Consider the following 105,747-nt stretch of genomic DNA (forward strand, 5'->3'; position numbering starts at 1 on the left):
ACTAAAATATCTTACCATTTAAGTTTTTTGCTAATTTTTTTTTTTTTGTAATTAATATAGTCTGTTAAGTACTCAATATATCAATATCATTTTGGTGTCTTAGTTTAGTACCCTATTTCAAAACAGCATTAGTTTGTGCTATTTAACAAATTACATTCCCCGCAAACTGGAAGGAGTGGGGACGCGGAGTCTGTGCCTCTGTCTCTGCCACACTGAGGTACAGGTTGTGGTCGCAGTGGTGTAGTTATAGCGCATGCGCGGTGTAGTGTGGCGGGGAAAGTCGCGGAGTCTGTGTCTCTGCCTCTGCCACACTGAGGTACAGGTTGTGGTCACAGTGGTGTAGTTATAGCGCATGCGCGGTGTAGTGCGGCGGGAAAAGTCGCGGAGTCTGTGTCTCTGTCTCTGCCACACTGGGATAAAGGTTGAGGTCGCAGTGGCGCAGTTACAGCGCATGCGCGGTGTAGTGCGGCGGGGAAAGTCGCGGAGTCTGTGTCTGCTGTCCGTCTGTGTGTGAACCATGGACTCTACGGACCGCGCCGCTAGCCATGGGTGAGTAAACTTAAAACTTTCATTGACTAAACGTGTTTAAGAAAATCTTCTACAAATATTGCTCTTTTATCTTTCTCTCAAATTACATATTATCCAGTAATATAGGCCTGAAAAAAATATTGTTGAAGTAATTTATGTAGCGTGGTAAGTGCAAATAAAAATTGGATGTGATAGGTTAAAAGTAGAATTTTTATTAGTCCAAGATTATTTTACAACTAAATCTCCGGACATGTATTAAATAAGTTTATGGACTATTGCCACGATCCACAATTTCTTCTATGCGGAGGCAACGAAGACCAAGTAGCCTAAGTTTTATCAACATTTTGTGTGTGTGTTTTATTTTAATTCCATCCGATATGATTCACAATTCATTCAAATTCACTTCACATTGCTAGACTCCATTGCAATGTTTTAGTTCAACATTTGAAAAAAATAACAGAAGGATTTTTCGCAGCAATAACAAAGAAGATATCCAATGTGCTCTCATTGATAAATTCCAAGGTAAACCCATGTCAAGAAAACGAACGGATAGGTAGTAAAAGTATCCCCAAGTAACGGGACAGTTCGAGTTGACTTGATGATTAAATGTTTCTCAACTCAACTCACGACAGCAAACAGCAATTTACCCAACAATTGCCACCTATTACAGCTTTCCAGTAGTCTAGCATATTCTCAAGATAAATCACGACATTACAATTACTACCTACACATTGTTCGTCTTTACTTATCTATATGACGGTCGTAAACATTTTAATCCAAACATTGTTAAAATTAACGTTGCATTGTAAACTTAAGTAGGCTACATTAAGATTGTTTATGAAAAAATGCTGCAAGTGGTTTATTTAAGAGCGTGGTAAACAGATTAAAAAACGTTTGAAATTAATAGTTTTTAAGATTGTTTTCATACATTTTTTATGCAGACCACAGACCAAATATTAGAACAGAAAGCGGAATGGAACATGAACATAAACAAATGACGTACCGGTAACTGGCCCGAATCTTGTACAAATGACACATGCTGGGTTTACAGTTCCAATTAGGCAATGTTAATGTTTACTTTCCAGGCTATAACATATTTTTTACTTTCTCCCCCTATACCATAGTATATGGAGAAAGTATTGTTTTCGTCAAAATTTTCGAGTTTGAGTTTTGAGTGGATATATTCGTTTTGGGTCCCCCTGGATCCAAAAAAGTGGTTTTCGAAGTGATGTCTGTGTGTGTGTGTGTGTGTGTGTGTCTGTGTGTCTGGATGTGTACAGAGCTAGATACTACACCTGTGGTCCGATTTCGATGAAATTTGGTATGTATGGTCTAATCTATGGTATCTCCAGGCGTTTTTTTTCATTTTTTTGAAATTTTGATTTTGAATGGGGATTTTTCCCATAAAAACCCATAAAAAACCGGAAAAATCGGATTTTCTCAAAAATGGCCCGAACGATTTTGATACAAATTTAGTATGTTGTAGCCCTTTAAATTCTGAATACAATGGTACAAATCCCATATCTGTAAAAATTACGGTTCAAAAGTAATGGTCAAATATGTTATTTTCCCATAAAACACCATAAATTAACGAAAAATAGGATTTTAGAAAAAAATACTGTTTTGATTTAACATAGTATGTTAGTCCTTACAATTTTAATAGTTTTTTTTTAATTTTTTTGAAAATTTTTATTTTTGATAGGGATTTTCCCATAAAACCCCATAAAAAAACGGAAAAAGAGGATTTTCCCAAAAATGGCCCGAACGATTTTGATAAAAATTTAGTATGTCATAGTCCTTTATATTCTGAACAAAATGGTACGAATCCCATTTCTGTGAAAATTACGGTTTAAAAGTTATTGTAAATTATGTATTTTTCCCATAAAACCCGCATTAAATAACAGAAAAATCGGATTTTCCCAAAAATGGCCAAAACAATTTTGATCAAAATTTAGCATGTTATATTCCTTTAAATTCTGAACAAAATTGTACAAATCCCATTTCTGTAAAAATTACGGTTCAAAAGTTATTGTAAATTATGTCATTTTCCCATAAAACCCCCATTAAATAACAGAAAAATCGGATTTTCCCATAAATGGCCCGAACGATTTTGATAAAAATTTAACATGTTATATTCCTTTAAGTTCTGAACAAAATTGTACAAATCCCATTTCCGTATATTTACTCTCACCGCTTACACATGATAAAAGTTGTTGACAAACTTATGGGAGAAAGTATGTGTCAGAATGCTGATACCGTTTATTTATGTTCATGATCCATTGTGTCTGTTCTCCAGTAGTATTCGTGCTACATTCTAAAACTCTTTTAATAAAGTTTTAAGGATAATTCTAAAATGTCCCTGGTATTTTCGAACCTGTCAAATACATTTAGAACTGGGAATAAAAAACCTATAGAAGATTTCATCAAGAAAGTTACATTTAAAATTATTTACAAAACTTCCATTAACCAGCAGCATTGGATTTTATAACACAGGCCAACCTTCTGAAATCCAGAGACTCCGACTAAAACTCAGATTGCCTCAAGATGTTTTATTTTAACCATTTTTTTCATTTGTGTTTCATTGGTGGACAGTGCCTTTACAGTCCGACCTGCTAAAACAGTGACAATAAGTGCCTGAGGGGCTAGCCAGGTTTTAGCCCTGGGTGTTTATAAAACAACTTTACAACTTCAAACCAACCATAAAACATTTATTTCTGCACGCTAAGAAATAACAATCAAAGTCTAGGAAATAGGCCTAATTACAAGGTTTTAGTGCATTATAACGAGTTTACCAAACTTTAATGTGGTTTTGGACTAGGATTATTTGTGATGCAAATTGCCAGTGTTCATAAACTTATACTCTCAATCCCTAATTGTATGTCTTGAAGGAGGATTCCTTCTGTATCTTGCCCGAAATCCCGAGTGGACAACAACATGAGACTTGGTGTCAATGAAACACTTCACAAACTGCGCTTAAAATAACTTCCATAACGATTCTAATGAAACTCGTCAATTATTTGTTATTGTCAAGCAACAATATAAACTAATCAGCTGATAAAACTGCTATTGATTAAAATCTTTGTAGCCACCCTTTCATGAGGAGTTTTTAGTAGGCCTAAACATTTATGTTACAAGGAAAGATTATGGGGGGATCATTAAGTGTAACTTTTTTCTATAAACGCTCTGTGTATATTGGATGAATATCGTTTCTCGAATCAAACTCATTGTTGGTTTGTGAATTATCAATTTACCATCGTATTTACTTATTAATTATACAGTATTCTTGACGCATAATATTTTTAACTGCGTCCTCCACTAGACGACCTGCCAAGTCGCCGAGTTAGTAAACGGCAATCTTACGAAGTGGCACTTCCTTGTTGGCCACTTAACAGTAAATCTTTTACAGAGGTCAAGATATTTTATTTTTAAGTCTAGAATACTAATCTTTCAAAAAATACGCTTTTTAATCGTGGAGTGTGATCATAAGGGGTTGATCAACCGGTTACATGAATTCAGTAGATTTTAAATTAAATAAAATTGAAATGAATTGGTGTTTTTGTTTAAATCCATATTACATAAATATATGTCTAACCTCAATTGATAATACCATTCAAAGTCAATGGTTTATCATTACTTCCGTATACTTACTTTTTATACTTTTCATTGAAATGGCGACCATACAAAGTAGAGGTATTTTAAGTAGGTGAATGGAAAATAAGTGTAGGATGAGTGGCGAGATCTTTTAGTTTTGTTAGTGACTTAAGTTCGACATATTCCTTAGACAAAAAACTAAAAAGAGTATCATATTCCTTGCGTGAAAAAATGTATAAAATGATTGTTAAAAATTTCAAATTGATACACATTTTATAGTGTTTATTTCTAAAACATATTAGGCCTACCTAGGCTATAAGAATTGTTTCATTAAAACAGTGGTACAGTATTTTGACAAATAAACAAGGATAAACAACCCTTTTAGAATATTAAGTAGATACTAAACCGATTCTGAAATCTTGTCTTGATCCAGTTTACGCGTATTTTAGCCTGAAGGTGATAGGAAAACGCACAACACTAGTTAACCTTATCCTATGGCCTTCAGAAGTTCAACAATTGGAAATAGAAAACCAAGTAGTTGATAATAATATTTCACTAGTTGGTTGCGGTAACGTGTTTAATGTGTGCATAAACAGCTGATTTGCTACAATCAGATAACAAGTAACTAAACAGATGTTTGCTTTTTGACGTGTTATTAGGAAAACATCCATATTTTGTTGTTACCTTTGCATTTGTAAAGGTAAATGCAATTGTAAGTAAGTACCAGATTTTTGTAATATAAATATCCAACGTTAACATATCCTATATGTGAAAGCAACCAGTTTTTAATTTTCCATAAAATATTGACGTGAATATTTAGGTAAGGATTTTTACGTATTATAATAGTACATTGTATAAAATGGCGATAATCTTTTCAGGAGGGTGAGTCGAGAGAATGCTGTTTAAAAAAAACTATACTCGTTTAAGGTAACCATCGTGTAATTCTGAAAGAATTATTACATTTTTAACGCTTCAAGTCCATAAGAAATCTAAAGACATAAAATTACAATTGACTGTAGATTTGAAAGTACCTATATTAATCCGGGCTGGCTGTAGCTAGTTTATACTCTAAATGCACCCTAACGAAGTAAGGACAAACCTTAACCTTTTATCTAATGTGTTACTATCGAAGCTCAATTTCTTTCTTAGATTTTCCCACTGTCACGATCCTTATAGTTAATCTCTAGTCCAGGATAGTACTCATGATTGTACTAGTATTTACAAACATGCTCGTCGAATTCAACCTTGTCCTATTTTCAATAATAACAGCAATTGCACATACAATGATTACTTAATGCTAACGATATATATACATTAGTCCGTCTAAAATAGTCATTCATGTTTAAGAACATCCAATCTTTCAACATCAATCTTGTAACTTGCGAAATCTATGTGAATGCAATAGTTTTGTCTGCATTGCATAGAATCTAAAATTATACTGTGAAGTTTATTTTTTCGCTTCATTGTCCAAATCCTGAAACGAGCCCCCCCCCCCCGTATCTTAATTTCTTTGTGTATGTCGGGTGACTAAGTATTAATCTCTTGTCAACATATGTAAACAAAATTATTCCAAACCCTGGTGTAAATGTTCGTTTTCTGCATTCTATATTCTACATGTCTTCAAACGTAAAAGAGCGCGAACACGATATCGGAGTTAAACTGTTTATTTTTCTCAAAGTTCCCGGTTCTTCTAAGATCAGCTGACTCCAGATCAGCAGCAGCTGTGACCTTGTTCTCCCTGTGAAGGTCGTCTGTCAACCCAGCCTCCATAGGCAGGAATTCCGGACATTTTCAAGAACGTTTATATAACCGGGTGAATTGTATGGAATTCATTGTAAAGAAACAGAACTGTTAAAAAAGTGGAATGTACTCATATGATAATAAATTCTGCATTATGGCTTGGGAAATAGTTGATGTCAATACTATTGTGTACCTAATTACTTTATTGCATGCACTTGTAAACCATCAGTTTTATGTGCATGGATATATTCAATATTCAACATCCATTTCCCTCCATTTTGACGGTTTGCCTTCAGCGGAAACCTTTCACTGATGAAGATCTATTTTTTTTTTTTTTTATTAATTATCTTCCATTGTTCAGTCTTTTTATTACATAAAGGCTCTTCTATAACCTTGAAATATTTTTTTTTATTATAAAGCCCAATTAATTTAGCGTAAGCCTATACATTTTCTAAAATTTTTAATTTTTTTATAATACCAAACGTATTATATGAAAATGTGAATTATCATTAAAATCTTTTTGAACCAACATAATTAACTGTAAAATATTTAAATTTAAGTTGATTAACCTACTATAGCAAAATGTTAAAACACGATCTGGACCAGCTCAGTATAATATATCATTAATTAAATTAGACAATGAGGAAAGCATCCATCATTCTGCTTTCTAATTAATGTAACCACTAAGCAAAATTTGCTTGCAGTATTAAATGCTGTACTTTATTGCTTGATGAAGTATTTGTATTACATCAGATTGATGGTTGAGTGAACAATAAAATGTAGTGGTGAAAGGAAATTATCCTTGGTATCGGTATCCTTACAATGTCTGATATACGTCCTCAATCTGAGAGAGAGTTGTTCAGATCCTCACAATAATCAAGTATTGATTACTGCTGGGGAGATGATGAACATTTCTTTTGTTTCACTTGAGTCTCTGTTTATCCGTTTTCTCTTTTGCAATTGGATTTTTGCTCAAAGTGACCTATCATCTGATAAACTTTATAAGACAGCATTCGTCCTTCATGTCAAAATCATTAACGTGAGTACAATGGCCTCATACCACAAGACAGCGGACATTGTTTTTCCGATTGGAAATCGTTAAGGTAAAAATGTATGATTTCATGAAGGAAAAATCACATAGGCTACAACTTTAAAGGGATTAGTAAGACACTTTTCTAGAGGATAAAAATTGTAAAAAATATTTTTACACTGACATCTTACTCCTCGAATCTTACTAATATTATAAATGTGAAAGTTTGTGTGTTTGTTTGTTTGAAGTTCAATCACGCATAAACCACTGGACGGATTCGACTGAAATTTGGCATGATGATAGCTTACATTCCCGATTAACATATATGTATATTCTTATCTCAAAAATCCTTTCGGGCTCCGCCCCAGCGGGCTCTGTAATTCCCCATGTTAACCTTATGAGTATTCATATTTTAAGGGAATTAAAGAATTTAGTCAGCTTTTTCGACTAAAAAAGTTGGTTCTATGATATGGAAAAGCATTAAAAAGTTATAAGATTTACCAACAGGGTGCAGCACTATATTTTTTTTGCATTTATGAAAACAGCTACTTTGAACTAAGCAGCGACAAAAAAACTGTGATTCGCAAACTTAAAAGATATTCAAAGAGTGATCTTGTGTACTTGCTCTGAAATACGATGACGAAAATATTCATTTTATGTCAAATTAATGTTAAATCCTAAGACCTCTGATTTTAAACTATTGGGATATTGAAAATCCAAAAATGGACCAATTACTATAATCCCTCATGACTCACCCAACTTTAAATGAGAATAAGACAAAATAACAACAAGGAAATTAAATACATATCAAAGAGTTTGTTGGTTTAGATTGATTATAAACCAGACAATAGTCACTTGAGAGTATACATTATTAAAAAAATGACAGAAAATAATTCTATTGAACAAAATATAAACAGCAAAGGAGGTAACTTACACCAGTTACCTAACAAAATTAGATAACACATTTGGGGAAAGGAGAACCATATTGACTAAATTGTTACATAAATACACTGGAAGTTGATCTGAACTTGAAGTAGTCTGAGTTGGAAGTTGGACTGAGAAATGTTAAAAAAAATGTAACTAGTACATGATGTCTTCTTAAGAATTTCTATATAATAAGGAAATAAACAGGTAGGAAAATGTTGTTTTTGAAATTAATATTGCATATCCAACCTACTTAACAGAAGAAAAATCTAAAAAATTATTTCCAAACAATATTTAAACAATTCCACAGTTAAGAATCATTATAATCTTGTCATCAAACTGATTTGTAATATTTTTATTCCTCCTGTTATATTTTTATCTGTGAAATATTCTACCATGCACATTTTTGTACAAATTATTCCATTTTAGACCATTCCTGTAACCCTAAAACTTCCACAATAATTACTTTGAAAAGTTGAAATAGATTTTAATTTAATGTTAAATAAGTACTGGTTATCAACGCGTTTTCTACTACATACAAAATTATCGTATGTGATATACCACAAAGTTATGACTTAACTAAACTAAAGACATGCATATTAATTTTATTATAATTAATTTTATATTATTTATTGGCATGAATAATAGACTGAGTATGCAGGTATCAAATGAAAGAGTTTCATTCTGGTTCTGCATTAATGCACAAATAATTATGTGACCATTACATTAACATACAAACTGCATATTTTAACCTATGAGTGAAAAATTAAGTGATGCCTTGTAACGTTGATAAACACTCAATTAAAACAAGTACCTACAAAACTAAAGTGACATTGCAGTCAACTTATGAACCAGAACTAATTACCGATTTTTCAGAGCCCGGTTTGTTTCATATTTTGTACAACCAGTCAATAGCTCAGGTTGTACACAAACCAGTTGCCAAGCGCCAGTGAAAGCTAAGTCTGCTGCAGCATTTGCTGACTATAGGTCAAGGTCTCCTCCTTGCTGAGTCTGCTAACATGCAAAGATTCAGTCAGCAATACAAGTTTGTAAACAATATATTCATGTAATTTATGATGTAGATGGAGGAATTATTTATTTACACATGTAAGAATCATGGTTACCTTTACTAAAACAAATTATATTTACCCCTTTTCAATTTTTAATTGAGCTGAATCAAATATTCTGAGCAAAGGATTTCTTATTTGGGGTTCTATAAAATTAAATTAAACCAATAAAATTCATTCGAGGTCCTTCAGTTTATCTCAAGCAGATTTTTGAAAATCATATACAACTCATTCCGTATACAGATATAATTTAATTTAAGACTAGTCTGTTTAAAGTAGTAAATTCATAGTGTACACAGCTAATACTACCTCAGGAACAATGGTCAACAATGGGAATCTGATTTTGTACTAATTGTACCATGATGAAATACATAAGGTGGAAATTGATTGTTGAAATTATATAAACAGAAACCGAACCACCTGATAATGTTCAGCATAAATTGTTTGAAAAATAAGTTTGATGAAATATATGTTTGCATCGCATGCTCAAAATTATAGCATGTGACTTTAATGTCTTAGGCTCAAGGATTTCCCAGAATTGTTAACATAAACAAAGATAGGGATTTGAATCACTATTTTCTCTTGATAGAGACTCTGCAGGATGATTGATGGTATTGTATACTACACCTTTTCCACTTTTATTTCAGAATAGTCATTTGTATTTTAGAAATGGCAATTTGTATTTCAGATGTAAGATTTTAATTTTAGAAATCGTCAATTGTATTTCAGAATAGTAATTTTAATTTCAGAAATCATCACTTTTATTTCAGAAATTATAGTTTATATTCCATAAATGATTATTTGCATTTCAGAAGATATCAATTGTATTTCAGAAATAATTTGTGTTAACAACTTTGTCATCAGCTTTAGGATTTAGCTATGAATTCGTTACGAGAAAAAAAACCTTCAGTTAGTATAATTTTGGTAGGTATCATAGGATGTGATTCAACTCGGAAAAAATATCTCATCAGGCCCTGGTCAAATCAGGAAAAAATCTTGATAAACGGCTGAATTTTCTAGGCTAACCTAATTAACCTAAACTTAACCCTGGGCTTCTTATAATTAACTTTTAATCAGATCCGCTACGACTGTGCAAAATTGTCTAATCGATCATTTCTGAAATACAATTGATTTTGTCTGAAGTACATTTGACTAAGCCTGAAGTATATGTGACAATCTCTGAAATACATATGACTACTTCTGAAATTCAATTGATGTGCTCTGAAATAAAAGTTACTTGTCTGGAATGCAAATGATACTTTCTGAAATAAAAATGATAATTCTGAAATACAATTGATGCTTTCTGAAATAGACTTGACACTTTCTGAAATAAAATTAGAAAAGGTGTAGTTTTGTCTACGATTATTGCTTTTTGTACAAATGCAAAAGTCTATTACTTACAGTATATCGTACGAATGCACATTTACGCTGTTATCTTTTGAGACAACTTTTACCTTTCTTCTGATATTTTTTGCTTCATTTTGTACCCAAAAGTTTGTGCCGTTTGCCGTTTGTGAGTTTAGGTACATAAGTGACTTTTATTATTAAAATGTCCTGAATTGGATTATTGTAAGGGTGATGGCTAAAGGGCTTGGGGGCTTCAGTTTCAGTTAATTTATCCAAGCAGGAACCCCATTAAAAAGTAGTTGCACATAGACAAGTCTGGGGAAAGAGGACAATTTATTTTATGTTACCCCAGGAAAACTATACAAATGATTTTCATCGAATCTATCATGCTGAAACCATGCTCATTAATAGTAGGAAGGAAAGAATTTTTATCTTTTGAGTCATCCTGGGCTGGTCAAATTGTTTATGCAATGTTGGCTAAAGTAGATGGCACCAAATTGGTCAAATATAAGCAGGTGATAAAACCCATTGAGAATTCAGAATTCGCCATTATATCCTTTCTCATCAGACGGTTTTCACATATCACTCTGGTGTGACAACTAAACTACACAATTTATTGGTGATGGTGGTTGTTGCAGTTCAGCACACAAATGGAAGTTCTGGAAGAGGCGGCGCCACCTCGTTACCTTCCTGGCGTTCCTGGGGTTCTTCAACGTCTACACCCTCCGAGTGAACCTCAGCGTAGGTATCGTGGCGATGACTTCCCCCTACAACGTCACGCTCCAGAATGGTACTGTCGTGCAGGTCAGTGTTATCATTTAGATTTGTTGGTTAATTATGTTATTGATTTAATTTATGCACCGAGGTGCGTTATGCTAAGACAAATGGAAGACGAGTGTTGAATAAATGGAATTATAGCTTTTGTTACTTGTTACCTTTTGGTTTTTGTTTTGAAGTAAACCTCTTGATTCAAAAGGTTGCTGTTTTACTATGACAAGACCATTCATTAGAAGCCCAAAAATCCAAATCGGCTGGATCTAGTTTTCAACAATCGAAAAGCTACTGTCTTTTCTCAGAACCAAATATTTTTTTGCAGATACATGGAAACTAAATATTAGATAGTGAAAAAGATTACTGCCGGACTTAAAGTCTATTGTCTCAAATATATGCAAAAAACACACCCTTCCTTTATCTTCTCAGTATTACCGGTAATCAACAACTTAAGATGTATAATTAGATAAAGTAGCAAAAATAGGTAATGTAGTGCTGCTACACTGAACTATAACAATTTATTCTCCACTATGTCCTGTCATGAAAATTGGTTTTAATTTTGATGACTTTCTTCTTGAGATGGAAAACATTTCTATTTCCACTAAGGTAGAACTAGTGCTTGCAATCAAGCATGTTTAGTACCGTACAGGAATTTTGTTAGTAGCCTACTGTACAACTCAAAATACTGGGAATTGACCAATTGACAAAATTACTTCCTCCCTTTTACTTTCCTTAACAGTTGTTTCTATTTTAATAAAGTGTGGTCCAACTGAACATTCTGGAAGTACATGAAATTACTTACTTTTGTCTTTACTTCCTCAATCATAAATATAACGGTAAACTATGTAAACTGAGCTCATTCTCTTTAAGTACAAATAATTAATTACAAATAGTTTTGATCTTATAGGGATCTTAAATAATATCTGCTATTTCAATAATCAATCTTTTAAAGCCCTGTTAACACCATACAATTTACAACAATTATGTTTTCAAACAAAAGCTTACAACAATCCATAGAACACTAGTATATTAAAAACATTTTGATATTAATTTTTTTTTGTTTACAAAAGAAATTTAGTTTTCAACAAAAAGTTAGAAACCTTTGTTGAAACTTTGTTTTAAGTCCCCTAGTTTCATTTTAAACATCAGTGTCGATTTGGAGGCTGTATGGTCAATTGACCTTAAGTCTTGCCTTAAGTTGGCTTTCTTAAAAATCCGAATAAAAACTATTTTCTACAAATCCAGTTTCTTGCACAACAGATTAAATACAAAGAAAGGATTTCCAGTTACGATTTATCCTTTTGTAAGCTACGATGTGGTAGTCAAACAACTTAAATTACTTGAACTTTTAAATTAAATTACTAAAAAAGTCTAGATCATTTTAAATGACCACAATTTGAACTATTTGTTTAAAATTACTATTACAGAGTTATGTAGCTATGTGAATGGGATCTAAGGGGGGAAGATATTGACAAGTTAAAATCGTAAATTGAAACTTAAGTATTTTTTCAGATGCGAGATTTTGACTGGGACTCTAAGCTGCAAGGGGTGGTGCTAAGTTCCTTCTTCTATGGCTACATCTGCACACAGCTGCTGGGAGGTTGGCTAGGTGCAAGGATGGGTGGAAGTAGGGTATATGGGGTGGGGGTAGCAGTGACAGCTGCCTTTACACTCATCACACCTCCTGTAGTCAACGTCAGCGTCTACCTGCTGCTGGCCATCAGGATCATCGAGGGATTGTTTGAGGTTAGAAACTGCTTGCATTGGATTTTTGAGGTTAGAAACTCTTTGAAGGGAATCACAGGAAAAGGTACAGACAGAGTCGATGTGGACGTTATTTAACACAATAGGATTCACTGAGGATACCCCATTATTTTATTAACATAGTCTGAAATGATTGAATGGAAATAACTATCCCGCTGATGTCCTCCTACAGCGTCACAAAATAATGGTATCATGTTAATACATTACTGAGATCATATTATTTTTGTAATGTTGACTGAACTATTACTAAAACAGCGCTAAAAGTCTCTTAATTAACAGCGACCAGCTGAAGTGCACTGGAAGAGGAAGTATTAGATGACAAAAATCATTAATATTTCACCTACAGTAGACTCCCTCTTATACAGACACCTTTTAACCGGACTGGGGACTACACTCGGCGGAAATTACATCTCTTTAACCGGAAAATTTGTATCAGCACATTGGCTTAACCGGACTGGATCGGCAGGAAGTGGGTGGTACTGAAACGACTGTTTTCGTGGGAAAAATTTGAGACCATTGATCACATGTCTAAATACAATGCTCTCCTAAATTTAAGCCAAATACTGTATACAGTATGCATTTAAACGGTCCGTTTTAACGAGTTTTTGGGGACGTCAGTTTTACCAGAAAAACCGTTATCCAGACTGGCCTCGGTCCCGAGGAGTCCGGATAAGAGGGAGTATAGTGAAAAGCTAAAGGAACGTTCCTGGTTTAGTTTATTATTTCAAAGTTTCTCATTTTTCTAGTACAGAGGATTAACTGACCAGGGGTCTCGTGAGTTTGGTAAGAGGATGGTAAAGAGCCTCCCCCCTATAGAATCTTTAAGCATGAAGTTCTCAAAAACGAAACTGTAATGTATTTTTTTCAAGACAAGATGTTGAACACAAGACTAGAGTAGTCAATCAACTAGCATGATACAGAAATTAACTTATTTACTTTATTCTTTCCCACTCTGTTGGCGACCGTGATGGCTTGTTTGAGATTTCAAACCAACTTTAAAACCTATCCAGTCAGAAGCTAATGATAGAGAAGATAGTGACGAAGCTTTTGTCAGCATATATTCCTCTAAGGTGCTCCCTTACACTTCTGAATTTTACAGCTTTTGTCCACACTAAAGTCCATGTGAATCCGGGCGTGTCTAGCCTTGTGTGGTTAGAATGAAGACCTCTATCATCCTGGAGAACTTTAGTGAAATCTGACTAATCAATCACCAATGTTAATGACATATAATCATTGTTTGGAACATATTTTATATCTAGGTCAGCATCCTATCCTATCAGAGCTATCTTGCTGATCATTTGTACCATCTGCAGGGTGTGACATATCCATGTATCCACGCAGTCTGGTCTCGCTGGGCTCCTCCCCAGGAACGCTCCCGGATGGCTTCCATTGCTTTCTCCGGAAGCTTTGTTGGAACCGTCGTGGCACTTCCGGTCTCTGGCATCATAGCAAACACACTCGGCTGGCCCTGGATATTCTACATCACAGGTCGTTGCAGATTTCCAATCATAAATTCTACTATGATTCTTAAACTGAAGTGAATTTTTAATTTAATACAACATTTTTGTTATAGGTAAGAACTTAGCGTTCCTTCTACTAAAAACACTTAATTTCTTCGCTCACACAAGCATTTAGCTCTTCTGTCATGAAACACAAAAATATACTTTAGATGTAAAAGAAAAAAAGGATTATAATCGGTAGAACTAATTTCAAAGCATACTTGACCTTAAACAACTGAATTGAAATAGTTTATAAACACCAACTCAATAAGAGACTACACCACCAGCCCAGGCTTGCATAGTTTTCTGGTTGGTAAATCTTGATCTACATAAATTTAATTATAGGTTTTAACAATGATCACTACGCAAGCGATAGGGAAAACTTGTACACCAGGGTAATTATTTCCTCTTCTCTCTTTACTTCTCCAACTTACAATTGTTACCTATACAACAGTTTAGTGAGATCTCTGACCTAAAACGTAATAATAATTATTTAGCCTTGTGGCTTGACATAGCTATAAGAATATAACAATAGTAAGAGTATATTAAGATATTAGATAGTAGTAGTTCTAGGATGGTAAGAGTATAAGAATAGTTTCTTACAGTTTCTCTGGTAGGTTCTTTGGACATACATTTTTCTAACAATCGCCTACAAATAAAACCCCAGATCTGTATAAAAGTTTTTTTTCACAATCGTGTTGGGTAAGATAATGTTTTAACAAAAAAAGTTATATTACTGTTGGTTGCAGGTTTCTTTGGCCTAGTGTGGTGTGCGGTGTGGTGGACGGTGGTTAAAGACAATCCCGATGATGACCCTCATATTAGCCCTGAGGAGCTCAAGTATATAAAAGAATCCCTGGGCACCACAGACACTTCCCTCAAACATGTGAGTATTGTATGAGCTTGAAAATTATTGTTTGATTTAAAGAATAATCAAATGTGTTTTAGTATTTTACCTAACCCGCCATGGTAAACTTCACTATCCCAAGCGTGATGTATACAACTTCTTTACTTCACGAGTGAAGTATGATTTCAAAAACTCACCCGGTGAGGTAATGAAACCCATTTAAATAACATTGAGTGCTCAACTTAAAAAAATATACCTCTATGGAGTCTATGGACGTTTAACGCTATAAATCAGCTGTGCGCTTAAATTTTATTGTTATGGTTTAAAGAATTATCCTAACCTAGCTTTTGTTTGTAAAAGAACGTTTCTGTTAGAAGATGAGTGAAGTAGATGATGAAAAATATTGTACGTAACCCCCTGTATATTGTCGGGTCAGGTAAAATCTTGTATGTTACACATTACGCAAGAGCGTGTTTACATCACTTAGGTGAATTATGACTTTGCTTGTTGCACAACATTCACCTGCGTGATGTAAAAACGCTCTTACTACACTCGTAACGTAAATAGCCATTACCTCACTTCAAAAAGTACCTCAGTTATAATAACACCATCTCAGATGACTATTTTGGTCAAGGGTGCCACAGAAAATTGTACAGGAGGGTGACTTACCTAGGGCCAGTTTAAGAAAGAGGGGGGTCCAGGGGTCCTCCCTTGGATGTTTTTAATGATCAATAGTTCAAAAGATTATCTAACCTGGTTTTTTTACTATCCTAGATATCATCTCAATCGACTATTTTTATTTTATTTTTGACAGTGAAACATTTTCACAAGATCATGTGTACGGTATTGATAAATATCTAAATTTTCACTACATGTTTCATGAAGTTTTCTTAAAAATTAAAACACAAAGTTTTCTTCATCATCTCTTATTTTGTTGAGTTCTTTCTTTTATCAATGCTCTAGCACTTCTGAATTTTTATATTTCAGATTAAACATCCGTGGAAGAAGTTCCTCACATCAATGCCAGTGTGGGCAATCGTTGCTGCTCACTTTTGTGAAAATTGGGGCTTCTATACACTCCTGACTCAACTCCCTACATTTATGAAAGGTGATTTATATATATTTAAAAAAATTTACAACATTATATCAACAAAATTGGCGTGTTTCAATAGATTTTGTTAAGAATTTCGTCAACTATGTTTTTATAGCCTGGAGATCAATTAAAAATCTTCTAAATTGCTATGGTTTTGAACCCTAGCGAGATAGTTTCTGGATCAAGATGCTATTTTTGTCATTGGCCTATCAATTAATAACTAGTGTACATGTTGCTCGAATTCGAGCAATTGCAAAGTATTTCAGGAGTTATTACAAAACGAATAACAGTCATATTTACAATGAGTTTAAATGAGTCTACTCAAAGATTACCAGTGTGTAACTCATGGAGATACTCACGATTTATAAAACAGTAATCAACATTTCCTGTAAATATTATTGTTATATATATATTTCATAACCTGGTGTTGCTTTTTAATGTTTTCTACAAACATTTCCTGACTTATAGCCATATAGGTTGTCCATGTTTATCTTCGTTATTGATAAACCTAAAGCATTCCGGCTGGTTTTCTCCTTCTCAAAATACCTCGCTGTACAGGCAACACAGGTCATTGATAGAGGGCCAATTGAGAACAAAGAGTCGTTTTGGGGTAGTGTTAGGGAGCATTTGTAACCTAATAGTTGAGATTTTCCCGGGTCAGGTGCTGACTGTGATGAGTTAAGCCTATTACGCGCCACTGTTCTGTAGCTGCTGCGGTCGTTATCATGATTACGCCTCCTGTCTATGTTTCGTTGTCGTCGCGCCGGAGGCATTTAAAAGAAAAAACAACAAATAAAGTTGTAGCTACACAAAACAACGATAACTGCACAAATTTAAGTTACAATCATGCTAACACGGTCCGTCATAGCAACACAAAACAACGATAAATACACAAATTTAACATACAACCATACTAACACGATCCCTCTTGGGGGTTATGTTGACACAAACTCAAATAGTAAATAAAAGTACTCAATGCGTTTCATTGAATTAAAAAAAAAATAACAGCAATTAAATTATACAGCTGATCAAAATGTAAACAATTATGTTCTTCATAAGGATAACAAATAACATGGGAACTTTTAAAGCCACTGGGGCAGAGCCCAAGGGACTTTAATAAATGTAAGGCCAGTTTGCAAATCCACGCGACACGCTCAGATAGTAATAAGTTGCATTGAGCTAGACATCATGAAATACCTTTTCTCAAAAAAAAATAAAATAAATAAAAAAACATGAAAAATGTGCCTGGAACAAATCCAACAAGAAATTTTACAAATCAAAACCAGGCTAGAGTTTTGAATGTTAGTTTCCTTTACTAATTATGGTAATTTTACAGATACCCTGAACTTCCAGCTAGAGAAAGCAGGGTTCATGTCTTCACTGCCTTACCTAGTAATGGCAATCATCATGCAGTTTGCTGGCACACTAGCAGATTGGCTACAGAATACAAACATCCTCACCACTACACAGGTTAGTACTTGGTTGTTGATGTGGAAAAGTCTATTAGAACATATTCGAGGGTTGTCCTTAAATTAAGGTTCTCACCAAGCTCCCTATGTGATCAAGTTGTTCAAATCTGACTCCAAAACAGTTTTTTAATTAGTCTGTTTCCACCTCGATGCAACAATTAGTCTCGTCATAGTGGCTAAAATGTATGCTGGCTTCAACTATTTATCATTCTTGTTTTTGGTAGTGTAAGGAAAAATGTGGTAGCACGGTGGTCAGCCACTACTGGTGGCGCGAACAGCTAAATGCACTGCGAGGATGAGTGCGTGAAAAAGTTTAAATTCATCCAAATGAGAGGCATATATATATAAGTATTGGAGGGGGAAAGCAGGGGTGAAGTACCAAGAAACACCATAAAAAAGCGCAAAAAAGCGGTCAAGCACAATCTTGAGGTTACGTTCCTTCCACAATGCTACGCAGTACATTCATTATCCTCATTCTATTGCATGTCATTAGATCCAAGCCAAACCCCCACACTACAATAAATTTGTAACAATCCATACCACCGATAAAATAGTTGGATCTGAAAACAAATTGTACCAGTATATAAGTATAACTCTGGCACAATAAGCGGCAAGCAAAACGTCTCACGGCAGTGGCTAACCTCACAATGGAACAATAGTTTTGTAAATGGCGCTTTGACGAAAATCACCTTGACATGCGCCGCTGGAAAGAGCCAGCAGTGACAAGATTACTCGTCATCCACAGTGAAGGTGTTAATAGGAAAAGAATAATGAATATTGTAAGCAGAAAAACAACCCATTTTAGCGAATTTCCCTATAGGGAAGTATTAGCGAATTTCCCTATAGGGAAGTAGCTATTACCGTAGGTGGCACGGTAAGACCTAGACCCGGGACCGATTTACTTTTTCATTTTGATGTCCCTAGAGGCCAAAAACACCATTCGTTCAAATTTGTATATATGTTTATATATATATACGTCCGTGAACGCGATAACTTGAGTAATTTTTGTCCGATTTTGATGAAATTTGGTTTAAAGGTGTAAAGCGGGGCAAACTTTAATGAGATCGCGAACCAGCATGATCGGACCATGGGAACGGGGCTTTACGGGGGGTTTTATGGGGTAAAAATTGGTTTTTATCACTTTTGACCTAAAAACACAAAATTTCCCAATTTCTCTTTAGACCTTTTTAAAGAGCTTAAAAAAACAAATAATTTAGTGTATAAAAGTATTTTTGTTCGGTTATTAGTAACGGAGAAAATTAAAAAATTGTAAATTTAAAATTCCCATGTTATTCTTATGGAGAATATTGTCAAATGTTGTAGTTTGCTTGTTTATGGATATATTTTGATCAAACTTGGCAAATTTATTTATTTTGTACTAAGCTGTCAATATTTTACTCAAAACACACTTTATTAGTTTCCTTGTAGCAGCAAACCTAGATACTCGTTAAACCTAATGTTATTAAAATATATTTAACTGAAAATCAATTCAGACAAATGGAAATCCGCTTAGTCGGCAGGGGTATTTTACTAAAATTTTGTTCAACCTTTTCACCATAATATACAATAAAACTAACTAATCAGTTGAGTATCCATAGGCATACTAAGCCAATCCCTGACGAATGTGAATTGCGCAGGTGAGGAAACTGTTCAACTGTGGGGCCTTCATCAGCCAGACAATCTTCATGTTCCTGGCGGGGCACTTGCTGACACCGGCGGGGGTCACAACATGCCTAGTGTTGGCTGTGGGGCTCGGAGCGTTTGCCTGGCCTGCCTTTAGGTTTGTTCTTTCATATATTGATTGGTAGTCTCAACCGTTAAGTAATTTCAATCTCTTCGTCTCCTAAAACGCGCTTTAACATGTTATTTACTTGAATTGTTATTTCTGAAATTGTTTACTAAAGGAGATACTATATAGTTGAAAACTGATTAAATATAGAATGTTCTCTAAATTGTTTGACACAGTCCCAGTTAATTGCACTTCACTTTTTCAGTGTCTATGGTACAGTAAAATCTATGTTTCTGTTTCAGCGTGAATCATCTAGACATAGCTCCACAACATGCAAGTGTTCTCATGGGTCTATCCAATACGTTTGCAACACTGCCGGGAATATTGAGCCCTCTTATCACTGGATACATAGTGACCGACAAGGTATGAGAATGTAGCGATGTACCTTACCAACATTGCAAAGAGTTAAGTAGATAGAATCGCTAGAAGTGGGAGATTAGACTTGTCTTTAATTTCACATATTAGAAACACCTGTTTACGACTGATTCACTACTGTTCACAGATTCATATAGGACAAGGGGGATGGTCGCCTTGAATACGGAATAAAGAACACTAGTAAAACAAAGGTCAGAGTGAGACAGAACTTGGCAGGATAAGTTGACCGCACTACTATCTTCACGGATTTATATACTGATTCGGAAACCATATGTCTGAGCAGCTTTAAGTGTGCACAATATGTTCAAGGGATAAAACTGTAGTGCGGTCAACTAGTTCCGCCTCACTCTTACCTACATTTTACCTCTGTACCTTGAATTTGAAAATGATTCACCTCTAAATTTGTTCTCTGTTACTTAAATTTAAGAACGACTGCTAACTCAAATTATGGTTCTCAGCAATAAATGTAAACGAAAGAAATGTTGCAGTTCCATGAATTTGAGTTAGCGGATCTACTGCAGTCAGGAAATCATTATAACCAATTAAATCTGTTATCCAGAGTGCAGATCAGTGGCAGATGGTGTTTTACATTGCCAGCACCATCTATCTGCTTGGAGCGTTGTTCTACGGAACATTCGCATCAGGAGAACGACAGCCCTGGGCGCTGGACGACAGCAAACAATCAACACCACCTCCGGCCCTCAAGAATGAAAACCATGCTTACGTCAACAAGGCCTTGTCTGATGATAATGTATGATGTTTAGGATTAATTAAATTTTAATTATTTTTGTACACGGTGCTTGTTTTTTTGCCTGCATATTTTGTCTCATTTGGTTTGTGAAAAGGAAACAATGATTATGTTCATTGTTGTGTTGTGTTGGGTAATTTTCACGCAAATAATAACCAAAAATAACTTTTAAAGGTGTTGAAACAATTCTTCATGGCTGGAACCAAACGCTAAATCTAAATGTAAATAGTGTCGAGAGGAAAAATGATAGAATGACCAATAAAACAGTAAAAATATTGCTTTATTATATTAGTGTAGATGTTAATACTAATATACAATAAATAAAACCAGTGATTTCAGGTTATAGATTTACAGTATATACAGTTAAAAATATTATGTACATGGAGTATATCACAGGCTAAAATAAATGTACAGGAAGTCAAAATATGTATTTCATACAGGGGCTACATTAAACTAATGTAAAGGAACACAAGATTTTGAACACAAACACAATCAAACAGAAAACGGAAGATCAACTTGAAGTGACTCTGGTCCACTTGAGTTTATCAACCGGAGCTACTTGTCCATGTTGAAAGGGGCAATCCTTCTTGGTGCAGTAAAGGCCGAACCTGCAGGGCTGAAAAAAAAAACGCCAAACTACAAAAACATGTTGAGATGAGATTAATGCAAGGTCTTCATCAGCCTAATTTGTTAATTTGGTAAACAAATTTTCAGCTAATAGATACAGATACAGAGTATTTAAAAATTGAGAACCAGCTATTAACAGTTGAGACGTAAACTTCTAGTCATTTTTAAACAGCCAGTTTTATGCTGTGATAAAATTTAGAAGTGTGCGAGGGGGTTAATTTTTGAACCGACATGCCTAGCCTACATGCTCAAAAGATCAATCACAAAGTCAAAAAATCTATTTATAGTCTGCGAAGATTGAAAAATTTATGCTTTTGTGAATGACGGTGATAAAGTTTCTGTCATCACAGGAGACTATGATGATTTTTATGGTCAGGAGGTTTGCCCTGGATTTTGTCACCCACAGAAAACTATAATGATATCTGCATGACCGCAGGTAAACATCTAGGATTTTGCTCAAGAAAATGAAATCAACAAGAAACAAAATATAAATATACAACTTACAAATCTGAAATTCATGTTAAAATTCCAAGAGAAAAATCCTAACCCAAAAAGTCCAAGTACAAAAATTCTTAACAGTAAATGTAAACTATTTCAATTTCAGTTTCAACCCTTACTAAAGGGCCCTTTTTATGAGTTCTTTCCCTGTAATAGGTCTACATAGACTTTTCACTTACCCTAGCTGGGTGAGAGAACTGGCAGTGTATGTTGGTACAGTTAGGGAAGAACTTACAGGGAGGAGCACTAGCAGCGTACAGTGCCTTAGCTTTGGGTGCTACTACTGTTTACACGACAAAACATATTATTAAACAAAAATATAGACAAACAAATCAACTTGCATACTTTTACTGATTTTAAACAAGTGCCGGATTTACCACTAGGCTGACTAGACACATAACAAATTGAAAGAACAGGATACTCACGTCATCTTTGCTAGGATTAGGGCCCCAAATTTTTTAAAAACTAAAATTGAATTTTTATTTTTTGAAATCAATAATTAAATAGCCACGATTGCTGGTGATGACAATGATGTCTCCATTACCTCAGAGAAGTTCCACCTAAGGAGCGAAGGGCGCTTGGGTTAATTTGGCCTACGGCCGCGAGTACGTTTTTAACTACGCACACAATTTTTCAATTGAATTCTTACTAGGCTATTATCTTCCAATAAAGCTTTCCATACTTGAGTCAGAATTTTATAAGCCTTATAAGTTTAGGCTATAAGTTTATTACCGGTAAATTAAAACATACAAGAATTGAGAAGAAAAAGAAACCATAGCAGATAAAAGTTATAGTTTGGATAGTCTACACAGGAAAGTTGTTTTACAAATAATCCTAAAAACAACATTGAACTCTTATTTATTTTGTGGCTCAATAATGTTTATGAAAACGAAAACATAATTGAAGGCCGGATAGATTCATAATGGTCTACTAAGGGAACATAAAAAACTGTTATCTGATATATTGATATTAACGAATAAAAACCTTTTAGCTATTATATCTGTTATCCTAACAGGAAAACGTAAAGCCTTAAGATTACTTAAGAGAAAATACCATTTTGATTAAAAAGTCAAATATTAGTATAGGGACTAATAGTGATCTGTGAGATCAAAAATATTTTTTTTTTTAATCTTTAAGCCTAAACGTTTGTATGGTTTTAAAGATTCAAATCCAGATTTGACTACATTATCGTTTACCTGTTGGCTGCACTGGTGCTTGGGCATTAGTGTGAGCAAACACACAGTCCTTCCTTGTGCACAAAGCGTTGAACTTACACTGAGGATGGATGTAGAGACAGTCATCACCAAACTTACAATTCGGGAACATGCTGGACAAAACAATAGATTAAAACAACAAAATTATCACAACACAATCATATTTAAATTGTCATAGTTTAAATTGATAGGGTACCTGGAAAATGGAGTAGACCTAGAGAAAACAACACTAACATTTAAAAATTGTTGGTTCTTAAAAGAACCTTCCCATTTATTCTCTTTCACAGATTTCTGAAAACACCACCTCGACACAGATGCCAAAATATACCGGAACTTACTTGTTGTTTTTTCTAAGCCTCTTTCAAGCTACAACATTTTGAAGGTAGTACAGTTTGCTTCAATACTAATAAATCCTATTGTTTTAACTGATCTTGTACAGGACTTAAGATTTTCAACTAGTGATAGTCGGATCCGGATATCGGACTACCGGATCCGAGCTAGAACCGGCACCCGATCGGATACAAAATATTCCGGATCTTGGGCTGGATCCGGTTTTGATGGATCCGATTTTTTAAAATTTTTCCCGATTTTTTTCCTAACACAAAGCTGTCTGTATCCATGTAAGAGACCGATTTCCCCCCGATTTGTTTACTAACACAAAGCTGTCTGTATCACTGTACAACCCCGATTTGTTTACTAACACAAAGCTGTCTGTATCCATTTACAAGACTGTTTTTTCCCCGAGTGTTTGTCTCTTGATGCAAATAACTTATATGGCAAGGCCATGTCTCAGTGTTTGTCTCTTGCTGCAAATAACTTATATGGCAAGGCAATGACTCAGTGTTTGTCTTTTGATGCAAATAACTTATATGGCAAGGCCATGACTCATTGTTTGCCTCGAGATGCAAATAACTTATATGGCAAGGCCATGTCTCATTGTTTGCCTCTTGATGCAAATAACTTATATGGCAAGGCCATGTCTCATTGTTTGCCTCTTGATCCAAATAACATATGGCAAGGCCATGTCTCAGTGTTTGTCTTTTGATGCAAATAACTTATATGGCAAGACCATGACTCAGTGTTTGCCTCGAGATGCAAATAACTTATATGGCAAGGCCATGTCTCAGTGTTTGTCTCTTGTTGCAAATAACTTATATGGCAAGGCCATGTCTCATTGTTTGCCTCTTGATCCAAATAACATATGGCGAGGCCATGTCTCAGTGTTTGTCTCTTGATGCTAATAACTTATATGGCAAGGCCATGTCTCATTGTTTGCCTCTTGATCCAAATAACATATGGCAAGGCCATGTCTCAGTGTTTGTCTATGCTGCAAATAACTTATATGGCAAGGCAATGACTCAGTGTTTGTCTTTTGATGCAAATAACTTATATGGCAAGACCATGACTCAGTGTTTGTCTCTTGTTGCAAATAACTTATATGGCAAGGCCATGTCTCATTGTTTGCCTTTTGATCCAAATAACATATGGCAAGGCCATGTCTCAGTGTTTGTCTCTTGTTGCAAATAACTTATATGGCAAGGCCATGTCTCAGTGTTTGTCTCTTGATCCAAATAACATATGGCAAGGCCATGTCTCAGTGTTTGTCTCTTGCTGCAAATAACTTATATGGCAAGGCAATGACTCAGTGTTTGTCTTTTGATGCAAATAACTTATATGGCAAGACCATGACTCAGTGTTTGCCTCGAGATGCAAATAACTTATATGGCAAAGCCATGTCTCATTGTTTGCCTCTTGATGCAAATAACATGGCAAGGCCATGTCTCAGTGTTTGTCTCTTGTTGCAAATAACTTATATGGCAAGGCCATGTTTCAGTGTTTGCCTCTTGTTGAAAATAACTTATATGGCAAGGCCATGACTCAGTGTTTGTCTCTTGATGCAAATAACTTATATGGCGAGGCCATATAAGTTATCTAACTTATTGAGTTATCTAAATTATTAAGTTATATAACTTATCTAGCAAGACTACAAGATCGCGCCACTCATCCTACACTCATCTCCATTCATACTTGGCTTAAAATACCTACTTTGTATGGTCGCCATTTCAAAGAAAAGTATTTAAAGTATTTAAAAGCATGACTCAAATTTTGTCTCTTGATGCAAATAACTTATATGGCAAGGTCCGTTCTTGGACTCAGTGTTTGTCTTTTGATGCAAATAACTTATATGGCAAGGCCATGTCTCAGTGTTTACCTCGAGATGCAAATAACTTATATGGCAATGCCATGTCTCATTGTTTGCCTCTTGGTGCAAATAACTTATATGGCAAGGCCATGTCTTAGTGTTTTTCTCTTGTTGCGAATAACTTATATGGCAAGACCATGACTCAGTGTTTGTCTTTTGATGCAAAAACCATGATATAGCATACTCAAGATCAAACTATAGTAAAATAACTGCGTTACTTAGTGCATTTTATGATTTTGAAAATTGTTAGTGTCCCCAAAAAATGAGGGATTATGGGCTCAACTGGAGATTACTCTATATATAAGATGTACTAACCTTTAAACATTATCAATTTAATTTTAAACAGTATGATTTAAATTGGCATTCTGTTAATTACGTTTTTTTTTAACCCGCCCTTATGACAGTGTGTATCTGGATCCGGATCCGAAGATCCGGGTCCGAACTTTTCAAGATCCGGATCCGGTACCGACATTTTCTTGGCCCATCACTATTTTCAACTTACTTGCAAGGCTTGGTGGGATGATAGTAAGTGCATTTATCCCCCAGACGACAAGCAGGCCAATACTTGCACTTCTCGGACTTGGATCTCAATATCTCTACCTCGATTAGATCTGAAATAAAACAAGAACTGTATTAAAACAACTTTTAAATACTGTACTAATCTATCCTTTGAAAATGGTCCGATGGAGCTTGATGCTGTGTTGAGGAGGCTTGTAGCAGAGCGAGGTTCCCCGGACAGTGAAACCGAGGTGATGTTTTAGTTTCACATTTTGTAGCCCCTTCTCAAAATTTATCAGAACAAATCATTCTCGTGCATCATGATCTGCTTGACACATGCCATGCACATGCATCTAAAGCCAATGTAGACAGACAAATACAAGTTCAAAGATGCAATTCATATTAAACCGTTTGTGATTGGTCTACTAATAGTATTGAAAACTCTATTTATAGGCCAGTCAAAAAGTTATCACCGATCAAAACTAAATATTTTTTAAACTGTATTATGAACATATATTTTTGTCAAAGTATACAAAATATTTAATAGTTACTGTACCTACTTTTTTGTAGATCGAGCTTACATAATTTACCATTTTACGTTTTTTCCCTTAAGAGTCATTGGAGGCTAGCAGCCATCTTGGATAACTTCAAACAGCTGCTCAAGATTTATTTATGGCTTAGAAATATTTTTGAAACACTAAAGTGATTATAATTTAAATATCTACTATCTAGTAAACTGTTAGATTATAAATGTTATGTAGTTTTGAATTTTTCTCCAAGGGAGTCCAAGGAAGCTAACGGGCATCTTGGATTTGCCCGCTATAAGAGGAATGTTAATTTTGTTAATTTCAAACAGCCGCTGATAAGTTATTTACGGTCCAAAATATATTTTCAAACACCAAAGTGATTGCAATTTAAATATCAAGTATACTGTGGGATTATAAAATTGTAGTTCTTTAATTGTTGTATTTAAGTTAGAACGTCTAGGCTCCAAGGACTCTTAAACTGTACTCTTACAAGTACCTATAGTAATTAGTGTAACCACGAAACTATATAAATAAAAAAAAATAAAAACTATTAACAACAAATACACTTTGAAAACATAAACTAGAATGGGTGGACAGTCAACATTTACGTACTGTTGTGATTGACTGCAGCTGTTCCAACAATGTTAGACGAGACGTTGACCTCCCTTTTGGACCTCGGAGACTCTACCTCGTCTGGCGTGGAGGTCAACAGAGGCTCCTCGTCATCTTCTATCTCACTCTGGGAGAAAATACCGTCTGGGTCAAATCCATTCAGAGTCACCACAAACTGAGGCTCAGATGTATCACTGCAACACAATGGCATTACTTCAATGTAGCAATTAAATTAGCTATAGTTTTATATAAAGTTATATACAATTTTGATTTTTTAAATGTTCAGAGTCAAATGTTGGACTTATTTATGCCTCAATGTGCTACATTTAAAACGTTAATCACATTAAAAGTTCCACAACACAGTCAAATCCCAAACGTTAGCATTTTCATGTCCGTTAAAGATTGAAACACAAATGATAATTTCTAATTTGAAAATTTACCAAAGCTATTATTTAACCCTCTATCCGCTATGAGTCGCGATCGCGACTATTTTAACCCTATTTAAAACGCTAAAGTCGCGATCGCGATACCTTTTGCAGCGCGTCACTATTACAGCCAGAAAATCAATAATCGTCGCCCGATTTTAATAGTTTTCATATAGTACTGAAGAGAAACAGTCAGTTTATATTTAGAAGGCAGTCGGCAATCCAAAAACGAATATTATCTGTTTTATAAGTCTTTGGATTTTGTGGATTGTTGCCGTTGGTCAGCTGTCGTCTGCCGGCATTGACTGTTGTCTGTTTTGTTGTTGTGTACGACTGTTTTACAATCCTATATAGTGTTTTTGTTTTATTAGAACATTATAATAGAAAAATTATTTATAAATGAGTGAACTAAGCAATTCTAGTGCTATTCGAAATGCGTTGAACGCTTTTGATGACTTAGAAGATCTTGAAAGTGATGCCGACGATCCTGATAGTGACATTGGTCAGAATGGTGTATGTGAAAATTATGAAAGCTCTGATGAATCTCTTCTTGATTTTTCATCTGGAAGTGGGGAAATCTGGAATCCTGGACCTGAAGACTTTGATAGTGATACTTCAATTACTGATGTTAAACAGGCAAGAAATGAAATTTCCAATTGTAGGCCTACCCTATCTCTAGAACTTCCAGCACCTCAGGTGAGTGAGCCTCACAGGCCTAGGCCTAGACCTAGACAAACTGAAGCTGATATTCCTGAAATTGCTCCTAATGATCCTGATGTTCCCCCAGGACAATTTATTGGGCCCATAAATGTAAGCTTGAATCCTAGATGGGTAAGAATATATCCACCTGAACGGGAGTTTGATGTAGAGGAGAAGTTTGAAGTGAGACACCCAGGAATTAGAAATTGCCCACCCCGTAATAGTAACCCTATTGAATACTTTTATCTTTTTTTTAGTAATCTTATTTGGCTGCTGATAGTTAGGAATACAAATGCCTATGCTAACAAAATTATAAACACAAAGAGAAACTCTGGATTGCTTGGGCCTAAGAGTAGGCTAACTAGGTGGGTCGATGTGACTGAAAGGGAAATAAAAAAGTATGTTGCACTAGTACTCAATATGGGGTTGATCAAGAAAAAAAATATAACAGACTATTGGAGCAAGTCTAAATCTCAAGCAACACCTTTTTTCTCTAGTGTTATGTCCCTAAATAGATTTGAAGCTATACGGTCGATGTTCCAAGTCAGTTCTCTTCGTTTTATTCCTAAAGACCAACCTAATCATGATCCTTGGTATAAAGTAAGGTTTTTCTTGGATTCAATGAATGCAGCATTCAAAAAATATTTCATTCCTGAACAGAACATATCTCTTGACGAATCAATGATAGGCATGAAGAATAGGTGTGTTTATATCAAGTACATGCCCAACAAGCGCCATGCCAGATTCGGTATCAAAAAGTTTGAAATTTGCGACAGCAAGACTGGGTATGTTTTACATACTGAACTTTATCCTGGCAAGGGCTTTTTAGAAGGCCAAGATGGAAATGACCCTTTTACTCAAAAGGTAGTTATGCATTTGATGAGAAAGTGTAGTTTGTTGGGAAAGGGATACCATTTGTTCATGGACAATTACTATACCAAGATCCCAGTGACACAAAAGTTATTAGAACACAAAACATACCTAACTGGCACAGTAAATAAAAAGTCAAAAGATCTTTCGAAAAAGGTAATTGAAACTAAATTAGAACCCTTGCAAAGCATTTATTTCAGGAAAAAAGAAATTTTATTGGTAGGTTACAAGCAGAAAGAAAAACGGAAACCTGTATATTTGATTACTACTGGCTGTTACGCTAAAGACGACATTGTAACGAGTAAGAGTGGGAGACAAGCACGTAAGCCAATCCTAATCCATAAGTACAACCTAAACATGGGGGGAGTAGACTCAAAAGATAAATCTATTTACCATGTATCAGGTTCCAGGCAAACAAAAAAATACTGGAAGAAAATTTATGACAACATAATGGACATGGCACTATTTGACGCATGGATTCTCTATTCCAAAAATACCGACAGGCCACTGAATAGGCATGACTTTATTGTAAGTATAATAGAGTCTCTAGTTGAGGGGGATGAAGTTCCTGTCCAGCAAAATGAGAACCCCATGCCTGGCCCTGGAGGGGATATCGGCCATATACTTACTCGGCTTCCAGGTGTAAAACTCCGTAGATGTCTTGTGTGTGCTGCTGAAGGCAAAAAGTCTAGAAGCCATTTTTACTGCCCAGGCTGCAATGGGGGAGTACATCCAGCCTGTTTCCACAAAATGAACCACTTTTGGAGACCAACCAATAGAGGGAGGCCTAGTTTGCATGACAGGGCAGCAGCGGGAAGTGATTCTGACTTAGTATAAGCTGAATAATATTTTATGACATTTTCAAGTTTTATTTGGACCTTTTATGTAAATAGATTTTGTTTTTAGCATAAGGAAGTAAAATGTTTGGATGAAAAAATGACTTTTAGTGCAAAATGAGAAGATAATAAATGAGAGAATAATCTAGACACGATGAAGGCAAAATACAGGGATTTTTAGCCCAAGCGCCCAATTTGTTTTTTGCCTATCAGATACTCTTAGTTACATTTGAACTATAAGTGTTGTACATCATTCTTTTCAGCATAAAATTGTGCTTCTTTTATATGTAATATGAAGTCCCTAATGTCAGTCTTGAAGTGCAATATATGTCACCTAAGATGGAAAATGTTTTTTTTCGACAATATATTTTCAAATTTGACGAGGCTCCTGATACTCCAGAATATGGTAAGTCCATCATGTTTGTCATTAAAATGTTCCTTGATCTATACAGAATAAAATGATATATAATATGTTGGTGTTTTTGGTAATAACTAACTTATAAATTATATGTAACTAAATATAACGCAAAAATGCCCTAAAACCCATAGCGTTTTGGACAAAAATGGTCAGCGGATCTAGGGTTAATTGAAAATGGAATGTAAAACAAATAAGAAAAATAGGTGATTGGATAGTTGAAGACAGCAAGAGAGGGAGAGTAGAAAAGCAAGATGGTCTGAACATGAGAGGAAATTTCAAGACGAAAGAATTGCTAAGAAAATGGAGTTGGTGGTGGTAGAGGGAAGGGGACTGAAAGTATGAATGTAGATAGGATTAGACAGTTTGTTAAGAAAAATTAACTGCATAACAATGTAGATTGTATAGAAAGAAATAGAAAGAGGGATAAGGAGGGATAAAAAATTATAGGCATTGGAAAATGAAAAGAGGATGAGGAATTTTGCAAAATATCAACCTAAGAACGTTTGTAAAATGCAAGTTATTGTCAAAAGCTAACCTGTTCAAATTGAAAATTCCCGGTTCAAAAAAATCAAGCATAATTACCGGTTTTCCCGGTTGGTGGACACCCTGCAATCTAAACTGTGAAGAATCAATCAGCATAAGAACTTATAAATGTGACTTACTCCATTGCTTCATCGGAAAGAAGGAGATCTTGAGATGGTTCTAGATCAATTTCGTCCTCAGCCTCTTCAGTCATCTCTTCTGGTTCAACCTGTTTTGGCTCATCCACATCAATCTCACTCCTCGAGGAATTTTGTGTAGCAACTTCTGCAAAAAGCATAAATTTGTCCCTTGGTATCGAATAAGCTAGGTTGGTATGGTAAGAATTTTTTTATCATCAGATTTCGAAAACTGTGTAAAATAGTATAAGGTATGCAATCACATTTTTATGAAAGAGAAATTTAATGCTGTATATACCTGACAAATATTGGGTTTGAGCAAAGATCCGAATTTGGGTAAAAATAAAGATAAAATGGAGCAAGACTATGTTTTCTTAGGCAAACTTTGTTTATAGTTGGTAGTTTTTTATAGGATAGCTTCATTGTACTGGTTATAACCTTAATATCGTATTTATATTTCGCAATAGTATCTATAAGTTAGTCAATGTTTCAAAAATTTGAATTCCTTCTCCAACTGGTTGGCTAGTTTCAGTCAATGTTTTTCCATTACCTATTGTATTCATTCTGGTTTTTGAGCTACATTTGCTTTTCATACTTTTTTACTAAACTGTACTGAGCTACTGACCATATCAAAACAAGATAAAAGATTATTAAAATGCAGTAGCAACTCAATACAAAAAAATCCAAAACATTTTAAGGATAAGAAGCTTTTAGCAGCAGACAAATGGTTATTATTAGCAAAAAAATGACTTAGTTTTTATAAAGAATCTACAATGCAAAGCCTACCTTGCTCAGACAGATTTAAATCCTTGTTTAAAAGCTCTGGAGGTGGAGACATATTTCTTCCGGATTTGTCTTTTGGTATGGGTGAAACTGAGCGAGCATCATCTTCTTTCGTCTCCAAAGGTCCAGCTAAAAATGGATTTGGATTATAACAGTTTTCCAAATCGAACGTTTAAAGTAGGTATCAATGGCAATTTGTTAGATATGTGCAAGTTCTACGTTTTTCAGTTCCAAACAAACATATTTAAAAAAATATATATATTTCCATGATAGTAAATTTATCGAAGCTTAAGTCTAAACTACTACTACTATTAAGGTGTTAGAAACCATAAGAACTTCAAAATGGCTTCAACATTTAAATGAAGAACTTTTAAAAACTAGCATTATCTAGTACAAAAAAACTCACCAGCCTGTATGGCCAGAGGATTGGTAATCTCTATGGCAATTTTCTCAGGCGGGATTCGCTGTTGTTGACGACGCAGACGGGTGAAAACAGGTTTCTTTCTTCCCAACTGAGAAGGATAAATACGATGAAAATAATGTTTAAATTACTAAAATTATGGGCTAATGTGAAATTAAGTTAGGTATTTTATTCCAAACAAGTTAACAGTTAAAAATGACATGTCCAACATTTATATTAAGGAAAAAACCTTACAGTACAATGGAACTCAGTTTAAAACTGTGACAAAACCAATACAAAATTGGTTCAGCTAAATTCATTTTGTTTTAAGAAATTTCGCCACAATAATTCTAAACTTTGCCTACATTATACTACAGAATTTTAATTACTGCTTTTTAAATAGTAAAATAATAAACCAGCTTGAAGTTGGCTTGAAGTTAGCTTGAAGAAAAACTCCATGATTTAGTGCTTAACTTGTGCTTTATAAAACATTTATACAAACAAAATTTTTGCTCAACATTAATGGCTGCAAAAAACTGTTTGTGGGACTAACTTCATGTTAAGTCCACCGCTAAGAGTTAAACATTTAATTATGAATGTAAATTTAGAGCTCAATTTAGCTAAAAAAATATAAAATTTTGAATGTAAGTTTTTAGCTCAATTTGTGCTAAAAAAATGTAAAATTTTAATAATTCGGGGTCAAAAGACGCCCTAGTTAATAATAGTTTTTAAGAGAGGAAAAGCTTCTGCCAGTGACAACGTCATCCACCTTGCCACATTGAGCAAGTGGGTTAAAACTAAATTGGAGTCAAATTTTACTATTTGGTGCTTGATGTACGCTACAAAAAAGTTTAATAATTTGTCCTCAAAATACATCCTCAATCCTTCTAGACACTAGTTTCCAGCAGTATCAATGACATACGACTAATTTGTAGGGCAGATGACGTAATCACTTCTAGAGGATTTTCCGCATTAACCTAGGGTGTCTTTTTAATATAGAGAAAAAAAAATAGCCTACTATAGTTTGCACTAAATTCAGTTTTAGTGAAACTAATTGAAACTTACATAAATACTAATTAATTTTGTAGCCCACGGATTTATATTGAAACAACAGACTCTAGTAAATAGAGTAGGATAGCAAACAAATTAAAAACAAAATTTTTATAGTTTTTTTAATGACTAAACTATTGTAGAAAGTAACTGATACCGAAAAATTGAGCTTTAATAACTAACGTAAGGTAGGAAATAGTCATTCTTCAGAGGCAAATTATTTTTATTAACTTACATCACAAATAACAACAAAATTCTATAAATATGCATAATGATACAAAAATATAATTGTCAAGATCAGACATATAAATATTAACACTTTCTTTGAAAAAGACATACCATTTACTTTGAAATACCAAAAGTAAAAATCCTCTTACATCCCATGATGCCAGATTTTGTGTGTTTGTTGTACATAAAATAAGTTTTAATTGCTATGATAAGTAACAGTAAATTACTATAAATTACTATAAAAATGCATACCAATACGATGAATTGTACAAAATTCACAAAAAAAACCTTTGGATTGAGATAATTTCTAGGACATTACTGTTACTTTTGTAATTGGCCTACTCTGTAGATTCAAAATTAAGTCAAAATTGGATAAAAGGTTTCTGACACTCTCCAGCCTCTGTCCAGAATGATTTATTAAAAGCCCAATGATCAAGGACTCGATTCTTTCCCTTATGATCTAGCATCCTGATGATTAGGCCAATTCGTTAATACCAGGGCAAAAAAGTGGTTCAGATTCCACTATAAACTGTACCCTTAGTTGCCATTAGCTGTATGGGCTATTAATTAACAGCTGTGTCTAAGGAACATGTCGGCCTTAGCCAGTAACAAGACTAAAAGATCGTGCCACTCATCCTACACTCATCTCCATTCATACGTTGCTTAAAATACCTACTTAGTATGGTCGCCATTTCATTGTATAGTATTTAAGTATAGCCAGTAACCTTTTGATTGTCATGCAAGCATTCAGAGTCCCCTGCTATACGATAGATCTTTCCAAGAGATACTTCATTAGTGTACTTGGAATAGGTCTAAAGAAAGATAAGAAGTTAAGTGGAGGTGACGGTTCATGTGGCACTGATTTCTTGAATCAAAATTTCCTAAATTTCCGAACAAATTAAAATTTGACCAATAACTTCATGGTGGTTTCCAAAACACAATATAATACTTCCAAACACACACAAAACGGCACATTTGGTCAATATTGATCGGTTTTCAGTATTACATTGCATAAATAAATTAACATTCTATACATTTACAAGTGTGAAAAAACAATGATTACGAATCCACTAGTGAGAAAGCCTTCTTGCGTAACTTGAGCAGGACGTTGAGATCAGCCGAAGATTTGTCTGTCTGTTTCACGTAGCGAATCACCGTATCAAGCGCTTTTGCCGCGTCACTATGGCTGACTGCTTCACTCGAGTCCTCCTGTCATCGCCACAGCAGAGTCAAAATGTCACTAGCACTAACAATCCCACAAAGCATCCCCGACATAAAGTACCACTGGGAAACTGAGTCTTGGAAAGGTTTTGAAGAGCTGCAGAGGACGGTTAAATGGGATCCAGGATCTATTCTATGGTTTACCACAATATAGTCGACCATTAAAAATGTGAAGTTGAGTTTGACTAACTTATAACTAAAAGGAAGCTAGTTGTACTCTGGTTGTCAAGAAATGTCTACAAAATATGTATTGAAGTACAGGAGTTTATATTCTTGGACAACCCAGTCAAAATTTATCTCCGCTTACTTATCTTTTATTTCCCGCTTGAATATTGGTGCAGTATAAGCAAGAATATATTTGCGAGTAGAAGATATTTTACTAAACTTCAATAACACATACAATTCAGGTACCGAAATGTTTGATTGGCATACTATTTCAGGAAAGATTTCTGGATACACCTCCTTTCTCAATGAGTTTGTTTTGTACAAAAAATATTACTTGTTACCAAATACTTTGCTATGTAGCACCCTCTTCTACAGCACCTTTTATGTCTCCTCATACTATATCAGTAACAAAACTAAGGAAGAAAATTGAACTGATTGTAGCACATTCATTGGTCAGCCCATGCAATGTTAATTTAAAAAATGGCTACAGCTGGTCCATTTATCCATTTAGATTGAATGTCTACTTCAGTATCCAAAGTGAATGATAAAACACAAAAATACTAAGTAATGTGTACATTACCTGTGTACTATCTGGCCTCTGAGGTGCCGTAGCAAGGCTCTTGTTGGCCTCTGAGATGGCCCTCAAGATAAGCGAGGTACTGGGTTGTTGTGAGGGCAGTCGCCTGGGTCGAGGCGTTACCTTGACAACGGAAGGTACACCCCCGGATGTCTCAGTGTCGTCCTCTGGCTCTTTCACACGAGGTACGACTCGTGACACCACAGCAGGACGTCGTGTCCCCTCCTGTCATATAACACATCATACTTAAGAATAGCATTGTTGTACAAGCTATAATTCTTGTCTTGAATATCATAAGAAAATATCCCCCCTAAACACAATTGACTGATTGACCTGATAAATTAAATTTGACTGATAAATTACTTATATACCTGTGATTTTTTTGACACTATAGTCTGCAAGATGGAACCTGTCTCCTGACCCTCCGTCTACCTGGATACTGGTCAATGGTTTAAGGCCGAGCCAGTCCCAAGTAGACAGATGGTCAGGAGATAGTTCCATTATACAGACTATAAGCAAAAGGAAAGATTGTAACAGTCCAATAATAAACAGGTCATCATAGGAAGAGTTTTTCCAAAAAGATTTTGTCGAGATTAAGTTTCTGCTGTGAGGTCTTCAATTTTCGGTATACATTTGACTCAGTAACAGTATAATAAGACGTCATTATAGTTTTAACTTTTCTGAGCACGTTGTAAAAAAAATTTTAACAATGACAGATATCAATAATTATTACTTACTCTTACTCCCATGGCCATCGATATCCTAGAAGGGTTTTGGCCTCGCCAAAACTGTTTCAATTAAGTTACTGTACATAATATTTTAACTTATTCGTTGACTATTAAATATTTATTAACAAATAATTAGGTATCTAACAATAAATTTCTGAAGTAAATACCTCAATATTTTTCCTCTTGGGAGATTCAAGATGTTTGCGCTTGGCCGGCAGTTCATCATTTCTGTCCTTAAACGCCCTATCATTTAATTTAGACTGAGGTTCAATTCTTGATTCCCTCCTACGTTCTTTACTCTTTTGGTCTATTCTGTCACTTTCTAATTTGCGAGGCCAGTCGTCCTTCCTTCTAGCATGAAGATCCCGATCTCGTCCTCTTTGATCGCGATCTTCTTCCCTTTGGTATCTCCGATTTGAAGATTCTTTGTCATCGTCCCTCCCCCTCTTATGGCCTCTGTCTTGGTGATGGTTTCTCGCTTCTCTTTCGTCTTTCCGCTTCCTAATTGGTGATAAACTACGGTCCCTATCTCTACTTCGAGATCTCGACCTTGCTTTAGCGTTTGCTTGCTTGGCGGCTTTTTTACGATTAAGTAGTTCACGTGCATCAAGAACTTTATTGTCAGTCTTTGGCGGAGTATTGGGAGGAGTTAACGACCGTATATTAGGACTTAAAGGTCTTTCTTTTCTGCTATTCTTGTCTAGTATATTAGGACTTGAAGGTCTTTCTTTTCTACTGTTCTTGTCTAGTATGTTTGGACTGGATGATTTTGGTTTATCTTTAACTCTTTCGGGACTTTCAAGAGTTGTGTCTTTGTCTGGTTTTCCCACAGTCTTGGAATTCTCCTTTTTCTTATGTGTCTTATTAGACTCTTCCAAATGTGCGTCCTCTGTTGTGTCCAGCAGTTCTAACATACAACACAATATTAAATTAGTAAAAAAAAAAAACATCAAACAATTGCTTACTGATAAAAATCTGAATTACTAAACAAATGTATGACAGTGAATACTCTCTAGTAGACTATAGTCTTGGCATATAAAATTTAAATTGCAACAGTTCAATTTCAAACAGTTGATATTAGACTTATAAAGCGACTGAATATGGATGGAGGATTGGTTAGAAAAAATTGACCACTACAAAGACACATAAAAACCTCATGAACACAAACATCATGTTTAAAGTACAACTAGATAAGTGATATCCCCAAAAGCTGAGATAGATGACAATCAAACCTTCTCAATTGAGACTTTGAACCTAAGTAATGGTTTAGGAAACTTTTTCTGTGCTAAATGAAATTTACCTCCATCAGTCCGGATATTAATACAATCCTCATCGTCAATATCTTCCACTTGGCTCGAAGTGCTGAGTGATTTCCTCCTGCCATCTGCAAAAACAATGATCGTTTAGTTATTTTATTCAAGAATAAATTTAAATGATAAAGAAACTGGTTGTAAACTACCAATATGATATTAAATGAATTATAGTTTTACCACCACGGAGTATTACACACTTAGTTCACTAAAAATACTTAGTTTTAACCAACTATTACTAATTAACAATACTAGCGCCATTTGGACAAAACTTGGACTTGATCCACTTAAACTCTGAACCCTTCACATAACAAAACAGTTATTGGGACCAAAATCGTCACAAGATTACAAACTATATTGCATGATTTAAGTTATAACAACAAGAAAAATATTCTACTACCTTAACCAAACTTAATCAACTAATTTCAGATTAGGCCACAAAATATTACTGTAATTCAATTCTAGGCTTAGATTTTTTTGTATTTTTCAGTATTAACTTTCAGTCTAATTTGGCAAACCTATAAACCATTGTCAGAGACAAGACTTCCACCATTTCACTGTGAAAAAATGTATAAAGGACTATTTGTGAGTGCAGGCATTAATTGAACTGGTTAGGTTAGGTTTTAGGTTAAGTTAGGATGACACATAAACTAGGGCATTCCTTCTGCCGGCAACTCACCCCCACCTGGCTTGAGCTTGGCGCAATTAAGGAACTCTTTAGCACAATTAATGCACGACCATTTGTGGAGGTGTAGGCTACTTAAAGGAATTTGAAAAATTGAGGTTCAAGAGAATTATCTAATTTATAATGATGAAAAAAATGAGATAAATTTTGATAAGGGTAATTTTATAAAAGTTTTTAGAAGATGAAGGATTGTATGAAAAAAATTCAGTTGTTGTATTTACCTTTTGAGCATTCCCCTTTTTTTGGCTGCTTCTCATGACTAGACTCCCTTGAATCATCCTTTTGCTTTTTACTTTTATCAATATCACTAGGCCTATCTGGACTTGCAGATGATTTTGACAAACTTTTCTGCTTTTTGGTTGACTTTTCATCATGACTGTTTTCTTCTTTGTCATCATCTGATTCAGAATCATTTTTGTTTCCTTTTTTATCTTCTTTGCTCTTTAGTGGAACATCTTTGTCTTTAGGTTCCTCTTTAATCTTTTTCTTCAGGCTTATTTCTCGTTCGTCTGAGCCCTGTTTGACCTTCTTCTTCTTTTTAGGTTCATCTGATGATTTACCCTCATCAATCTTTCGCTTCATTCCTTCTGAAAACAGATAGTGGAGAAGAATTTTATGAATGAATTTATCAAATTTGTTTAGGTTTATATTAAAGGGGGAAAAAATTGAGATTAGTAGTAGTATGAAAATGTAAACTTAACTGAATATAATACTTTATTGTAGATAAGTAATTGATGACACCATAGCTAAATACTAATACAAATTTTGTAATAATAGAAAATAGGCAAAATTTTAAATAACCTAGTTAATTAATGAGTTAATTGGTTGATAGTTCAATGACAAAAACAACAGTGTCCGCCTTTTTTTGGATGCAAAGGCAAGCAATATTCGTTTAATTCAGACAATTATTGTGGTAAATTGTGTTTTGTGACTTTCGTAATTTAGTAGGTCTAAATGTTGGTTAATTTATCTGTCTTTAAACAAACAAACGAAAGGAAAACTTTATATTAAGTAAGTAAGGTAAGGTAAAAGATTGTATGTATTTGAAAAGCAAATATTAAGCCTATAGAACTATTGTAAAAGTTCTTTTTAGGACTTTAAAAAATTGTTAAGACTGCCTAGAGACAAATACGAGTAAACTCTGGAATGTGATAGCCTTACTTTAAAATATCCATTTTATCTGTTCATATATGGATACAAGTGGTCCATTTTAAATAATGTAAGTAATACAACCTTTTGCAAACAAATACAAGCTATTCATGGTTAGTTTAAAAACATACTCTGCCTTATTTCATATAGTTCTATGCCTACTAGCTGTTCCACCTCCGTCCTAGGTTGGCCATCTAAAACACAAAGGATGAGGAATAAGAACAAAAGGGTGGGATGGGGATAAAAGGATTGTTAACTAGGAATTAAGCCTATAGCCTTCTTTTAAGGAAGCTTTTATATGACTATGAAAATATATAAGTACTTCATTATAATAAATGTATTCTAAAATTGTTTTAATATATTGTTGATTTTGAAAAAATATAAATCACATATATTGGGTTTCAGGGTTGTCCCTTACCCTAATATCATAATTTAAAATTAATAATCTGACATCTGTGATGACACTTGATCTGTCAACATTAGTCACACACATTAGAACATTAGTCATTACCAGTGTTCCGTTATCCTTCTGTCATGTCAAGTAAGAAAATTACAATTTCTGAAAATAGTCGTAAGGGATAATCACTTCATGAAGAATGTTTGTGTGATTATTTCTTAAATGTTTCAAACGTTTTCTACTTTGGTTGGACTTCAGTTCTTTAAAAAAAGAAAGGTAACCAGGCATTTAGGAACAGATTTAAGATCGCCACGGCCGTAATTTGGAATTCATCTGATGACTCAGCGCGTGGCCATCATAGTTGTATTGTGTTGCCAATAGGCCTGTACCCTACTGGTGCCGGTAGTGGTAAGTTAGACATTTTAACATTTGTTCTCAATAGCCTACTACATTTACTTTTACTATGGGTTGGGTCAGGTAAACGTAACAGTATCAGTATCAACATTTTAAGGTCAGTTCAATAGGCCTATCGGTGCTTCTACCAAAAACCAGTAGTATTGAGAATTGTATTGAAGTCAACACGTGATATTATTAAAATGACGCTGAAGTAATTAAGTACAAAAACAGCTGTGAGAATATTTTTATATTTAAAAATCACTTTGTAAAGCAAATGTGTGGTAGTTAAAGTGTAGGAAGGCATCACAACTAAAATTGTCTAGTTAAAAAAAGTTTGAGTATCATTTCCATAATCTAACATCTACACAGCCCCTGAAAGACAGATTAAGGTCGACGTTAGATAGTAACAAGACCAGGGTTTAGACCGTTCTCTTTCAAAACGTAAAAAATGCCACTGGCGTGAATAAACACACAAAAAAGAAAGATCATCAGAGTCGAGAGTTTTTCAATAAAATATTGGGTATAATATAACAATTTTTATTTATTTATTTTTTTTTTAAAGAGGTTGGCAGCCTCTTTTAATCTTGCATTTGCCCGTCCACATAGACTACAATTATAATGTCATTTAATTGGATACTGAAGATTTTTTCATAAAGATTGCTGCTTTAGGCCAGGTTATTTAGGGATCGTGATAGACAGGATTAGTAGCAGGATTAACTTATGGATAAATAGAATTCTAAGGAGAATAAACACACAAATACCCAAGAGCTTCTGGAGCTAGTTACTTCTCTGAATGTAGACTGTGTTAGTCAGATATGATAGGCCTACATAATTGTTTACCGAGCTTTTTAACAGTGATCGCCTGAAGTTTCTGCAGCACCTGATGCAGCCAAGTTGTAAATAGTGACGTGTGTTTGCCTAAGAACAGCTGGAGATCTTCATCCATCTCCTCCTTGCTGCGTTTATTGGCCACCATGACCATAACATAGTCCGGCAACTCCTCATCTGCAATCAATCCATCGATACTTAAAACACAAGCTACTTATATTAAACATTGACCTATAAAGTAAGATTCAGCCCTGGGGGTTACTTGTGAAGATCATCATTGTTTTCCTTGGTCGCGGAAAAGTTCTGCCTTTTTACCACGGTGTAATTATTGCGTGCAAATTATTATCGTCTTCTGCAATAGCGGAAAAATTCTGATTATCCCTCATGGCAGTTTGTAGACATATTATCGTCTCCCGTGGTTACAGAAATGTCACTGTTGTCATGGGCGGTCCCGAAAAATTGAAAATTACAGGTAGAAATACAAAATTAACTCATATTTCCCGGTTTAAAAAAACTCACGCATAGTTTCCGGATTTCCTGGTCGATGGCCACTCATATATATTGCTAAGGGCTGGGGGTGCTGCTATTAGTTGTGCCTAGGGCACTGACAGCCTGACAGGGTCAAAAACGGGCCTGAGTTTCCCTCCACTTAAATAAGTTAATGATCATTAATTAAGCCTTTAATTGAACAATTTATTAAGAAAATACAAAAACAAATATAATTTCCTTATTCCCTAGTAGGCCTACTCTATGTTATAAGCCTAATTATAAGTTTTCAAAACTTTATCTTTATAAATAACACCGGCAGGCAGCTACAAATGATGGTATGTTCTGTCAAATTTAACGTTCCTCTAATGGGATTAAAATGCAATATGGCTACCACTCTCCACTGATGAATACTCTTAATCTTTCCCGAAAACAGTTGTACACTATACATCAACGTTAACATTACACTTTTTCCAAATTTTTGCTAATTTAAACAGGGTTCGGTCCTACAGGGTTGACAAAGAATTTTTAAAGCCATTTTCCTGACTTTTTGGAACCACCGGGTTTTACAAAAAAAGAAAAAAAATTATATATTTGTTAATGCAACCTCTTCTATAGCCATAGTTGCCAACCGCTCCCTTTTTATTAAATAAAAACAAAGTGCTACAATAATACTAAATTTAAACCATTATGATTTGCATTTTGATGTAATCTTGTTTTGACCCTTCGATACCTAGCAACTGGAAGAAGTTTTGAAGATCTGAAGTTTTTAGCACTTGCAACTTGCAACAATCAGTAAAGCTATCTTGGGGACTTTTGAAATGGTTTAACAATATTGATGTGTACTCACATGTAATTCAATATTATTGTCAATATCCTATGTGAAGTTCCGGTATTGTTGGCTGGATTTCAAGATTTCTAGATTTTCATCAATAGCCTATCAATTGTCAAACCATCAATCTCGAGGTGGTACTTTAAATAATAGGCCTATTGTCAATATTCTAGAATATTGGAAATAAGTTTGTATAAGGTGCCTTTTAGCGAATTTCCCTATAGGGAAGTAGCTATTACCGTAGGTCTCATGGTAAGACCTAAGCCCGGGACCGATTTACTTTTTCATTTTGATGTCCCCAGAGGCCAAAAACACCATTCGTTCAAATTTTTATATATCTATATATATAGATATATATATATATATATATATATATGTGTCCATCCGCACGATAACTTGAGTAATTTTTGTCCGATTTTGATAAAATTTGGTTTGAAGCTGTAAGGCGGGATAAACTTGAATGAGTTCGCGAACCAGCATGATCGGACTATGGGAACGGGGGTTTATGGGGGGTTTTATGGGGTAAAAATAGGTTTTTCCCATTTTTTACCCTAACAACACAAAATTTCACAATTTCTTTTTAAACCATTTTGTAGAGCTTAAAAAAACAAATAATTTAGTATGTTGAAGCGTTATTATGCGCCTAATTGTTACGGAGAAAATTCTAAAAAATTGTAATTTTAAAATTCCCATGTTATTCTTATGGAGAATAAGTCAACTGTTGTAGTTTGCTTGTTTATGAACATATTTTGATCGATTTTGGAAAATACTTTTATTTCTTACTAAACTATTATCATTTTATAAAAAAAAACTTTTTTACCCTCCCTGTTGCAGCAAACCTAAGTACTCGTTAAACTAATTCTATCTAAATAGGAAATAAATGTGCTATTTTTATGGAGGCATTTTAGTGTAAATCCAATCAGGTTAATGGAAATTCGCTTAGTCTGCAGGTTTGCTGCGGCGGGGGTATATAACTTAGCTCTTAAAAGCCTGTAGGCCTATGTTTTTGGTTAAGTTTGTTCTAGGCTTAAAGACTAAGTTATAACAATCAAAATCAGAAGGCTTACAAAAATCTCTAGTCTGACTAGACCTAAAAACAATCATACTAAAATAGCCTAACAATTATTGTCTTTAGTTTAGTAGACTACTTACCAACGTGAAGCCCAATTTCTTTGAATTTTGCCTTGATTGCAGACTGAAACAAAAATAAAACAATAAAATATGACTAGGTGCAAAATATGGGTAGAGTTCCAAAGAAAACATATGATATATTATCGGGGGAAATAAAAATTTTGATATCAGTACCGGTATAGCCTAACTTAAATAGGATATTGTTTTCACACGATATCAAGTTATAACTTAATTGATTAAGCCTAGGCATATCAAATGAAAATTTCATCCGACAGTTATATAGGTTCCTTGAGGAACAGTACCCAAAAATATATTTCACTTACCTACCGTCACAGAAAACATACTACTAGCCTATAACCCAGAATGCCAACCGCATGGTAAAAAGCATTACCGTAAGTGCATTACCGCTGGTGGCGCTGCCTACGAATTGACAGGCAAAGCTCTCTCAAAATACTTAATGCTTTTTACCATGCGGTTGGCATTCTGGGTTATAGTAGTAGGCCTATGTTTTCTGTGCTACCGTACATAAACCTTATCACAATACGCTCTTGACCCTAACATGCCCGTGCAAGGGAAATTTTATCAGGTACGTTTTTGATCTAGGTATGGGATAAGTAGGCTTAAGTAAAAAGGCACCCCCGAACTTAAAACAGCTTCTGAGTAGGTACCTTAAATTTGACTCATGGGGTGGCGCTACCTACCACTCTGCCTGCGTTGAATATCGCACTTAAGAAAACACTTACCTACCTAAACGTCAAAAAACACTTGCGATAGGTAATAAGTTAAGTTAATACATTTACAACCCAAGGTTGACAATTTACAGCCCGCAAAAGAATTTGGCAGCTAGAAAATCGGACATTAAGCTTTACCAACAACATGTTTTACTTAGGCCTACATAGCCTTCAGTAGGAATAACGATATCCTTTAAGACAGAGGTCCACCTGTAATTAAGTTAAGTAATGCATGGTGTGTGCTATTTTTAACTGCGCATTTTGATTTTTTTTTCTCCAAATGTCATGTTTTATAATCTAATTTACTTAACTTTTTATTTTGTCTGCTGGTTGACTTTATTAACAAATCTCTGATGATGGTTGTATTTTTATTTTATTGAATTATGTATAGGCCTACCTATTAGACATAGCCTACCTATTATGTTTAATGGCCAAATTTGAATCTGAATTTAAAGCTTTTTTAACTTAAGTTAGCTAAGTTTTTTTTATTGGCTCTCGAAATAAGCTTAACCCTTCCCGGACGGGTGACGGATATATCCGCCTAAGTCTTTGGTGGTAAAGGACGGGTGACGTATAAGTTAAGGCCTATCCGGACGGGAGCTGATATATCCGCCTTCTCTTCAGACATTTCAGAGCAGTAACCAGATATTTCGCGGTACCAAGGCGCCACTTTCCTGCTCTCTCCATGGCTGCGCTCTCTCCTGCGCATAGGCCTACCCCTCTCCCACACCTCTACTTTTCCCGCACACCCCCCCCCCCCCCCTCTCCTACGCTCCCCCCTCGACGTTTCGTGCTTTTAAACACTACGTTATCTTTATTTATTGTTTACATATTGTTCTTTATTTATTGCCTAACGTTTTCATGGTCATATCTTCAAAGACAGGTGGCGGATATATCCGCTGCTTTTCTACTCATCTGTGGATGGACACGGGAAGCATAAGTTAGTTCAAAGCGAGTAAAAAATTATTTTGACAGTATGAAGTGTTCCGTTGTGTTTATTTTAGGTATGTATAGGGCCTACTTGTATAGGTAGGCCTAACACTAACAAAACACAAATTAAGGAAAATTTATTTTATTTTTTCCTAGCCTAAGTATAATTTTTTCCCATTCTATGTCACGATTTTGCTCGTCCGGGAAGGGTTACCTTATAGCCTAGATAAGTAGGCCAAGGCATGCGTAACTTGAAGTACAGATGAAACATGCTAAACTTATGGGACAACCTGTGCTTTTAGGTCTTGTTATAATACTTTGGAGCGAAGCGGAAATAGCTCTATCTCGTGGAGCAAGGAAGAGCCCAAAGAGCTAGCGCAGTGTGGAAATCCCTATCGAGTTGGCCTTAACTTAAGGCACAGGGTCTGGGTACAGTTTCTTAACTGGGCTATGCTAATATCGATTGAAACTATCGAATTAAAAATATTGTATAATCGATATTTTTAAATATATTTATTATCAAATTAAACTATCTTAACCTAACCTAACCAACCAAACTTGCTGATGGTGAAAAAATCGCATGAAGGTTTAAGTTACTAATCGAATCGATAGTTTCAATCGATATTAGCATAGCCCAGTTAAGAAACTGTACCCCAGGGTCTTTCTCCACCGTTGTAAATTAGTAGGAACATGCCTGACAAGGGGGGCAGTGCAGGACTTTGCCCCAAACACCAGCACTAGGCTGAGTAGCCTAGTTACTAGGCCTAAGTTAGACACCACTAGATTGTAGCCTACATAAGTTATAATTAAAAATTTCCTAGCAATCAATAGCAAGGCCACCTATATTTCAAATGGGGGGTACGACACTTCCATATCTGTTGGCACAAACAACCGAATGAGTAATATTGATTGTTTGATTGTTTATAATTTGATACCTATATTGTTTGGTTGGTAAGGTTAACCTTACCTCTAACTAACCAAATGATAGCCTATACAGTATCGATCAATATTTTCATTCGGTTGTTCGTGCCAACAGATATGGAAGTGTACCCTTTCAAATAACAAAATCATAATAATGCTTTCACTTATAAAATCCAGAGCTTGGGGCTAGACTAAGGCCATGATTGGGATTCAGGAGACTAACTTATTGCTTAACTAGGCTAACTTGAGCTAGGTAGGTAACTTAGCTTAACTTCTGGCATACCGTTAGGTTATTCGAAAATGGTGTAATTTATTAGTCGACATTACTACAAGTAGGAAAGACCTAGTCTACCACACTTACTCTGATTTTTTGGCTAACTTCAGCTCCTACACCTTCCATATTAAAACTATTACAGTAACTTGGTTACTTTGTAAATATCACTATATTTTCACTATTAACACTACGAAAGATAAATTTATTAATAATTACGTATTATTAATGATCAATAAGTATATTTTCACGACGAAATACTGTGTGGCGTGGAATTAAATAACTTTTACTATATTTTTCATTTTCTAATAAATAAATGCAAAGGCCTGTTTTCAGTTTTCACTGTTTTTAGAAACCCGACCCGACACCCAGACCCCAGACACTTTTGGTTTTGGTTCTGGACTGTGGTTCCTGGTTGGTCCAGTCTCGAGATGGGAATGAAGTACTGGGCAGGCGAAAAATTGAGCCATGCATCTCTGTACGTTGACGGCACACCCTAGTGCACAATTTGTTTTTCAGGATTAATTTTGCCAACAGTGTCATTTAGAGGCTTCTGATTGACTATAATGAAGGTTTACTAATCTAAAAATTAGTTTTGTTCATAAAATAAAATCATAAATGCCTCAAATTCTATTTTATATTTTTTATTATGAAATTAAACCGTCATAACCTAACCAAACCAACCAAACGTGTTGACAATATTAAAAAATCGAATGAAGGTTTATTAATCGAAAAAATAGTTCTGTTCATAAAATAAAACTATAAATGCCTCAAATTCTATTTTATAGTTTTTAATTATAAAATTAAACTTTCACAACCTAACCAAACTAACCAGACTTGCTGATAATGAAAATCGAATGAAGGTTTAATCGAAAAAATATTTCTGTTCATGAAATAAAACTATAAATGGGTCAAATGGTCAAATTCAATTTTATAATGTTTTAATTATAAAATTAAACCGTCATTAACTAACCAAACCAACAAAACTTGTTGATAATAAAAAAATACAAGACAAAAAATAGTAGTACGGGCGGGGTTCGAACCCGGGTCGTTCGGATTATCAGCCCGGCACTTTATCCACTTCACCAACGCCTCAAACCGTACCGTTGCGGTAATGATGTCCCCTCAGCCAATCAGAAGCCTCAAAATAACACTAGGCAACACTAATCCTGAAATAAAAATTCAGCCACTCTCTCTCCGACGCTTTTATTGTTGGATGATCATTATTGCATGTTCTTTTTCGTTGTAGAGTACTGTCACTTATTGCTTTTCTATTTCCTATTTACTATTTACTGCTGAAAGTCATTTAAATATACTTTTCAACCAAAAAAATATAATAAAACTAAATTGCACCACTCAATTTCATTTAATCTTTATACCGTAGCAATTTAGCAGACAAACAGGCACAGCCTATGTCTGCTAATTCCAGGACTAAATAGATAGAGACAACCTTTGACACATCATGTATATAGTTAACTAGTTATAGTTAATTAGTTAAGTTTTGCATGAACCCCTTTTTCTTTTTTGTACATTTGGTTGTGCAATTTTTTATATGTGGTGGAATAAATTCATGAATTCATTCATTCATTCATAATGTAGCTGCGCACGGCCACCTTAACTCCAGGCCACGGCCTGGTAGAATTGGGATCGTCGCAAGTAGGGTTGTTTAGTGTCAGACGGCCCATAAGATAACATGGCAGACAGGTGGCATCAGCTCATTAATTCGTACATCATTGATTTAAATTTATAAACATAAATTTAATAAAATATTGAAAAAAAAAAACAATATGACTTGAAATCTATATCTGTACTTTAAAACCAGTCAATATTTGTATAGTCCAGTAACCAAGCTGTCGTAAATACACAAATAACATTAGCTGCTTCCAAACAAAACAGCTGTTACAACCCTACTTGCGACGTTGCCACTTCGAAGGCCACGGCCTGGAGTTAAATGCGGCCGTGAGCTGCATCTTAACTGTTTGCCCTTATCTACCCAGCATTTTTATCCATATGTCAGCATTCTATACCAGCATGTCGCCTACATGCTGGCATGGATTTTTTATCTTCTTGATCGTGTTGGGCTTTTGATAATAGGCCTAATTATAATCTTAGCTAAAGAAACAGCCAATCATAGTCAGAACAGAAGCAGAATCTCAATACATTCAACACTACAATTCAATTTTATTTAATGTTTATTTCAGAACATATCAATTGTATTTAAGATAAGTCAAATAACTTATCTATCTAATATCTACAAAAGAGGAACCATGTATGTACGTATGTATATATATCTATATGTATTATTATTATTTCTAAAGTAATTTTTTTGTCGTTAGACCATAACTCCCCCTTATTTCTTTACCAATTTTCATAAATGCGGTATCATTTTAAAGCTTTTAGCGAATTTCCCCTATAGGGAATAAGCTATTACCTACTCATGGTAGGACCTGCACCCGGTACCGATTTACTTTTTCGTTTTGAGGTCCCTAGAGACCAAAAACACCATCCGTTCAAATTCATATATACATATTTAAATATATATATATATATATATATGTGTCCGTTAGCGCGATAACTCGAGCAAAAATCATCCGATTTTGATAAAATTTGGTACAAACGTGTAAACCTACACATTCAAACGAGTTCGCGAACCAGCATGATCGGACTATGGAAACGGGGGTTTATGGGGGGTTTTATGGGGTAAAAATAGGTTTTACCCATTTTTGAACCTAAAAAGACAAAATTTCACAATTTCTTTCCAAATTATTTTGTAGAGCTTAAAAAACAAATAATTTAGTATATTGAAGAGTTGTTATGCGCCTAATGGTTACGGAGAAAATTCCAAAAAACTGTAAATTTAAAATTCCCATGTTATTCTTATGGAGAATAAGAACTGTTGTTGTTTGCTTGTTTGTGAACATATTTTTATCAAATTTGGAAATTGCACTCATTTCATACTAAACTATTAACATTTTATAAAAAATACCTTTTTACCCTCCCTGTTGCAGCAAACCTCGTTAAACTAATGATATTTAAATAAGGAATGAATGTGATATTTTTAAGGAGCCTTTAAACCTTTTAGCGTAAATCCAATCAGGCAAATGGAAATTCGCTTAGTCTGCAGGTTTGCTGCGGCGTAGGTATTTTTACTTTCTACCCTGCCTGAGAAAGAAATACAAATCACTAATTTTTCAGTAGTTTTTCGTAAAAAACTATCTATCATATCATTCTGCAAGTAATTTAATCTTGAAATGTTTATTTACGTTATTCGATCAGCTGAAACGTGTGAATTAAATTAATAAAAACAAACTAATATTTATCTCTCAAATCTGAGTATTGTGTTTTTACTTCATCAATGGTGACCAACATACATAGTCTGTGCTTTCTACGATAAAATAGATAGATGAAATCGGATGATTCACTTTAAAGAACTCTAAACAAGAATAAGTCAACAGTAAGTAGGCTACCTCATGGATTCTTTAGCTTTTATATTTCTTTATTTACGACATGGCCTTCAATCATGAATTCCATCTTCTAATATCAATTGGTTTAAATACCTGCTTCTAGTTCGCCTGAAGATGACTTCTTCATGAAGTTGAAACTCGTGTTCTTGCAACTATTGGATTACATGGAACAGGTATTTAAACCAATTTATATATTCAAAATAATCCTGAGGTTAACATAAAAAAATTAAATTGTAATATCACGTTATATCTTTTCTTTACTATAGGTTTCAAGGGATATGGTTATATGTATTGTGTTGATTTTGTTACCGACAGGAAACAGTTAATATAAGTTTCGATTCGGTTCTTTACAAATGGACGTAGATAGCTATGTGTATACATTCGAGTTTTCCTAAGCCCTTTAGGTTCGTTACTTCATAAACCCATGCTAACTTTATCATACGACTATTCTCAATTACATTTTGTTGTTTGACCAAATTCAACTAACTATATACACTTAATATTTTCTCAAATATTATGACTAATGTATGAGTAATGATTCTCAAATAAAATTACTGTAACTTCTCAAGTAAATGTAGAAAAAGCGTAGAACTTACGTGACCAACAACGATTATGGCCATGAAGATAACTGAATGTTTGTATGTTTCTCTTTTGAATAAGGGGAAATAATTACAGTTTGCACTTTTATTATTGGATCAACAATATCGGAGCAAAAGTTAAATTACTGGAGTTTATCGTAGCATCTAGTCGGAAATAGTTTTACAAATTTCAGTCATGTTAGGTAAATGCTATTTTTTTCATTTTACCACGTTTCAAAGTAGGTACCTAAGAGTTATTGTCAAAATTTGAGTATGAACCACGGCCAAAAACGTAATTAGTTTATGTTTATGATCCATACCGGGTCTTTTCTAGCATGTGTGGTATGAAGCGAGTAAAGAAATTATCGTGTTTGTAGTAAATTGATGGATAAAACTGGGAGGACTACGGAAGGCGTATATTGCGTTGGTTTTCAAAAGGGGCTGAAGGCTAAAGGAGTCTTTCGATTAATACAGTAAACACGTTGAAGTCACCACTGTAAGTAAAGCTTTACACGGAAACATATATTAAAATAGTCATCTTAGTTTCAATTTGTTTACTTATATTCTTTTGCGGAGTAGTAACAGTTTTTAGTTTCAGAAGCTTACTAAGTACTGCATATGTAACTCTGTCATAAGAACTCGGGTAAAACAATAAAATAAGAATTATAAATATTCAAAATATCGTCTTAGAGAGCTTTTTACGGTGCAACGTATCAATCCATTTCCTTGGAGTTGAAAATGAAATTTAGTATAAAACCGCAAGAACACAATAATGCTTTCTATGTGACCTTAGCTCATATTAAATTCATGCAGTAGGTAAGTTACGTGAATAAGTTACATATCTCAGGCGTTCATACGAGGATAAAATTGCACGTGACTTTGCGTGAGATATTCTGTGACTTGGTCACGCAAAGGGAGTAAACCCGGGTCACGTAGTTGCAATGAGTTCCTGTGAGATATTAAAATGTTTACTCCCATCGCAGTTTTGAAGTTTAATAGCTTGAGAAAGGTACGTGACCGAATTATGACTATGCAAACAACTATTAAAGATTTTTTAAAGTTATTGTTTAGTTTATAAATATAGGCTAACTTAATTTAAGTTTTATTTTTGACGCCTCCCTAAGGCTTTTTATCTGCAATACATGTTTGAGAGATTTTTGGGTATTTAGGGGGTCACGATGTGACAGGATACAGCCTTAAAGTTTATTGGAAAATAGCTAGAAATTGCCCACGCTATAACTTGGACTCATTAGATCCAATATACGGCACTAAACTAAACCAACTCAAACTGTAAGACTTCGGGATTAAAATACTATAGGTCAGCTTTAATTGACGTTCTCAGATAAGATTCTTGGCACCGAAAACAATCGACCTACTTTCAGGAAACGTCTGGAGTCTGTGATAAAAAAAATAATACATTATTTCAAACAAACCGTTAAACGGTAAGTGTGACTTCAATGACACACTTATCACTTTATAGACAGTCTCAATAAACAGGGTCACTATACTTTGAACCAATTAACGGTGGGGTGGTAGCCAGATGACGTCACCGTGTGAGGGGGAGGGGCAAATCACGTGACGTCCCGACACCCCTGTGACGGAATCAATATAAATAGTTCCTGGATTTCCCGACAGGGAAACATCGACCGAGGCGGACACACCCGAGAAAACCCGAACAAGTACGAACTGTCTGGGTACAGAGACGATTGTGAAGGTGTGAAGACATTTATCTGTATATTCACGCAAAATAAGGGATACGGGGTTAATTTCGAGTCAGTGCGAACATAAAAGTTTTAAGTTTTGTGGAAATAACTAATTTTCCCAGTGCAAAACCCCCCTCGGGTCACCTTTTTTCGTTCCTAAGTGGTTTGGATATTACCTTTCAAATGAGGAAAATATGCAATTTTCACTGGAAAACAATGTGATGAGTAGGAAAAGGTGAGTGTAGATGTATTTTATATGTATTTTACCCCCCTGTTATCCCCAATTCACCTCTAGAACATCGATCGATCCGGTACCAGTGTCAATCAAATCACACGAACTCTTGACATTATTGATTTTGTCTTTAATTATACCTTGGGTTTGATATAAATAGATTCTATTTAATTATTTCTTAGTCAACAAAAGTTTGCAATCAAGATGAGTCCAAGCGATAAAATTAACAAAGTTGTTCTCAAAAATTTTAAATGTATTATTAGGAGAACGTATAAAAAATCACCTGGGTTAATGGAGGTAATTTATGTTTAAAATCATGTGTATATAAACGTATACTATCGAGTGATTGTAACCTAAATTAAACATAGTTTAAAATGAATCCTTCTTTTAAAACTGCTTTATAATTTCAGTTTTTGGGTCTAGTATGTGGTTGATTTGTATATAATTGAAAGAGAGACTTTCTCTGCCTTAAAGTTTCTTTTCGTGGTCAGATTAGGTTGTTTGAAGGTGGTTCCAAAATTATTGGAAGGATCCAACAAGTTCCAAAATGGCGGCTATAATGGACTACGATACTAATTTCGATTAAGAAACAGTTTCTCTCGTAGCATGTTTTTTCAGAAACTTAAAATCTGCAACGTTGAGTGTTATTTCCAATAATAATAGCGAAGTTCTAAAGTTCCAACTATGTGGGTTAAGTAGTAACTACCAAGATAATTTCTCTAAAACTTGCTAGTTTTATGAGGCGTAAAATAAAATCTTTTCTTATAATATTACGTTTTAAATCACCTATGACATAAATGTTTTGACGTGTCTGTTAATTGATCTTTTAAATTTGCATTGTAAACACACGAAGAATAAAAGATGTTAGCAAGGTTAAGGCTTTGCTATTGAATATTTTGAAAATTTAAACCTTAATAAAACTGTAATTTGACAACACTTCTAATGATAAAGACTCAAAAAGTTCAAACAAAACGAGAGGTATTTAGAATCTCATCCGGTGGTTTCTTTAAGGTTAAACATTAATCAATACATTTTTTTACATATATCCAAACATGGGTGTGTGTGTGTGTTTTTTTTTTATATGAATGTAGGGCGAGTAAGTGAATTATTGGGCGAAGTTTCTATTCGGCTTTGTTACTAAGTAAGATCAGCTGTTTTATTTGACCAGAAAAGTTATATTTCATCACTAGGGCGTAAAGTGACTCTTTTCAACCATAGCTCAAGTTTCACGACGGAAGTGAAGCCGTGGTCAGAAAAAGAAAGTGGGTTTAAAAGACACTCTTTACCCATGTGATGAACTATACTTCTCTTCACACTACACACCGTTTTAACGAACTTCCCACGCAAAGATATAGTCCAGAAAACTGCTGTTTGCCACCAGCTTAACCAAATGGGGGTTCATCACGTACTACTGTACTGTAATGAGTTTTTACCGGACACAAACCAGCTGATTATTTTGGGCAGAGTGGTTATAAACAAAAACTCTCTTAGTGGCTATGAGTAGTGATTGTTAGTCCTTAAGTCGGTGGGAATATAAGGATCTGTACACATTTTCTGTTGTTAAGTTAGCTTAGAATAGTACTGTATGGCGTAAAATATCGTACGTCGCTCGTCCAAAATCGGTACCGGACTCGTAATGTTACTAGCCGTAACTCGACTTCGCCTCAAACGGGAACGACCACACTCATCCGGTAAACATATATTTTCAGGAATAGAAATGTAATATACTATTTCGTCATAATTCATCATTATTTAAGCCAACTAAGCTACAAAACAATAATACTTCGAATGTAAAGATAACCTACCAAAACGACTTCAAACTTGTTATATACCTATTACTACCTCACACACATAGTGCATTTTTACAAATGATTTTAAAACAAATGGAATATATGAGTCTGAAAATGAATATTTTGGTTAATCCTGGATTAGTTTGCTTTCACAGCCAATTTAACAGTGAATAGTTACTGAAGTAAAGGTCTAGTCAATGAGTAACTTTTATGCTTTTATAACTATCCAAAAATTGAAACAAGATTGGTTAAGTGATTAAATTTGAAGAACAACTGTATTCATTGTGGTATTGTAGAATATAATAATAATTTTTCTGACGGTTATTTGATGTCTGACAACGTTTGAATGCCTGGGGTTTATTAAATATTTCCATCTAAGTATACACATAATACAATGAGGGTTTTTCTTTAACATCTCGTCTTTTTAGCCGTCCAAATGAACAGATTTTTACGATTTACGTGTCATTGTAAAGCTTATGATCTAACGGAGTGTTGAAACGTAACTACAAATTAATTTACTTTGCGGATTCACCCCCCTTATTGTTTGAAATTTTCATGCTGCATAACAGCATAACTGCATACGTTGTTGGTCTAAAGAGGCCCTTTTTTCTCCCTAGGGAGTAAAAATCTGATGTTGTAATTTCAGTTGTAAAAATCGATTATAAGCAATGGCATATTGTAATAAAAGTATGTATCGATTGTTATAATCGGTTTTAGCTCATTGTTGCATTTTGACATATTGGTCGCATAATGTACATGAACACAATTAATGACGCAAAAATTAAATCAGGTACATAAAACAGCTGCTTATTTGCATTAGCAAAATTGAAAACAAGTTGGATATCGTTTTCAGAGGTTATCTTTACAAGAAAAGTATTTTCGGCTTTGTAAAGTTTGCTTAAATAATGGTGCATATATGATGACGAAAAATTTAGTTCATCACAAAGGAAAACATTTTCTTATCAACTCTCAACTATTGAAACTTGAGCTTGTGTCAAAAAAATCAGCTTACGCCCTAGTGATGAAATATACCTACTATTTCGTACCTGAGCTGAAATAGTTTGATGTTGGTAAAATAAAATAAAACACGATATACATGGAAATGCGCTATATGACAGAAACATACATAAAATCGCCTTAACCCGATGAAAACGATTATAAATCTATAGGTGAGAGTTCTTAGTATTAAATGTTTTATGTTAAGATGGTGTACCATTGTTGTTGTACAGGGTGGGGCAGAGAAGTATCCCTAATTTTAAAGGTAAATTAAAAGACAACCAAAAATGTTAGAGCCAAACTTTTTATTGAGATTAAAAGGTTACATCTGGGAGTTTATTTTAATATAACTTTACTTGGTTTTAAACAGCATATCCTGCAAGTTGTGTCCCTATCTTAAATGCATTACTGTATTCTGGTTCTGGAGTTCATTATAACTTTGTGATGCATTTGTTGTGGAAAGAGGCAACATTCTAGGTGAATTGCATCCTTCAAGGCATCTAGGGTCTTCCCTTGAACTAGGCCTACCCTAGGCTTAGCATCACTCCAATAGAGCACATTCTGCTTATTTACCCGCTCCAGGAATATGGAAGTGTGCCTCGTCACTAAACAAAACCCGAGCAGCATGAGGTAGTCCCGCAATTAAGATTTCACATGCCTGCATTCGTTGTTGCCAGTCCCTTTGTGTGAGTTCATGAGCAACTACCCTCTTGTATAGATGGAGGTGTAAGTCCTCATGGAGAATACGAGGCACAGTACGATTAGACAACGCCAGCGCGGATGCATGCTTACAAGGAGAACTTTGAGGAGACTGCAAAATCGATCTTCTGACAAGGTCAATGTTTTCAGGACTCCGGACCGTTCTTTGAGCAACAAATATCCTTCGCAATACACCACCACATACACGAAAGTAATTCACCCACACCAAATTGTAACAGCTTTGCGACAGGCCACCCGATAACCCGACAGCCAATGGTAGCTGCACAGCAACAATAGACAGATTTTTGAAAAAAAATACATCTCGAGTGCAAAAGCACATTGGTCACTCGAACAAGCTATATCTACTACTGATAGTGATATTTTTAGAAATTCCCAAAACAAAAGCTTCATTTGAGCCAAACCCCATTCCTCCAGCACACCCCCACTACTCACAGTACCATCTTAAAAGTAGGGATATTTCCCTGCCCCACCCTGTATATAGACGTGTAGATCTAATCGCATTTGTAATGAGAGGCAAGTAGACGGTTCGAGCTTTAGTTTTTGTGACGGACCCTTACCTAAAGATGTCTCAATTTATGCAGATTGATTTTGTTTTTTTGGAACATTTGTCGGTTAATTAATTATTTTTAGGCTTACTTATTAATCCTTACTTCTAGAATTACGTATGTTTAAAACATTGTTGTCATAGCGCTTTTGAGTTTAATTAATAAATGCGCACATATTTACTTTTTCTCCAGAGATTCTGGTGACTAAATTATGCTAGGCCTATATGTAGTGTTTATTGATCAATTATGGCATAGTTCCCATATGTATGTGCAATTATAGATGTTACATGGATGGCAGACCTAGGCTATTTGTATATTTTTTTGGATCAGAATAATTTTGACTCATTTTTAATTCTGTCAACATTAGACTTTTTTATGTATTCGCTTACGTCATAGCTACAGATCCATATTAAATTTATGTGTCCATTACTCAATAATTCATCATTAATACGATCATATGCTTTCTTTACCCTACGATCTTTTTTGTGTAGGCTACCAAACTTTCGAAACTTACGAGACAAATACTAAAAACCATTCATAATTCTTAAATTTTGAAAATACTCTTTTTGCAATCACATAGACGGCTAGCTGATACATATTTTAAATTTAAGGGTTGCTGCTTTGTTAAGTCTGAGTAAAGAGATTAGTTTAAGATCAATCAAAAGCTAGAGTGTGTAGAGTGTGGGATTCAATCAGATAATGTAGGTTGTGCCGAACACGAAGTTCTAAGGTTACACGCTGATGTAATACATGTATCTTGGCAAGAAACTGAATATGAGTATTAACTTTGGATACTGAAAAATGTTTTACATTTTTACTCATCTTTCTTTGTGAACTTTTTTCATTGTAAAATACGAAGCATATTTTGTCATGTTTAATCTTTTGTTACGTTTGATTGTGCTGATGCCAACTAAGAATATTTTTCCTTTTTGAGGGAAGATGCTATTGCATGGATAAAATACCCCCAACGCAGCAAACTTGCAGACTACGCGAATTTCCATTTGCCTGAATTGACCTTAATTAAATCTATAAAAAACCAATTAAGTCATTGGGTATCTAGGTTTGCTGCTACAGGGAGGCTGATAAAAAGTGTTTTTGGTAAATATTAGTAGCTTAGTATAAAATATACAAATTTTCCAAGTTTTGACAAAAAATTTCCACGAACAAGCAAACTTCAACATTTTACAATATTCATTTTACAATATTCTCCATAAGAATAACATGGGAATTTTAGATTTTGAATTGTTCCCATAACCAATAACCGTACAAAAACACTTTTGTATACTAAATTATTTGTTTTTTTGCTCTTTAAAGTGGTCTAGAGAGAAATTGGGAAACTTTGTGTTTTGAGGGTCAAAAATATGAAAAAAACAATTTTTACACCATGAAACCTCCCGTTAAAACCCTATAAATTATTTTTGCTACAGTCACCCGACAAAGTTGGCTTCCTTGTGCTGTTTATAGTACAGAAAGCTGCTAATTGCTGCATATTTATACATTGTCGTACGGTTTATACTTTGGCGCACATCAGGATTCCAACGAAACAACACAAAACAGCGTGGTTATATTATGTACGTAATCCGTGTACGCTTGGAAATAGGCTGGCAACACTTAAAGATAATAATACTATGAGCAGCTGATTAACTATTGTAACTACGCTTTAACCTGACATTTCGTGTTTATAGTTTATGTTCTCTTTTCGGTATTTCTGAACTTTCTGGACTTTTCTTTTAAACGTTTTTAAAACATTCCTACGATCTTACTAAAGAAAATACCTTTAAAGATTTTTTTAGGCGCTGAAACCACTGCAAATTACAAAAATATACGGAACTATTTTCTCAAGTCGCGGAGCACATTGCTTGCCGAAGAAAAATAGCGGAGTGATACGGACCGGGGACTACTTTCACTAGGGCACCTATTTGTGTTGCCAGCTGAATCTAAAAACGTGTTGTATAGTGTTTGAAAGAGTAATTATTTATATGTTTTATAGTGCTTTATACTGTAGGAAAAATATAATGTGTAACACGAGTGCAAAAGGCCTTTGCTCACTAGATACACAAATAACTATAGTAGGGAACGGGATGATTGGCGCACATTTTTGGACCTTCTGCCTATGGCAGTATTTTGGCACAATCATTTGAGTGGAATAAGTAGGGTCAACTCGCCTGCTTGGAAAAGGCACGATTGGCACAACCGCTCGACCAGGTAGACGCCATCGAACGAGGGAAAACGGGAATTTGAAAATTCCCCGTCAACTCTGCACGACAGTCATTTGCCAGTAATATCACGTATTTTCAAAGGTTAGGTTTGGTTAGGTTTCGATAAGTTAGGTTAGAATAGTATAGGTTTATTTGGATCCAGCTAGCGCAGTGACCGTAGCTGCAGATTTGTCACACAAACTTAAAATTTGCTTACTTCAATAAGCACCACAGCAGGGAATTTGTGGGGACAAAACAATTCCCCTTTCCCGCACTCTGGGTACCTGGCTGCTACTTCCCCAACCGGGCAGTTGTGCCAATCGTGCCTTTCCGAACCTTACAGGTTGACCCTTCTTAATCCCCTCTAATGATTGTGCCAGTCGTGCTATTGGCCAAATTAACTAAAATTGTGCCAATCGTTCTACGGCCATTTGTCTACAGTAAACTGGTTCACCTTCAAAACAGAAAAACATAGCGTAAAAGTGAAAGCTGTGTATACAAATGCAATAAAGCCTTACTAATCTTTGCACGCAAATGTCGTAATTAGAATTTAATTTTTCAGTTCGACATTCAGTACTATTATAAGAATGATTCTAGGAAGCTGGGATAAGATTTCCTTCTAATATCGAATGATGAATGTATAAACAAGATGGGAATACGGTATGGCATAGTGTTTGACACAAATTAGTTTTATTTCTTATGATGGATACAGTATCATTATAAACAAACAAAAACATCAAGGAACCTTAGTTGGTTTGAAATGGTGACAACAATTCTGACTTTCAAGTAAATATTACAATATTAGTTGTACAAACGTTATTGTATTTTGAGTCTCAATAAATGGCTAATAGGTATTTTTGGGGTTTTACAAAATCAAAAAAAGTTTCAAGATAGTGAAAATCTTAAACTAATAATACTAACCACTAGTGGCATGTAGGGACATAAGTCCCTAAAAAGCTCAAATGTAAAACAACATATTGCAATTCCGGTATTCAAACAAACTCAGAATAACATTATCAATGTGTCAGAATAGGCAACCCTACACCTTATCTTTTGTGTAAAAACCAGTTTGTTGTTCTTCTTTGTTTGCTTTTGTTGATGCTATTTTCAATAAATAATTTGAATCACTCCAGTGGTTTAACATGAAAAGGCAGCAAACATATCATTGTTTGTGAATAAATACTGGTTTACTAAGGTAGCTTTTGTCTTGTGGTTAATGAGGATAAATAAAAGATTCCCTGTTTGGAATTTTAAAAATTAATTGGAGGTTCGCCTTCAGATGAATTGAAGACGCCTGCAATTTCATCTGCAGTAGGCTTATTATACCTACGACGATCCATATTTTTCCTGTCTACAAACCTAAGTTCTAATTCACTGTCACCTTGTACATAACCATTTCTTCCGAAGCTCTTTTGTAAATTTGTGCAAATGGATTTTCTAATAGAATTTCAGCTAGTTTTAACAATATTTCAGGTTTTAAGTCACTATTTTCTCGACGCCTTTGACGAATTTCTGTTGCTGTTGATGTGTCAATAATGTACAATTGGCCATACACGGGGTCTTCGTCATGTTGAGGCAGCAAATCTGAGATTGAACGATAAATCTGTCCTTGAATTTTGAAACAGTATGGCCCTTTTCCTGGAATATCTTTCTTACTGGCTGAAAAATAAGCAAAAGCCATCGCACTGTTGTATTGTCGAAAAAAATTATACAGTTGTGGGCTCTCTTCAAACAAATTTTTAAGTTCTACATTAGTTTTTGGCTGAGGAAGGTTAATAAGTCCGTTATATCAACATGCCATAAAATTATTATTCGTTAGTTTTTCTCTAAAATGAAGAGCACTACATTGAATGCATGTTTGGTCCAGTAATCCTGCATCATGAATATTTACATTTCTCTCGTCTACCATGGGTCTCCTAAAAAGGGGTTGTAACATATCTTGATTATCTACTCTTGCTCTTCTACGCGCACTGTCATTCCTATGAACAGTTCCCCACCTTTGTGGTCTACCCCTGGCGTTCATATTAATTACAGTACTTATAATGAAAAGAATATATATCCGGCAGCCTACATACCAAAACATCTTGAATCCCTGGCGATTTTATAAAAGTATGATCGAATATGATTACTCTACGTTGTATATTCACTGCACTAAAAAAATATTTACTTACGAAGGAATGCAAATACACCATTTTAGAACCAATAACATTTATAGGTTATTTTAGTTGTATATATTAACACAACCTTAACCTTAAAATGTGTAGAAATATAAAGAAAACAACATCATTTAAAATAAACTTGAACATATGATTTAAAAATAAAAAACAAAACAGAAGTTGGATTTAGTTTCGACTCTTTGATTATTTATACAGAATATTTATTCTATGTCGTTTATTCCTTTAACACGGCAATAACGTAAAAGCATGAAAAAATGAAACTTGAGTATATGATTTAAATATAAACAAAGAATGCAGACGTTTTTCCTATTAATCTTCAAGATTTCAGTTTTATTATAGTATACGTTTCATAGTTGACTGGCTAAAAGTAAACCAAATGCGTGTATTGATCACTGTTTTCACGATATAGCACGATCAGCTGTATTGAAGTAAACAGAAATCAGCAGTAAATGACTTCTAATGCTATTCTTATGGAGAACATTTTACGTTATATCTAATTTTGTATTAAGATTTGGGGAATTTCTTTATTTTTCCCGCCGTCACGGGGTCGAGACCTTTAATTTGAGCCCTCCCCCGTCCTTCTACGACTTCCCAGTCGCCCACAATTTTGACGCAAAGAATCGGCTTACGTAATTAATCTATACTATTATATAAAAATCTAATGGTGTCTGTCTGTATGTGTGTTACTAATAGGTGCAAAAACTACTGAACCAACTGGGCTTACATTAAAAAAAAATATAGCTTCCATACCAAGGACCATTATAGGACTATTCACATTTCGATACTGACCGAATGCTTTGCCCCTTTGGCTTTAAAAGTTCTGAGGTGAACATTTTAAAAGTAAATATTGATTGGTCTCCATGGCTGTGATGAGAACACCAACAATGTTTGTTTACATTTGCTTTGACATTAAATTTAAACAACAAGAAGAACTGCTAAACTGCAAATTTCACAATTTCAGACAGCTGATACAAAGAAATTAAATATAATATTTTCCATAACTATGAGGTAGGTTTATTTTAATCTAACCTTTTATCATGGATTATTTATTCTAAAACTATGTCAATGATTATACAAAAAAAAAAAAGATTCTATAACCGTTGCTGTATCAACTCCGGCTCTGCTTTGTATTTTTTAAAGCGTCTAAATTATGAAAACGAGTTGTTAGCCCGTCCTACGTACGGGAGTAGTCAGTTAAAACTGTGTATAATTCAGAACAGCTAGCTTACTCGCATAAAAACAAATTTTATTGCAGCCTACAGTAGAAAGAGTAATTATCAATTGAGAAGTGTATAGGCCTAGTCAACGATATCACCTTCCAATTCCATCGCATAATTGCCTCTTCCTTAATCAATATCACCACAATACAATTACTCATACTATACACAATTTCCAGTGGGTCTGAATAGAAACTTCCTAAAATAAAACGAAAACGTCCAATAAAATTCACAGTACACATAATTTTAACGTCAGTGTCCTGACATCATTAAACTAATCGTCCACACATATCCTTTATATAAATTTCACTGCATCAATTGCTAAATAAATAAGTGTAAACAAAGAAAAGTAAAAACAACAACATATAGTTTGTTTTGTAAACAGCTGAGTCAAAAATAAAATAATATTCATAAAAAAAAGAACTGGTCACATGTTGACGGAATTTAAAACGTAAACACGCTAGTAAAGCTAGTGACGTAATTAATTGTCTATGTTTATTATCCATACCATTATCAGTTCTAATATCCTTGATAATTAAGCCACCCTCATTGAATCAATGTACATTGTAATTCCTCATATTCATTTATTTAAACTATAAAATATTCAGCGCCTCTAAACGTAACCACAACTAAACACACGCACAAACAACTTTTTAAATCGTGTAAACAGTGGATTTTCCTACCCTTTCCTAAAAAACTTAAGCAGTATAATAATTTGCATATCCTTTTTGACTCGTGTACAGAGCCTCGACTTGTATACATCGATGGTGTTACTTTTCTCGGTGGTCTACTAATCTTACTTATTTCCTAAAAATCAATGACAAATCAGAGTAAATAAAATAACCTCATAATTCTACTGGTTCTAAGGAGCATTTTTATATCCAACCAGCTGTTAGTTAAAAGAAAATTATATATCACTAAAACAAATCGAAGATTAACAATGTATAGATGTTTTGTATGAATTTGGAGGCTACTTTGAATAAATTCTAACTGCTTAACATGTGTTGGATTAACAACTTGCACATGTTTACTTAATGGTAAGTGTGAAAATGTAAAGGCAATGGACGATAGAACCGATTAAAAGAACTGGTTTATTAAGTTGTTTGTTGATGTTTTTGTAGAGTAGAATCAGAGATGCAATGAAACATATACTGTATTTGCTATTATATTTTTTAGTCCTTGATGCTTTGATAATCATAAAAAGATTAAAATGTTCCTATTTTGTGTCCTCTTCTCGTTGCAAAGCACGGGTTTAACAGCTAGTATATACATAGATAGATAGAAGATACATAGATAGATAGATAGATAATTAGAGATTTACAAAAAAATTACAATGCACTACCAAAGCTTCAGTAAAGCAATTAAGTTATTTTAATATCCGAGAAAGTAAACAGGTTAATCGGAAACAGTAAGATATTACAATAATATCGAAACATACTGTAAATTCAAGTTTCCCATAGGCATATTTAACAACAAACCATAACAAGAAACTGCCGACACCATTGTAAAAATGTAGTAACACAATGTAAGGATACAAATTTAACTAAAAAAGGATTTAATTTTAATTTTGTTTGTTGTTAAACGCCTTTCACCTAGGGTAATAAATATTTCGGCTTAATCAGTTTAAATAGTTTCTACATACACTTCGGTTAATTGAACCGCAATATAATCTGCCGGTAAATTGGTTTAACCGTCCTTTTGTGCTATCCTAGTGCCATAAACATCTCATATTGTATTGAAGTAAGCATTATTATCTCGACAAAATGTGATTGAGGTGATTAATTTCAAAAAATATAATTATTGACTGTCTTTTAGTTTGCCTCATCTTCAGAGAACTATTTTATGAAACGAATCCAATATTTTACATAGCTTTGTATAGCAACCTTGTTTAAAATGCCAATATATTTCAGCAATGAACTAATTAGTCGTAAAGTTATTTTACCATACTTTTACCCAACAGATTCGATGTTACAACAATAAGTTAACACAATAATTGTGAATGGGTTTGTTTTGCCAGAGAAGCTGTTTTCGCCAATTTGAATTGCAAATTTAATCAACAACTCGGCTGCGTACATTTATCTTTACAATATTTATTTATCTGATAAACAGATACGATAATAGGTTTCAAAAAGCGAGTTGATTATTGTGGTGATTATTATAGGTGATGATTGATCTGGTAAACGGAATAACTAAATTAGGAATGAAAACCTCAATAACAATATTATTTTACCACAATGAAGTATTATATTTTGTAAAACGTAACGATAAAGCAATTGCAAACCACACAAAGCGTATTTGGAATCATTTAAAAATTATTATATATAAATTTATTATTGTATTTTCAATTTGTTTAAGCCATTAAATCACTTCTACGTTCAAACATTTTCAAGGGCACCTAAAACCGTACTGATTATTTTGATCTGTTTCAGATGTATTCTTGAAGTAGATGTAGAATATGCTGAAAATAAAAGTATTAAAAAAGAAAAAGAAGGGGAAAAAGGGAAAGCATAAGGAGGACGAACTATTTAATCCAGAAGAACTAGAACAGTATAGAAGGGAACATCAGCAAAAACAAGAGGTCGGAGAACCATCAGACGCTGGGGAAGGATCATCCTCTGAAAAAAGCGAAGAGTGGAGAAAGTTTCAAGCACTTACAGCTGGTGTAGATGACGTCCTCAAGAAGACTCAAGGAGACTTAGATAGAATCAAATCTTCGAGTTTCTTTCAAAGAAAACCTCCCGGGCCATCAAACGCAGGCAGCAGTGACGCACAGTCAAGATCCGAAGGGAATTCTAAAAAGTGGGACAATTTTCAGGGTTCTGCACCTGGAGTAGAAGAAAGAGAGGATCATAAAGGGGAGGAGTTACAGGAACAAAAGGAGGAACCCCTAGCCCTAGAAGAAGAGGAGGAAGAGGAAAGTGAAGATGAAGATATATTTGATACATCATATGTCGATGTCGTAGCAAGTGGAGACGTAAAGTTAGCTTATATTCCGGACAGTCCAACAGAAGAAGACACAGGACCTGACCCCTTCGATACATCAATAGTCGACCAGGTCATAAAGGTCGACCCGAAGAAGAAACACCTTGTGAGCTTAGGGTGTGCAGTAGAAGTATTAACTGGAAGAGTAGACAAACCAATCCCGGTGCCAGAGGCCCTCCCTAAGAAGAGGAAACGGCCGAAGAAACAAGACCTTTTACTGGGAAGTTTTGATGAGGTAGATCCTTCAGCAGAGTCAGAGCCGGTAGTCAATGAACCTCCTCCAAAATCAATTCTCGATGAGGAGCCAGAATTTGTTCCTGAAGAAATCGACTTATCGATAAACTTAGCGACTGTATTAGCACCACCGAGTCCACTCGTCGAAAGAAAAAACTCAGTTAGTGCCAGCAGTAACGAACACACAACAAAATCCGTCGTAGAGGAGTTTGATACTGTCCATCATAACAACCAAACTCTAAGTCCTGAAGTAGATGACTTGGATGACGAGTTTGCCGCATTAGCTCAAGAATCGGTTCATAAGAAGGTTGATCAACCAACTGGTGGTGAAATCTGTGATGACATTGAAGATGGAGCAGATCCTTTCGATACAACATTTGCAGCCAATGTTCTGCCAGGAAAGTTTGAACTAAAGCTAATTGAAGAGGAGATTTTACTTACAGAGCACGAACAGCTCAAACCGACTCTACACAAAGTATTGCAAGAAATACCAAGTGTTAGGTTGAACGATTCTTCAAACGAACACAACTTCCTTGAGGAAGATCAAAGGCCACTCAGTTTCAAGCATCGGGACTTACTTGGAGGAAGCACAACTGATCTTTCTAATATCGGAGACTGCCCGATAGAACCAACAGCCCAAAAAGAAGGAAGTGACGATCTAAAATATTCAGATCCCTTCGATACATCAGTTGTTGAAGAATTGGTAGCTCCGGGTAAAACAGAGCTAAAGTTTTTAGAAAAGGAACTCTTGGATGGTGTAATATCTCGTATTGACGACGACGCGGATTTTGATCCAAGAGCTGAATCACCCCCAAAGTTTACAAGGCCTCCCCGGCCAGATCAACTACCTGTTGGAGAAAAGAGATTCTCCATACCTAAAGTGGTAGCTTTTAACATCGATACACTTCAGCCAGAAACTGACTTACTTGCAGTCGACCAAGAGGAAAACTCAAAAGTTGGCAAACCTTTAACGCCTTACTACGCTAATTCTGAAGAGGTAAACAACAGACCAAGCTGTGAGAGTGAAAATAATTACGTTGATCCATTTGATACTTCTTTCGTAACTCACGCACCTGGCAAAGCTGAACTAAAATTAATTGAGAGTGAGCTAAAGAGTGTAGTTGAAACTAGTTTGAAACGTTCTCTTTCGGATCCTGAATTTGATCCAAGGCAGGATACTGACACAAAGAATATCCCGATTGTCGTCAACACTAACTCAGTAAACCCTCCTCCCCGACCACCAACGCATTTGCCTTTGAAAACTACTGTTCAGTCACCAGAAAAGTTACAACCCGACATATTGTGCGAGGAAACAGTGATCACTTGCAAACTTCACACACCTGTTGTGCCTAAGAAGATTGAAGACGACCTAGAAAATATCATCTATACAGATCCATTTGATACATCTATTGTAAATAACGTACTACCAGGGAAAGCAGAGTTAAAGCTGTTAGAAAGTGAGTTAATAACCGCAGACGCTGGGACGTCGATAAAGAGAAGTTACACAGACCCTGATTTCAATCCAAGAGATTCACCTCAGAAGGAAGGACAGTCTCAAAGTGAACACAAAAACTTTATCGACCACACTGAAGACGTCTCCATTGCTGAGAAACCACTCACGCCACAATCCGCGAGTAGCAAAATATCCTTTGAACTAGGAGCGGACGTAGATCCATTCGATACGTCTTGTGTTGAAAACCTCCTCCCGGGAAAGGCAGAGCTAAAGCTCTTAGAGTCCGAATTAATTAATTAAATTTTCATACAAGTTCAAGATGGCGAATCCATTTCTAATGGACGATCTGAATGTTGGGGACACTCAAGTGTCCTCCAACAGCACAAGTTTCAATCCTTTCCTTTCTAACACTATGGATTTTACGGCATCAAACATTGAAAATCCTTTCATGAGCACTCTCAACAATGCCGCCTCAGCGAATACAAACCCATTCGCTTTTACTACAGAGAGTAGTGATATGACTTCCGATTTCTTCAGCTCTCCAGCTCCTGACGCGGGAATTGCTCAGAGCACTTCCCAAAACTACGAAAATATTTTCGCTTCAGCTGCCCCGACTGCTCCAACCAGCACAGCTAACGGAACAGCAAACGACTTTTTCGGTAGTTTCGCTGAACCTACGCAACCACCTCCTCCACCCGCCCCAACATATAGTTCTGCTAGATCCTCTATAGATCACACAGCTCATTTTGTAAATGAAAATGTAAATTTGTTCGGTGTAGACCCAATTGAAATGTCTAGTAGTAGAGAAGGTTCAGGAACTAATACCCCTAGAGGAGCACCTCCAAGACGACCACCTCCTCCAAGGCCAGGGATGCCACCATCTAAGGAAACAAAAGATTTAATATTGAGTGTAACAGGAGCAATGGAGGCTACATCGTCCCACTTGTTAGACAGGCTGCAAGCCACGAGGACCCCAAGTCCGACACCAATGAGGGACTTGAACTCGCCGAGTCCTACACCAGATATGTTTGGTGATTTCCTAGATGTAGAAAATGTACATAAAGAACCAACACAGCCAGTTCAAGAAGTTAATCTCTTAGGTGATATGGACGATTTTGAAGCCTCCGTTATGACAGCGTCTCCTGTGCACATGGTGCCCATCGCACCAGCCCCAACCTCAGTGCCTCCCGTAGTCCCTGTCAGTCCAGCAGCACATCCTTCCCCAGTTGCTCCACTAGCGCATCCTTCTCCATTTGCCCCAACAGCTCATCCTCCCCCGGTTGTTCCTGCAGCACATCCTCCCCCATTGCCTCCTGTTGCAGGCCCACCCCCCAAACCTCCACCACCAAAACTGCCCCCAGAACGACCAAAGCCACCCCCACCTCCGATAATCCAGCAGATCCAGCCAGTTCAGCAAGTACAACAAAATATTTTTGATCTACCTGAGGCCCAGCCACCTGCTCCTGTGACGACCAATACGACAATATCTTCAGAAACACAACCATCGAGTATTCAAGAGCAAGAAGACTTCTTTGGTTCTAAACCTGCGGAAAGTATTCTTTCACAACACGCTTCACCTGATACAAGTGTTTTTGGAAGAGATACCACGGTGTTTCCTGATGAACGGAAAGGATCGGAAGAGTTTACATCTGTCTTCGATGCTCCAACAGCAAGAGAGGAAATCACGCAAGGTTTACCTGCTGTTACAGCAGAGATTCCAGAAGACAAGCCCGCTCAACCTGTCTTTTCAACTTCAGCATTCGATGAACCCCGCCAAGAACCACCCTTCCCGACATCACCTTTTGAGCAACCGAAAACTGAAGAAGTGTCTAGTTTTGCGTCTGGTTTCGATTCTGGTTTTGATTCGGAAATGAACATCTCAGTCATAGAAAACCCACCTGCACCTGAGTTATCTATGTTTGGTGCTCCTTCGAGTCAAGCAAATGATTTATTCTTAAACGAGTCTGATTCATTATCATTTCAACCTCAGACTGCAGATCTGTTCGCACCTCAGGAAACAGTCCTTCACACAACCCCCGTGGTTCCCTCTCAGCCTTTTAACATTTTTGGAGACTCCGCTCCGAAGCCTGTTGATGATTTTGATGCCTTTTCTGCCAAGTTTGAAAGCGTAGGAATGGGAGATAAAAACGCAAATGTTGCAGCAGATCCTTTCGGAGATCCATTCAGCTCATCACCATTCGGACCACCTAAGGTGGAAGGTAAGTTCGGCTTATAGATACAAAACAATCTAGTTTGGTAAACCCTCCTGATTGTTGAAGATAAAATTTGTATGGGTGTCTCCTGTTGAATTTTATCTTGTACATACTTCATATGACTGTATGATTGAACCTACTCAACACATCATTATTACGTAGCTTAATTTTTTTTGTTTAACGAACCCACATTATGGTTGACCTAAACATATCCAGTATATAAACATATTCAGAGTCAGGTATTTCGATGAGTTGAAATATGTGGTGCAGTGATATTGTTACGGTATAACATTGTTTACCTGAATACATATATATATATTTTACATTTAAGACATTTTATGAGAACAGTCTGTTTAGCAGAATCTTTTCACGATTTATAACTTTTATCTTTAGGTTTTTTAGTTAGAGTAGGCTAAGCATATGCCACATAATTACAGTGCCTGACTTGTATAACTAACCTAAACTCTTCTAAAAGAGAAGATGGACTCCAATGACAATTTTTAATGTTTGGAAATATTTAACGAAACACTTGTTCAGGAGACGCCTCTATGGGATTCGGAGCAGACGACAATTTCGACTCATTCCTCGCTGCCCAGGAGCCTCCGCCCGTACCGCAGAGTACTCCCGCCAGATTCAGCAGAGGGGAATCAGCTGATTCTGATGACAAGGAGTTCAGTATATTTATCAAGTAAGAACCAAACAAATTCTGTCCATGGAATGTCACATCAAAAGTCTGCTAATTAACTTAAACACTTTGATTTCGTATTCCATTATTATACTTCTGCAGTGCTTAAAAATATATAGGTGTAAAGAGTATTAGATGAGCGATGATTCAAGTACCTATAGTATTTGCATCGAAGTAAAACGTGAATATTTCCCCTTTATCCTTCATACAGTTAAATCATTAAATCTTCTGCAGTAATTAATGCTAGACGAAACTAATAATAGAACTAAGTTTATTCAAACATGATTGCATTTTAGAAGAGCCTGACTAGATGAAAATATGAGCTACTTTCTATGCAATACCTACCCAAGTATTGAATTTTGCCTATGTTTGACCTAGGCCCAAGCAGGCTGGTGATGTAGGAGGAGTCACACCCGCACTTGCCCCTCCCCCTAAGAGCCCCGTCAACGCCTTCCAGGACTCCAGCCCTCGATTCAACCCCTTCGACAAGAGCCAAGAGATCCCCGCACAAGTCACCGAGACTATCTTCGCACAACGTAGGTTCACAATGATTTTGTTTTATAAACAAAACATGTTGTTTCACAATAGCACGAGTTGTAAAAAGAAGTTTGGAGGAAGTACAAACAGTTATAAAAGAAGTTATGTTTGGTAACTTTCAAGTAGTAAAAGTTTCATAATGGTTTCATCTAGTTACTTTAAGATACTATTAAAGCAATAGGGTCGAAAAAAAGAGAAAAAATAAAAATTTTTAGAGGTTTTTCCCATTAATAATTACGGGTAATGAAACGTAATTCCTACTGCAAGATCGTAAAGCACTTTTATTTCTCTTCCGTCGTGGATATTAGAGCAGAAAACTGTATTGATAAAAAATAATAAAATGACGTTATGGTCTGAAAGTCAACATGTCTGCTATAATATTTAAATGCAATCGTCAAAAACTTCCAAGCCAGATGTTACAGTTAGCACGTATATTAGAAACGGTGTATCATTAACATATACAAATGACGTCACTGGCCAGAATCTTGTATGAATAACTTATATTTGGCCCTTCTTTTCAGTTCATTTTAGATAATAATACAAATATGTTGACTTTAGGACCAGTGGCGTAATTTGTTGATGTTTATGGTCCATCTTATTTTCTGTTTTAATAACCGTTGTTATTAGTACAGTATACATTCGGACCTGTGACGTAATTTACGATCCATACCGTATTCTGTTTTAATATTGTTACTGTATAGTTACTGTGTAGGTTCAGTAGATTAATTACTTCTTGCAGACAAATATAGTATGGTTTATGTTACAATATGTTGTTAAGGATGTCATGAGAGTTAGTAGCCTTTACTATTACTCGTTACACAGTGGCAGCCTTAAAATATGTCCTAAATACGTATATCAAAGCTATTAACAAATACATTTTTGACGAGGTTATGACATACTGTTCAACCATGTTTGGCAACAATAGTTTAAAATAGACTTAGGTTTAGTTAAAGATACGAGAATGCTTGCATGTGTCATCTGTTTAGGTAAATAATTTTACGAATCAAATAAGATGCCATGGTAATTTAAGTCATTCCTTTGGGACGCCATAGTTGACCTTGAGTTTGTTGGACAGCGGCCTCGCTGCCTCTAGCGGAAGACAAGACGCTGGAGAGGACAGACTCCCAGGAGACGCCTCCGACGCCGCTGTTTGACGAGGACGTCTCTCAGCCTCTGGAACCCTTCCCCAGGATACACTACACGGGACTAGGATGGGAGATGCAGCTAAGGCAGCCGAACAAGAAGAAGATCACGGGGCAAAGGTGAGGCTGAAGAAGGATGTTCTAGAATCTAGAGTAATATTTGTCTTCCCAATATTAAACTTACATTCACTCATATTGCCATTCATATTGCCAAGGCGGGATTTGGCCGCACCAACAACTGCTCTCCATCTCTCTCTATCTTCTGCCTCATACACTGCTGCCCCCACTTCTCTGACGTCCTTGGAGACACTATCCCGCCATCTGTTCTTGGGCCTTCTCAATGGTCGTTTCCCTTCTGGCTTTCCAATTGCTTGCTTCTTTTAATAGTGAACCCCATTCTCTCCGTACTGCGTGTCCTTCCCACCTTACTCTCCTTGCTTTCACGTGTGCTTCTACATCATAATCATTATACCTATTCCTTATTTCCCTATTATTTTTTTTTCAATCTCCATTTTCTTGTGTTGGTCCATATATATCATTCTTAAAATGTTTTTGAAAAAAAAAACAATCATTTTGTGTCCATTTTTTGCTTAAAATCCAATTTTTAGCTCCATATTTATATACTGGTTAAAATACAGTATGATATATTTTTATTTTCTTTCTATGTGAGAGAATCTTTGAAGTCAACAATTTCTTACAAGAGTGCATGCATGTTTGGCCTTGAGCAATCCTATAGTTTATTTCCATTCCTTCACTATTACTGCTTGATATAATTACCCCTAGAAATGTAAACTGTTCAATAATTTATTATGTCAAGAAATTATGTTTATATATAATAATTTGATTTCTTAATAATTAAGTAATAATATTATTAAATTAAGAATATAATTTAATTTCAAATTTAATAGTAAATTTGAGAACGCTTAACTGAATTCTGTTATAAAGGATAATGGGATCTTGCTACAATATAACAAAGTTAACAAGCTTTAGACCCTAGTATAATTATTATTTTTGGCCCTTTCCCCAGTACTGTTCTTTCGCCACTTTTCTCTGAGTACTTTTAGCCCTGGTTATGTCTGTAAAATGTTGGCCTGATACCGGGGTGATACTGATTGCTTCTTCCCATCCTTTGATAGGAAAACGCCATAGAGACAGACACTTAAGAGATCCAAGTCATTTTCGTCCCTTAGCTTCAAGTATTGAACGGACTTGTTGTTGTTGTTGTTGTTCTTGTTATTGTTAAGGAACTTAACTCGATCAAGGAGGAAACTTCCCTACAGTCATTTCTAATACAGTTGATGAGTAGTTTGTCATGACGAAATCTCCAGCTTTAGTACGTAATTGATTACATAAGAACGTAGGGTCTCAACAAGTCCAAAAATTGCTTTTTAGAGGGAATACATCGATTCTTGATGGTCCTTGATTCATGACGGTATAAACGTATATTGTGAAATGTGTATAGTATTGCAAAAACGTAGTTACCAAAAGAATATTCAATTTTCAATTAAGATGAGATAGATAAAGTTTATGATTATAAACTTGCCCAGTACACCACATTAATATTTGTAAGGTGAAAAAACGTTAATTAAATTATTGCACGTAGTTATAAAGAGAGTTATTAAAAGAGAACACAATTATTTTGAATACAACATGGGGTTCTGCCAATAAAATGTTAATAACAACAATGAAGATTCCTCAGCGTTCTCTTGAGCAAAACGTTGTTGTTTACCATTCGACTTCATCTGAAATGTGCCTCATAAACTTGTAAAAAAATTGATATCGGTTTTCTTAAGTTATTAGATTTAACACCATACTTTTTTAAGCCATATATTGCACCAAAATACTATTGTGATAAAATAACAGTAAATTCTTGTTTGTAGAAAAATCACTTTAAACTGATTTGTTTATTTCGTAGGTTCTGGAAGAAGGTGTTTATGAAGCTAGTGTTCCAAGGAGAGAACCCTGTTCTTCAACTGTTCAACAACAAGGATGACAAGGATCCTTTCCAGGAGCTCCCATTGCAGCCTTGTTACTCCGTGTCTGATATTGGTATGCTATTCACATATGCAGTAGGTATATCAGTAATAAATTATTTGAAAGATAGAGAGTTCAAATGTCAATACCAACCCTGAGTGGAATGCCTTTTTATTGATGCTGCATTTGAAACATCTTTTGTTTGAGGGACAAAATACGAACTCATTAAAACTTCAATTGAATGTTAAGTTAGTTTTAATAAAAAATATTCAGTTACGTTAAATTTACACCACATCAGATCACAGCTATTATAGTGTGTCTGACGAGTCGGTGGCTCAGCTATGCCACTCGTAATAAGGGTGGCATTGAACACATGCATTTTACCTGGCGTTCAGAGGCATTCCCATATTGCTAAGGGTATAGTAACGTGACGGATTGTGAATCCGTAGCAGCGATTTCGTGGCTGTATCACTTTTGTTCCGTGGTTGAAGTCTAATTTCTTCACATCACGTTTGTTCCAGGGGTCAGCAGGTAGATTCGAAACCGGCCGAAACATCACTTTTGTTCTGCGGACATCTCTCTTGTTCCACAAGAAAGAGGGTTGTACTCTCCCAAATCCTCTCTTTCGCGCTCCACCTAATTCTTGCATTAAAACTCGTTAAATTAGAATTTTCTCCGTAACCCAACCGAACCGAACCTATCCTAACCCAACCTAACCTGTGCAAGAAAGAATTAGGTGAGCGAAAGAGAGGATATTGGGGAGGGAGAGTGCAGCTCCCCTATCGTGGAACAAGAAATATGTCCATGGACCAAAAACAATATTTCGGCCGGCCCCGAAATCTACTTGCAGACCACCAGGACAAAAGTGGTGTGAATAAATAAGCCCTCAACCACGGAACAAAAGCGACACACGTGATTCCGTGCGTCTTAAAGTCCACTAAAACGTCAACTTTCACTAAAACTCGCCTTTAAACTATACCAGCTCACACCTAGAAAAATACGTTTGAAGACTTTAGGCTTATGTGGATGGACAAATGGGAGTTAAAAAGAGGTCGTCAACCTCTTTCTCGTGCTTAACTATATCTCTATACAGATACTATAACAATAAGATTCAAATAAATCAATTAAACATTCATTTCCCCATAAACCTTGTTTACTGACCTCGACTTAACTTTATTTCCATTTGGTGTCCATAGGGGCGCAGCAGTACGACGTGTACGGTAAGATCTTCACGGTCAAGCTGCAGTTTATCTTCTACAAGGAGCGACCAGGAGTACGACCAGGACAGGTGACCAAGGCTGAGAGGATCACCAACAAACTCAGCAAGTTCGCTGCATACGCCATCCAGGGCGACTACGAGGGCGTCAAGGAGTTCGGGAGTGACCTGAAGAAGCTTGGTCTACCCGTGGAACACGCACCGCAGGTGGGGACTTTATAACCTAACCTAACCTAACCTAACCTAACCTAACCAATTAAATGTGTTTCTGATAGGTTTTAATTGATGTTCCCATTACCTCTAATACAAGGCCACGGCGTTGGTGTGGCAACGTCGCACTGCCAGCCTGTTGCCATGGTAACAGCGATAACAGACGAGTAAACATAAGTATTGTTCAGAAACTTAATTACTAGTGCAACACGTTAGGACGGGGCTGCGACGTTGCCACTTTTGTCACACCACAACCTTGTATTAGAAGAGGTCATGATGTCCCTATGAAATTTTGTACTATTTGAAGTTTTGTTTAATCTTTTGTAGAATGTACCGGAGATAAATAGATTTTCTATAAGCTAATCTGTGAATTTTCGCAGGAAGATGTTATTATCGTAGGATGTTGATGTTTGTCGTAGGAAAGATAAGTCATATCCTTTTGAACATAACCTCAAATTACTTGTTCGAACCAAAATGGGAAAATAAGTTGGGAAAAGGCGGGAGAAATGATTGAGGGGTTGTGACGTTACTTACCTAAAAATTAAATACAGTTTCAATTGTAAATAGAACATAAATGTTAATACACACTTATACGTGTGTATACAATTGTTTAACGAGACGTACAGGAAAATAAATCTACAACTAATGTATTCTATATTTAAATAATTACTATTGATAATCGATAGTCAAATGAAAACTGTCTATTATGTTGTATTTCCATCCATACAAACTCAAATAAGTTACAATCAACCATATTACGATAGGGTGATGGTAATTGTAGTGATAATCGTGTTAAATACTATATTCTTAGAGGTAAGACTATCGAAATTCCTTTCTTTAACATTATTCTGAATAATAATTCCCAAGACTGGACAGTAAAGATGTAGCAGCTCGATAAATCAACAGGATCACACCACATTTAGAGCTCTGTTCTTTTAAGTATTATAGTAATTTTGGTAACAACTCTTAGTTGTAAAAAAACAACAATTTTATGAGAATGAATATCTTAACTTATATTTAAAATAAAATACACACTCTCTTAGACATTTGATATCAAACTATCAAGTAGAACCAAATTTAAACAATTTCGGGCAATTTATAAACTTAAGTTCTATGAAATTATTCATTCATACAAAATATGAATATTTTCAACATTTGTCTTATTGAAATTTAATTTCGATACATATAAATTCATGCAACACAATTTACCACATTTTTATCTACCTTTGGTTCGCAAACTAAAAATTATTGTGACAATGTTTGCCACAAGCCAATGTAAATTTTTACTTGTCACACGTTTAATTAAGCCACGAGATTGTTACCCTTATACCTTAGTGAACCGTGTTATCAGATGCTTTGTGTATGAGGCAAAAATGTAATTAGCTATTATCCTTTTACGCTAACAGCTATATAGAGAAATGTTGCTAAACACTCTTTAAAGTACAACATTTGATTACACAACTAAAACATTTGATCATAAGCAACGCAACGACTTACTATTTTTTAAAAAAATACTTAAACACTGGTGTTTTTTAAAACTGCTTTTGGTGACGAGTTTAGTATATTAATAATAGAGTGCCTTCAAGCATGTGGCGGCAACATGAGTACTGTATCCAAATTGCTTTACATAAGGCGAAGGCTTCACGGCAACTACTTGATCTTTGATTTACTACTGATAAGACAGGTTCGTTTGTAGGTTTTGTCCTTCCAAGATTTGTAATAATAAAATAAAATAAAATCAAAATATCTTTATTCGTACAATATAATAACATGTTCATAAGTTCATAAGTCATTCTTTAAGCTAAAAATATAAGGGGGTAGCTTAAAATATAACAAAAAAATAACACATTTTTACATAACACTAACAGTACTCTGTGGTGTTTCACTTAATAATTACCTAAAGACAAAAAATATTTAAAAAATTCACTAGATTTTACCTATTCTGTGTAGAATTAGTGTTGTTTGTTTAACAATTTGAGTACTGAACCTTCAATAAAAGAACAGCTACATAAGTACAATATCTAAATTGCTTTCTCTAAAATGTAGGCGTTGCCACGACTGCGGCCTCATAGTTGACATGTTATTTATTTTTTTAAGAAGTTCCATGTAAATTAATGGGTTTTAACGATAAATTATGTTTCACATATGATACGTAACGTAAAAAAGCAAAAAAAAAACTATATATTTATCTTAGTTATTTTTCAAAACAAAAAACTCTTAACTGTAGGCTATGTTTAAATTAAATAGAAGTTTCTCCAAACAATTATGATTTACTTTTATGACTCAATTGGGCCCATGATTTGGCATATTCATTTGAATGATAACTTCGATCTTGGCTTCGAATGATACCTCCTTCAAAAATAGGACAACAACAGGAAAGCAGTACCCGGATTGCGTTCTTTCAAAATGAAGGCGCGCGTGAAACCCATCGAGCACATAATATTTCTTATTTTGTTATTTTGCGTCTGTAACTTATCTTTTTCATAATTGTTTTGTTTATTTGCCACCCCGAGGGTAGATGCATCGGTAAAGAAAGATATACAATTTGTTTTATTCGCATTACTTGTTTTTGTAATTAAATAATATTCACATTTCTTTTAGGCTTTTTACAAACTTTTGATCTAATTTAAATCTAGGGTGCAATAGTATATTTTTAATTTCAGATAGATTTGATGCTTGTGAATACTACTTTATTCGTTGCTGATTTACGAGAATAATTATAACAAAAACTGTCACTACAAGTCTACATTGTTAGTGATTGGAGAAATAATTTGATTGTTATAAGTTTGTGTCATTATTAGATATGTTTTTTTTTTTTACAGATTTCCCAGCTGTTCAAGATAGGCTCTCAGAACTATGAAGACATGAAGCAGTTCAGCGTTTGTATCGAGGAGGCGCTGTTCCGGTTGCCAGCTCACCGTGATCGCGCTCTCAATTACAAGATGGAAGAGGTACAAACTTTTTATAATTCATCAGCTGATTAAACAATGAAAAAGACGATCGCATCTGATATTAGTACAATAAAAATATGTTTTGACCCAAAAAAATTAGCACAACCGGGGAATTTGGTACAGATGTTGGGTATACCTTCCTTTTGAACATACTAAAAGTCCCCTAAAATTGAAGCTGTGCTACGGCCGCCATATTGGAAAATTGCGGCATATTTCTGTATTTTTCGCTATAGTGACTTTATTATTAGAGATACACGAAAAAGCTAAATATACAAAATGGAGTCCATCTAAAAATACACATTTTTTATTTCTCATATTTCTCTAAACCCAACGGTTTTCTAGATATTTGTGATTAAGTATGTTTAGTTTTTTCTATTTATAAAAAATGGGTGAAACACATGTAAATTGACGGTTACTTTCAAGGTTTAGGATAATTCATCCCATTTAGTTAAATAGTGTGATACTATAAAATCTTAAAATTAAACTTTATCTTATGAGTAAAACAACTCCGCCACAGCAAACCTACAGACTCAGCAAATTTCCATTTAATTGGATGTTTTATTGAATGTATATAAATAAAATTAGGCTCGACAGGTACATAGGTTTGCTGCTACATGTAGTTTATTATAGTGTGTTTTTTTAGTAAAATATTAATAACTTAGTATCAAATAACTAATTTTCCAAGTTTGATCATAATATATCTATAAACAAGCAAACTACAACAGTTAACTTATTCATAAGAATAGCATGGGAGTTTTAAATTGACAATTTACAAAATTCAATATACGAATGTTGGTTGTGTTTACTAAACAGATGGCGATTATTTGTCCTTTGGCCGTAGCACAGCTTCAATTTTAGGGGACTTTTAGTATGTTCAAAAGGAAGGTATACCCAACATCTGTACCAAATTCCCCGGTTGTGCTATTTTTTTAGGTTTATGGAATTTTTTCTTATTTTTACTGCACTATATATCATCAATGCGAAGGAAAAGAACACATTAGCAAGTTTTATAGTTTTACTAGGTGAACCCCATTCGAAATCAACGGTTGCTTTAAAGGCTTACGCTAATTCATCTAACTGTGATAAATAGAGTGAAATTATAAAAAATGAGCATTTAGCATTGTTTAATGAGTAATAAATAAGTGTAAAAACAATAATATCTATTGCGTTTACAAAATATGGTTGATCATTCAAAAAATAACATATTTCTTATACAGTACGTCATAGGAGTTATTATTACTATGTTAACTGGTTTCTCTTCTATTGGAGGGATATATGAAGAATGCTTTTGGAGGAACCTTTAAATAGTATTAAACTCGTGGATCTTTTGTGGTAAACACTTCCTGAAGTTGTATATCAAATTAATGGTTTGGATAAAACAGTGGATTTCTTTACAACTTTTGCCTACCTTAAACTGTACACCCACATATGTAGGATTATATATTTTGGCTGAGTTATTCGTTACTAATTTCTAGAACAGCCTCAGTGGCTTTTTTATCCAATAATATAATACGGCCAAGAATATCTAGAAACAAAAAAAATTGTTTCCCTTGCAAGCAGAACTTTCCTCTGTTTAATCCAACGTCCAATTAGTGCAATAATCTTGTTAATATACATTTAAGATGTACTATATTTGAATGTATTGTTTTCAACTTTATAGCTTGCTAAAACTAGTCGTTTTTTACAACTAGGTACAAATAACCGCCGTGGACGAGCTGTGGGTGGACCAGAACAAGAGTGGAGGAATTGTCAAGCAGATAGCCAGGGTTCGACTGTTCTTCCTCGGATTCCTGTCAGGTATGATACAAAAAAGGGGGAACATTGATTGAAAAAATATTGATCAAAATATCTTTGCATGTAACCATTCAGAGAATACCACCATTCTACGCTTGGTAAGACACATAATTACAGTAAATATTTGAAAAGGATTGTATTTTTAACTAAATAAAAAATACTATCGGTTAATTTAATGAAGTCAAGAATGAGTATAAATTTATTGAAAAAGTTACATATAAATAAAAGTCATTTTTGTAAACAAGCCGGGTCTCATATCAGCGGATTAACTGTCTGTTTACTCTCGTGGTTTTATAATCTCCTTTCTCGTCCTGTCAAAGCTTTGTCTCTCTATTGAATTTTATTAAATTGTATGCATTAATATTCTTTGTAACACTAAACGATTTGGGGTACGATAGGTTCATGTTGTGTAAGATTGACTAAGTTTAATTGAGACATGTTTAATGCCAGATTTTTGGGGTTTCTATCAAATCACATTAATGCCAATAATTATAGTTCGGCCGCTTAGAAAACGACCTCCTCCAGCATTGGTTTAGCATTAGCGCGCAGGTCGTTTTCTAAGCGGCCGAGCTATAGCTGTTTGGTCAATATTAATCACAACAGTAGTTGGTAAAATTGTCAAAACGAAAAAAAACGTAAGCACGAATCTTGAAAAACCGCTAATTGCAGATTCTTAAATCTCTTTAATTTCAGATATCCTTAGATCTCTTTCATTTCAGACATTCTTAAATCTCTTCCATTGTAAATATTCTTAGATATCCTTCATTGCAAGAATCTTAGGGTTTGTTTTGTTGCAGGTATCCTAAGATCTCTTTCATTGCAGGTATCCATGGATCACTTATTGCAGAAAACCTTAAATATATTTTTTATGCAGATGTGCTTGTTTATTTCGCAGGGTCTTAGTTCCTATCGCAGGAGAGAGCTTCATCTCCCTTTGTTAGGCTATGTTCAATCGGCTTCTGTTACAGATGAATGTGCCTAAGATTCTTTCCCAAAGTCTGACAGTTAGTTGTATAACCCCTTGTGATAGCAGTTTCCTTGTCATAGCCTTTTCTATGCCTCTTTCAGGAATTCTCGGTTCTACTTTAGCTATATTCTTTCTTTTTCGTAAATTTGATTGATTCTCCTTTTCACAGATAATCTCACCCTCTTTTCCCACAGGTATGCCGGACGTGGAGCTGGGTGTAAACGACCTGGTCCGGCAAGGCAAGGAGGTGGTTGGCAGACACGACATCATCCCTGTGGTCACCGAGGAGTGGATCAGACTGGAGGCGGTGGAGTTCCACAGCTGTGTGCAACAGGACGAGTATGAGAGAACGAGGACCATCAAGTGAGTTTTAGTAGATACTATATGAAATTTAAAAGTAGTTTGGTTGCTTTCTAAAGCATTTTTAAATTACTAGAGCAGTATCCAAACCCCTTTGGAATTTTTAGGACGAAATGTATGGTTAAACTAATTTTCCAGGGTCCAATGGGGGCTGCTCCTGTAGCCCCCCTTTAGGATTTAGGATAGGAGTGAATATAATAGAAAAATTTAACCTTATTCTCCTTCGAATAAACAACAACTCATTACCTTGGTGAAGTGAGACAATCTAAATGCCTCAAAAATGCAACTATCATAACGCATAAAATCTTGGTTTATCACTAAACTTGAGAATCATAAGCCAAACTCGATTCTCACAGTTGACTTTGCTATTTTGCAAGATGCTAATGAATAATTTGTTTCAGATTCAAGCCCCCGGATGCTTGTTACATAGAGCTGATGAGGTTCAGAGTGCGCCCTCCTCGCAACAGGGAGTTGCCTCTACAGCTGCGGGTCACCATGTGCATAACGGGAAATAAGGTGACAGATCATACATTATTATCCTGTGGTGATGTTCTAGATTAATTCGAGTGGCTCTATGTACAGTGTTTTTATGATTTGGTAAAATTAAACTTTACTCTACCTAAAGATATCAATAAGAATAATCTTTATCCAAGGTTTTGTAATAAAGCTCTTGGACTTACCGGAACGCTCTTTGCCAAAAGTCTAACGTCCACACGAATCTCATACGCTGCAAAGATGAGGGGGAATCATTCTGGAGTATGGTCAGTCCATGGTAAAACTCTACTACGTCTGTTTCCAGGTTGACCTCCGTGCCAACGTGTTGGTCCCTGGGTTCTCCAGCAGAAAACTTGGCCAGATTCCTTGTGAGGACGTTTGTATTCGCATCCCTATTCCAGAATGTTGGATCTACCTCTTCCGTGTGGAGAAGCACTTCCGATACGGCTCAGTCAAGTCTGCACATCGGAGGTAGGTTTTTTGTTGAGGATTTTACCAAAGCTAAGTATAGGTTTATGAATAAAGATTTTCAAGGATTGGTTTTCCTCTTTTATTTTGTCTATCCATCATTTACTTAAGTTTGAATTTGTTTGGCAAACAAGTTGCAATGATATGATTACTCTTTCAAACTGATTTTTGTAACTACAAACTTTGTTTGGAGATTTTTGTGACGAGTAGACCAATTTGAATGCAAGTAAGTTTACTCACACAAGCAGGAAAATAACCTCGCATCATTGATGTCAAAATCAATAATCTGACGTCATAAGCCTTTACGCAAACCCATCTTACATTCTTCCAACCAACCCAAGGTGAAATACGAACTCGGAAGAGCTTCCAAATGCAACCTTAAATTCATACACGTCATAAAGTAAGTGTTGAATTGAACGGACCTATTCCAAAGAAATTAGTGTCAAACTGAACCTAAGAATACTCTTTTTTGTAATTTGTCAACACTCAACCTACCTGTAACTCTCGCCGTTTTCAGGACGGGCAAGGTGAAGGGTCTGGAGCGTTTCCTCGGCGCAGTGGACAACCTGGAACCACAGTTGATGGAGGCGACATCAGGAGTCGCTAAATACGAGCATCAGCACCGAGCTATCGTATGGAGGATCCCTAGACTACCCAAGGAGGGTCAGGGTAAGTCAAGGTCAGGGATGGAGAATATTTGGGAGTCATGGAGGTTTAAAACTGCGATCAAATACGGCAAAGTGTTAACCTTGCCGAGAAAAGGTCTGACGCTCTCTTAGTGCCCAGATAGTCATAACAATCATGGGAAAACTTCATTTCTGAGGTGTTGTCTTCCGGATTACTTAACAATTACTAGTGTAGAGGTTAAATACTTTGATGCTAACGTAATCCTAGGTAGTTTTAGTGGCTACCGGTTTCGACACAATCCTGGTGTCATTTTTAAGCCTAGACATGGGTGTCGCTCCTAGGAGGTCGGCAGAAAATCTTGAAAACACATAAACTAAACGAATAAATAACGAAAACGAAAAAACTTTTTTTATGTGTTCTGAAGACTTTCTGACGACCTCCTAGGAACGACAACCACGTCTAGGCTTTACAATGACACCACAAGTGTGTCGAAACCGGTAGCCATTAAGACTACCAAGGATTACGTTGGAAAGGAATTTAACCTCTAAATTAGTATGGGAAAACGATTGAACAATAATCATCCTACAACTTTACCCTCACTTACTGGAGTTAACATTGCCAATGCGTTTTTTTCTGACACCTGTGTGCTTCTAATATTTCCACCTTGTCCAGGAGCCTACACACAACACGACCTGGTGTGCCACATGGCTCTCACCTCGTACGACCAGATACCCGAGGAGTTTGACCGATTCTGCTGGGTGGAGTTCACAATGCCGGTTACCCAGGTGTCTCACACCACTGTGAGATCTGTGTCCATCAATGACAGCGATAGTGATACTCCGCCGGAGAAATATGTACGGCAGCTGGCAAGGCACGAGTATAGGTGAGAACTCCAGTTTACATGCGTCGAAATTAGAAGTTAAGAATTTATTTTTTATTATAAGGTGTTTGCACTACAATGCTGATGGTTTGATGTGGAAACGCTTCACTTTCTGAGGAATATTTATTATGCACATGTTGTCGACTAGGGAACTATAGTCTAAACTAGGGAGTCCTGACCATCCATCTACCTGGGACTGGCTCGACCCTTAAACAATGAGCCAGTTCCCAGTTAGACGGTGGGTCAGGAGTCAGGGTTCATCATACAGACTATAGTACTTTGTAAAGATGGTGAGTAAAGATGGACAAAAACATGGACATTTTATCATTGTGAACTTTTCATCTTTCACATTAAATTTTCTACCATACACTCCTGAAGAGAATTACATTTATTTTTATTAGCGAATTTCCCTATAGGGAAGTAGCTATTACCGTAGGTCTCATGGTAAGACCTAAGCCCGGGACCGATTTACTTTTTCATTTTGATGTCCCCAGAGGCCAAAAACACCATTCGTTCAAATTTTTATATATCTATATATATATATATGTGTCCATCCGCACGATAACTTGAGTAATTTTTGTCCGATTTTGATAAAATTTGGTTTGAAGGTGTAAGGCGGGATAAACTTGAATGAGTTCGCGAACCAGCATGATCGGACTATGGGAACGGGGGTTTATGGGGGGTTTTATGGGGTAAAAATAGGTTTTTCCCATTTTTGCCGCTAAAAACACAAAATTTCACAATTTCTTTTTAAACCACTTTGTAGAGCTTAAAAAAACAAATAATTTAGTATATTGAAGCGTTATTATGCGCCTAATTGTTACGGAGAAAATTCAAAAAAATTGTAATTTTAAAATTCCCATGTTATTCTTATGGAGAATAAGTCAACTGTTGTAGTTTGCTTGTTTATGAACATATTTTGATCGATTTTGAAAATACTTTTATTTCTTACTAAACTATTATCATTTTATAAAAAAATCTTTTTTACCCTCCCTGTTGCAGCAAACCTAAGGTACTTGTTAAACTAATTCTATTTAAATAGAAAATAAATGTGCTATTTTTATGGAGGCATTTTAGTGTAAATCCAATCAGGTCAATGGAAATTCGCTTAGTCTGCAGGTTTGCTGCGGCGGGGGTATTTAGGTCAAGCTGTTAATATAAGACGTCCATCATCTTGAAGCAGCAATATTTTCTCGTTTTAACAGCTGTTACGTAAATGCTTAACAGGGTGGTAAACCTTTAAGCGTATTCAACAATGGTTTTCACAAACTTACACCTGTCGGATTGTATTGAATCCACTGCACTAATGATTCAAATCACGAACATGCAACATACTCACTAGTTTTAGTAAAAACTATTGCAAGGCTCTGTTGTTATGTGTGCTCAATATCCATGTTCCAGAGTGGAGATAGAGTTCACACAGGGCGAAGGCCCAGGTGACTACATAGCTGCCACCTCCGTCGCCAAGCCTGCGCCTATAGCAGAGGAACCTCGCCCTCCACCACCGCCTGCCGCCGCTGAGAGCGACAGCGACTCTTCAAGCTAAGCTCACTCCCCTTTCTGTCTGTGTCTACTGAGTGTGTGAGTGTACTCGTCAGTTGCATTTGCTAACAATGTAAAGAAATTGGTTGGGCTTCTCTCAGGCGTATTTAGACGAACATCTCCCAATTTCAAGATTGGAAAGTTAAATACATTTTGACCGCCTGGGTTAGGTATACAGTGCTTGGGTTGTGATATTCACTGTACAACTTGTGAATAGCCTCATAGCTACCTACATGCGTATGAATCTCATTGCTCATCAACGTACGTATTTTGATGAGGCATTATTTTATTCAATTAGGATGAATATGTGTAGCCTAAGCTGTCAAACATTAGTTGTCAAAATTGATCGTGATTTTAGATTTGTATGAAGAACTGTTAATATTGTTCATTTAGTAAGGAAAATGTATAATAATTTCATAGCTGCTTTGATTTTATGATGTTTCAAGTTATAAATATGTTTTCAGGACAAACAAAATTACTTCACTGGCCTAAAGGAAACTAATACTATTTATGGCTTCTGGTAGGCCTACGGCTTAAAATGTTTTTTTTTTATTAATTTTTGTTTTATTCCGGACAGTGAACTTAATAATTAAATTTCATGTTCGTAGCAGCTGAGTTGTTGCACATGTTTATGTTTCTTACAGTTATCTGTTCTGATATCCTGACACATCATTCAGAATACTGTATCGTCATAATTGACTACACTAATAACCCCACAGCATTCAAACGTGTGCAAACTATATTTATAACTCTGACATTTCTGTTTCAGCTTACTGTACCCGAATCATCTCTTGGAACCTTTCTCGTCTGTATTCGTGGAAAAGACTGTACAAACTGTTTGTAACTGACTGTACTTATAAGTCTTGTCGTATCTATCAGCTTGTAAATGTAACTGTTCCGTAGTATAGGTGAATACTTGTGAATGTGTCTCAGTACATGTTTACTTTGGCTGGGATGACATGATTCAATGGACAATACTATGCATACTAAGCTTTGTACATATCTAGCCTCCCCTTAGGCTTGTATAGTAAACTTAAGTTGAGAGCTGGTTTTAGGACTCACAAATTTCGTTGTGTACGCTAGTCGCTAGCTTAGACATATCGTTTTCGTGTGATATTCGTTTTTATATGAATTGTGCGAACCCTTCGTGTATTCATTGGTGTGTTGTAAATCATTCTGTAATTTTTTAAACATTATTTTTGGATTGCAGCTCCTTGTGGTTAGTCAAAATTTTAAACCGTTTTCCGTATATCAGACCAAGAGTTGTTTTAACCATTAAAAATCGCATTTGTCAACAACAACTGGTAGGTTTTATGGATTCTTAGCTATTCATAGTTTAAACTTAATTTTATTCAGTTGAATATTAACTTTACATGATTGCGGACCAATTCAATGGTTGTTAGTGTGAGATTTGAAATGATAAAAACGAATTTAGCTTGGAATTAGTGAAATCTTTAAGACTATAGTTCATTTCCGGTTCTTTAGTGGGGTGTAGAAATAACCCAAATGCTTAAGAATAGATCGGTTTTATGCCAGCATAGAGAATAGCCAAGGTTGCTTATAATTAGAGGTGAATTGACAGAATTCATTGACAAGTGCTTTACAGCAGGTTTTTTTCCTATAGTTGAAGAGTTATGTAAGTGGCTAGAATATGGTTTTATAGCAATAATAAGGAATGAATATATAAACTTTAATTGTATGTCTTTAGCGAATTGAGTGTTGAAACATTGTTATATAGTACAATTATGGTTACGATGGCTAGCAGCCATTTTGTTTTGAACACGGTTCTTATAGAAGTTGAGCAACATATCTTTGCAATTGATTATTTACATACTTTTGCTAACCGATAGAATGTTTTTATTTTAACTTTCTACTCTTGTTTGTCATTTACAAGGTACAATAAACTACTCTTAAAATTTAGTGATATATTCTTCTTACGAAACTATTTGGGTAGACTTCCGTATCTGTTGGCACAAACAACCGAACGAAATTATCGATTATTCGAGTGTTTCATTCGATATATTGATCGATATTTTCATTCGGTCGTTTGTGTCAACAGATACGAAAGTCTACCCAACTATTTCACTGAGCCATCTAGATCTTGACTTTTGTGTTTATGGTCTTTACACTTAAAACATTCGTTTGGCTATTAGTCTTTTGGCACCTTAGCGGAAATAAGTTGCTCAATATTTTATTGATTTTGTAATTGATCGCATACATAACCGAATGTATTCGACGACGTGGAATAAAGTTACCTGCCCGTGTAATGTATCAGTATCTTTACCCGTTGGCGACAGCCATTGGTAGTTTGGTACTGATGGTAAGCGGTATTTCAATGTGTACCCTCATAGACCAACTCTTACTTTGTCCCACACAACGCAGATGATGTATTCATATTCGGTAGAGTAGATTAAATTAGATCCTAGATGATACTTTGCAGCCTTTTTATCTTAACGTGAAAACACTCATGAGTTGTTTCAGTTCAAAGCCTGTAAACTCACAACTTAGTCAGCAAGGTAGGTATTTATACTTCCTAATCTAAAAAAGAAAAAAGAAAACTCGTAGGAAAAATTACTATTTTTTCTACAGTCACCTGACAAAGTTGGCTTCCTTGCACTGATTATAGTAGAGAAAGCTGCTAATTGCTGCATTTATTTACTTTGTTGCATCGTTTATACTTTGTCGCTCGGCTTATACTTAGACGCACACCAGTATTCCAACCAAACAACACAAAACAGCGTGGTTTTACTATACAAGTAAACCGTGTACGCTTGGAAATAGGTTGGCAACACAACGAGCATACGAACTGTTTTCTTTTTGGAGCTTAAGTTACAAAATTACTTGTTTATTATGTTTTAGCGAATTTCCCTATAGGGAAGTAGCTATTACCGTAGGTGGCACGGTAAGACCTAGGCCCGGGACCGATTTACTTTTTCATTTTGATGTCCCCAGAGGCCAAAAACACTATTCGTTCAAATTTTTATATATGTATATATATATATATATTTATATATATATATATATATATATATATATATATATATATATATATATATATATATATATATATATATATATATATATATATATATATATACGTCCGTGAACGCGATAACTTGAGTAATTTTTGTCCGATTTTGATGAAATTTGGTTTGAAGGTGTAAGGCGGTATAAACTTGAATGAGTTCGCGAACCAGCATGATCGGACCATGGGAACAGTGTTTTACGGGGACTTTTATGGGGTAAAAAATGGTTTTTCTCATTTTTGACCCTCAAAACACAAAATTTCTCAATTTCTCTCTAGACCTTGTTAAAGAGCTTAAAAAAGCAAATAATTTAGTATATCAAAGTGTTTTTGTACGGTTATTGGTAACGGAGAAAATTCCAAAAATTGTAAATTTAAAATTCCCATGTTATTCTTATAGAGAATATTGTAAAATGATGTAGTTTGCTTGTTTATTGATAAATTTGGATTAAACTTGGCCAATTTATTTCTTTTATACTAAGCTATTAATATTTTACTAAAAAAAACTCGCTTAATTAGTTTTCTTGTAGCAGCAAACCTAGGTACTTGTTAAACCTAATGTTATTTAAATAGATTTAAATTGAAAATCAGTTCAGACAAATGGAAATTCGCTTAGTCGGCAGGTATGCTGCGGCGGGGGTATTTTTTTTATATATAGGTACTGATTATTAATGTTTTTACGTGTACCCTTAAAAATAAGTAACACTTAAAGATACTGCGACTATTATCGGCTGGTGCAGTGTTTCCCATTCCGTTCAACGCTTGGGTTTAACCTAACCCAAAAACTTGTTGTATAGTGTTTCAAAGACTGAGTATTTATGCTTTATGGTGACTGTAGGAAACATATAATGTGTAACACAAGCGCAAATGGCCTTTGCTGCACTCGAGAAACATTACAATTGTAGATTACGGTACCCACCAAAAATCGAATAAGCCTATGAAATAATAGTAGTTGATTGCTTGTTTTCTTAGCAGTTATAATCATAAGATTTGGTGTACTTGAAAAATCTATTTCTGTTATAACTAATAGTAGAAACATTCACTTATACTAGTAAAAGATATTTGGACAAAAAACTTAACTCGCTACTAACTTGAATTATAAATTAATCCAAGATTATTGATTCCCAAACAGTAAACGTTTTTTAAAGTTCACGCAAGATACAAAGGCTGCCTCGCTTAGTAGAGTAGTGCCCGTGAACGCTTCGCTATACATGTGTATATTCCAACGTTATAAGCATATTTTGTCTCTATGTATATAATGTACTGAGTGTATGTACTTACTGTATTTTACCGAGATGTACACACTACCTATCATAATATTATAGGGTATATATTTTACTGTTAATGTTATTCTAGGCATAGACTGTGTATATCTTGTTATGTATTATATCTCGTGGTTTCATTTATTACGTTCTGTTGAAATTTCAAGCCACCTAGTGGAAGAGTGAATCTAGTCAATAGATGTAAGTTGTTGTCTTCTGTTTGCAGATGATTAAAGTTCTATAAGAATCAGTGTGTCAGTTTATTACCAGTGTGTATGTCTTACGTATAAATTGGGTTTGTTAAGGTATTTATGAGACTTAGTGCACTAAAAAATAAAATAAATAGCCTAATATTTAAGTAAGCTGGTTCGTGATCTACGTAGTGATGCTCTGGGTAAAAATAGCCAAACATGTTGATTCAGACATTATGTCATGTTTCGTTTAGCGTCTGTCTGTTATCCATATGAGTTTTTTACAAAAAAAAACAAAAAAAAAACAAAAAAAAAACAAACCAAAAAACACTCTGAGCTACAACGTTGAGATTCTATAAATGTAATTGACCACTATCTTTGCGTTAATATATGAGAATAAGAAATCTTAAAGCATTTCTAAATAGTGCTAAATTTAAATATTTGATGCAGAATTTCACGAAATTCGTTTGTTTTACCACAAAATTGTAAGATACATTAAATTCAATAAAAACTATGGATATAACAACGATATCTTAATAAGCATAAATCTATTTCTGTCTTGCTGCACCTAAGGTGTTAAACATTTGCAATAACTATGGAGACAACTGTATAGCAAACAAATTTATTTATAAGTTTTATCTTTGAATATTAATACTGTATCCAATAGTCAATGGTTTTACTTAGTCTCAGTTATAAATTTGATGTATCGCCTATAGAAAATTTCTTTGTTAAATGACCGTTACTCTCTCTTATTTCATGGTTTATATAACGGTTTTTACTTTACTCTTTGGTACCTAATGGAAATAAATATAAAAACACTAATATAATATGTTGAAAAGTTATTTAAAGTTGATAAAATAAAACATAGAGCAAATAGTAAATAACCAATGAACGTGATTTATGAAGCTCCCCGTCATAAAACTGGTCGGAGCTAGCCTTAAAACTGTCTTCAGCTGATCCATAAACATAATAAATCCATGGAAGATGTATAATAGTTCAGTACTTGAAGGCATTTTTTTTTTAAGTTAAAAGTATAAACAACACTAAAAAAACGTTGGCCATTTTTTCAGAGAAAGTTGAAAGAAGCCGGTTGATTAGCCTATCTATATGACATTTCCAAATTACATCAACTTCAAGCGATTCAATACCAATTCCAAACGTGTCTTCGTAATTAAAACCCTACAAAATACTTGAAGCACAAATCTGAAATTAAATAATTTCACGCTGAAATAACACACTCCTAAATAAACACACATAAAAACACACCGTCAAATCGGCGTTGTCACACCGTATAAACGCCAGGCGGGGAGAATGTAATGGCACCAGCTGATTGGGTTTTAACTCTCTTTCGTCACGCAGATCCTATTAGTCACCACCAGTGTGTTTACAGCTACATAGTAGACCCAAGACAGTGGTGACCCACGGGCTGAAATTGTTTTGGGACAGAACTAATTTTAATTATTGAGTACAAACAAAATGTAAGCGTAATTTGTTTTTGTGTGTATAGCTGAGTCGAGTGCTTTGAGGAATTCTTTTAGCTTTTTGGTGGTTGATGAGTGATTCAACTTCAAGTCGATTTACTAGTTGGTTTCAGTCAGTAACAAAAATCAAAAAGGGTCGCACTCTTTGATTCATATTTAGGCTAACAACTTAGCAGCGTACCAATTTAAATTACTAAACTAATAATGTTAAAATGACGATGGGGACTGTGTACAAAGATGATAGACGACAGAAAAATGGATATTATTTTTCCAATTATTGGCAGTCGACTCACAATATTTCCCAATAGTCGCAGTGGCGGTATTTTCGGTTCGTGTCCTGATGATGCCTCTAAAATTTATCAGCACAGATTTTTCTAGCAGATCCTTCTCTCCTCTTGTTTTTCAGGCACAAACCAGAACACAGTCAGGAAGGGGATTAAAGATATATTAATGCCTTCTCTTTAGAAATGAATTACCGGTACGACCTTAAAGGGCAACTTATAAAATAATGGACTGTTCTGCGCTATGTTTCTCGTCATGACGAAAATTTTAAGTCTATGGTTTATGGGGATGTGATTTGTAGTTTCTCAAAGGTTTATGGGTACTTTGGGATTTATATATGGATTTTTTTAAATTCGAAAGCTAACCATTCTACAACCTTAACATGCGAACGTTATCCACAAGTATCTGTTTATCAGAGTATGTGTCTGTAGTCAGAAGCTAATGTATTCGTCCACTTGTACACCACAATGGTGGGTGATCTGTCATATTATGTATCAGTTAGCATTGTTTATTGTAGTGGACAGATAGGCTACAATGGCGTGTACCCGCCATATGGTGGAGATGCTATCTACGATTGCGGCAGATCGCTGCTACTGCCAGATAGTCGAGTAGCGGCTCCGTATACGTATTGAGGACGACTTACTGAAGGATTTGAGAAATTTTGAAACAATATAAGTCGAAAACTGGGGTTAGAGTGACGCTTGTGGGCTCAGAAGTAGGTAACGTGATAATATGACGCCGCAAATGGGAAATTTTGAAACATTGAAGACTCAAATGAAGTTGACTAGGATTTTGAAGAAAAGACACTTGAGGGGCTTTCAAAGCGAGTAAACCTCTTAGTGAAGGGTTGAGAAATTTCCAAACATTGGAAGTGCAAAACGAGCGACATAATAAATAATGCAACGCAGTGTAAAATTGAGATATTTCGTTTTAAGTGTACAAATATTATGACGTGGATATAAGTAGTTATAGGAACAAATTGACGGGTACGCCACCGTCAAGTTGTATCTTCAAATTTTGAAAGAGGTACAAGTTGACGCCTGTTGCCAAAATGTAGCAGGTAAGACTGCAGTCATGCAAATATATAAGGTTTTTGAGAATGAGTAAGGATGACTTTTATTAGAGAAAGTCCTCCAAAGTAGGACAGGTTCTCCTTGGCTGAGATAAGTAGCCTTCTTTGTACATATAGAGAAACCTACTGGTAAAAAAAATATTAAAAGAATGCCTGTGAAATATTCGATGATGAGTTGAAGTAACGGAACTGAAGTAGCGGGCCGGGTGTGAAGATCGCCAACAATTACGTGAGATTAGAGTTTTGGCGGGAATGAGACGCGCCAAATGTCAGTCGGTCAGCTGGTGAAGTTGAGAGAGTCCTAAGATGGAATTGGTATTGTGCATATTGCACCATAAACTGAAATCTCATATTTGGTAACTTATGTAACTGATTTAAAAGTCTCCAAAATGAAATTATTCTGCTTTAATGCTAAGTTCTAGCCTTACAGGATGTTGTCAGTTTGATCAGGAGAAAAGTAGTTTTTCATACTTTGAAACTAAACACCGCTGTGCTTGAACTTTGGAATTTTGTTAAACAGTCCTGGGAATTGAACAGCTGATCTTTTCTTTAATCACAGCTGTATGGGTAATCAACTAATCTAGCCTTTATATTCAGCCTTAAAACAGAATTACGTGTAGTTGCTCCCGAAAAAGTTATATCAATGAACAATAATAAATCAAACGTTTTGTCTGCTGTAATAGCTGTATACGCTTTGTAATTCTTTAAGAATTTCTTTAATTGGTAATATATAGGAACTAATTGCTAGAATATTTAAATTATTGAAACCTTGAATACCTAACATTAACCCTAGATCTGGCGGTCATTTTATTCACCAGTGGCGGGTATATTTTGGCGCTTTTGTAGTGGTATCATATATTTTGCCACAGAACATTTATTTGTGAATATAAGTACACACATATATATATATTCTATTTCAGTGATGAATTTAGAATATAATAATATAAAAATATTCTTTTCCTAGCAATGCGTTTAGGCGTAGTAGCAAAAGGTTTGCAAATTTTTTGATTATGCAAATTAGAAATTTCAAAAGCAACCCACAAGAAAACCACAAAATAATTTATTTTACACATTTTATCTAAATGTAAAGTTTGTGTGAAATATGATTCCCTACGTAGGAATATCAATGTTTTTTAAATGCTCATAAAAATAAAATTATAAAAAAATAAATTCTTCATACATATTTTCTTTTTTGAAAAACTACCAAATTTCTTTTTGTCACGTTGGAAATAATAGAATGCATCAACAAAAAATGTAATGATACTGTACAATAGGTAATAAAAAGATCTTTCTGAAAATATATAGTTATATTTAGTTAAATTCTAAAATGTCGGAAAAATTTACGTCGGAATGTAAAATTTTGAAGATTTTTTTACAAAAACATAATATTTATGACATTTTCATAAACAAATAAAAGTTTTACAATCAACCTTATAAATTCACAGGGAATTGTAGGGAATTTATTGTAGTTCCAGAATCTATATAAATAAAATTAGAGTTTTGTCTGTACATTGCTTAGAATAATGAACTTTTTGGTTATTTTTACATTTCATAGGTCAGAGAAACCGAATCAAACCTTATCTCAATTTCTGTCTGTCTGTCTGTCTGTCTGTCTGTCTGTCTATCTGTCATTCTCTTGGTAACGCTAAAATACGCACTTTATTACAACTACTCCTCAATAACTATAGCACTGTCCCGCCTGAAACTTATTTTCCAAATACTATACATATATGAGATGGTTTTAGACGTATTTCATCGAATATGAGACAGTTAGATATTTAACAGTAAACCCTTGAAAATCAAGTTTTTGTCGATTTTTGACGTGGAATATCTGGAAGCCCATGTTAACCTTATGAGAAATGAAATTATTGAATCTTAACAGCTGTTTCAATTAAACAAGTTGGTTCTGTTCTGTGATGTTCAATAGCATTAAAGTTACAAGGATTACCAACAGGGTGCAGCACTAGCACTATTATTTCTTTTACATTTATGACAACAGCTAATTTGCAACCTGGAGGCGAGTGAGCGTAGCGAACGAGCTAACCTGAAGGCAAGTGAGCGTAGCGAACGAGCTAACCTGAAGGAAAGTGAGCGCAGCGAACGAGCTCCAACATACAGGTGAGTGAGCGTAGCGAACGAACTTCAACCAGGACGTGATTGAGCCATGCAAACGAGATCAGATAGTAAAAATAAAAGTAAGCCTACCGTTATAGGATCGACCGGCAGACACAGAGGTAATTTAACCTTTTATTGATTGTCATACCGATCCGGAACAACAAAAAACAACATAAAATGAAGCTATGTATAATAGTTTGGCCAGCATATCTTAAAATATGCAAACCAACTGCTGTTCGTTATATAAGAAGGTTTCAACTGAATATTATAAGATCCCCGTGCGTAGAACGGGTACACAGCTAGTATGTACTAATATTGTATACAATTTAATTGACAATCACCAAAAACAGCTGTTTTTGTAGTCAGGTGACCAAAACTTTCCACCGCCAAAATCTATTTTGAACTCTCTAGTTTTTCAAACTACCGTTTCTCGCTACATAATACTCACTCAATAATGTTTTATGCATGAAAATGAATCCTCAGAATCTCATCTTTTTAATGGTATACGTTTTGTAGCGTTTTAAACCTGTTTTATGGCTACAATTTGTCATTTTCGCGCACATGTTGCATTGGTCCTTTTAGGGACCATGCCAGTTCACAGTTGAAAAATTGAGGTCCAAAAATGGACCAACGCCAGATCTAGGGTTAAACGAAAGCATACCATAACACTTTGCGTCATAATTGTGAGTCATTATTTATGCCATGTAAAAACAGAAAGGTGTAGTTCAACAAGCGCAGCAATGTCAAAATAGGGGCAAAGTGGAAAACATGAATCTATTTTGAATGGATATTTAGCACCTCTTGACTGTCAGTAGGATATATTACCCATAGAATCGTCTAACTAGCAAATGCAACTCATATTTTGCCTACTATATTTTGACGTAGCTTCAATTAAGTACCACATATAGAACATACTAAACTGTCTTTATTTGTATAAAAGATCTCCGACGATTTCTTAAATGTAGGAAGTGCAGCACAGCTGCAAACACAGTTGTGCTTAGTTTAGTTACATCCAATATAAGGCCAATGATTTCAAGTGATAGCTGACGCTAATAACATATATTTCGCGAGGTGTGAAGTCCAATGCCTCCATGACCGCGTTCGCGAGGCAGTGGTTACTAGCTCTTGGTGATTTAGAAGGCAGTTGTTACAAGATTGAATCAATTTTATCAAGATAGCACTGGAGATCCTATATGAAATAACAAGTGTTAACCCATTTACTATCGGTTGCCATCATCAGCATAACTGTGCTTTTACTATGGCTCGTTTAAACATATGATCGAGAAATTATTTGAGTGTGGAAATATTTATTTCGATTATGGTGTTCGTAACGGTTGTTAAAGTGTGAGGTGTGTGGGTTAGTAACGTTTTGTATGATGTGGTAGAGTGTAAAAACGATTCGGTAGTTATGATTGTAGTGGAAGTTAGGGGCCTAATATGTTGGGATTGTCCAGGAAAATCAAAACATTTACGAAATTTTTCGTGCTGCCATACATAAATCTAAGTGCATAACCTGAGTTTTCTTAATTTGTGAATCATAGTTATCCAAATACATACTAATTATTGACAATTTGTTAAAAAAACCTATGTATTTAGTTTAGTGTATTTAACCTATGTATTTAATTATTTTGGATCGGTTAAATAAAAGGCCAAGATAACCAAAAGTGAATCAGGTGAAATAACTTCGCGATTTTGATCCACTACCAATAAACTTCAGAAACTGAAATATAACCTATATTCCATTTTTAATTAAATTAGGACAGGACTTTTTTGAAGATCGCCATTTGAGCCTTTTATTGAATGTTACTATGGAAGCTATATATTTTTTCTTTTCTATTTCGTATAATATTTGATGGGAAGTAAGTAACGATGTAGTCAATAACCTATTGCTTTTTTAGTTTTTCCAGGATTAAAGCGTTAAAGCCAATAAAGAAAATATATTTCACAACAGTACATTCTGTCGTTTGCATAATTAATTGATCTACGTTTTTGTATCATGAAAATGGCAAAAATCAACTAACCTACTCAAAATAGTCTTTATATATTCAATGCCAACTCCCTCCTTAATACTTGTATAAGGGCCTCATTGTATGAGTTCGCGAATAATATTGTTACACAGGTGTGCGCCTCGTCCCTATGTCAACACACTAGTTGGCTATGGTAATGTGATGTTATCAATGTATTGTTGTACAGCTGATTACAATCCCATTGTTTGCGCATGCGCAGATATTCTATTGTTGTCTTTTAATTAATCCAGTTTAACAAAGCATCAGACAAGAGCGGCTTGTGCCTAGTCGATTAGTGTCTGCGTGGTGCCATATGCCTGTAGACATCGATTAACATTAACTTTGCTCTTGGGTGAACTGTTAGGTCATTTTCGATCACTTAGTAAGGTATAATAAAATACAGCTATTTTGGTTTGAGTTTGAATCTTAAATACGTAATCATATTTTAGGGCCTACGCATGCATGGATTCTAAGTGATTTTTTTATGCTGGCCACCCAAAATACCATAATTCGTTACATTACCATAAAATGTCTAGTAGTATTCTCCCTTTTTCAGCTCTTATAATCTTGGATCCCCATTCAATCTTATGACAAATAGATGAGCCTAAACACTATTAATACTTAAAAGGTACCAGTTACCAACTATATTAAACGTAGCCTGGAACCTATTCCTTATTATCTATGCCAATTACTATTCTGTCAATTAATTATGCTCTGGTGATAAAAATAAAACTATGTACAAAATAATGTGTATCGGCAATTGAAAAGCAATATTTATATTAAACACCTACCGTGTAGTTTATGAAGAGCTTAAGCAAATTTAAATGCTTAATGACAATAAGTTTTCTATTTATTAAAACTGAGCACTTAAGAACATTTAGAAGAAATGTGTTTATGTCCTAAATATGACAATATTCTCCGAGAAATTGTCTTTTTCACATCTTAATTAATCCATTTAAGTTGCATTGACACTTTGGGGCTGGTCTAGCTGTCAAATTAATCAAACTTGCAATTATTTGTACCTAAACACCCTAGATTAAGCTGTGTACATTTCATAATTTGTTTATAAAATTGTTCATTTCAATACAAATTAGTAAGTTTGATAATGCATATCAACCAATGCGTGACAATAAGTTACAAACTATGAGAGAAATATAACAGCCAAATCAAGAGAAACAAAAGTAACTGTAAAAGACTTTTTAGGAAAGTAATACATAAACAATGAGGCAAAATACCTAGTCGCGTGATATAAAATATGAAACATTAAGCTAAGTGTTCCAAGAGTTATGAGTTTGCTACATTATCCAGCAAGTGTTTTCCAAGGCACGGTTTTGACCCTTGTGAACCTTTTATATCCCTAGATTTACGTCCCATACCACTACTCAAACTTTTGCAGATCACTATAAACTAGAAAATCGGTATAGCTTTGTGTCCATTAATTAATTGAAGTGTGAGATTGTTTCATTGATTGTTTTTAGTTGTTGTTTTGATTAATAGTTTGTTTGATTGTTTGATTTTTGTTGATATTGTTGTTATGTTTACCTAAGCTATGGAAACCTTGCAATACAAAATTACTTCGTATGGACTCAATAACGTTTTGGTAGAGGAACCGCGGCATTATGGCATAGATAATTGGTGTTTGTCGAGATTTGAACTTTGGTCCTGGAGGACAAAGCCCTGGGCTACCTCTTGACCGGCTTGCTACTCAGAATACAAGATGGTTCAGGATTCCAGAAACCTAGCGTTTCAAAATTACTTCGTATGTACGTTTTGGTAGAAGGGCGTGACATACTGGCATAGCCCAAGAATATTGGCCATTGCTAAGATTTAAACCCACGTCCTTGGTAATGGAGGCCCCTAGCTCTACTACTAGACTAGCTTGATCCCCGGGATACAAGCATTGTGCAGGATACAAGAAACTTTGCAATCCAAAAGGACATTGCGTGTACTTAATAACTTTTTGGATCTAGATCGTTTGTATAAACCACGTGATCACACCGGTTTATATGGTAACGTATCCCATATAATTTACGGTGTGTCAACAGCGAGCGGAGAAAACCGAGATTAAATGCACATTTAGATTAACTACTTACTGCCGATTCAGGATCCAATTTACCTTGGGTCGCTGGAAAATCTTCAGGAGTTATTAAAATTACAAAATTAGTTTCGGTACCTATTGGAAACCTTGCACTGACGTAATTTGAAAATAAATTTATGGAAATTGATAATTAAAATGACACTTTAATTGTTTGTGAAAACAGTACATATTGCACTTTTAACGTATACTTTAAGTGACACAGTTTACTGTTTAAATTAAACTAGCGTATCTTTAGCTCGAGTTCGAGCAATTGTGAAGTATTACAGCCATTATTTTAAAACAAATAGGCTAAGAGTAATAATCTCCGAAGACTTTAAAAGAGTCGGCTCAAAGATTATGGAAATACTCACGATGTACATAACTGATCGATATAATCAACATTTCTTGTAAATATCTTGTAATTTTTTAAAATCTGATCTTGTTATTTTTTTACTGTTATCTGCAAATGTTTCCCACTCATAGCCAAATTAGGTTGTCCATAATAACGATTATAAATTCTAAATAAAAAACAACCATTATTTATATTTCTTTTACTGGGGGTGTTCTATGACTTTCCTATATTCTATAGTTTTCATAGTCGGCTTTTTCAATGATTGCTCAAGAAATTCAGCACAGTGTTCATTCAGTTTTTTTAGTATATCAAATTGTCCAGGCTTTCTTGCTCTTTACCATTGTAATATTTACGCCAACCCAAATTAAAATAGTGAATATTTCATTTCAACCAAGTCAGTAAATGTTTGTAGCACTCGTTTCCTTAAATTGCAACTAAAATATTAACAGCAATTTACATCCAGCTGATCATAATGTAAGCAAATATGTTCTTCATAAGGATAACACGGGCACTTTCAAAGCCACTGGGGCAGAGCCCAGGGGGAAAGTCTTTTATGTAAATTCATTTTGGATTTTTACTCCGTAACCAAGCAAGTGTTTAGAGCATGTTTAGAGTGATGTAAACTTATCCATGCACTCCAATTTCAACACATTAAAACCGCTTCTCTCTTTAAAATGTTCCAGACTGTCACAATGACAAGTTAATGCCAGTTTATAAGCGGTTAGTAAATTATTAACATTCCCTGTTCCCTGTTTAGTATAATTATGCTGGCGGTGTCGCTATTCAACTGTCCCGGGCCTCAACGGGTTTAACATAAATCGGAGAGGTTTTCAACGCGTTAATTGTTAGGAATCCGCTGCTCAGTGGCGCTCCTGACGACGACTCTTGTAATTACACTTCCAGGTGTACAGAGGACGTTGTTCAACCACTCTATTGAACTTGGAATTATCATACTATATCAAATAATTTTATTAAAGCTAGTGGTTCAAACATTATTTGTAACTTTTGGATGTTTGTTGTTGGGATTATTGTACTGAAATTTATTTCATGACTGGGGAGCTGGTCTAGTGGTAGAATGTGGGACTTCGGTCCAAGAGGTCCCTGGTTCAAATACAACCATAAAAATTGGGTTTCCATAATATTTCCAAAACCAAATTAAACAGCTCTACCATTCAATTTCGAAACTACCTAGGAAGCAGATTCTAGGCACCTGCCTTTACGATTAAGGAAAAGTGTAAAATAGAAGAATCATAATAAATATTGCAGTACAGATAGTGAAATACAAGTAGGTGAGAGATGATCAAATTGTCTTTGTGGCCGGCTAGAAAATAAATTGTCAACACTTTGAAGATATTACGACTACGATCAGCTGGTGCAGCGTTTCTCTTTACGTTTAGTGTTTGGATTTAACATAACCTGAAAACATGTTGGACAGTGTTTGAAAGACTAATTATTTATATGATTTATAGTAACTAGGCTATAGGAAAAATATAATGTGTAACAGGACTGCAAACTGCCTTTGCCCACACACAAATAAAGTAATACAAATAACTATTGCCTCAATATGAAGGCACATATGACGATTATTAATATGAATAAAAACGACAGCAGCGTAGTCTTTTTTCGACTCATACGCCAATACCATTTTTACTTTTTTTGCAAGGGAACGGTACAAAGCCGTAGAGACAACCATGACGATGAGTTGAGAGATTTTTTTGTTTAGTCACCACACACGCACACACTGACACACGCACGCACACACTCGCAGCCGCAAAGACCAATCTAGGTGCAATTGTCTCAAAGATTACGCGGGTCTTTTGAGTCCACCACTTTGTCTTATTGCGAATTTTGTTGGATCATCGTATTAGGGTTCCCAGTTTTACTTTCATCTTCTGGTTGCCGGTCTTTTGTTCTATGATTCAAGTATATTTTAGTTTCATCATTTTGTGTTGTTACAATATTTATATGCACTATGAGTTTTACCATCTCATAGCAGTTGCAAAAACCATTAAATTGGTATTTGTTACTCTAAATATTTCAATGGACCCAACAATTGGACACTAAATGCTTGTGTAAGTGAATTATTTATGTTTAGGAAAGTTTTTAAAATATCTCAAATGTAATATAATTTTCGTAGCAATAACTAATATTTTTCAAACTATTCTCCTTTTCGAATTTGTTGTTTTTTTATTAAAAGTCGCAAAATGACAAGTGTATACAACCGTTCGATCCGTCGACAGCCCCCTTAAGTATACAGGGTGCCTGAAAAGTAAAGTACCCTCCCTTAACTTTTTGATCATTTGAGATATTTGAAAATGGTTTGCGTCAACCTTCAATATGAGGAGGACCAATAATGATGGCTACGTCCCACTAATAAACAAAATGGTGCCCTAAAATGATTCACCCAAAAACGAATAGAGACGCTAGGAATTAATTGATATTTTAGTTATAGGTGCATTTGTGGTCCTTAAACTGGTTTCACATTTTTTGTTTCAAATCCACGTAATGAATGAATATTTAAATTAACTTCGTTTAGATCTATATAATATTTTTAAATGGTTTTTACGTTATTGGACTTATGCACAATATTAGTGGTGTTGTAGTTGTAATAAAATAAAACGTATCTCATGTCTTACGTTCGTTGACTTATTGGAGGGTCGTAAATACAAATTTATTCATATTTTAACTATCGATAAAGTTCGACAGAAGGGCAGAAGGTAGAAATTCTTTTTGTGAATGTTTATTTTTTACAAATGAATAAAATCACCCCAAACTACAACAATCGGAACGATTTTTAACCAATCGATTAAAAAATCTAAAATATTTGTGAACGGTACATTTTTTGTAGCCCTGAGTTTTTACCTAAACAGCGGAAATGACTTACACCTCTTAGATCTGGATCGTCGGTGGTGAATTTTTGCCGGAACTTGGGGGAAGTACTGCAATATAAGCCAGCTGTTCTGAATAACCGGAAATGCAAAAAGGTGGCGGTGTCTTCAGTTGTCCCCTCCAACAGCTGTTTAAAGATGAGACTCTACGGAGGTAGGGATAAGAGAGTCAAGATATAGGGAAGATTTTAAGGTACTGGGTATGGCAGCGTTAGCTTGCAGTAAAAATATATAACTATCATCCAAATTATGAAAGAAATTATGAAAGATATTTTCATGTTCATATTTCATACAGTATGACGTTATTGAAGACATTTTCAAACCGTATTTTGTAATGCGTCGTTAGGTAATGCTACGCTAAATGCTCTCATGACGCAAAATCTTAAAACCTTTCCAATGCATCTAAATATTTATTATTTCTCTATATTAAAGTGTATTTTGGTGTTTTTTAAATAGATATATTGTGTTCCTGACTCTAAAAAGACATGTTATATGTAATGTAAACCTGGTAAATGCAACGTTTAATAGGTAACCATTTTAATAAATTTGGATCAATTTATTTTATTTTTTTATTTGAAATTTTTACTTAAATTTAATTTAAATTTAAAATTTTTAACATTTTCCAGAGTTTAACCTTCTCTATAAAAAGATTGATTCAGGTATTTTAAATATTCATTGCTATGTCACTACCTAGATTAAATACATTTTATATGTAATGTCAAACCGTATTTTTAAGGACATCATTTGGTAATGTGATGCTAAATATTCCCGGCATGCAAAGGATAACAACCAGGACACTTGCCGTGACTTGACATAAAGTAAGGGGATAAAACAACCTTGCAGCTTGGCTCCTCCTACTGTCGTTGCTCAACTTTTTATAAGACGTTGAAAAATATAACTAACAAATTAAATAAATAAAATTAATTAATAAAATTAAATAAATTAAAAAAATAAATAAATTACATTTTAAATAAATAAATACTTTTTAAAATAAAAGTTTACATAAAATGTAATAATCATAATAATAATAACATTTATTAAAATAAGTAAAATAAATATCAAAAAAATGTTTGATAAACTATGTTTGATGAAACTAGTAGGTTCAACAACCTGGATCTACGCGGTAATTAAGTCACATTATACCAGTTGCAGTATTGCACCTCGTTTTTAATCGGACTTTTAAAAAACCTGCGGTTGTTTAGAATAATGAGGTTTAATGAATAATTTATGTGGTTCCCTTTGCTCTGTGGTATGAACGTATATGAAATCAAGTATTAATGTGTACAATGAATATATTTTTCACCACACTATGATACACTTTTACAGACGTTTATTGGAGGCCGAAAACTACGTATCCATGCCAGCTGTCTTCGTCATTTGGGACTGAGCAGGTTTTTACATTACATCCCTAGGGTCGAAAAACTAGCTGTTTTCTGTTTTCTTATTTACTTAAAACATTATTGTTTATGCACAAGCAGTATCCATATGCAATAGACTTGATTTATTGTCACCGTTGATAGTCCAATTACAAACATAAACTCCAGCCAGTTACAATCTTGCTTGGAATCAAACCTGCGACCTTCAGATTTGATAGCGAGTAAACCACTTGGATACCCAATTGATGTTCAGTCCTTATCTTTGATGCAATTTCAATTAATTAAAATATCTTGATTTATAAACTGATAAGTAAAACTATGCAAAACTACACAAATTTAAAACTAATCATGCTAAGGGCAATTAACCCCATGACTTAACACAGAGATGATTAAAGTTTCAATAATTTTAAAGTTGTAAAAAATACGCCTTAAGTTAGAGATAAAAGTACATTGTGTAGTGCCTTAGCCTTTGTAAAGTGAACATGGGACCATAAGCTATCACCTTTCCCTTTGTTTTTGAGCGTTTTAAATTTGTTTTTGCGACAAAAAGCTTTCAAAGACGATGTTATCTTTTAGAAACCCTCTTTGAAGTATTGTAAACAGCTTTGGGATGCATTTACGGATGTACTTTTGTGCTAAGGCTTAAACTAAATAAGACTATTTATTATATATTATTTTTGTTGCATTTAACGAATGTTATATCTTTACAGAACATTTTGTGTAGTACCTACATAAAACTGCATAATCTGTCAAATATCTTTATGCTTTAAAGCCATTTTGTTTTTGCGAATTCCCTAAAAAGGGAATACGTCTAAGCTTTGACCATTGGTCTCAAGGCAAGACCTGGAACCTAAATTAAGTTTTTTAGGTCACCAGTAAATTTTTTTTTGTATCCGATAGCATGATGGGTGATCATCCGATTTTAATTAAATTCGGTAAAACCTGTATTCTAAACCAGCATTTATTCAAATGGGTTTGCTTGCGAACCACCGTGGTCGGACTACGGGAAAGGTGGTTTTATGGGTGTTTTAGGGGTAAAAATTTTAGTTTCCAATTTCGACCCACAAAACCTAAAATTTTCAAACGTAACTTGTAGAGCTCAAATAAACAAACAATTGAACACTTTTTTATTTATTCCATTGGGGTTTCAGCCTGGAATTGTTTTTCCATTACAACTTCTGTCTAGGGCTAGAGTGGGTTGCGGATTTAATTGGTGTTTGGAGGAACTCGAACCCGGGACTTTGTTGACCGATGTCCCGTACTCTCCCACTAGACCTCGCTCCCCATCAATGAAGGACATGTTCAATGTATTTTAAAACTGTACCGTAGGAATGAAATATACTTTAGGGTAGTTTATCTATAATTAAATATATATTGAGACCTGTTTTATCATCATTAGCAAAAAAGGGCCACCATGCCAACTCATCCCCATCAAAAAACGTTTCATCTCACAAATAAAAAACTTTCCGATGCAACTGCGCTTGATGTTCAAAGCAGTTAAAGAGACGGCGAGCAAAAGTCGACCGTAACAATTGTCGTTTTCTCAGTTGTTGGTTTGAAGCACCGCCATTTTGTTTCATAGCTCATTTTGCCTCAGTCAAGTTTTAAACGATTCAGAGTCGCGATGTTGGTTCGCTCAGAGGAAGAAACTAGGCAAGCGATCTTTTATTGCGATATTAAAACTGACTGCTTTCTTCAAATTGTTTTTATTTCATTACTTTCCGCAAACACTTCCTTGTTTTCGAGAAGGGTTTTATTGTTTTATCAAGATTAGGAACAAATTAGGGCCTCGAAGAGGTTTTTGCCAAAGTTTGGAATGTTAGCTGGAAGAATTTTGATATTTTTTACAAGACATTGACGAAAAAGTGCGTTCTTTTAATTAGACCTTTAATTCCTAAAAAGTGAATAAGTTGGGTCACGTTAAAAAAGGTTTGAATTATGTTTGATTTAGTTACAGAATGATTATTTTGTATTAAAATCAAGTCTTTTAAATGAACTTACCCACACCATCATACAAATGTACTATAGTAAGATAATTTAACTGTTTAAACTATGATTTATTTGTAAACTACAATTTAAGTTCTTGTTTTATTGATAGAATAAAATAAATACAACAAAATAGAAAAATGTATGTACCTTGAAAAGTCACTAGGATATACACTCTCTGTATAGTGTTCAGTTCTTCTTGATGGGGATTCATTGATTTGCAAAAACTGTAGGCTTATTTACAATGAATTCCCAATAACACTAAACCTCATGGATAATTTCGCAACAATGCATATCAGCTGATCGGCAATGAAGTAAACAACTCAGGGATACCAACATATGCGCTTGTTTTGTCGTTAAAAAGTGTCTCACGGTACCGTAATTTGGGCGTGTTAAAAACACCATGTTTTCTATGTTATTTGTATAGATTGTACAGAAGTAGATTTCCACCAGCTTTGCTTAGAAGATCTTTTAGGTGATAAAAATAAAGTCAGTAATAAAGATGAAACGAATTACCCGGTAAAACGCCTTGTAGTATTCATTGAAACCATTAATAACTCAAAAGATCGCAGTTAATGCAGTCTTTGAGATATTTTTGTTGCTAAAGCAAGTTAAAAGCTCGCAAAACAAAGGATGAAATGTTGCTAAGTTTACTACCTTCCAGTTCCCTTTGTAAAGTAAAAGTTGCTGCAGGGAGGAAACTTTCGCAGTATTTTAGCTCAAAATAAATTTGTGTTTTAACTTTATGATGATGTAACAAGATAAGGAATTTATCCAAGTTGTAAGTTACAACTCCGTTTTAGTTTCTGGGTTTTCCTCGGCTGTTTCTGATAAATACAACTGCAATGCGTTTTTAAGTAACGTAAAATATCCTCTGCGTCACTTTTTAGCTTTATATATTAAAATGTAAATTGTTTTAACTTGTAATGCCATGTTTGTCATAAATAGATTTTACTTTTGAGAGTTGATTTAACGTAGGTTGCGTCAGTGTTTTGCAACATGTTCTGTCTCGTATTTGATTAAAATACATATTTTACAACATTGGCATAAAATGTGTTATTTTTAGGTTTATGGAAAGGGGACTGAGTATTATCACTTGTGATATTCATGTTGTATTTAACTGTTGTTAGCAAAACTAATTAATAGGTAATGAAAAGTAACAACACGTTTATACTTTGTTTACGTTATTGATATATTTATTTCTCTTTATTGACAGCTGATAGTATTAAACTAGAGAGTATGCAACTAAATCATCCAATCAACTGAGTTCCCATAACATAGGTATAAGGATAGCTGTTATTTTAATTTAAAAACATTTATACTTTACAAATTTGTTTATTTATTTTTCAATTTTTTCATTTAAAAATAATATTTATTTGTTACAATTTTTATATTTT

At 34.9% G+C, this 105,747-nt stretch overlaps 4 protein-coding genes across 7 annotated transcripts; 3 read left to right on the plus strand and 1 right to left on the minus strand.

The window, feature by feature from the left end:
* Positions 1–269: 269 nt before the first annotated feature.
* Positions 270–20,626, plus strand: LOC128986258 (vesicular glutamate transporter 1-like). 3 transcript variants are annotated; one of them, XM_054406522.1, is made up of 11 exons: positions 270–293; positions 487–549; positions 10,866–11,031; positions 12,511–12,744; positions 14,076–14,250; positions 15,011–15,147; positions 16,096–16,216; positions 17,538–17,671; positions 19,308–19,450; positions 19,702–19,822; positions 20,394–20,626. In XM_054406522.1, exons 2-11 carry the CDS (start codon positions 518–520, stop codon positions 20,589–20,591), a joined length of 1,461 nt encoding a protein of 486 aa, XP_054262497.1. In that variant the 5' UTR covers positions 270–293; positions 487–517; the 3' UTR covers positions 20,592–20,626. The 3 variants fall into 3 exon arrangements, with proteins under 3 accessions (XP_054262497.1, XP_054262498.1, XP_054262496.1); XM_054406523.1 differs by lacking the exon at positions 270–293 and adding an exon at positions 375–392; XM_054406521.1 differs by lacking the exon at positions 270–293 and having other exon boundaries at positions 405–549.
* A 365-nt stretch (positions 20,627–20,991) lies between these two features.
* On the minus strand, positions 20,992–46,221 carry LOC128987008 (zinc finger CCCH domain-containing protein 14). 2 transcript variants are annotated; one of them, XM_054407651.1, is made up of 16 exons: positions 45,978–46,221; positions 43,056–43,098; positions 40,598–40,762; positions 39,096–39,158; positions 38,037–38,402; positions 37,121–37,204; positions 35,988–36,727; positions 35,096–35,317; positions 31,858–31,963; positions 31,455–31,580; positions 30,672–30,816; positions 26,762–26,955; positions 25,627–25,735; positions 22,904–23,034; positions 21,887–21,990; positions 20,992–21,198 (listed from the first exon to the last, which is right to left on the minus strand). In XM_054407651.1, exons 1-16 carry the CDS (start codon positions 46,014–46,016, stop codon positions 21,094–21,096), a joined length of 2,742 nt encoding a protein of 913 aa, XP_054263626.1. In that variant the 5' UTR covers positions 46,017–46,221; the 3' UTR covers positions 20,992–21,093. The 2 variants fall into 2 exon arrangements, with proteins under 2 accessions (XP_054263626.1, XP_054263627.1); XM_054407652.1 differs by lacking the exon at positions 39,096–39,158.
* Positions 46,222–51,498: 5,277 nt separating this feature from the next.
* Positions 51,499–66,476, plus strand: LOC128985692 (protein stoned-A). The gene is made up of 2 exons (XM_054405477.1): positions 51,499–51,867; positions 63,937–66,476. Exon 2 carries the CDS (start codon positions 63,963–63,965, stop codon positions 66,474–66,476), a length of 2,514 nt encoding a protein of 837 aa, XP_054261452.1. The 5' UTR covers positions 51,499–51,867; positions 63,937–63,962.
* A 19-nt stretch (positions 66,477–66,495) lies between these two features.
* Positions 66,496–87,173, plus strand: LOC128985690 (protein stoned-B). The gene is made up of 15 exons (XM_054405476.1): positions 66,496–68,395; positions 68,927–69,077; positions 69,453–69,610; positions 70,687–70,873; positions 72,669–72,802; positions 73,924–74,150; positions 76,976–77,104; positions 78,796–78,901; positions 80,060–80,228; positions 80,627–80,741; positions 81,025–81,191; positions 81,706–81,857; positions 82,488–82,698; positions 84,097–84,276; positions 85,007–87,173. The coding sequence occupies exons 1-14, from the start codon at positions 66,496–66,498 to the stop codon at positions 84,239–84,241; spliced, it is 3,951 nt and encodes a 1,316-aa protein (XP_054261451.1). The 3' UTR covers positions 84,242–84,276; positions 85,007–87,173.
* Positions 87,174–105,747: the final 18,574 nt, after the last annotated feature.

The sequence above is a fragment of the Macrosteles quadrilineatus genome, unplaced genomic scaffold, assembly GCF_028750875.1.
Source record: "Macrosteles quadrilineatus isolate MER2022 unplaced genomic scaffold, UCM_ALF_1.0 Scaffold_2__2_contigs__length_208266976, whole genome shotgun sequence".
In the NCBI taxonomy this organism is placed as follows: Eukaryota; Metazoa; Arthropoda; class Insecta; order Hemiptera; family Cicadellidae; genus Macrosteles; species Macrosteles quadrilineatus.

Coding starts and splice junctions, on each gene's coding strand:
- LOC128986258 (XM_054406522.1), top strand. CDS start 518: ATGGACTCTACGGACCGCGCCGCTAGCCATGG. Junction 14,251..15,010: donor CTGGATATTCTACATCACAG/GTCGTTGCAGAT, acceptor TGTTGGTTGCAG/GTTTCTTTGGCCTAGTGTGG. Junction 15,148..16,095: donor CAGACACTTCCCTCAAACAT/GTGAGTATTGTA, acceptor TTTATATTTCAG/ATTAAACATCCGTGGAAGAA.
- LOC128987008 (XM_054407651.1), bottom strand. CDS start 46,016: ATGGAAGGTGTAGGAGCTGAAGTTAGCCAAAAAATCAGA. Junction 31,964..35,095: donor AGAGGCCAGATAGTACACAG/GTAATGTACACA, acceptor TATCCTTCTCAG/TTGGGAAGAAAGAAACCTGT. Junction 26,956..30,671: donor CTTTCCGATGAAGCAATGGA/GTAAGTCACATT, acceptor ATTGTGTTGCAG/TGATACATCTGAGCCTCAGT.
- LOC128985692 (XM_054405477.1), top strand. CDS start 63,963: ATGCTGAAAATAAAAGTATTAAAAAAGAAAAAGAAGGGGAAAAAGGGA.
- LOC128985690 (XM_054405476.1), top strand. CDS start 66,496: ATGGCGAATCCATTTCTAATGGACGATCTGAATGTTGGGGACACTCAA. Junction 77,105..78,795: donor TCAATTACAAGATGGAAGAG/GTACAAACTTTT, acceptor TTTTACAACTAG/GTACAAATAACCGCCGTGGA. Junction 80,742..81,024: donor TGTGCATAACGGGAAATAAG/GTGACAGATCAT, acceptor GTCTGTTTCCAG/GTTGACCTCCGTGCCAACGT.